This window comes from Pestalotiopsis fici (genome assembly GCF_000516985.1).
Source record: "Pestalotiopsis fici W106-1 unplaced genomic scaffold PFICI_Scf_10, whole genome shotgun sequence".
Classification (NCBI taxonomy): domain Eukaryota; kingdom Fungi; phylum Ascomycota; class Sordariomycetes; order Amphisphaeriales; family Sporocadaceae; genus Pestalotiopsis; species Pestalotiopsis fici.
The window spans coordinates 1,619,156-1,755,706 of NW_006917100.1; the positions used below are offsets into that span (position 1 = coordinate 1,619,156).

The following is a 136,551-nucleotide window of genomic DNA, read 5'->3' on the forward strand; positions in this document are numbered from 1 at the left end:
TATATAAAAATAATTCCGATATTATTTTTATTATCGGAAAAACGGCTAATTAATCCTATTTGCGTTTAAAAGGCTATTTTAATAATTTATTATTAATATTTAGGTTATTACGGAGCAAAACGCTTTTTAATATATTAGGAATAATTAAAATAAAATCTGTATTAATTTTTATAATAGTTTTAAAAATGCTTTCGTATCCGATTACCATAATTTAAGCAATTTAAGTATTAAAAGCATTTATTTGCCTATATTTTATATCGGAAATTTATATAATATATACCGCTATTATTAAAATTTTATATTTATAACGCGCTATTTAAATAAGCTTATATTTTTCGTTATTTTTACCGCTAATCCGAATTAACTAAAAATAAAGCGTAAATTATTTTTAAAATAAACCGTTAACGATCGGCCGGATATTAGCGTTTACGTTTTCGATTTAAAGCGTAAAAAATTATTATAGGATATTATTAAGCTAAATTATTTCGGTAAATACGTTAGGTATATATAAATTATCGAATATTAAAAGCGTAATTTATTTTATATATATTTATTAATTTTTTTAAAGCTTATAAATCGCGATCGGCTATTAAACCCCGTAAATATTAATAAAATAATTTAAGCAAAAATTCCCGGTTTTAATATTAATTTTAATAGCGCTTTTCGCAAAATCGTTTTTAAATTTATAATTTACGGTTTTTATTTTATTAAAAAATATAAAAACCTAAATACCGTCGTTTGTGCTTTTTTAATATAATAAATAATAAATATTTTAAAAAAATTTTAAAAGCTTATTTTTCGGAAATTATAATTTACGAAAATAGCTATTTTATATATTAGCGACGCTTTATAAAAATATTCCGGGCTTAAATAATAATATAAAAGGCCTAAAAAGCGTCGATAATCGCTAAATAATATTTTATAACTTATATTTAAACCGAAAATATTAAGCGTATATTAATATTAAAATATATATTATTATAAAAACCGTAAAATATATATATAAATATATATATAAAAAATTTAATTAGGTTATAATAAAATTTAGCGAAAATTTATAAGCAAAAAATAAAATTACGGATTATATTTTTAATAGGTATATTAAGCCGTATAAAGCTTATTAGCGTTTATTAAAATTTTTTATATATAATTTATTTCCGGCCGTTAAATCGCTTAATATTTATTTATTTAGCTAAAATAAGCTAATGTTTAAACCTAAATCGGGTAAAATTATAATTTAAAAAAAGGTTAATAATAGCCGAATAAAGCTAATAGCCTAAATAGATTTTAATTAAAGCTTTATAAAATTTTATAATATATTTTATTTAAATTTCCCTTTAATATATAAATAAAATAATTCGGATTTATTTTAGGTTAAACGGAAAAATAAAAGCTATAACGCGATCGGGAAAATATAATAAATTAATTTTTAAGCCGGCGAAAAATTTTAATTACGCTTATTATTTATTATTATTTTTAACGCGAAAAATTTTAATAATTTAATATTTTTCGACGGTAAACGGTATAATACGTTTAAAAAAACCTATAAAACGAAAAAATTAATTAAAAATAACTAATATTAAAAATATTTTTTCGAAAAATTAAAGGATTTTTCGAATAAAAAGCAAATAAAAAATATTTTTTATTATATTTTATTAATTTAAAAAATCGATAACCTTTTATATATTTAGGAAAAATTTTATAAATATTTATATAATAATTCTTTTAAATAAATCGATTATTTAAACGGTTAGCCGGCTATTATTAAAAGCTTTTATTTAAATTATAATTTTTATTTTATATATCGCTAATTCTTTTTAAGCGTATCGTAAAAATTTATTAAATTGCTTTTAGCGGTATTCGATTAAAGATTTATAATCGGTAATTATTTTTTATTAACGGAATTCGATTACGATCGGGCTTATAAAAAAATAAATTTTGCCTTAAATTTAGCTTAATTTAATAATAAATAATAAAAAGTATTTAATTATATTATAAAAGCTATTTCGATAAATCCGTCCGGCGTATATTTTTATTTATAAAAACCGGCCAAAATAGGAAAAACCTTTTTATATTAAACGCTTTATTATTATTACCATTTTTTTAATAATATAATTCTTTATATAACGTCGTTTAATATCGCCGCGCTATTATTATTAAAAAGCAAAATTATTTATTCGAAATTTAAAATTTTTATTCGATTTTATTCGGATTTTATTTATTTTATTTTATAAAAAATAAATAAAACCTAGCTTTTTTAAAAAATAACTTTTATTATTTAAAATAAAATAATTATATAAAATAAATATTATTTTAATATTATTAATAAAATTTTACGCGATATATAAAACGTAAATTATTTTTTAAAAAATATATTAACTTTATTAAATAGCGATTTTGCCTAAATTTTATTTATAATATATAAAAATAGCCGCGCTTAAATAATTAAAGCCTATTTATAAAAATTAAATATTTAAACCCGGATATAAAAGCTATTTTTAATAAAAAATATACGTTTATTATAAACGAAACCTAAAAATATAGCGTACGCTTTATAATTAAATTTTTTTTTATTATTTATATATAAACGGTTTTATCCGTTTATTAAATTTTATTAAGGTTTTTCGGCGCTAAAATAATTTATTTAATTACGTTTATTTACGCCCGATATTAGTTAGCGTTATAATATAGCTAAATATTTTCGTTTATAAAACGATTTTTTACGCTTATAATGCTTAGGTAAATAATATAAACGAGCTTTTTTTAAATTATATACCCGGAGTTATTAAAAATTTAATTTAAAAAATAAATTTTTACCTAATAGCCTTTTTAATATCGAATTATTTTTTACGAAATATTTTAATTCGTTAAAGCCTTTTAAGATACCTCCGGCTAAATTACGGTTTAAAATAAAAGCTTTTATTATATTATTACGTAATTTTTCCCTAAATATAAAAATATATAATAATACCCGTTTTATTATTATTAAGTTTTATTAATATATTATCGAAGCTAAAATATTTAGCGGTAGGTTTTATAAATAAATAAAGCCGATTTTACGTTTATAACTAAATTAAAATAAAAATAATTAGCCGTTTCCGTAATTTTATAGGCAGTTTTTAATATAGCTTAGCTTTTTTATAATTATTAATAAATTTTAAAAATAATTTTTTAATATAATAAATATTAATTTATAAACGTAAATTTTTATATACGGCTAATTTTATATAATAATATCCCGATTAATAAATATTAAAAAATTAAAAATTTTATTAAACGAGGAAATTACCGTTATAAATAATATTATTTATTTAAAAATATTAACGTTTATAAAAAAAAATATAGCTAAATATTTAGGTTATATAAATTAATTTTAGCGTATTTAGAAAGTTTCGGAATTTATTATTTATAATATATTTTAATTTATATATTTAATAAAAATAATTAGTTTTTAAAAAGGCAAAATCGGTTATAAAAATAAATTTTCGGGTTAAAAAGGTTAAATTTATAATTTTTATAAAATTATTTAAAATATATACGCCGGTTTTATAGGTATTATTACCGTTAAAAAATATTTATTTCCGCCCGATTAAGGTCGGAAACCCTTAAAAAATATTATATAATATTAAACGCTAAAAAATATAAATATTAAAAGGTTTATAATTTAGTTTATTTTAAAAAAATATATAAACGGCTGCGAAAATAATTAAAAAATACCGATTATCGTCGAATAAAGCCGGAAATATATAATAAAAAAATATAAAAATGCGCAAAAAATTATATAATATAATTTATTTTAAAAATAAATTATCGACGCCGGAAACGACTAAAAAAGGCTAAATATAATCGAAAAAAGTTATAAATTTTTATTAGTTTTTTAATAATTTTAATTAATATATAATTATAAAATATTATTTAAGTTAAAATTACCGGTTATATAAAATTAAAAAATGCCGAAAAGCGCTTAAAGGTTTTTTTTTTAAAAGCCTTTTTCGAATTACGCTTAATAAAATTTTTTAGGTAAATTAGCGGTCGGAAATCGTCGAAAAACTATTTTTATATATTTATTAAAGCGGTAAAAATATTATTTTTTTAATTATTATAATAATAATTATTATAAGCTTTATTTCCGATTTTTTTTATAACCGTATAAAATTAAAAAAAGCCGTTATGCTTTATATAACGCTTATAAGCCTTTAATTTAGCTAAAAAAACGCCGAAAATAATTATTAAACCGGCTTCGATATTAATAATATTAACGCTATTATTTTTTTATAATTAATATTATTCGTTATTTTTTAGGGTCGAAAACGGTTAAAAACGGTTAAAAACTTATTTTAAATTAAAATTTAGCTAAATATTAATATTAATATAATTATTATCGAAATAAATTTAAAATATATTTTAAAGCGAGATTTTATTTTAACGCTATTGCAAATTACCGTTAATATATTTCCGGTAATTTTCGATATTTTTCGGGATCGGCAAATTTATTATATACTTAAAATTTGCCGATTATTTTAATAAATTTAAATATATTATTAAAAATTTTAAAAAAGGCGAATACGGTTAAATTATTTTATTCGGAAATTTTCGGGCTTTTATAATTATTATAAAAAATAAAAATAAAAATTTTTTTTATTTCGATATTAATCGTAATTTTTCCGATTTTTTCGGCGTTATAAAGAAACGGAAATTATTTACCGTTTCGTAAATCTTTAGTAAGCATAATAATAACGTTTATATCGATAGCTTTAAATTTACGCTTAATTAGGGTCGAAAAAGCTTTTTTAATTACGAAAAAAGTCGGAAAAGGCTTTTATATTTTTTTTAACGTTTTAAAATCGTAAATATAAATTTCCGCGGTTTTAGCACGGAATTCGGTAGCTTATTTTTTAATTTTTTCGCTTTTATAATTTTATTTATAATTTTCGGCTAAAACCTATATTATTCGGGTTTTTTCGTTTAAAGCCGAGGTTTTATTACGAAATTATTTAAATTTTTTTTCGATTTAAATTTTAATTTTTTTAAAAATTATAATTAATCGGCGTAAAAAGGCGTCGAAAATATCCGAAAAGCGTTAATCGTCGTCGAATATAACTAAAATAATCCGGGAATACGGCTAAAAGAAAATAATAATATACAGAAATTATATAAAATATCGTTAATATTAATTTTATATTTTTCGGTACTAAAAATAATTAAAAAAAACGTAATAAAAATTTAAAAAATTTAAAGCCGTTAATATAAATTAATTATATTTAGTTTATTATTATATATAGCTTTATTCGACGCTATTTTATCGTAAAAAATATAAAAAAATTATAATCGATATAAAATTAATTTTAAAAGCCGAATATAGCGTTAATATAAATCGGTAATATTTATAAAATAAAAAAGCTATAATCGTTATAAATATAATAGCATTATATAATACGGCTATTAGCGTTAAAATTACGCCTAAAAGCGTATATACGCTTAAATAGCCGTATTTAATCGCAAAAATCCTAAAAAAATCGCATTTAGCGTAAAAACGATTTAAAAATACGATTATTACGATAAATTAGCTATAAAAAATATACGCGGATATAAAATAAAAATTTATAATAATTAATAATTTATTAAAAAAATAATAATTTAAAAAACTTAAAATTACGTAATTAAAAAACGCGGGAAAATATAAAAATAGCCGTAATAAATCCGATTTACGCGTAATTATATAACTAAAATTAGGCCCGATTAAAAATTAAATATTTTAATTAAAGTTAATTATAATAATTACGATAATTTTGGTAATTACGTAAATTTTTCGGCTATATATAGATTTTTAATAATAAAAGCGATTTTATATATTTACGACTTTTTACGATGCTTTTAAGCTTAATTATCTTAATATTATTTATAATTTTAGCGTCGCCGCGGTTTTCCTATAATTTACGGTATTTTTAAAATTCTAAATCTTGCTATTACTTACGGTATTACTATTATTTACGGTATTTTTTAACACTTAGATCTTATTATCGGTCGCGGTTTTGCTATTATTAATATTTTTTTTGCGTAAGCAAAAAAAATCTGGCTAATAGGGTCAGCTAGTCAAAACTAGACGATGTATCTTAGCCCGCCCAAGCAGCACCGCTTTAGCCCGACCTATAAAGTGGCGCTGCATGTTCATCTCCCATTGGATACTCACAGAACCAGACATGTCGAGCCCCGCATGCTTCTGTGTCTGAGACATCAACAGGACCAGGGTCCCGCACAAGAAAAGGCTCTCGCGGGCAAAGAAGCTCGGCTGACGGGCTACGTCTTTGTATCTAACACTATTCCTGACGCTAGAGAGTAAGGCTTTCGTGATGCACAACAGATTTTCCATATCTTCCCTGCGGCAAGAGACACGAAGATAAAAAGGCTGCAAAGACGCATTTGTATGCACTTGCTCAAACTCCATCAAACAACATTCGCAGGAGTCACTCCATACTGCTGCACCACCACAAGACAAGGAATCATTCTACATGTGCAGGCAGTGAGTTATATAGCCTTGCATTTTGGTTTGAACTTGTATTTTCATTGCTAATAATTCTCTTCAAATGTGTTGCCGTTCAGCCACACAAATAAGGCTGACTAACACAACTGCAAGAAAGAAATATTACCGGAATGCAATACGTTCCTACAGATCACAATGCCTATTACGGACGTTCATGCTGGAGCTGCGTTAGATTTACCTGCGCTTGTAAATTCGCTAGTATCACTTTCAATAGCAGAGTCAACAAATCCAATCAAACACACAGTTCATTCTACGTAACGTTGTACGTGGCTGGATTAATGACGACGGGCACATGCGAAGTGCCTGAAATGCGCAGATCTGAGACACCATCACTAAGAAAAGGGATCCATGTGTCTTCGACATGTCATACACAAAGCAATGTACTTCATTTGAAAAATACTTTCCCAACTCCTCTTTTTCATCCGTGTTCCGCCATCTCAACGATATTAAGACGAAATTTTCTATCTTTTGCTGACGCGCTCTCATCCTACGTCTCAAGATACAATGCAAGCCGAATCTCGTGTTGATCTCTCAAGCACTTCGGGTTCACTAGGGGTCGCTAAGAATGTTGTCAGCTGGATGACCAGTCAACCTTTCATACTCGAGGAAATCCCAGGTATCAAATAACCAAGTACTTGGGAGCTCATTTGTCCTTCCCGCAGCCTCACTATCATACTCATTGCCCATGATCATCTTCTCCAGATTTGCCTCTATGCTGTCAACCTCGGCATGTGTCTCATCTGTAAATACATCCGTGGGTGGACACCAATGCCATGCCCACTCAACATGAACAAAGAATTGCCCTTTGCAATGCAGACCTATCAGAGGGCCTAAAAGATGACCATGGACACGAAAGACCGATGACTGATCCCCTCCCGCCAAAAGTAATTGGCGATGAATCCAATCGGAATCCTCTTGAAGTACTGAGCTGGCCATGGTCATATTTGCAACGACCTTCAATTGGCCAACATCGGTGTGTGCTTCCAGCTGCCGGATGGCGGAGCACAAGTCAAGGTAGTAGGGGTCATGAGTTGTTGCACCACATTCAGGGTCAATGGCTGGAAACACGATCTCGAGATGGCGGAGGCTGCGGAGAGTATCCGGCCACATGTGTCTTGTAATGAATTTAGATACATCGAGGCGCTCCGTTCTGTCATTCTCGCTCAGACTCGATCGAAGTCCCTTTGATGGGACAATGACGATGCGGTTACATGAGTAAAGTACTTGCACAGCCTTGCGGTACAGCGCATGGCTGACTGTAAAGATGGACTGTGGCGAGACCCAGCAATAGCAACGAGATGAATATCCACTTCGACGCTGAAGGCAGATGCTTGGCGGCGTGTAATGTTTCGATACCATGCACGACACACCATTACAACGACTATGGAGATATGGGTCGGGGCTATCACCGCCGCATCGGGATGCTGCAGTGGCGATGCGAAACCCTTGTTGTGCGCTCCAGTAGACCTCTTTGTGGGGCGCGACGAGACCCGTGTACTCTAGGATACGTCGTCGGACCTCGACAGGAAGGTCAAATAGAGGGAAGGGACGTTCTCTCAGGCCAGGACTGAGGCCACGAGCACGTGCAGCTGTCTCGCATGCAATGGCGCTAATTGCTTTATCTTGTCTTTGTTGGCCGAGTTGAAGTTCACATACTCTTAGCACGCCTGGATTCTCATTGAGTGGCTGAAGGACGGCCGTGGTTGTATGGCCAACTCCTGTTTCACAGATGAGACTCAGAGCCAAGGTCTGAGGCGTCGCATTGGTTAAAATATGTCTTGCGGTCGCTTGCCAGAGACTGAGGCGTGCTGAGTTCAGTGACATCACCATGCTGAGCGGGCGATGTTCCAGAGCGTCGTACCGTGCACAGCTACCCTCAGATGCTTCGAAATGGAGTTGGACGAATACATGAGTGAGTACCGAACACTGCTGAGGGCTAAGACGACGAAGAAACTCCAGCCCAGACTCTACATGCTCGTGACCGACAACTAAGGTGTTGTGCGCGCAAATGAGGGTCTTGACCTCTTCATAAACGGTCTTGCAGGTTTGTAGGACGTTGTAGGTAAAGCGAAGTGACGCCAAAGGTGGCCGTCTAGTCAAGGCGTTTCCACCTTTTGGCTCTAGTTTTATCGTCTCGCCAGATACGAGACCTGCTGCCATATAGATCTTGTGCCGGGCCTCCTCCGGTAGATCAAGCAGACTGTACATGATGCTGCCAATCGTTCTGACTTGCCTGGATGGCGGATGCTGTCGGTGTGTGCGTTATGATGTGGAGGAACTTGGTTTACGGGACTATTGCTGACAACGTGGTGACTTTGATTTTAAATACAAGGATGCATGCACATGCGTCTGTTGGTCCCCAGTAGACAGACTTTTGGGGGTGGTGACGTCAAGAGGATATATCACCCAGCCTGAGACGTTGCGTTATGGTCGCTCCCTTGATTATCTTTGCTCAGAATGAGCAACACCGTGTGTGGGCTTGACATCTGCCTGGAGCAAACGCCCTCCTCGCGACTTCGCTGGACACGACCAATCTAAGGCCAACAGGGCACTGATACGTGTTACCACTTTAATGCATGTCTTTTTTTTTTTTCTTTTTTTTTTGGAAACCATATTTCCTTTTGTCTATAATTTTGCTCCATACGCTTTAATGGTTACATGTTAAAGAATATGAGTTGAAAGTTGAGCACAATTTCAATCGAAAACAGACAATGATATGTCCCTATTGCACCACTAAGCCACTTCATGTCAAGCCTCCAAAGCCACACCAAATGGGCAGCCCCAGCGCCTCCACGTCAGCATAAGAGCCTGAGGCTGAATCTCTTTATTTAAGGCCGGTCGGTAAGCTTATTCTCCTCTTATCGGGCTTATTTATATTAACTGCCCAACCCCATTTAGGAGCTTCTTGCTTCATTTTTATGGTCAGGTCTGTGACCTTTGCAATTTGCTTTTACTACATTAAAGTGTCATTCAACTTGACTGACCGCCCGTTGAATCATGCTGGCAAACAAGCAATATCCCCTTGCCGTTGTCGTGGCTCACTGGACATCACTCTGCGTCGGCAGATATATCGGCGTCCGGGGGCCGGCAAAGTTTCAACATTTCCTGCCAGTTTTGAGCGAGTCTACACTCTCGGATATTAATAATAATGTGTGTGCCGCCACTCGAGCCGATTACATGAGTGCCTACAACGATCCGGCGGTAGATCCAGACCGCCTATGTCTTGCCCAGCAGGATTGCATTCTAGTCAACATGAGCGAATCGGAAAAGTCCTACATGTCCAGCTCCAGCCTAGTTCTCGGATTAAGCCCCATACTTCTCTCTTCTATCGGCCCCACCATCAGCGAGATTGGACTCCTCTCGCTCAGACGTCCTATCTTGTCCTTATTGCTTACATTCGGAACTGTAGGCGTCTACCCCTCGCGCATCCTCTCATACGTGGACGACTCTGCACTCGACATTATTGGTGAACCCACCACACTGGCTGTGTTTCTAAACGAGACACGCGTACATGATACCGTACGCAAGAGAGCAGCTGCTATCTCCGTGGCGCAGTATGTCGTGGTAGCTTTGGCCGTGTTCAATGTCTTTTATACGTCGTGGCAGCTCGGCGTGGCCACTGTGCTCAACTTTGTCTGCCAGAGCTCCTTCATGCCCCTAGTCTGGACCACACTGCCAGCCTTCATTCACCTGCCCGCAGCCCTAGCTTTGCGTGCCAACAAGAAGAAACCAGCCACGGTATCGACGTCCGAATCCACAAGAGCTATGAATTGTTCAAAGTCCCTGATTCGGCCATCTCTCACCTCCGAAGTAACCCTGCATGCGATGCGAGAGGAGCCAATCGACTTGGCCGCCCTCAGACCAACGCCTATGTTGATCTTCTGGCGCTGGGTGGCGACTGTACTGTCCTTTGTTCATGTACTTGTTGGCATTGTCATCTTCTCCTCATTGCTGTTCACCATGACTACGGATGCGGCCATCATCTTGCTACGATACGCTGCATCAGCCTTGGCTTGTAGGCTGATAATAATCTTTGAGCTCGGCGGTATCCGATGGTCCCGAGCACAGGCGCAGAAAAATGAACGAATGAATGCTACAGCTCGCTAGGCGGTAGGCTCAAGTTTTATAAGTTTGTTTTATAACAATAAATGCACTGCCGCTGGATGGAGTCTTGCCGAGAGTCGATCGTGTAGCCCCCGAAAATGCCACACCATGAGAAAAAAACATCTTGAATCATCTTTTCGATGTCATGTACCTCGAAATCCATAATGTCCCACCAACGGGAAGATCGGCATGATATCTATAGAATATGACTGTGTAGGTAACTTCTTATTTGTTGGATTAATGGAGTTTCTCTCGTTGTTGGTGAAGACTACATTGAATAATGAAATGATTGGGAGCGTTTTTGGAGTGAGACGAGCTGAAAATGACTAAGGAACGCTAGTGTAAGGTTAAAGTCGGGATTTCAATAGTACTCATCATTGTGGGGGCGGGGTTTGGGGCAGAACTTATTTGACAGGTGGCCCTTGTGACCAAGCAATGACAGCGATGAACATATATTACGAAGCTCTGAGCGTCTATGATCGTCTCCGAAATCTTTTACCCACCAGCAGATCATTAAACTTGAATCCTTTCCACTATACATAATCGTAGTCCTCATAATGTGGGGCATGAAGCCTACCGAGACTGCCACACATGGCCGCATCGTCAAGGTGGGAATCATAGGGTAGTCGGTGAATGATCAACAATTCGGCATTGAATTGCATGCTAAATCATCCTAGATGCGGTCTGGTTACGCAAGTGGTCCACGTGCCCTGTATGAACTCTTTATCCCACCTCTTCCAGGTCACATACCTCTACGATGTCTCCGAGGATGCCATGAGACACAGTCTGGAAAAGCTCGCTGGCAACGCGAAACCCAAGATTACCAGGAGCGTTGAAAAGCTTTGCAACGCGCCGGACGTAGATTTGGTCCTGATAGCAAGCCATCACGCTTTCCACGCATCCCAAGCATTACTTGCGCTCCAGGCCAACAAGCATGTCTTCATTGAGAAGCCCATCGCCTTGACTTTGCAGGACACGGACCGTATCATTGCCGGGGACAAGGCTGCGGGCGGCGGTAAAGTCATGATTGGATACATGAGGAGATATGCCGCCGCTTTTGTCGATGCGGTAAAAGAGGTCGGGAGCATTGAACAAATACGCTATGCGCGCGTTCGAGACATCATCGGTCCCAATTCAGTCTTTGTGGGACAGTCTGGCACATTTCCAAGAACATTCAATGATTATCAAGAGAAAGATTCTGAAGCGTTGCGTAAAAAAATCACCGAAGACATAGAACAAGCTCTTCGAACCGAGTTGGAAGTCACTGTTACGAAGGAGACGGATATGATGTGGCACACGCTTTCTATGCTTGGCTCACACGACTTGAGCGCCATGCGGGAGATTTTGGGCATGCCGAAAGGTGTCATTGGATTCTCTCCCTGTGCCACTACTGGCTCGCCGTTCTGGAGGTAGGCTATTATGTCCAAATCCAAATAACCCAGGCTAACTAGGTATGAAAGTGCGATATTCCAGTATCCCAACTTTGCCGTAGCATATGAGTCTGGAGTCGACCAGGTGGCACGATTCGACGCATCAATCGAGGTCTTTGGTGACACCAAGACAGTCAAAGTGTGTATAGATACACCGTTCGTCCGAGGCCTGCCAACAACAATGGTCATCAAGGAGACTTTAACAGACGGATCGTATCGGGAGTCGACCATTCGACGGACATATGAAGACCCGTTCTTGCTCGAGCTACAAGAGATGCACAGATGGGTTACAGAAGGAAAGATACCGAAGACAACCCCAACTGATGCCCGAAAAGATCTCGAGATTTTGGGAATGCTCATGAAGGCTATTGCGCCACAAAAGGCATGAGGCTATGGCTGAGTTGCATTGGTGCGTCTGTTGGCAGTATATCCGGCCATTCAATCTAGTCTTGTTGAGCTCCCTAGACTGGCTTGTGAAAGAGCATGTAGTTGCGTCACATCAGGTTATAAAGACTAAGCCCCTTCTATGCAGGGATCGAAGCTACCGGCAAATCTAAAAGGTAGGCCAGACAAATACTAAGTTATAGAAAACACGGCGAAAATGTCTCAAAGAGAACCCGGTGTCATCCATCAATTCCAAGCAGATCCCATTATCGAAGATAGGCTTACTGATAATACTTTACTTAAATCTCGTGTGTTAATCGGATGCTCTCTTGGGAGTTTGTCGAATGATCCACCATTCAGCGAAAATCAGGTTTGGAATCCAGCTCGTGAAACCCGTGAGCGTCAATGCCGGCTCTGTTTCCATACCAAGAGAAATAAACAGTGGTAGCTGCCAGCGCAACATGACAGCGGCATAGGTGAGAGAAAAGTTTCGGGCCATCCAATTCCGGTGTTGAGCGACTTGACCAGACCATATTGTGCTCATTCCCATGGCTGCGGTCGCCAACCAAATCAACCCTAGAAACGCGAATGCGTACTGACCCAGAGGACGACATAGAGAAGTGAAGGACACGTAGAATGCATTGATCCCACCCATCAAAATTCCCAGTGCATATAAACGACCTATCCACCGATGGACTTTGGGATATTTCCGTCGGATGCTAGCAAGGAATTGAAAGGGGCCCAGCAGCATGGCAGTCAGCCCACCCACAATGTGGCTAATCCCGAAGAGTGAGGAGCGAATGCGGTCAATGATTGCAGAGTCGCCCACTCGGTACACGTCGATGAGGAAATTGGCAGCATAAGCGGCGATTAGGAACGCAGGCACGCTCAACAGCCACCATTGGTCGGGCCTAGAAGTCTTTTGTGGTCGACTAAGTTGGGTAACACTGTTGTTGGTATGACTTTTCCCGGATAAAGGAGTGGCAGTCCGCCGTTGGACCAAGTTGTGGGCGGTGGTGGGTAATGAAATGGCAGAAGACATGATTGAAAAGTTGAAGACAGCAGTGATCGTTGATCTGCAGGTAAATGAAAGTTTGGATAGTCTGCTTGGGTTTCGAATTTAAAGTATGTTAACTGAGTGGAGTCGCGGGGACTTGGTAACGGCCGATCTCTTCACCGGGGCGGAGATATCGGCCGGCCGCTTACGTATACTAGTCGCTGCAATCTTGGCAAACCTAATAACATGACGGCACTTGGAAAATCTGAAAACGGCGACCTGAAAACGGATGAACTTTATTCATAAATGTGTTTTGCTGCAGTAACCCGATAATAATCAGGAGTTGACGCTGCACTGCCCCGCTTCATAACTGTCCATGGCAATTCCTTGTCCATTACCACTTGAAATACGATGTCTGCGCATTGAGATGATCTGACAAGAGTCCTTCAAGATGCTCTTACACAAGTTTGAAGCTGCATTGGGCTCTGATTATTTGGTCTAATTGCATGAGATTGAGAGCAATCCGAGCGCAGATTCGTGCGAAAATGTGTAATGGGTATGGTACAATAGTTGTTGTGTTACTTGAGTTATTCACATCCAACAGTGGTTGGATGGTCAAAGATATATACAAGTGTGGAGGAGCGCTCCACTTATCCCTACACTCTGATAGTAGGGGGTACCCATAGCAAGCACGGAGGCCAAGGAATTCTTATTTCCTGATTCGGTTCCCTTGAAGGGAGGTATGTGGAGGGTGGCAGCACCCACTTCACAACTAGCGACCGAAGATTCTGGTCTGCCTGTTATGGAGGACGATTTGGAATAACAAACTGTTCTGGTTCTCCGACATCCTTATCGCAGTGGCTTCGGCGACCCCCAAGGTGTCAAGTCCAATCTGCTATTTCCCGGAGGTTCTGGATTACATGCACGCTAGGTCGTTCCGGATGATCGAATGGCCGAAATTCAGACTATATTGTTCTTGGCAACTCATGGCGTGTTAAACCCCTGCATACCCCATGCATCCAAAAGGATGAGAGACATAAACATGTGTTGCACTTGTCAGGATACCAGGTATATGTAGGTACATAAACGTGCAGCCAACAACAGGACATACATTCCGGTGGGGGTGGCGGCCGGGTCGTCCCGGGGCTGCAAGCGACACTGGCCACTCAATTTTATCGGGTTGGTCGGCGGTAAGGCTACATAGAGGTAACATGCAGCCACCAACACGGAATGCATTCCGGTGGGCACGGGCACGGCCTATTTTGATTGCACGGTGACTGCCAAGGTCTCAGCCCTGGGGAGCTAGCAACGTTATTCGCATTCACAATACATCTGCTACTAGCTAGATATCCTGAAGATCAAGAGCCTGTCTCGTTATATTATCATAGAATTGGCCACCCTTTCCCTCTGCGAGGTAACAATTCCAGAGGGGCTACTAGAATTTAACTCTGGTCTTTCGTTAGATGCGATCCCGTACCCAGATGATCTCACATGCTCCGCCTAAAAGGCTCTTCGATATACAGCCTTGGTGTTGCAATAGGATTTCAAGCCATCTACACCCCATTCCACGCCAAGCCCACTCTGCTTGTGCCCTGCAAAGGGGGTGCTTGCTACAATCTCTGCATGAGTGTTGATCCACACGCTCCCAGCCTCAAGCTGATTGGCAACGCGTACAGCCTGCTCATCATCGCGCGTCCATACGGAAGCGCCTAGGCCAGAATCAGTGCCATTGACCCTCTGTACGACGTCGCTTTCATCCGACCATTTCAGCAGCGGTAGCACAGGGCCTTTGGGATGAATCAGTCAAAAGGTTTCGGGGCAGTCAGCAATTCAATTCGGCAGGAAGGGGAGGACTTACCGAACTGTTCCTCCTGCACAATCGCCGAGCTCTCTGGTGGGTTATCGATAATAGTCGGAGGGAGGTAGTAGCCCTTCTGGCCTGGGACTGACTCGGCACCTCCTGCCGCGACGGCAAATTTGGCATCGTTAATATCCGCGATTATCTTTTGGACACGCTTGAAATGGAGCTCATTCGCAACTGGTCCGATAAAGGCGGTCTCGCCAACCCCAAACGGCAAAGCTTGCACATGCTTGACCAAGGCGTCCAGAAATTGGTCGTAAATGGACTCATGGACGTAAACTCGCTTGATCGACATGCAAATTTGGCCCGAGTTGCAGAACGCAAATAATGCGATTTTGGTCGCGGCAACGACTGGATCGACATCGGCGCATACAATTGCAGCATCATTGCCGCCTAATTCAAGTGTAACGCGCTTAAGCGTGTCGCTACATGACTTCATGACCGCCTTTCCAGTGGGAACAGATCCTATCGCGTTGTTTCCACGGATTAGAAAATATTCTTAATCAAGCAACAACGATAAGGAAATCTTACCTGTAAAGCTAACCATGTTCACAAGCGGGTGTGTTGTCAGGAGAGGGCCGAGATCATCACCTCCGCTTAGTGCCTGGAGGACTCCTGGTGGGAAGAATTGCATGCCTAGTTCGGCCAGCTTGAGGCCAGAGTATGGGGTGAAAGGCGACGGCTTGAGTATAAAGGCATTTCCAGTCAGCAATGCCGGGCCGAGCTTTGCGCCGGCCAGGTGCACCGGATAGTTCCAAGGGACAATACCGACTGCGACACCGAGCGGCACATAGCTCTTCACGATCTTGCGGTCTGGTGCATCCTCAATAGTCTCCTCAGGAAGTGACAGTTCGCAAAACCCCTTGAGAAAGCCTATATCTGTTGCTAGCTCGTGCCTTGCCCACAGGATCTAAGAAGACAAGGTAGGCAAAAAGGTCAGATATGATGCGTAATTCTTCAAATCTAAACATCAGATTCCTTACCGGCTTGCCGTGCTCCCATACCAACATCTGAGCAAAGTCCTCGAGTTGTGCCTCAAGGGCAGCCGCAAAGTTGGCAAGAGCGTTCTTTCGCTCATCCCAGGGCACCGCAGCCCATTCTTTGGCTGCCTCATGGGCGATCTTTACGGCCTTGTCAACCTCATCTGATGTGCTGAGGGGGGCTTCGGGGTTAGCTTCCAAAGTCGAGGGGTTGATGGTGTGTCTTGTTTTGACGGTTGGCTCGAGCTTTCCATCTATGACATTGTAGAAGGTTTTGAAGTCCATTTTGGCATTGCCTGAGGTCTCGGAAGCCATTATTTGAGCCGTGTTGTTGACTGGGGTGTGGGAAGCGATAAAGCCTGGTAGATAGTGATGCACCGCCAATGAGACGATCTGATCTGATCTGGAAGTATATGTTATTCAGCAAGTAGCGAGTGCAATAACGGACGATGCTGGTGCGAGAAGTGGGATACCCCAAATATGATACCAACTATTTGTAACCATCCGAGATCTTGGTGAGAGGAGACCAGGGTACGAAGGGAGTTGGCTTAGTAATTCTTCTGGATATGCTGTGCAGCACCAAATTCCTGTCTCGGTAACCGTTATGTAGTGCCTGCATTCTTTCTAACATAGCCCTAACATATCCTCTACTCGTATAGTACGGACTGCCTCATGCATGAAACGTTATGCGGGTGGAGGGCTGCAATTGTCGTTCATCTACAGGTGGCGTACATGATGGCGCATGCAGCCGACAATGTCGGCACCCAACATAATTGCCTGCGCCATCGTATGCGCTGTTTTTGCAACGATATTCGTTGGGTTCTGCCTGTGGTCACGAAGAATTCATCATGGCCGCCCAAAGCTAGAAATCAGCGACTGGCTTAGTATCACTCCCTGGGTTCGTGGTCCCTGCCAAATTGATCCTGAACGAGTCGATGCTAACAATAGATAGTTTCTATCCATGCCCTACAGTGTCGTCGTGGGTCTGGGTACGCGGTATGGCGGAGGTCGACATATCATTATCATCACTAATGCGCGGGTGCCTCAAATTGTCAGCATTTCTTCAAATTCATCACCCCACTATCTACCTTTTCGGGGCCAAATCTCCCCATCGTGGGGATTAATTTGCTGACCGCCGCCATAACGGGCCCGCCATAACGCGATAGCTCAGTATCGTCGACGAGGATCTGTACGCCGTCATCCTGGCGCTACAGAAGTTCAGCATATTGAGTCTATACAGAACAATCTTCGGAAGCAACCCCTGGTTCTACCGGCTTACGTGTGTGACAGGGGTGGTGGCTGCACTGGCTCTGCAGGTGATTGTATGCCGATTTCGTAAACCTAGGATCTTACAATCACTGGCACGTGCATCAATTATAGGGCTGAGTTTCTTGCGGCGTACGTCATCAACATCGTCACACACCAATTCCTCTTGTTCTGCGGCTCAACGCGTCAAAGTCGGGGAGGCGCGGGCTTCTGGTGGTGTTTATTGCCGGCGGAGGGTAAAGTATATGATAACTGTTATATGGTCTACGCGAGGAACGTTCTAAACCACTCGGATGCTTGCGCAGCAGCCAAGTCTGCTGACTCATTTTCTACCTCTTTACTGCGGTCTGCACGTACAGCAAATCCATGGCCGCAATTGCTGTACATCTTGATTTCCAAGCGAGAGGGTTGCTCATCCACTGGGTAGAACTTTCGCAATCCTGCCTCGAGCTCAGCGGCACTCTCTTTGGGCAGTATTATATCCTCATCACCAACGGCGATGGAGACGGGCACAGAAAAACGAGACAGGAACTGAATCATGGCCGCCGGTTTCAGCCCAGATGGATGAGCCACAAATTGCGCATGGACTAGAGGCTCTTGATGTTGATTTGCATCGTTCTCCGTAGCCACGCTCTCTGCACTCAGTTGCATGGTGTGCATTGCGCCCCAACAAAACCCGGCGACGCCCAATTTCTTGCCCGACTCTAGACCAGCTCGCACCGCACGCGTGTAGGCAAGTATATGAGGATATACATTCCTAGTCCGCCGCGCGAACGGAATGAAGATGCTCAACATGCGCACCACAGTTGAGATTCGCACGAGCTGGCCCCAGACATTCCACCATGCAACGGGTTTCCGCACTGAATTCATGAGGTCCAAAGAGTACAAGGGAACCCCGCCTCCGGGGATAATATCGGGGACGAGAACGCAAAAGCCCGTCGATGCGGCATAGACATCTGCCAACAATTGGCTGTTTGCGAGATTGAAGCCAAAGGCATCCGTGATCAAAACGATGGTTGTTCCCCCCTGGTGCGGCGACGCGCCACGAGCGACATAGGTGCGAACACCGTGGACTGTCGTTAATGTCCCAGTAGGTTGTGCTCGCCATGCCGAGCCGGCAAAGCAATCAGGGCAAGACATATCTTGCGCAGGTCTTGATCAAAGTCAATAGGAGATTTATCATCAATGATGAGAAAGGAGAATATCAAAGCAAGACACGCGAATGGTCACGAGAGTTTGGCGGGACTTTCGAGAAGAGGGGCTGAGCTATATACCTTGGCCAAGAACAACCAATCAAAGCACAGACCGAGGCGATTCAGTGCGAAAGCGAAATGCATACGCCAAGGACCAGCGGTGGGTACGAAGTAGCATGTAAATCCAGGTACCAGAGTTCTATGATGAGCTAATTTTGGAATCCTTGGCGACTGGTCTTGGGGATTGAAAAGCTGATTGTTGTGTTACAAAGACTTGTTATTGCACTCGTGAAAAGGCATGATAGGTACGGGTAGTAGTTGTTGTATTAGTTGAGTTGTTCATATCCAATTGAGGTTGGATGATTATTCATATGAATCGTTTCAGAACCCATTCAAGTTTTGACCCCTCGCCATTATCTCCATTCCCAGCCTGAGCAAAGCCAAGTTCCGCTTCGGATTGAGGCTCCTTGCCCTCCCCTCTGACGATTTCGCCGCGTTTGACGTTTTATTCCAGTGCGCGAGGGCCTGCTCGATGATCGTGTTGTTGCCGACGACATCGCCGAGGACGCTGACGATGGATGCGTTGCCGCCGCCAGAGACGCCGTTGATGAAGGCGCTGGCAAACTCGATGACGGAGATGTAGAGGTGCAGGCGCTTGGCATTGAGGATGCGCTCGACGTAGGGAATGTGCAGGCCATCGATGACGGTCTGATTCCCGACGGCGTCGATCTGGATCTGCCCATTGTTGAGCGACTCGGCCTCGGCGTCGAGGAACCGGCCGAGGTTCTGCACGATCTCGGATAGGAAGAGCTCTCCGTAGAAGGGCAGAGAATTGTTCCCGGGCTCCATGACCAGGTCATAGATAGTGATTAGCCCGATGTTGAGGTCGCCAGCGACGAGGTTGAATGACACATCGCCCAGGTGTAGTGCCAGGACGCCCCAATTGGGGATGTTCAGCATTCCGTGCATATTCGTGCCGTTGTCTAGGGCCGGAAAATTCAAGTACATGTCCTAAGTCACAAGTTACTAATAAATCAAGAAGGTAATCTCTGCATAGGAGGTTCTCCAATCATGCCATCTGCGAACTACATGTGTAGATATGATTACAGCTATGCGTAGATGTCAGGTGTCAATACTTACTGTGATGCTGAGTCCTGCTAGGTAATTAAGCGATGAGAACTCGACTGTCTTGTCTATATGCGCTCCATAATGTAGTGAACTTAGGTGGATTGTGGTGTCGCCGCGAACGGAAAGGTCAACACGTGGATCGTCGAATACGTGATTGAACCAATACTCTAGCTCTGTCTCGTTTGTGACAGTAGCAGTTTGATTGCTGATGAATATGCTGGTGTCTCGACCGATATGTGTAGATGGTATAGTTATGTTGAGAAATGGTGTGAAGTCGCTGCCTTCTTGCGTTTCGCTGTTGTAGAGGAAGAGTGTTGTTTCGTCGATAACCGCTGGTATTGGGGTATCTAACGATGTCTCGAGTGATACCATCAATGTTGCAGGTGTCATTGCCACAAAAGTGCCCGAGTATACCGGCAGAGTCTGATCACTGACAATACGTCGAACTATTGCTGGCAGAATAACAAGGAAACTGTGCGAGAGAGCATATCAGCATCAAGCGTGACAAACTTCGTGCTGGCAATTACTTACAGCAGTGGCAACAAGATGATGAGCAGGATGATGGCCGCAGCCAAATACCACCATTTGAATCGTCCGCAATGGCGTCTCAACTTTTGTTTCTTCGTAAGAACTACGGGCGCTTTCTCGTACACATGGTCAATCGAGGAGGCATTGTCTGAGGGTCTCGCAGCCGCTGTTGTTCCAGCACCGCCAACTGAGGTATTCACGGCATTGTTGTAAGATGGGGCGTTGGGCACGACGTGCGGAGTATTGCCCTGAAGACCTGATGCCATATTTCATGAGAAACATAGACTCGAACAACAAGCAATGGCGGTACCAGAGAAGGTGCGTACCGCTTGAGAGAATGATGGTGCTGTTGCAGGCTCAACTAATAGCGTGACGGCGCCTGCGCCTCGGTGCCACGCTTGGTATATACCAGCCAGCGCACAAACAGGCGATTACAGGTCTTGTTGATCTGCCGTCTTGATCAAGTCACACGATGGCAAGCCAAAGTAGGTTTAGGTTCGGTACTAACTTGGTCATGGATTTTGGGTCCAGGATTCTCAAAGATCAGCATACCCGTCCTACCCCACGATACTATAGTGAGTTTTCCCCGCACGGGAACGGGTGATCACTCCACCACTACATCGCCTAGAATGCCCGCCTAGGTTAGAATGCTTCCCTAGTAGGGTAGCCTTTAGCCCCAACACACCCGCTAAAAACTTGCTGTCCAGTGCATGCACACTTCGCAAGCTCTGTTATTGGATGAAATCTTGATTGCATGTGTATACTATTCTTTTTGCAGCACCCTGAAGGGCATCTTTCAATGGTGGCGCCAAGGGCAAAACCGAGGAACTTTCAGCCCAAGTCTGGCGCATTAGTATGATTTCCTTGTTGAAACTGACGCTGACTGGATGGAGGGCGCATGACCATCGCCCCCGTTGCAGGTGCTTCTCTACGCGCCGACAGCGTACCGAGCCAATCGGCCGGTAAGCATTTCCAACCTTGACATGTGCTACCGTTCACCTTCAGTGTGTAACCTCCTCGCAATATCCATATCGTGACATCAGATATTCCTATAACCTCAATCATTGTGTCGCAGTTACGGCGCCCACTTCATCTTTCTGGCGTGGAGGATGAGCAAAAGGGTAATAGCTAGTGTTGAATGTTAGCCTGCGCCCTACAAGAAGATGTGGATATCTCGTTCAGACAAGGTCTCATTGCTCAACAACATCTACATGACTGTTTGTGAAAAAAGTCAAATATACCGTACAATCGATTAGAAATTCATGCATAATCATGAGAAGGCATAAGTGTAAGAATATATACCAAATACGGCAAAAAGTCCATCATTTTTCTCATCCAAGACCAATCTAAAATTCATGCATGACTGCCTACTTCGTATACTTGGCTGCCATAAAGTCCACATTGCCCTCCTTATCCACAATCCCCACGCGCTGGTGGTAAGTCCTCGCCCTGATATAGGGGTCCAGCTTCCAGTAGTTTTGACGAATCTGATCTGCCACATCCTTACGGTTTGACTGCTTCTCGCTCATGCTGGGGTCATCTGTGCTAATAGAAGCCCACTGCGCTGTCTCTTTCTCAAACGCCTGGATGAGCTCGTCGCGTTCCTTCTGGATCTCGTCTCTCTTCTCGATATCCTTCAGTCTCTCATCTTCACTTGCTTCAGGTTCCACGTATTCGTAATCCCAAGCGTCTCCGCCGCCGTAGTCAGTCTGGAGATTCTCCTCGGGGATGAATTTGAGCAGATCCCCGGTCCTGCGGGTGAAATTGATTTTCGATGCAACTACGGGATCAAGGAGACCTTTGATGATATTCCATAGACCTGTGCCAAGTCTTCAGCTCAATAACCAAATGTAAGCATATTTCAGTCATACATACCCCAAAACACGAATGGTGCATTGTGTACAAGCACCACACCCAGCGTCTCTGGGTATCTAGCCTCGAATACGGAGAGCAGAAATTTGACGACATGAAAATCCATATTCTTGAGCCCGAACCCAGTCAAGTCAAAAAGCAAACAGCACTTATCGTACGGCGGCTTAATAAGAAGCCTGATGCTTTCAATGTTATGCAACACGTAGTCTTCCATAGCTTGAGCGGATTGAGCATTGGGATCGTGCAGCCGGACGCGGATGACGTAGACGGGGCGGTGCTCGTAATCAGTACCGCGGACGTAGCTCTTGCCGGAGCGATACTGGCTGACGAAGCCGGCCTCGTCGGGCGTGGGGTCGGCGCGCAACGCCGCGCTCTCGCCCGTCAGAATCACCGTCTCGTCGAGCCGGCGCTCGTCCCGCCACGCCACGGCCGACAGCAGCATCGCCAGCGCCCTTTCCACGTCCCACTTGCGCGCCCGCAGGAACCGCAGCACCAGTGCGTCTGGGTCTTCGGACAGGATAAAGTTCCACAGGCTCCGTCGGAAGGCCGTCGGCTCAATGGTCTTGGTGTCTTGTGCAAATGCATTGCTGAGCCTGAACGATGGCGCCGATGATGCCGCGTCGCTAACGTCGCACAAGCGGAGCAAATGGGCCCATGTCTCCTGGAGCTTTTGTTTTTCGGTCTTGTCCAGACTGCTGAGGCTGTCGAAGCTGTTAGGTGTACTGGTCATCTTGGGCGTGAACCTTAACAGGTTTATGGCTTGGTTCCAAGTACGAGTGTATTATCCGAGTATCATAGAAATTCGACTGGCAGTAGTGCAAATGATTGGTATAGCCCGAGAATTTAATACCAACCCGAGATCCTGGGATGTATTATTCCAATTCCCGTAAAGAGTTTATCCTATTGGCACGCCGAGCTACCATGTGACTCTGTTCGATAGATAGGTATACTTGGCGAGAAGTCGTGTATAACATGGAGCATCGGGCCAGAAACGGATGGTACGTACCATTCACGCAGAAGTACCGATACGACACCGTCATGACCATTATCACTAGTATGTCTGCTCGATGGTGATCGAAATGAAGCTAATTCCCCGCATCCAAGCCATGCACAGGGGCCTGGGGTAGGGCATGTGCTCAGATGCATTAGCGTGTCACTCCGGGAGAGGTGAGATTTTATATCTGCATATCGCTGTGGACGTGTATTTGTCATTCGTCATCAGGTTTAATAAAGTGCAGCCTTTGTAGGAGAGTTGGTTGGCGAATACGGCCTTTAGGCTTTAGCAGCTCGTGAAACTCCATGATGCGGCTAGACGGGATGTGACATCTTCGGTGAAGGCCTCTGGAGACGTCATGCTGCGTGCAATCATCACCAATCGTTTGTGGTGAGTGGCCATCGAACTATTCCCGAGAGAAATATTGTTAAATTATGAGTTGATATTGATAATATTGGTTAGTGCCGCAGTTGGATTAGTTTTATGAAGCCATTGAAGATGAAGCACAGAGAAATAGAATTTATATCTACCTATAATTACATCTGTATTGAGATGAGAATTATTTCTGGAATATATAGCAAAACTGATATAATTATTCAAATACCAAATCCGTGCTCAAATCACCCCATTTAGCCCCAGCCAGATTCATGAAGTAATTTGACTTTGGACTCCACTGTCCCGTGCCACCCTTGGGGAACACCTTGCCGGCCGTCTTGACATAGGTCGAGGACAGGTTCATCATGGGTTTCTCCTGCATGTTCGCAGCGTCGGGGACCTTGGGGGTGGCGACCTTTGCGCCGCGGCGGTCCATCTGGCGGATCAGACGCAAGAAGAGCTGGGCGCTGACGTCGGCACCAAGGGTCCAGGAGGCGGTCTCGTAGCCGGTCATGAAGAGCATATTGGGCACGTCTTGAAGCATGGCGGCCTTCCAGGCGAACTTGTCGGCAACCTCAAAGGTCTCGCCGTCGAGAGAGAACCGAATGCCACCGCCAAAGCGCAGCCGCAGGCCCGTCGCCGTCACGATCACATCAGGGTGGAGCGACGCGCCGCTGTCCAGCTCGATGCTCCGCTCCGTCACTGCCGTGATCCGCGCCGTCACCACATCCGCCTTGCCCGACCGCAGCGCCGCGAAAAAGTCCCCGTTCATGCACGCGCAGAACCTCTGCTCCCACGGGTTGTACCGCGGCTTGAAGTGCGGGTCCCATTTGATATCCGGCGGTAGCTGCTGGACGGTCACGTGTTTGATGAACCTTTTGGCCAGGCCGGGACAGGATTGACAGAACCAGGTCGTTAGGTAGCTGCGGAAAAGCCAAATGATCCGGTTGAGCCACTGAGCCATGGCCGATGGTAGGACGGCAAAGATTAATTTTGTTAGAAAGTTGCTAGATGGTAATGAGAAGACATAGGCAGGACTTCTCTGCAGCATCGTAGCCCTTTTGGCCTTGTCCGTTATGGATGGGAGAATAGTGACAGCTGTAGCGCCGCTGCCGATAATAACGACGTCCTGGCCCGTATAGTCATAGTCCTCAGGCCAGAACTGGGGATGGATGACTTTGCCTTGAAACTTCTCAATGCCGGGGATGGCCGTCTGCAAGGGCGTCTCGTAGTCGTAATAACCTGTACCTAGCATCAAGAAGCGGGAATGTATGCTGACTGGGCGTTCACTGCCTGGCGAGCTGACGTTCAAACTCCATTTCTGGTGTTTTGAAGACCAGTCTGCTGCCTCGACTTTGTGACGATACCGTATGCGCCTATCAATACCAAAGGTCTTGGCAGATTTGAGAAGATACTCCTTTATCTGATGTCCTGTCGCCAGTGTATCTGTGTGTTCCCAAGGACTCCAGGGAAAGCCAAATGTGAATATGTCTGAGTCAGAGCGGATGCCAGGGTACTTGAAAAGATCCCAGGTACCTCCAATCGAGTCTCGAGCCTCAAGTATTGCATACTTCAGGCCAGGCGGTCCTTCAGATTGTATGCGGTAGGCTGCATTGATGCCAGAGATACCAGCACCTATGATGACCACATCGAAGTCCGTATCAGACGAAGGCGACTGCAACGCCATTGTGGTGCGTGAAGAGATATGTGAATGATCTGTGCTGGAATTTGTTCAATAGATTTGTGGTAGAGGAATTCATGGACCGAAAAGAAATCGATGACATTGGCTACAGGTTTTCTCATACCAAACCATCTGATACATACCAAAGCATATAAGCATATGAGGTTTTCGATGATCGAAGATTGTGCCGAGCACTACCCTATGCAGACCCGAAAACCGAGTTTTCCAAGCACCGACAACGCATCATCGAGACCCCGAGGTTCACAGCCTCGGCAGTGCTAGAGAAAAAATGAGATGTCGTCAATCACAATGCGCGAACCAACGATAGTGGTGTTTGCATCGCGTTGTGGCAACGATTTTTGTTCCAAGCCGACATAGACTAGACTGATGCTGTAGCGTACTCTGTACAGTTGGGTTGGTGTCTCCCCCGCATGTGTCAAAATCAATTCCCTGGTACAAAGGAGCCCACTGCAAGGTACCTGATAGTGCCAAAGGCGAATCTCCAACACTATTAAGGCCCTGCCCGCAAGCAGGGTAAGAACAGGGAAAAGCGCTTGTCGTTCATGTCGAATGAGTGCAGGACGCTAGTGAATGTTCCCACACCCACCTGAGAGCGGGTGTGGGGGCGATCGCCGTGCTGCATAAGAAAAAAAGACTGTTTTTTTCCTTCTTCAGAGTATCATGTACATCCGTGGACAATCGATACATTGGCTACCTAAAGCTTCATGTAAGGAGTCTGGGGATCTACATATTCAAGCTAAAAATCCATTAAGCATGTTTCAAGTCCTGGGATTAGTCGGAAGTCGGTCATCGCACTCGCATCGTGGTCATATGACTGTACCTAGTATAACATGTGAAGACTCTCCGCCCGGGCAGCGACGACTCCATGCGCCACCAACGGAGACGGGTGTCAGAACGTCAGGACAGAAAATGACATCAGAATCAATGGACACAAAACCGAGGACAAAGATGGTCGTAGTTCACATAGGCAATAATTTACTGCAGTTGAGAACACCCGTTGTATCAGGTCCTCCTAGTACCAATAATTGTGTAGAGCAAATTGAAATTACACCTTGATTGATTAATGTAGACACAAATCTATGCTTCTGATATTGGTCAATTCGTGACATCCTCCTTGAACCGTGCTACCGGAGTCTGCGGCAGCGTGAGCTTCGACAAAAAGTTGTTTGCGTGTTTCACAGCTTCTTGAGCTTGCCGAGCGAACCCAATACGTGATCCCAGCAATAGGATATCGTGAGGACATCCCTTGGATACATGATAAGAAAGAGACCAGCCGTGGGTCCGGAAACACCTAGAGAACTCGCTTATATCATGCAAAAGAACTTCTCGCTCTCCGGCGTGCACAAACACAGGAATCGAAGGATCCAGAGTGAACGGATGCTTCAGTGGAGAAAGGTATGGGCCAGTAGTATCAATCAAACCAGACCCTGACACCGCAATGGCACCCCAACGGCCAAATTCGGCGTTTATATAGTCTGATAGATGGTTGGGCGATAAGAGAATATCCTGGGTCAAGGCCGAGTCAACAGCCACCCACGGCGACCACAAAGTAAGAGCCCGAGGGGAGGGGATATTGAGCTCCTTCCCGTAGTCACTGATGTATCTCATCAGACCAAGGACCATATTGCCTCCGGCAGAGTCGCCCGACAGGATAATCTGATCAGCCGGAATGGATAGATCTCTGATAAGATGGAGATAGGAAGTAAGGGCATCCTGGATCGGTGCCGGAAACTCTCCGCCTTTGCTGCTCGACAACCTGTACTGTGGCGTGAAGACAAAGTCACATTTGAGGTTCCGTAAAAGGCACTGGGCCAGCAGGCCAGTGTCGTGATCGCGGCCATCGCCAATCACAAAGCCTCCGCCATGAAAGTGCAGCACAAAAGTGGTGCCGGCGCCTAATTTTTCAGTGTTTGGTCTGGCTGGTGTCCATGTTCCGCCGATGGTGGCCGGGCGTATGAAGGGATCATCCAGCGGCGCCCTGTACAGTTTTGATGGGGATGGATGGATGATCTCAAATCTGTCCCGCTCGCGACCAGGCTCCAGCCTCAAGCGGTCACCCCAGCGAGTCCGTGACCAGTATAAGAGCACCAGCCTGACTGTGCGCATGCGGACTGCCTGATTAAGAGACCACTCCTTGTCCGGTCTTAGTGAAGGTACCAGACAAAGGGTGATGTCGAAGAGGTAGAGCAGAAGCAGCCACGGAGTGGCCATAGCCAAAGAAACATATGACTTGATATAAGCCATTTGCACGATTGCCCAATGTGATTATTGGAAGGATGTGAAGACAGCAAAATAGTGGTCGATATCTCTGTGCGTGGGAGCCATTGTGGGATCTAGGTAGGGATACAATATTTATATAAAGCCGGAGAATATAGGGCTGGGCACCAGTAGCGGGGCAATGGGTGAACCGATTGGTTGATTGCATGGAATGGCATCAACTGCCGAGTACGATATACCTGCCTAGGTAGACAGCGATTCTCAGCCGGCATGTGCCTACGGAATGCTGCTCACTTAAAAGCAGATCAAATCTTAAATTCAATAACAATAATCTCTACAGATGGGTCATTACGGGTAGTAATGCGTGGCAGCGGATTGATCTTTGGTTTTTGACGAATGGTGTTTAAGATTGTTACTATAGTCATTTACTAAGAGAATGTTACGATCACATTATAGCGACTCTTTGCCAAAGCGAGGATTGCGTGAGAAAACAAATGTAGACTAATCATTTTGCTTTACTTACAGTTTACTGATTGTTGGCTAAACGACAAAAAGTCCTTTCACATATCAAAAGTTTACCACGTCCCTATAGTGACTGCCTTCCTAGTATGTCACGAAGCAGCTCCTGTAACCAACTCGGCCAGCCTCTAATACCGGCGATGGGTGAAGCAGATTTGGGGATAATCAGCTGACCGCCTCTCCTGCTCTTGATTTGCGCCACTACAGGATCTGCAATCTGTTTGGGCATCATCATGCGTACTCCCGAGCTCTCCAGATGCCCGGCAAAGTCATCCACCAGAGGAGTGCGGACAAAGTTTGGATGAACGACCGTAGTCAGGACGTTGGGTGATTTGTAGTAGTGTTTGAGCTCACAGGCGAGCGATTCGTGAAACGCCAGAGCGCCCGCCTTGGACGCCGAGTAGTCGGCGCCAGTGGGTAGGGCCACAAAAGACGCGATGCTGGCGACAGTAACGACGTGGCCCTTGTTCATCTGGATCATGTTGGGCAGGAACTGCTGCGTCGTCAGCCATAGCGACAGGCAGTTGACGTCAAACACCTTGCGCAACAGCGACTCGGGCATCTTGAGGATGGGCATCGGGCGAGCGATGCCGGCATTGTTGACTAGGATCGTCGGGTGGCCGAGTTCGCGGCGGATGGCCTCACCTGCCGCGGCCACAGACTGAGACGAGGTCACGTCGCACTGGTAGAACTTGATGCGCGCATCCGACTCCATGGACTTGGGCAGAGATTGAATGTCGAGAACGGCAACGCGCACTCCCAGAGATGTGAGGTTTTCGACAATGTCCTTGCCAATACCGCTGGCGCCTCCTGTGACTACGGCGATTTCTTGAGGCCAGTCCCAACCTCGGCTTTTTGTAAGCCTCCACGAGTTCGTAGCCATAGTGCTGAGCCATTGGTTTACTTGACGAATGATGCTGAGTGCAAAAAGAGCACGGATGGCTGTGATGGCAGATCGCTCTATCAACTGCAATGATGCATCGTTGGCAATAGGGAGGCACGAGATGATTGCAGAGATGGCCTTATGGGTGACCTGAGGAGCGAACGTTGCTGTAAATAGCAGGGGTCCAGATATAAGTGGTGATAAAAGGACGTGACGAGCAGATGTCGCGATGTCAAGGACTGGAGAGTACAGAATTGAGGCCATAGCTGGGTAGTATGATATGTATTGCGTTTTTAGTAGATGATTCAGCAGAAAGCACAGGGCTTGAGTGAAGCCTTTTCGTAAGGTCAATGCCGGCACATCTATTAAAATGTATTTCGAAAAGTTGAGGTGATCGTATACTTAGTAATAGTTAATCCTTATGGCGATATCACGAACACCAATTTTCAATCTCCAGAACCTGTTTACACCATCAGATCGGAAGGCTTGGAGTATGCTCCCGTTGGTGATGCAACAGCCAGTGGGGAGCAAACCTCGGCTTGCGTGTCAAAGGAGTAGTTGACATCTGACCTTTAACGTTGCTCGCAAGCTAAACTTCAGCGGGTTAGAGCCTCCCCACGCCTTGGGGAATGCAGCTGGCAGTACATAGCAGCTCTGCCAGGGGTACTTTTCTGGCTAAGCTTAGGGGCGCCGGGACCCGCCCTCGCGGCTTCCCCAGAATTTCGAGCTTTCCACCGAATCCCCAATGTTTTGCTCTCACATTTTGCTTGATTCCAACATTATTCCGAGGATTGTTCCCTGCCAACCTGAAAAATACCTCCTCTTATCACCAATGATCCATTCCGGGTTGTCGTTTTCATAATCGTATCTTTCTCTCGCAAGGAACGATTGTAACCATGCGCATCATCTCCACTCTACTTGGCTAACCCTAGTACTATACTTTTCGGCAATGGTCTTCCCAGGACGGTATAGCACTGGGTGTCAGCGCTGCCGCCAGCGCAAGATCAAGGTCGGTCTTTGATTCTTCGGAGCATGCATTGCAAGAGCGATGTGGATATCCATTCTCGTCATGATAAGCTGAACACACAGAAAGTTTGCGCGAGTGGGCTGGACAGCTAACGGGTGCAGTGCGACGAGACTAGGCCATCGTGCAGACGCTGTTATCTCTATGGCAAGCCGTGTCCCGGCTACAGCGATCAGTTCCATTTTCGCATACATGCTGCCAGCTCCAAGGTTACAACACCGCCAAAGGAGGAACTTCCCGATACACAACAGCCCCGTCGACGGTCTACTTCGCAGCAAAAAGATGCCACTGGTGTAGTTGTCAAAAACAGCGGGACGCAAGTGTCGCTTGCGCCGTCGCTCGCCATCTCATACGATGAGGTTTCACTTTGCTACTTCATTCGTCGTTTTGTCACGCCATGCGAGGCAAAAGACAATTTCCCCGGCCACCTGAGTTTCCTTCCTAGTCTCTACAGGCACCACGACCATGGCATCTTGGAGCTTGCAACGCTCGCAGTCGCCCAGATGGCGGCCTTTAATCAATTCGGCGGCAACACCTTTCGCCTACAATCTTATCAGAACTATGGGCGCACCGTCGCGGTGTTGCGCAACTGCATCCAAAACGAGATTGACATCACTGACGATAGAGTCCTCGCTTCAGTAATACTGCTGTGCTTGTTCAAGGTATGTGGCCTCAGTGTTTCGGGGACCTTTCATCTCCAAACTGCTAACATCGTTGCAGGATATCAGCGGAGAGGACTGGGGCGACCCTTGCGAGCATGCTTCGGGTCTGTACTATCTCCTGGAGAGAAGAGGCATCGAGCAGCTTTGCACCAACAGAGGCTTCGAACTATTCATGTTGGCTCTAATAAAACTAGTGGGCTCTACAGATTCTGGCTGCTATTTCGCGGACTAACAATCTTTCAGCAAGTATACTCGTTCCTTAGAGGAGATGACAGGTATGGCGATCCCGGAAGTCTAGTCGCGTCGCTCAGTGTGTTCGATCCGATGATGCGCGCCATGTCACTGATGACCAGAAGCGTCTCTCTTCGGCGCAGTCTGATGATGTGTGAGGAGGTCACAAGTGCGCCTGAAGGACAAGACGAGGCGGGTTGCCTGTCAAGCGATCATCTCGACAATACCGCGCACGAATCTTCAATTCTTCTAGAGTGCTTCAAAGCACTCGACGAGTTTGATAGCTGGGATGCCGAGGCCGGGGCATACTGGAAACAGATATTTGAAAGCCGCGGTGCGCCACCCGGACTGGGTGAGGTCGCGACCAAGGGGGGCTTCTATGACCCTGAAACAGCGTGCACCATCATATTAGTCCGATCCGCGCGGCTTGTCCTGTTGCTGAGCATTCTGGAATATTGGCAGCGTGCCATTGGCCTGAATGTCACTGAAGAAGGTGCTTGTAGCAAGTCTGTCGTATCGGCTGAGCTTGTATCATTTCTGGAGCAAAATACTCGCTCCACGATTGATGACATGGTCTCATTGGTGCCTTTCGCATTAGGGGATGTGGACTCTGATGGAAAAGCCGTCTCGTTGCCGCACGAAGGGGCTCCCGCGCTTATCATCTTGCAACCGATGAGGCTAGTCACATATTGTCCATACGCAACGGATCAACAAAGGGCATATGGCCGCCACATACTAGATCGCTTGAATCTAGGTATCGGGGTACGGTCTGCTGTGTCGTGGGAGCAGACTAGATTCAACACTGTAAGACATCCTGAGGGACCCCTGGAGACTGGTGCTAGTACTCCTTTGGTGTCATCTTGTGATATAATGACATAGCTTTGATACAACAATGACTGTTATATGATTGTTAAGCCTGGATACAAATCAAATGTGCACACTCGCAATTTGTTGGAACTTGCAACGCTCTCATACTTGCTTTTCTTGCCTAGTAGACTTAGTCGTACACTCTGACCGGGTCAATTACTGTCCTGGCCGTCTGCAAGGACTTGTCATCGGATTCTTGCACCGTCTTAGTCATTCTGGCGAAGTCGTTCATTAGTGCCACGTGATAGAGTATGATGTTTGTGATGCCACACCCAACATTCATGTAGACCGCAAGCCGGGAGCTATTTCAGTTTGGTTTGCGAGACTACTTAGTGGATACTATGTACATATAGTCAACGTTGCTCGGAAACGTGGGGAAAGTAGTCTAATTCTAGATGAAGGAAACTCCATACGGCTCTGATCAGCTGGGCGCCACTCACCTACTCTTAGAGCCCTATTCAGGTTGAATAAGTTCAAGATGATCGGATCCTCATTGATTATCAATCTAAAGTAGTTCGGCTCCGTTGCTTCTTGTACATAGACATGAGTTGAGGATATGAATGCAGATCTCGCAAACTAAGCCTATTTCGATAACAGGCGCTTTTGTTTCGGCCAGGGGTCTGCAAGAGCGAGCCGCATTAGTCTTGCCCAACACCAAAGACGCCCCCACACGAGAGTGACGCAACATCTTCCCCACGTCTTGGATGTACCGAATACTCGTCAACTCCAAAAGATACATCGAAAGCTGACAACATGCTAGCACATGGCATATCTTCTCAAAGCGATCCCCGGAACTTTCATTGCAATCTGTACAAGGTTCCCCAGATCAGCTCCAGGCATGACTGCTGAATGGAACCTTTTTGTACCAGAAGTGGCTTAGTTTGCGATCTGACAGCGAGTAGCAGCTGGGCTCAGATGCGCCAAAAACGTCGGGAGCATAGTGCATGGCCCAAGCGAGATCTGTTCTAGGGACGTTGCCGAGAACGATCAGCAACTGCAACAGAACAGCCGGATGTCAAGGTGTCCGTTGAAGTGTCAATATCCGCTCTTCTCCAGCCATGTTCGGGTTGAGAGCACTTCCAATGACCGACAGAGACTGTAAAGACACGAGCACATGTTAGTATAGCGAGTCCGCTCTCTCGGCCAACGTCAGAAGGATTAGTATACACCTAATGGTCGACCAAAAATAGGCTGCAGCAATTACCAATTCCTCGGGAGTAGTGCACGACCACAACGTCAAGCATATTATTTCAGGATCATTGTCAACCACAAAAGTTCCAGTTGTCTCTTTATTAACATTGTCTCCTCAGCCTTGGGGTTTCCTCATCTTAAAACACGAGATATACCATATTCTTCATCATGGCGGCCTTCGCGCGGCTATTCACTCTGCCAAACCTTACTCTAGCAGCAACCTTCGAGTCGCTCGTCCTTATCAAGTTCCTTGGAAATCGCATCACTGAGATTTTCCCACAATTTGACGCAGACAACCACTTAGGGATCGTCGGTGTTGTTTTTGCAGCCAACTATGTATTTGGATTGTTCTTTTGGGGATTGGTATATCCCAGACTACTGAGTCCTTTGAGACATATTCCCGGCCCACGAGTGAGTGAGATACCTCGGCGCGAGATTTATGCCAGGATTCATAAGCTGATAAAATCTGTTCGCAGTCCGTGATCAGTGCAGCCCATCGCTCTCTACTAGTGGTTGATAGGCCGCCTGGGGATTTATTCCTCGACATTGTTAAGAAGTATCCCGGCGAGGAACTGCTGAGCCTGACCACCTTGGACAGCCAGATCCTTGTGGCTAAACCACGGCTTCCGGCGGATGTCCTCGTGCACAAAGCCTACGACTTCGTTAAACCGCCCAACATCAGCGGGTTCTTGCGCTATATTCTCGGCGATGGGCTCATCGTGGTCGAGGGCGACCAGCACAAGTTCCTGCGCAAGAGCACAATGCCCGCCTTTAGCTTCCGCCACATCAAGGACCTGTACCCAGTCATGTGGGAGAAGGCCGTGCTCATGACCAGTCTCATCCAGGAGGAGGTTGCCAACGGCGTCTCGGAGAAGGGCGAGGATTCTCAAATCATTGAAGTCTCGCCCTGGGCCAGCAAAGCGACTCTCGACATCATTGGTGTGGCCGGCCTGGGGCGCGAGTTCAATATGCTGAGGCGGTCCGCAGACCCTCTGCTCGATGTATACGAGGAGCTGCTCGAACCTGCGCCCGAGAAGCTTCTTTTCTCTGTGACCTCATTTGTCTTTGGCATTCGTTTCGTAAAACTATTGCCTTGGAAGATGAACAACTTGTTCAATTATCTCTCGCAACGCCTCAACGAGATTTGTATGCCAATGATGAAGCAAAAGAAGACAATGATTGAGAAGTCAAAAGATGGCAATTTCGATGTCTTGTCTCTTTTGATCAAGTCGGGTAACTTTACTGATAGTGAGCTCAAAGACCAGCTCTTGACCTTTCTAGCGGCTGGGTATGTAAAATGGAACCTGCAAACTCAACTCAGAGAACTATGAGCTGACTTCACCTGTCGCAGACACGAAACCACTTCTTCCGCCTTTACTTGGGCTTGCTATCTCCTGGCCAAGCACCAGGATCTGCAGCAAAAGCTACGCGACGAAGTCTGCGAGGCTTTCAAGGGCCAGGAAGTCAACGACCAATCAACAGACCTGGGCTCCCTCCTCGAGCCGCTGCCCTACCTCAATGGCGTTATGAACGAGACGCTGCGCCTTTACCCCACGGTACCCATCACCATGCGCCAGGCCGTCCGCGATTCCAATGTCGGCGGGCAGCCCATCCCCAAGGGCGTCACGCTCATTCTTTCCATGTGGCAGATGAACAGGTCGCCCGAGGTCTGGGGCGACAAAGCCGGCCAATTCTGCCCGGAGCGCTGGATCACGGCCGGCAAGCCAAACACCAACGGCGGCGCCCAGAGCAACTACGAGTTCCTGACCTTTCTGCACGGGCCCCGGAGCTGCATCGGTCAGGGCTTTGCCAAGGCCGAGATGCGCTGTCTGCTGGCGTCCATGATTCGGACCTTTTCCTGGGAGTTGGCGATGGATGAGGCTAAAATTCTTCCGAGAGGTGTCATTACTATCAAGCCGGCGCATGGGCTATATATCAAGTTGAAGCCGCTTAGTGAGTAGAAGTATATGCTCTGGGGTTTCGCTTGTGTCAGCGTTTCATACCACGATAAAAAGTGGGTTTTATGGGGTTCAAACTTGTTATATGGCCTTGATACCCGGAGAAACGGCATTATTAATTAAGAAAAAAAATTAATTTATGTATTTTCTTTAATAATGGTTGCTTCATTACTTTGCTACTGACACGCCACCGCCGATGCCTGCTGCCAATATTTCGGAATCAAGGTCCTGGAAGCCGAGAATGGAGACATTGCCTTCCAATTCTTGAGCCATACTACCCAAACCAATCCAGGCCACTCTTTTTCTCCACCATGATGTTTTCCATTGTCGAAGCTGTACCAAGGTAGCTTAGTAAGATCTGAAGACAGTCTATAAAGACTGGGTCGTTCTCATTTCTAAGCTGCGTAGCTAACTGAGGAATCATTAGCGGGTGTTCTGACTGATATTGATGTAGATTCCCCTTACAGGCTCCGTGACATTATTGTCAAGCACGTTTGTTTTCAAAGTATTGACAGTTGGTTTCTCGTCCTGTTTTTTGCTGACATCCTCCTGATCGGCGACATCCTAATAAACCCCCTCACGTTAGCCATTTGAAGAATATGCCGGGCTACATGATATTGCTTCATGAAAACTGACTTCTCCAATTTGCCCGCCAGCGATGGATGTGCTCTTTAATGCGTTGTGAAAATAAAACGTATGCCGTTCTGAGTAAGGTTTTTCGAGAAGAGCTTTGAACTGAGTATCAATCTCTCCCCTCATCTTGGAAACCGGGCCTTGGTCGTCTGATTCTTCTGCTGATTTGCTTGTGGTAGGTGACAGGTGACTCTCCAAGGATGGAGTGTCAAAGGTCAGCAGATCGCAGTGAATGTCGCGCAATTCTTCCCTCGTGTCAGCCATGATACATGCGTATTGCGCAAGAAGACCCCCGAGGCCGCGGGCAACGAGGATAACGGTGATGCCACTATTGCTGTCCTCTACAATGTTGGCGATCACATCAGTGAGGAGCGCCGCCTGCGTTCCAAAATCGCTCGCGTCTCCAAGCGAGGCGTTGTAATTATATGACCAGAGCCGAGATTGTGGACAATGGTGCCTTGACAGCCACAGCGGCCAAAACGTCCCAGACTCTGAAAATGTCCACGCTGTAGCCGTTTCCTCGTTGAAGTCATGAATAAATATGAAACTGGTGTTTTGTTAATTCTGAGGATAACTACTTGCGATTGCACGAACTTGACTCTCTTTGGTCCACTGCCGGGTGTTATAAGTTGAATACCATGGCCGGCTGTAGAGTTCTCTGAAGCCATTGTTGCGGGGATTCTCGTGTGAGGTACGTAGCATTGGAGGAGGAGCCGAAGCGGGCGGTGAGTAGGAGATAGTACTAAACACAACAAAAGTTTCCGTCTTACTGGTGGCTGAGTGTGGGGGTTTATAAAGACACTCTTGAATATTAGGCACCAATGTCGGCGCTAGCCCGTATTTGTGGCGATTGGCATGGCCGGGGGGTAGCATCGTGCAAAGCCTCCATTGATACCACAGCATGGTTGCGCCAGTGGTAATGGGGATATGGTGAGATGGTGAGATCCCAGGAATCAAAGTGTCCAAAGCCAGCATCCGAATCAACCTCACAGGGACTTGTGCAATCCGGGCGCAGTAATTGCCGGCAAGAGTTTAAATGATTTTCAATTAATATCGAAAGCTTTGAAAACTAAGTCCTAGTTGCGAGAATTGTACAACGACGGGAATGAGATGCGGATTTTTGTGACTTGAGCCCAACATGGCTCTCGGAGCGATGAAATTGCTACGAGACTCGCCGCCATAACTTTCACCTTGTTTGATGGACTTTTGAAGATCTTGGTGCGATATGCTATGAACATTTGGGAATGATGCGTTACATAACATGTCGAACTGCGACCGAGATGACATGTAACACATGGCGTTTTCCAACAAAGTCTGATTTCTGACTTGTTTTATACTCTGCAAATCAACCTCTGTTACAGCCATTCCACTGACACTGTTGAGTTGATCTTGACTGAAGTCCAGGCGGAAACTCAGAGCAAATGGCAAAGTGGTCTCGCTTTGTTCATTTGATGGCTCGAACATCAAAACCGCATATTCAGTTTTGGTATTCTTTCCCAACCCTGGGGGCATGGAAGACTTGCTCATGGAGAACAGGCTGTGTTCCTCGGCCCAGAAGCAAGCCGTGGTGGCGGCTACGTTGCTAATGCGGTGCGTTGGCCCAGTGTCAGGAAACATGATTAGGAATTTGACGTCGTCATGTTGTTGCAATGTGTCCGTAAGGCCTTTGAATGTTTCTTTGAAGTCTATGTCAGGTCGAATGGGGAACCTAGGGTCGTGGAACTTCCAGTTGAAGTCGTGTATAAGAAGGGCTTCGCGCTCTTGAATGGAGTGCTGTTGTCGGGGCAATATGATACCACCACGGGAACTTCGGATCCTGGCGTACTGGTTGTGGCCGTCGGGTCCTTGTAAAGTTAGAGGTAGCCATGTCTGTTGATTGTCTGATGGGCCGCAATTGAGACCAGCAAAGAACAGGTCTTTTTTGTAGGTACGGAGGATGGGTAGATTAATCGAAAGACCAGCATTCGTTGGGAAGTAAGGCATACCGCTCGGCCTCGCAGCCTTGGAACTCAGTGTCGTCGAACGAAAAACGGAAGGACTGGGGGCAAGTAACGGCATTATTTCTGTATTATTCTGTTTGAGAACAGTTATTGGGGGCTCCCACGCAAATATGCTTTCGTCGGCAGAGGTCTGAATAATCTCTTGTTGAAGTCTTCTGAAAGCCTTGGTACCTTCGCCGTATAGCAAGGGCATATTAATGTCGCATAAACCTAACAAGGAATATGCAACGTCCTCCTCACGGGTGGCTTCTCTGCCTGCAGCCCATGAAAGTCTGTGAGAGATGCTGTATTGACTGATAGGAGTCTTGCCTTTGATACAGTCCTCGTCAATGCCAGTGACGACAGATAGAATGGGGCTGAGCGCTTGTTTCCCGGCAATAGGCGTCCAGTCGCGAGCATAAAGGGTAAGGCTTTTCGGTGCAAGCAGTTCTTGGAGCGTCCAGGACCGGGTGAACCATCGACTGTTCTCCAAGGATTGAACGTCGAATGTGTGTGCTTGGCGTGCGTCTGCGTAGTTCAGATAGCCAGACGATCTGGTTGAAGCAGGATCAGTATCATCTTCTCCCAGTTCAGTAGCCGCTCGTTCTTCGGAGATTTCCATATTAAAGTATTTGAGAAGAAATTCGAAGTTTTCCTGTCCTTGCTCAACCTTAAGATGCTGTTCAACTGCTGCCAAACGCTCCACAAAGGCAGCCGAGAATGGTTCCACGTCAACCAAATAGGCGAATGCGTCTGAAGCTTGCTGATACCAAGCGAACATTGAATTTATGGCCTCAGATAGTTCAGAAGAGCTTGCCTTGTCGATACAATTGGTATCGCACCAAAGATATTCGTAGCCTCGATAGGAAGCTATTTCGCAAGCTCTCATGATCTTTTGGTACCCTGCCTTCTGCTGGACGACGGCGTTGGGTTGCCGCCATTCTTGAAGGTTGACCTCGGATGGCCCCCATGTATGCGAAAGTATAGAATACGGAGGGATTTCCAAGCCCTGGAATTCTTTCAACTCGAGAGTGTTCACGTCGATAAGACGAATCTGCCGACAAGTGCTAGCTGAGAGGTAGCGTTTGCTAGGGGCAACTAGTGCGGCTGTCATACGCCAGAGACGTGCCTCGTATCTTCGAACGACGAACATGGCTATTGACGCGTGGTTACGAAGGATCTCAGCTGGAATTCTGATCGTTGGGATTGTTGACTGTTGCGGGGAATAGATACGGAAATGGATGTTCAGCTCCGAGTCACGTGACCATGTTGGCTTGGCTGGTTGCCCAGTCCCCTACATGGGATGAAGTCCTGGCTGAGAAGCTCGGTATTGTCATATCATTTGAACCTGCATCAATCATTTTCCAATGGATTTCATGCTTTCAATTCATTATTACGCGATGGGAGGAAACATGGGACTTGCCATATGATGACACGATATAAGCTGCCATAGAATAAAAGCTCTCCAGAACTCAGATTATAGAAAGAGCGTAGTTATTAGTCTTGATGGTATTTGGCAACATTCGATGTTGTAACCAATCTGGAAAGCAACAATGGATTACCATGTGCCCAGTTTAATACAACTCCAACTGACGTGAAAGGAAAATTGTAAACGAAGAAGCTTTTGAAGATATTCAGTTGATTCTAGGGAACTACAAAAGAGGGGTGATAACAAGCTATCTACTATGCCCGAGTCGGTGATATACAGTGGGTACTATCTACTTCGATACAACATCGATACAATGTCTTACGGCAACCCGTAAAGTCTTCGAAAAGCATGGTTGTCTAGGATTCGTGAGCCATGAGGCAGCGTATGTATGCCTGGGCCCCCTAATGCCAACTGTCCATCGTATTTCCCCATGGCCATCTGCGTCAAAAAAGTCCCCAAAGGCTGGGTGGGGCTATGCGATGAACGCATCACCGTTCGCATAAGCGGTAGAAAAAGAAATCCCATCACCTTGTATGACAGTCCTGGATCTGGTAGATACGGCTTAATGGCGTCGTGATCGGAAGCATCCACTCCAATAGGACGGACAGATTCGACATGAAGTCGATCGCTACATAGCTTTGCCAATTCAACCTCAGCCTCGCCCTTGATTCGACCAAAGAACGGGGTGAAGAAATTGGGATTCTGCGTTGCTCCACCCCCAGACACATATATGAAGCGGAAAGGGCCGTCGTTTCGGGGAAGTTTATCGAATGCCATGGCGGCAGCTACGGGCCATTCTTTGGTGATGTTTACATATTCACTGCCATTGATGACAAAAAGTCAGCGCTATATTCAATTATGTACGCATGTGCAAATTATCTGGATACTCAACTCTTTCGTCACTTGGAGAGCGCTTATCCCTAGAGCCCATACTACACCACTGGCACCTCGCAATTGTTCCAGAACTGCAGTATCATAGGTAGAAAAATCGTGATGCAACATGACTTGCACTCTTGGATCATGGTCTGCAGCGGGGACTGGCCGGCGGCTGAGGATGGAAATTTTGGTGATCTCTTTGGACGCCAGCATGGCATCCAAGACTCCAGAGCCGACAAGGCCTGTTGCTCCTGTAAGAATAAGATGCATCGTGAAGGTGGTCAAAGATTGAATGGAGGACTTGATTATTGCAAAGTCTTTGAAAATTGAAGTACCAGTGCTCACCAGGTTTGGGGCGCCGAGCTCCCTTTTGTTCACCGTCTAAGTTGGTCTTTTGAATTCGCGTCCAAATCTCAAAATAAGATCTGGTAGGCATTATACCCCTGGGTACATAGGTACAGAATCATGGCCCCGTTTGCTTATCCCCCTGCAAGTGCGCTAATGCAAAGCGGTTCCGCCCCACTGATCCACCCATGATTTGAATTGCTTACCCCCCTGTCTGTTACTATTTTCCCAGCACTAGGCCAAATTCGGCTCTGTGGTACCGGGCGGTAATTGGCATCAGTCCGATGCAATCGAGTATGTAGATCGAGGGTTTATACATATTAGAACTTGAAAATGCCTCTAGATTATGTTCACCATCTACTATCACTCGCATTGGATTATGTTCAATTTGTGTTCATCGAGACTCGAAATGCCCTGCTCAACCGCCGCTCTCGACATACCCGACCTAAGTGGCCAGGTCATTATTGTCACTGGAGGCACCGCCGGACTTGGCCTCGAATCAATTCGTCAATTGTCCACGCATCATGCAGCACACATCTACCTAGCTGCACGGTCTCAAGACAAAGCAGATACCGTCATTCGAGAGCTGCGCAATTCCATCCCCAAGGCCTGCCCCATCACATTTCTTCCACTGGACCTGTCATCCTTTGCGAGCATCAAAGCGGCCGCCGCAACCTTTCTCCAATCAGAAAGTCGACTTGACATCCTCATGAACAATGCTGGAATCATGATGACACCAGAGGGCTTGACCGAGGACGGCTACGAACTCCAGTTCGGTACCAATGTCATGGGCCCAGCTCTATTCACCCTACTTCTCCTCCCTCTACTGCAGCAAACCGCCAAGTTGAACCCACAAACCCGCGTCGTCAACCTCTCCTCAGCATCCGAAAAGGCAGCTCCAAGCGACCTGTATCCGCTTGAGGAACTCAAAACGCCAATGTCTAGTCGCCACACAACGGCGAGATATACTCTGTCCAAGATAGCTTGTATTCACTACACCACGGTCCTTGCTACTCTATACAAGGAATTCAAGTTCATTAGCGTCCATCCGGGCATGGTGGCCACAAGTCTTCACCACAATTCTACGGGCATCTTCCTCAAGCCTTTTCTCAATGCAGCCATATTCTTTGCTACGCCCGTAGAAAAGGGAGCTCGTTCCCAGTTGTGGGCTGCAGTCTCGCCAGACGCACATTCCGGAGAATATTACGGCCCTGTGGGCGCTGTAGAGCCAGGATCCAAGAATGCTAGAAGACCGGAATTGAGAGATCAGTTGTGGCATTGGATGAAGCAGGAATTGAGCCGTCATGTGGTGATGTGATTGGTCCTAGCGGCATTAGTTCTCGATGAGCAGTGTCTGGTGCTGGGCCATCATGGTTACTAACAGCCAAGACAAAATTAAGAATTTGGCTCATTACACAAATTGGCTGTTCGCGACAGAACGAGCTCTACTATATGTCAAATGTATATATATCACAAGCAGAATGTCCCATCCTAGCAAGTTCTCTTGTGAGAGCGGTCAAGTACCACATGGGTTAGACTAAATCGAGTCAGTGCACCGCCGACCATAATCCCGACGGTGGGGCTGCTTGACTTGCCAGTGCGAGGCTTAAAATACCCTGGAATTCCACTAACCTGGTAGCAAATGTAATCCGTTCAAGTCTCGATTCCCCACGACGACAAATGCTGGCAGAACCACCCACATTTCAACATCCAATGGCATCAAACATTACCAGTGCAACATCAAATTTGACACAATCCGATTCTATTCCATCAGAGGTGTGGGATACGAGCGACGATCTAGCGACAATCGTAGATTCTGCGGAGAGAAGAAGAGTGCAGAATCGTCTCCACCAGAGGCTGTACCGTACGTTGGGTTCTTATATAAACAGGAGTCCTCCGTGATACTGACCAAGTACAGGTAGAAGAAGGCACCTCAGGCGGATTGAGTCGGTGCAAGCTGCCAGAGCAAACAACGTGCCAGCATCGGCATTCCCTCGCCATGATGAGAACCACTTGAGCAGCCTCGAGTCGGATTACGTCCTATCTCAGCTTTTCAATCTGCCCTTGGTCCACGCTATTCGGGAGCCGCGGCTACGCCAGGCCACCATGACGGCACTGCAAGCGGCGTTGGCAAGATGGTCTCTCAACGCGCCGCACTTGAACGACCTCCCGACAATTGCGCGCCTCAATGTGTTTGATGCCCTGGTTCGCAACTCCATGGTATTACAAATCCCGGCCGAGTTTCTCGAGTCGGATGATGGCGTCTCACTCTTCAACGTGCACCAACCATACTCATCGGGTCCGTCGCCCATTTACCCCAACGACCTAGCGCCAACGTCTTTGCAAATGACCGTCCCACATCACCCATGGGTAGATCTTCTTCCCATCCCAGCACTGAGAGACAATATTCTTCGCTGCGTCGAGACTGGGGACTACGACGAAGATTTCCTATGCAATGGTATATGTTGCGACATGCTCACGACTGACTGGACTGGGACAGGACAGCTCATCATCTGGGGAGAGCCGTGGAACGCAAACAATTGGGAATTCAGTGAAGAGTTCTTTAGAAATTGGGCTTTCCTACTGAATGGATGTATGGAGACGCTAGAAACCACAAATTATTGGCGACAGAAGCGTGGCGAAATGAGGCTAGATTTTATTCTGAATCCATAACAAATTTTATTCCAATACAAAGTGAGCTTTTGGCAGGCACAATATAATTGCTAATTAGTGGCTAATATCATCAAATTCTAGGTAGATATGCCATACCTGTTAACTTCAAATTCTTCTTATTAAGTTTTAAATTGCTTAGGAACACTGTTACCTAGGTAGTACTGGGGAAAAAACCAAAACTGTCTTTGTCAGTGCCAAAAAAGTGGCAGCGGCCCTTTTTGTTTACCCATGCTAGCGCAGCCCTATTCATACTTGACTGAAAGATGAAGTAGAAATTGTCCCAGGAGCGTCGGCTCTACTATAGTCGTCATGATACGATAATCTATCAGCAGATTGTGGAGCTGAAACCCTCTCATCGATGCGCGTTGTAGTGTCCCTTGGTAAACCGTCTTCCCGAGGTGCTACTTCTCCATCTGGTGTCTGTCTTCCAGTGCGCCCGTCGATTATTGTCTGCTCGTCACTCTGGGCATCTTCCTCGCCATTCAATGCCGGATCTCCTGACAATGTGTTGTCGCCGCTTCCAGCCTGATACTCAGTCTTGGAGCTTGGTTTTGCAATGACGGGATGGTCCGTAGAAACGTCCAACTCGCCCAAGAACTCGTCCTTTTCCGTAATAGGGACGAATTCGGTACCCCTTGACCATGTGCCATGTCCCAATGGCTCATGCACGAGACGATGGAGCTGTAGTTGCTGGTTCGTTGTCCACTCTAGTTGGCGATATCTCTGGTATCCATACTTCTTGTAGAAAAGGCTCAAGATAGGCTCAATGATTACCGAGATAAGGATAATCAGCCCCCCAGTGACATAGGTGAAGCATAAACCAAATGCACTGAAGGAAGTGTAACTTGAACTCCGGATTTTCTGCAGTCATTAGTCAGAGAACCATCGTAATATGGGTAGGTCGGATCTCACCTGGCTGTTGCAAAATTCTTCTTGTATACTACCGTCGGGCAAGAACCGAAAATCGTCCAGCGCTGCGTCGCTAGGACCGATCGCGGTCGAGGTATATGTCGCTTATAGGAGAGACAGTATGGTATCGAACCAGTGCGCCACATCGCTTTGCCATTGATTCGAAGGCAACCCGTATTGGGTGCCGCCGTATAGCTGGGACTGTGATATGAGACTGCTTGCCCCCATCTTCGTGATGATATTGTTGAGTGTCACAGGTTCGAAAGTCCACATCATAAAGATCCAAGTAAGACGAGCTGCTGCTCGATTTTCTGGTGGTATAGTACCGGTTTCCCAGTAGTGCAACCATTCTTGGCTCGTGAAATTAAAAAATGGCGCAGCGCCAGCCATTGCATCGTAGAAGCTTGCCAACGGCCCACAACCAGAATTATTGGGCAGTGCCAAATTGCAGATTTGATATTGTTCAACGCAGCCAAGCGGAGATGCTGCTTCATCTGGCATATATGACTGTGCTTGTCCATAAGCGCCTTTAGTGGCTTTGGAGACACCAGGAACAGATGCGCGATACCATATGTCTTCGGTGGGCTGATTATAAACGATACCATCTCCAGAAAGAAAAGCCAGTGTGACGTCGCCATCTGGACGCTGCAAACCGGGTAGTGGAATCCACCCATGGTGGTTGTTATTGAAGGAAGGTTGGCCGTTGATAGTAGCTGAGGATTGACACCTGAAAGTTATGTCAGCTGGAGTACGGCGATAGTGCTCGAAAAGTGGGTTTTGCATACCGAAGTCTATGGTTGAAGCCGGACCAGGAATTAGGATCTCTCGATCGCGAATATTGCGATTCTAGATCATTTGTCTCCAAAGTGTAGTTAACCATTGTCTGGTTTTCAAGGGACCCCATTCTAAGCTGTCCATAGTTGTACTGAACAAAATTGCCATTGGAGGTATTTCTCTGGGTCGCATATCCGTCCGTTACTATCGGTGCACAAGAAAGCACAGATCTGTAGGAAGACCTTTCTCCCTCTGGCGCGTTCAGTCCTAAAACGTCATTAGTGTTGATAGGTCCCGTATCCAGCATTATGTTTGAATCATTTGACCGGCAAAGGCCGTTTTCGAATGGACACGAGGTATTTGTCATTGTAAGTTTCGGGATTTTGTCTCTGACGAAACGCGAGCATCCAAGAACTCCGGAACTGTTAGACGAGTAACATTGTTGAGCATAATTCGCAGCGCTGTTCAACTGTTCCGAGATGAACATGAGGCTTGGCCCAATCAATGAAGCATTGGTTGGAGCACCAATGAAGCCGCAGTTGGAGCTATCAATTAAGACAACATCTTCAACCGCAGAAGAAATTACAGATGAAAAGCCACCGGCGACGGTAAATGCCGCTGCGATCGTGGCAGCGAGACAGGAGAGAAAGAGCAGGTGAAGCAGTCGACGGGGACCCAAGTGACGCCACGCCCAGGAAAGACGCACAAGCGAGATCAATCCGCTCTCGGCGCTGGAGGAGTTGCGTAGAATGACCTGACGCTGGCCGTGAAGAGCGTTTCTAGGATCTTGAGAAGAACAGCATCTGTGGATAGCTAGGCAGAGAATCCTCCAGAAACAGGTAGCCACAAAAGCGACGAAAGATGCGGTAAATGCGATAAGAAGATTGCCGTTCGAACGAGACATGGTGAGTGTTCGACCGAGGACAGGTCCATTCGACCAATCTGTCCAGAGGCCAGTGTGGACATGCTGGTCAATGCTATCACGGATGATATTTGCCGACATTATTTTCACTAAAAAGTCTAATTGAAAGAAAGGTGGTTGGTATCGGAGTTGGCAAGACCATTTTGTCAATTATGAAATATCGGCGACCCAATCTATTTATTCGCGTCTCTCGTTGCAAAACATTGCTTTTCGCCATCTTCGTCTGCAGCTACAGCATCCCGCGTTGCCAATGTTTCAACAGAATCCCTATAAATACATGCGCTGTGGCACATTGTCTGCTCAATATAGATAATGCAGCATAACGCGGGGGCTGACAATACAAGGCGAGAACTTGATTGGATTGTTATTTCTAGTGCATTGCAGGAGAAGGGCCCGGCATTCAGCTCATAAATCTGATTGTATTCACCTTCTAATCCGCTGACGCTACTGTACAGCACATTGGGGGCCCCAATTTGATTTGCGGTTCGAGCTATAGGGCACAGAAAGGCCCAAACCTCACAGACCAATCGGCACGGCTCTGGCTAACACAGCTTATGGTCATTGGAGCCGCCCCTCTGAGTATTCAACTCCACCGAACCTTGAGCAGCAAGCGATAAAAAGTTTGGGCTTACGTTTATAGTGGCAGCTGAATGAAGCTAGCGAATACAATAAGACTACAGCCTGATGGAGAGTACATGTATCATTCTTGCAAGTGTGGATGTCTCAGGCATGAGGAAAATCTTTTATTCGGTATGTTCGTGGCACAGATGCCTACTCTCCGGCGGGGGCTGCCATTCCATATTCCACTGTATTGGTTTCTTGCCTATCCCACCCGTCTGCAGCTGCAGACGAAACAGGGATTCTCAGGATCGCTACGCAGATTTGGACACAAGACCAAGTGTTTAATTTTAAGCTTAGTTCGATGAACCCCTCCCCTCTACCAAGCACGTCTCTTTACCGTAGCATAGAATGAGCTATGCTGTTATGGCTCCTGCCTGCCGTGTTATTGTGAATTTTCATACGTATATCCCGATCAGAGAAACAACGTTTTGCGCCTAGTAATCATATCTTCTGCGTTAATATTCAAATTCATTTTCTGCTACTCATTCAGGGATGCTTGAGCTTAATAATGAGCAGGCGCATATGCAATTGCTATGCTCTATACACCAAGAAATAGTTATGAGCATATAGCTGACAACTCACGGTGGAACTTGACTTCCATATGGCGCAACATTACCCGCTGCAAAACCATCCAACACCAAATTTCCTGGGGTCTCGCTTGATGCATAAAATTTCCGGCTCCTTCACCACAATCATAACTTATGACACCACGAACTAACAATGCTCGCGGGCAGAAGAGCCTGTTGCACTGCCATTACTTGCTGCTGATCCTAAAAGCAATAAAAGATGTCCAAGGGGGACACGTCTCCTAAAAGGCGCATTGCTATGCAATCGCCAACCATGTGATTGTTTGCACCTTAACATACCACTAAGACTTGGGTACTTCCAGTCGCGCAAGTCGTCACAGTTGGAACCAGATTATTGGACTATAGGCGTATCGTACAGTTGAGACTGTCCCAGCTATAGATTGCTATGTGGTCTTCGCTTGCCAAGCTGGCCAGTGAAAGCCTGAACGCGAACCCGAAACCGAGGTGGCATCTGCGCCACGCATCGCTGTGGAATAAGCCTTGTTTTACTGTCGATCTTGAGCATAAAAACCGTCAATTACAAGGGGAACCTTTCCCAGGGCGGAGTGCGGGGAGAATAACTAGAAGCTTGCGGGCTTGGCAGGGGGCCATAGTGTCTGGTACCTACTAGTTCTGGTCGCCGAATGCCCACTACACACAACAATGCGCCATACAAGCTACTGAGCACCAAATATACTTACCTAAATGGTACCTATGTTCGCTATAATCATCTGCTCAACCAAGATGGATTTGACTGAAATACAAGCTAATTCACCACTGTGAATTTATTCATTTGGCATATTAGAGGCACGAAACATTTGTCGTGTCAATGAAGAAGTAGAATTGATTTTTGCTGGAGGAATCTAGCAATGGGTCAGTTCACAGCACTGCCCATTTTGCTATGAAATGGATTGCACTCTTCAAACTTTGAATGCGGACCAAACCACCAAGCCGAAAGCGAAGGGCGATATTAGGATGATCCCGACCCCTGGACTTGTAGCCTTGAGATAAACAAACTTTCCGACGATCCCGTATAGAGAGTTGACAGATGATCGTAGCTTTCTATTCATATATAAAGGCCATTGATTCTGTCCAAAGTTCTAGGTAACTCGAAATGCGGAACAACATTGCCGCGCAGCAACACAAGATTAATCATGATCAACCTTTCAGTCTTTTACGGGTCACTGTTAGCGCTTGGAGTGCTCGCGGGTGGCGCCGCTGGGCAGGTGCCGGGGTGCCGTAAACTGTCAACGGATACCGACTGGCCAACTTTGCAGCAGTGGCAGGCAGCGATACCCGGTGTCCAGGCAGAAAACAATTCAGACAGCCTTGGACCACTTCCAGACTATCGCATCCGCGCAACCAGCTATTCTGATGTACAGGCAGCGGTGAAATTCGCTGCAGAAAATAACGTTCGAGTTTCCGTCATCACAACCGGACATGACCAGCTTGGCCGTAACATTGCCGGATCTGGACTTCTCATTGACCTATCACTGTTGCAAGGTGCTCGGGCGTCGCCATCTTTCGAGGCGACGGTAGAAGGTGTCAAAAGCCTCTGCGGTAATGAGTCGGTGCAGGCAATTACTGCAACTCCTGGCGTGCAAGCGGCCGTCACATTCAACCCGGCTGTCAATGGCCTCAACCTCAATACGGTTCTCGATGCGTCAGGTCTGTTTCTGGTCGGCGGTACCCATGGTTAGTGGAACTCCAATACCTATTGTTTGTTGGATTGCAAATACTGATAAGTGAAAATAGCTGGAGTGGCTGCTGCTGGCGGCTGGGGTCAAAATGGTGGCTATGGTCCCATGACAGCACAATACGGCCTTGGAGCCGACCAATGGCTCGAGGCCAAGATCGTCACTCCCGACGGTGAGCTCAAGGTCGCCAACGAGGTTTCCAACCCAGAGCTCTTTTGGGCGATCAGAGGTGGAGGTGGAAGTACGTTTGGTGTCATCGTCGAGGCCACTTGGAAAGTTCATCCCAAGGTTCCCATCCTCAGCTTTCACTGGTACATGAACTCGACCCTGTCTGCCGACGTGATCGACCAAGAAACCGGAGTCACACAAACGAGCGAGGCGATTGCTTATTTGCTTTCACAACTTCCAGAGGTTCACGACAGAGGCAATATTTCTGCTTATTTCTTCGTGCAAGGTGATAACATCCGGTGCCATGCGATCCATGCTGGTCCACGAGCCAATGCTACCGAAGCCAACTCCATCTGGGGTCCCATTCTTACAAAAATGCAGTCATTCCCAGGAATGACACCATTTCAAAGCAAACACTTTCTGTACGACGGATACAAAAACTTCTTCAACACTACCTATGGACCCGCAGAGAATGTCGGTGCGCCTACGAGCCATGGAATTGTTCCCTACGATAGTCATCTTTTGAGCGCAGCTCACTTGACAAGCCCCAACCTGACCTACGCACTTCGGGGAACAGCAGGAAGCATGGGTATCTTGATGACTACTCCTGGCACCACTCGCGGTGATGGAAGCGAAACCGCAGCCAACCCCGGATGGAGGAATGCCACACTCTTTCTGGTAGGGTGGAAGACAAATACCACTAATGTTGATGGGCTCAGAGAATTTGCCCCAGGCATGGGAACGTACATCAATGAGGTTTGAAGCGCGTAAATACCCGAGTTTTATCTCAAATTTACTAACGAAGACACAGGCCAGTACAGATGAGCCCAACTGGAGCAGCCACTTTTGGGGCTCGAATTACCCAAGGCTGTCGGCACTCAAATCAGAGCTTGATCCCAACATGGTGTTCTGGATCAGCCCAGGTATCAATGCTGATCACATGCAGGTTGTTGACGGCAGACCTTGCATGGTCCAACCATCTCCATTGGAGCCATCATTGTATGCACCGCACACCGAAAGACACGTCGACGCGGATCTTGCCAACGATCGGGAATTTGTTTTCGGATCCCAAGAGTTGAACGGCGTCCAGTTTCCAGCTCCGGGAGAGTTGATTGGTCTTCAATCATGATGATCTTACTTCAGAGGACTACTCGTGAAAGTGTATGGTGATGCAAGGGCTATAGGCGTCAAGAGTGAATGTGTCAAGTTCTAGGCTATAAACAGACTAGTTCATCAATGAACCTTCTTGGACATATAAAATGAACCACCACAGCCGTGATCCATTTGGGAGCCGAATAAGCTATCGGGGCGACATGACGATATCTCTACAAATCTACACATCAACGCAACGGTCCATGGAGACTTCATTCTCTAGTTGTGATTATATTACCCGCCAAGAAGCAGTGTCACGTCGTGAGTATCTTTGTGGGGCAGTATATCTAAGTTGGGCTGCTTCAAAAGAGTGGTACAGTGAGCTGTCTCAAGTTCGCTGCTAGCTCTAGGCTCATGAAAAGCCCTTGTTGTGTTTCTGTTATTCTCTGCTTCTGGGCCCAGACGGAGGTGAGCAATGTCTTCAGATGGGCCAAATGTCCCATATCAAAGTACTTGATCATTCTCTCCAAGCACCAGTCTACATCATCGGTCATTGCTTCGAGTCCTGGTATGCCGCATTCGCACCCAGCGACAGCTATAGGCCATGCCATTGCGTTGGCCATAGGTACCTGATCAGACTCCCAACACAAAAGCAGCCAACGAACCCCGATAACGATGTCTTCTACCAGTCCACGGGCACCTTCCGCCAATTGAGTAGGCAACAGTACTAATAGATTTGAGCGAAATCCCTTGCGGCGCATGTGAAATAGCATGGTGGCCTTGTGCATCGTTTTCCAGCCCGTGTACAGTGCCTGTCGCTCCATAGGGGTCATGTTGGGAGGTACAGGAGGCATGCGCCACGCTTCTAGAGTTAGTTGAAGCTTCCATGCCAGATCGCGTTCTTGCTCAGACTCTGCTTCCGACGACACAATGTATCTCTGGTCGGCGGGCTTTGAAGAGTCGACACTGCTGCGGTCGGCAGACATGCTTGCCTCGAAGATCAGAGACACCAGTGAAACAGGATAGCCAGTCAGAACCTCGAACGGCAAGAATGAAGAGTCTGGATGACTGCCGTCTGTAGAAACTTGCCCATTTGTGTTTTGCAAATCCCACTTCGTCCATGCATGTAAAGAAGATCTCGTCTTGCCTACGGAGAAGGCTGGAATATCGAGATGAGCCGCGCACATGAGCAGAAAGTTACCAGAGCGTGACGCCTTCATGCCAGTTAGGTCAATGCAGTCAATCAAGCTGACGACACGCGAGGTGTGGTGATGCCAGTCTTCGCTAGGGCCCGCGAAAGAAAGTATCGTCAACAAGAGGACGGTGGAGATTGGGGCTTGGATACGGAGAGGGTCCGCTAGGTCGGCGTCATCGAGAGAAGAGACATAGTGCTGTACCTCGTTCAAGGCCGTATCGTAAGGATTTGGTGCGCCAGCAGCAGCTTGGACGTGGTCAACATCGCGCCGTGACGCCAGAGACAGAAGCGTGTCTAGCATAACAGGATTCCCGGAGCATAGCGGAAGTAGTTCGTCTATCAGAGGTAGACCACTGCTGCTCATGGCCACGAGGGCGCTGCGGCAGATGCGCACAACTATCAACCCTTGTTACTACAGATCGAAAAGTGTGGGGACATTGGGGTCAATTCAGGCCTACAGTGTCGAAAATTTTGATATTGCTTGGGGGATAACAAGGGCTGCCCTTGTCCCGCTTCCATATTGGCAAATTCCGGGCAGAGGCCAGACTTGCATGCAAAAAAGTGTGTAGTCGTAGGGATAATAGTGTTTCCTCTACCGTAATGCTGCCATCTACCAGGTTGAATGGGAAAATGTCCAGACTCACGATGGGCAGGGCGCGACTACCAGGTAGTGTTATTTGTTATGGAGGAATACAGTGTAGCCGGGGCGCTGGTCTTGGTCTCAAGGGGCCCCAGCGCATTCACCATTTAGCGCCCCCGCTCTCCATTGATATAGGCCCTGTATTGCCAGAAATCCTCCGCCGGCGTCTTTTGCTTCTCTGCCCCATCTCTAAACATTGCCTTTCCCCCCTGCAACCTACAATGGCGCGTTCATGTGATACGTGCGCCAGATTGGTGAGTTAACCTCAAGCCTTACCTACTAGTCTTCATCTCTCCACCCGGTTAAACTCATACGATGACCAGAAATACAAATGCAGCCAGGCCAACGGCAGTGGTGCGTGTGGCCGCTGCACTCGGCTCGGCTTGGGCTGTACCTGGAATCGGCCTACGCCTAGGCGGGGAAGACCGCCCAAGCCACAGGATGACGGCACAAACCAAGCGCCGGCAGAGGCTCAGGTGTCGCAAAACAGGACTGCAAGTCATTTACCCAAACTCGACGCCCTTGTGCCGTCGAAAACATCTGACGTGAAATATGTAGATGCGTTCTGCAGCCCTGATAGAGGCTTCTCTCGATTCAAATAGTCCCACTCTTGTTCAACGTGTCTTGTCGCGCTCGCGCGAACTACCCGTGGATGAGTCCCATGCGACACGCTTGATGGAACAGTTGCTTGTAAGCATCAACCATATCGGGCTGCTGAGCTTCTTCCACGATCGATTAGATCAATTGGATAGTCTTCATGACGACATACTCTGTCCGTCGCTAGTGCTGGCTCTGTTGGCCTTTGCCGTGCGGCTTGACAGTGATGGCCGAGACCAAAGTTTACTTGCTGCCGAGGAGAGCTGCATATATGCTCTCTCGGATATCCCGATCCTCACTTGGAAGGATGGTCCTCTTCGCATTGGCGATGCGTATTCACTGGCCATCTTGAGTTCGCTAAGTTACCTTAGTTCGACTGCTTCGGGTATCGCTGAGCGATGGTCCGGGCTGTCCATCGTGATCTTGGATGAGGTGAAAGCAAATGCCAACGCTCATGGAACGCAAGACCAACGCAAAAGTATAGAATAGTAAGTGCATATCGACTCAGCGATGGTCGCAGTTGGTAACCTTCATAGCGTGTCCGTTTTGGTTCAATTGAACAACCTGTGAGTAGTCCAAACACTTCCGCCGGCCTTGGGCATAGTTCTGAGTGGGACAGCATTCGTGGGCTCCTGTATTACAGTCAGCCCGTCACATTGCCTACATTCGAGGCCGATGCGGCGGCATCAACACCGGAAGCCAGTGTGAGCATGCCTGTGCCAAATCTTCCAGGCTCTAGAACCGGATTCCGTGGGCTCTTCTTGCCCTTACTGCCGTGAGTTCTTCCTCTCTCAATACATATTTTCTACTAAGGATATTCAGTATTCTTCGAAACGCCCTTTTACAATCCCCACAGTCACGTGTGAGTCAGAAATCCAGAGATTCAAATCTACGTGCCCTTGAAATGTACTACATCAATTTTCCAGAGAGTCTGATGACCATCTCATCGGTAAATCTGGTATATCAACTTGAAGCAATGATTTGGTTGCATGGAATACATCAATTGCTTTGTGAGTTACAGCATATTTGTACTTGGGTTCGTCTTGCGAGGATCGTTTTACTTGTTAACCTTGTTTCTATGCAGATGGCGCACAGGATCCCATCGACATATTATACAATCAAGCATGGCATAATGCGTCCGACTATGTTGGAGCTATAGAACATGCAATCCTCATGGGTGAAGTGGGTAGTGTCCGTAGTACGATCTCGAGTACATAGATAACTCACCAGTCACTAGATCCTCAAACAGCTCGAGCGAGTCGGTACTGGCTTGATCGGCAGTATATCGCCTGCCACTATCGCATTTATTTCCATCTCGGCTGCCATACTATGCTCCCTCGCAATACAATCCGGGTCATCAACGTCTCACCCCTCCCTACATGGTAGCTTACAGTCATACGCTTCTATAATTGGGATGTTCACAAATTCAGATTGGACCCATGGACATCATTTCTTTGATGGAATCCGGGAGTTAACAGGTGCCGTCCTGAATGGACTTGAGACTCCCGGCCTGACCCTGGTGGTTGAAAAGCTGAAATACTACCGGTGGGTGAACGGTGGCACTGGCCTTCGGAGGCTCGGCGACGAATCGAGTCAAATACTTTACACAAAATCGACGAACTTGCAAAATCAGCTTTCGGCTGATCCAGCAATCATCCACAAATGTCTCGAGTTATTCGACCAACAGCGTCTTACGCCTGCAGGAACTTTTGAGCTTAGCCTTAGACTACAGTGGTAAGCAGACGTGTAAGAGGAATTGAATACCAATTGGACGGCGAGATCAAAGAATCCTTTCACCGGGGGCCGTCGGCCAAATTGATTATTCATTATTAAAGAGAATCACATGTTCCAAAGAAGCAGAAAGCCCAGTTGTAGAGATCATGGTGTAATTTCCAGTATCCATTGAGCCACAATTTCGCCTACCCTATCGACCAGATCTCCATAATGAGGACCTGGCATGAATAACATTGTATGAGCACTGATCTCATCAGTCGTCGCCATGGTCACACGTTTCCATAGCCTATCAATCTGCCCGTCCTCCTCTCGTGCTAGTTTACAAAACAGCAGTTCTTTCCGAGGAGTCTCTGGCATGGGAGAACAACTATTTTCAGGCATCCCGTCGTTCTGTTCGGTAACTCCATAGTGTGGAATGTGGGAGATGTCGGTGCTGCCCGTCTGCCTGGAAGCTTTGGAATGAATTGAAAAGTTGTCCGCGGCGGAAGTACTAGGCGCCCGCCCTTTGTGACAGACTGTGTAGAACTGAATGAAACGGCACCTCTCAGAGTCTGTTGATGGCTGCAGTGATTCATTTATAACACCACTAGGCCCTGCATCCTCTAGCTTTCGCAGCTGCTTGTACCGGAGCCTTAGCCTTTGGGAATCTAGCAGACAGCTTCCGAATTCGAAATGTGCTTTTAGGTGGCGAAAACCTGCATGTAATAGTCCCTCTGCTCGGTGCTTCTTGACAAAGTGCTCAATATTCTTCCACCATCCGCGGTCCATTATCCGCAGGTCGTTGGAAAAGTGAGGATTGTAGTTGGGATCCAGTGTGCTGCTGCCTTTCAAGTAAAAATTGCGCAGTGATGAGGTGGACCTCTGCTGTGTCAAGGATGCTGTAGGGCTACCTTCTGGGGACTGGGGCTTGAATATCTGGCTTGTTGACTGATGAAGTCTTATGACATCTGACATGTCGCCTGGTCTGGGTTTTGGCCGGAATGGGCTCAAGATGCCCGTTAGTATGACACTATTTTGCACACCATAAAACGGAACATCCATGTTGACCGTTCCGAGAATTCGGTGCTTGCGGCAGTATCCGCCGTCGGGAGACGGCTTCTTCTGTTACCAAGAGTTAGACTTGATATAACTTGGCTTAGTTTGGGGCACAGGGACGTACCATGAGCACCACGTCTGCTGCCAAGAGTCCCCCCATCGAATGACCGACAAGGACAACGTCGGTGGAGGGGGACTCATGGAGAGCTAGCCACTCACTAAAGTTGTCCCTGGCAAGATGGAACGCCTTGTAAGTCTTGTATCTGGGGTAGATCTTGGAGTGGATCGCATGTGTGGACGCCAGCTTTTGTCTGAGATATCTGTGCACATGAACAGGAAAGGAGTGGAACGAATCGTCATTCCCGATGAAGCCGTGTATGTAGATGATAAGGAGCCTTCGCCGTGGGCCTTGCCTCGTGTCAATTATAGAGGGTGTCAACGACTGGGTGGACGAGAGTCTCGGATCCATTGCCAGCATATTCGAGACGTCGGCATCTAGTCCCTGGTGTCCAAGTTTTTGGGGGACGTCAAGGGAACTACCAGTGTATGGCTCCTTCGGAGTATCCATATTCGCGATCTTCGCTGGTTTGAGAGATGACATATTTCGTCTCACATACACGGGTAAAAGACAGAGGGAAAAGAGTAAGAGAAAATATATGGTTACAGTCAAGCGAGCAGCTGGTGATCAGTACGAAACTGCGAGACTAGTTACTTACACTCCTGGAGGCTACTCCACGTGGTCGTTACCGGCCCACTGAGCCAAAAGTACAAATTTATCTCTTTGAACACCAGCTATAACCCACACTATAAACATTTCCTTGACAGGATTCGTCCTCAAGGGATGTGGGGTGTAGTCTGAGTCCCCACTGACGCAGCAAGTAACGCGAATAACCCGAGCAATACGACCAGGGTCAAAATGCGGTTAGCTCGAGTGTCAGGAGCAACGCGAATAACGCGAGTGACGCAAGAATAGGTACATAGCTTGTTGTACTGCGGCGACCCCGTTGGGCGCAGCGGCAGGTTACCCTAAGCTCACAGCACAGCAGGGGGCTAGCCACTACCAAATGGTCTTTCTATGCGCGTAGCTTGTGGCAGTGCTAGTGAGCCGGCTTGTACAATAAACAAAACCGCAAAATGTCATAATCTAGGTAGACTTAAGGCAATTCGAAATGGTGCATACCTACATATTCAACTAAATGGGCTCCGGTTGCGAAACGCCACAAATTTGAAACGGGGTTATTGACTTCTCATTTGGATGCCGGTGGGATGTCCTGTATGCTTGGCTACGTAAGGTAGGAAGGGGATGGAACCCTTTGCTCTACAAAGAGCAGTTCTTTGGCACATCATTTAACATGGTCTTGCGAACCTTTCTCAAGAATATCATACCTGTTTTTTCTATTCAGTCGATGCTTCTCACCTCTTCATAGCTTGTTTCATTGTTCTCTAGCTCCTTTCAACACCCCATTCTCCGAGTCCTTGCGTCAGGTCGGCAGTCCAGTCTTTCGTGGTTTATCGGTATCAGCCGAACATGGCTGCGGTTGTCATTGCTATCATGTACTTTGGGATATCTACGCTTTTCCAACTCAAAGTTGATTCCATTCATAATTGGATGTCTCTGTGAATGCGTAGACAAGTCGTACCTATACGAAACAGTAACGATTGCTGCCCCATTGGCTTCCCATTGCCTGGCCAAATTTCACCTCTCGTCTGGCGCTTGAAATATTAACTAACGTGGTGTAGTTGAAATTGTTGGATATGTCCGCCAAGCCCGCAATGTCATCCAATAAGTACCCCGACTTTACAGAAAACCCGCACATCATTCAGTCCATTCTACTCAAAAGGCCTAATCTCATTTACTCTCAAAGCCAGTTACCTAGATTAACTGCCAGCAAGTCAGCACACCACTGGGCTAAATGGAATGGAGATTAAAACGGGGTTGTTCTCACCATGGATCGCTTTCACCTGTGTATACGCGGATAACGCATACTCGCCCGATTCTGTACCAATGCCACTTTGTTTATGGCCACCGAAAGGGATACCGAAATGTGAATCCTGAGAGCTGTTGACCTAAAGTACGTGTAAGCATTGCCATTAGGCCTATTGTAGGGATGAGCCACTTACCCAGACAGTACCAGCTTCGATCCCGTCGGCAATAGTATGCGCCCGCACGAGGTCTCTGGTGAAAATCGAAGCCCCCAGGCCAAACTCGGATCCGTTGACTTTGGCCACTGCGTCGTCTGCATCTGTAAATGCCTGGATAACGACAAAGGGCCCACATACCTCTTCTTGTACAATATTCATGTTACTATGAACATTCGAGAAGATGGTTAGTTCCATGAAAAACCCCTTCTCGGACATTGCGCTGCCGCCTTGGACCAGCTTTGCTCCCTCAGCTTTGCCTGCCTCGACGTAGGCTAATATTCTTTCCAGTTGGGCTTTAGAAACCTGTGGGCCATGCGTCACGTTCTCATCAAATTGACTTCCAATGGTAGTATAGGCTTTGGTGTATTCCTTGAAGCGGCTTAAAAAGGTATCGTGTATAGATTCCTGGACATAGATTCTTGATGTCGCGGTACAAGTTTGGCCCATATTGCCTATCTCTAATTCAGTACCGAATGTAACTGGGGAACTTTGGAGCGTTGGTTACCCATAATGCCTGCATGGGACCATTTGATCGCCTGATCAATATCAGCGTCATCAAAGACAAGTAGCGGGCTTTTGCCACCGGTCTCGAGGGTGATGTTCTTGAGCGAACCAGCAGCTGCTCTCATGATAGTACGTCCAGTAATTGTACTGCCAGTGCATGCAATCTTGTCAATGTTGGGATGGTTGGCAAGCGCCTCGCCTGCGACCCTACTAAGTCCATTGATAATGTTCACCACTCCAGGTGGAAATCCTGCCTCTTTTATAAGAGCGGCCAGATACAGTGCCGATAATGGTGTCTGTTCTGAAGCCTTCAACACGGTTGTGTTACCGCAGGCAAGGGCAGAGCCAAGTTTCCATGCGGCCATCTTCAATCAGACATGAATTATTAAAGGGGGGTTCTTTTCTCATTGGGCACAAATTACCGACCATGACAGGGAAATTCCACGGAATTTTCTGGCCGCACACGCCTAAGACTTCAATCAGTGTTGCTGTGAACAATCAATAATTGGCATTGCTTTAGCTATAGGCTCATGCTTGGTATAGGCGAGCTTGTCCTTGTTGGTTTCGATTGTTCGACCAAATATCTTGTCAGCCCAGCCAGCGTAATAGCGAAACACACTGACCACCTCCGGGCCGTCCTCGGTTATGGCGGCCTGGTAAGTCTTGCCATTGTCCCAAGCATCAATTGTGGCAAGGATGTGGCTGTCTCTTTGGCACAACTCACTCAGCTTCCAAAGCAAGGCACCACGATCCGCGCCAGAGATGCGGCGCCAGCTATTGGCTTTCAATGCCCGTCGAGCGGCTTGCACGGCCGCATCCACGTCCTCGGGCCCAGCTGCTGCTACACCGACAATGGCAGACTCATCATACGGGTTGGTCGGCTCAATTGTTGCGCCTGATTTAGCTGGCACAAATTCATTATTAATGAATAATCCTAAGATGAGCTATAGTTTAGTTAGATATGCGTGAAATGAAAAGGGCCAGGTCTTATGGTAGTACCAGTTGGTTGCAAATATGTTGCATTATTTGGCGCTGTAAGTTGAGCAAATTAAGTCATTGCAAGATGGCTTAGAAAGGATACGCAACGTCTAACATATGCTGTGAAAATGAACTTCAAGTTGCTGTTGAAAACTTGATTTAAAAGACCTGAAGACGGCTATTGCTCAGTTGAGAGATGTGTTAATGTAAGAGCTAATCTACTTATTTGTCCAGGTCTAGAAAAAAAATAAACCCTGCTGGCCGAAGCTATTCTGATTATCGGTCAGTCTTAATCAAACGAACTGCTAGTTACCTACCTACATAACTTGCTGTTAATGATTTTTCTGTTCAAGGATCGGTGCCTCAATTCCTTCCGTTTTAGGTTGAGCGCACCCGTAGCGGGTTTACGAGATTCCACTAGCATGACATAGCTCTGATCCATGAACTCTCCATGCTTGTGATGTCCATCTTTATTACAACATTTTATAGAATCCACTGTCATCGCCGGCAAACTTTTATTCACAAAAAACGTACGGTGCGGAAAGTGGGTGAAACGGAAGGCGAATGATGGGAGGGCGACATTGGAATCATGGTGCACGGTTAGTAAAGCATGGCCCAGACTAAGACGCCGAAGAGTCATAACAAGAAAATTGAAACATTTCACAATGGTTGAATTCCAGAGTCGTGCCCAAAAACTTGCCAAATTGGGTCAAGGTCGATAGCTGTCGTCCTATCTCTTTGCTCAAAGCATCAGAAAAGGGGTGGGGGCGGGGGCGGGGCGGGGCCCGCTATGAGTAAAAGTCGAGACGGCGGTTGTTAACACGAGTAGCATCGCAGTTGGAATAGGTGCAGCTCGCTGCCGATTGAGCAGAGCTCACTTCACCTCACGATCATCCTTATAAAGATATATCTCACTGGGCAAGGCATCAGATCAATGTCCTATCTATTGAATGCTTCAGCTCTCAAAAGTGCACCCGTCGTCGAGTTTAACTATCTAGATCTTCCATTGACTTATTCCCAAGTTTCTACGTCCTCCAGTCCTTGAATTCATCCTGCAAAATGAGCCTGATTCAAGAGCAGAAGAAGTTGCGAATCGCCGTTGTGGGCGTTGGCATGGCAGGTGTTGCTGCAGGCTTGGATCTCCGAGAGTAAGTAAAAAGGAACCCCTGTCATGCAACGGGATCTCAATGGAAGGGCTAACTCGAAGCAGCCTACCAAACGTTGATGTACAGCTGTACGAGCGTTCCACCGAACACAGGCTTGCTGGCGCGTATGTATTCCACCGTCCACAAGACTCAGAACTCATCCTGAATTACTTATAGCTGGCTCGGTGTCACGCCCTCGGCATTGCGACGGCTCGTTGAATGGGTCGATGAGGAAGCCGTGGACCGGGTAATGACCCGGAGATACAATCCCTTCACGGCCTTGCATTGGAGTACTGGAGAGGTTCTCCATAAGCCTCAGCAAGTCGATGGAGCAAAGCTCTCAAAGGCTGAGAGGCTTGACCAGATGGGAGTGTCCAATGCCATACGTTCCGAACTGCACCAGTTGACTGTGGCCCTTCTCCCGCAAGACATGATTCACGCAGGAAAAAAGAGTTTGGGCCTGGAACAAACAAACGGCGCTGTGCGAATCAAGTTCGAGGATGGTACGGATGCTGTCGCTGATCTCGTCATCGCAGCAGATGGAATCAACTCTGTATGTTCACTCGTGAATTCGATCCCGGTAAAAACGAATGTTGACAAGAGACCAGGGCATTCGGAAAGCTTTCGACCCGGATTATACCATCAAGTATCTGTAAGGCTCATGACTTCTTCACCATGTCAACAACTAATTATCGCAGCGGGCATCTTGTTTATACTTGTTTTTGGGATTATGAGAAGCTCAAGCAGGAAATTCCAGACCTACCCGAAGATGACGTTGTCATGTACTGTGGTAACTGTCTCGTTTTTATGGGTTACGTGGTATGTGGAACATCCATGTCGTCTTGAACAACCATTAATTCTATCGTCACAGGGGTATAAGCAGTATGCGCTGGAACTGATAGTTCCCGAAGAAATGCCCGAGACTCAGACTGTGCGTTGGAACACAATTGCTGATGAAGCACGGAGTAGGTCACCCAGACATATGCTGATGCGTATATACTAAAGCTGTCGCAGTGAATCATCTTTTGGAGTACTTCAAAGATTGGAATCCTATCATCAACCAGTTTCTCCGAGTTTCAATGAAGCATGACATCGACATGGTTATATTGCGTACGGAATTCCCTCCCTCATTCCAATCCGTACAGCTCTGAATTGACGATACTTTAGCACGCAGCCGGGGCCAATGGTCGCCATCCATGATTGCTAATCAACAGATAGCGTTTATCGGAGATGCAGCTCATCGTAAGTTATCATGACATTTTCCTCGCACTTGCAAAATGCTAAAACAGAGAAAACACACCAACAGCGACGGCAGGAGCATTCAGTTCTGGTACTTCATTTGCATGGGAAGATTCAAAGACTCTGTCATTGGCTCTCGGTCATGCTTACCAAAAGAGCAAACAGTGGAACACTGAGACGGTTGGCACCGCTTGTGAGTTTTGGTTTTAAACAGTCGTGCATCGAGTTTCCTAACGCAAATAGTGAAACTTTACGACGATATTCTCTCCACTCACTACAAGAAAGTTTATCAGCAAGTCGAGAAGTTTGAGGCAGCCTGGAACAATGATTTGGAGGATATGGCACTCAATTTCAGTGCAGAAAACATCCACTGGATCACAAACCACGACGCGGACGAGGCATTTGCGAAGTGGGTGAAAGAGCATTCGACCGAATGAAAAAGAATCGGGCTCGTTGATCCACGATAACAGCGCTGTAAGGTTTTGGCGGTCCCAACCAAGCAGGCTATCATCAACATAGAAGCAACATTTCTGGCGAGAACTCTTGGGGAAATGTCGCTCGGAGGGCCTGATCGTTGGTAGAATTCCGCATGATCTACATAGATATAGCTTTACTGAATGCATTCCAAAACACCCATCTGTACTCTAATTCTATCTTTTCTTTGACCCTTCCCTGAAGTCTTCTTAACAATAAAATATTCATGTATTACTTCTCATCTCAACCTTAGGATTTTCGTATAGCTAACGCTGCGTCGATATAGACTATGTCTGCAGCAGCTTCGCGGTCAAGCTTTCTACGGCATCGGTCTGGGGAAAGTCATTGGGCCAAAGCACAATAGTTATGTTCGGCTCAACTATGCGATACCACACGTTTGCTGGAGGTTTGATTCGATCCCACAATTTTTGGACCGTGGTCTTGGTTGCTCTGGAAGAAAGCAGCTACATGCATTTGGTCGAGACCAATAGCACAGAACTTTATTTGCCCCCAATACAAACTGTCACCTTTACTAGTCCGCAGCTGGTGGTGCTTTTCAGATTCGAGTAAGTGCAAGCTTCCGACACAATACTTCCACACATGCGCGCGGGGGGCTGGAGCGAAGGGTCGTTGATTACCTCTTCAGGGAAGACGCACGACTCTCTTTACTAGCACATCAGTAATCAAACAGGCACCACGCGACCCTGCTCGACAGGGCCTCCCAACTTTCGCTATCACTATACTGGTCTCCAAGGATAAGTCTCGCCAACCAATCACACTCCCCAGTCTTATCTTCATGCGGCCCTGCATGATTTCTGGTCGTTTACCATGACGCTGATTGTGACTTGGCGTGGCTGTAGAAGTAGGCAGGACCTGTCGGACAGCCACCGGGACCACTCTCCGCGACGGTTCCTGTAAATCCCTGATTGATTTACAAAAGGACTGCAAATTCCATTTGAATTCTCCAATAGTACATTGATCTCAAGGTCGCAAGATTTTTTCGCGACTAGCATTTGATTGATTCATTTCATTTGGCGCTTGATCAGTTTCCGATTTCAGTGCTCGCCATCAAATCCTCAGCACCTCGTCAAGATTCAAGACTAGCAGGAATCTTCTGTCATATCTTGACAATGGCGCCCTCTATTTATCGTTCAAGGCAAGAAGACTCATGAAACCGAACTGGATCAAGAGAGCATTGCGCTCGGAACAAGTCAGGTTGATACTACCATGGACTGCGGCCTACCAGTCGTCAATAATAAAGCGAGCGAGGAGTTTCCTGGGAACCCTCACGTCAGTAGACCCCAAATCCGCTTATTAGTTACCAATACTTTTATCATGCTTACATATGTTTCTCAATCCCCTTCCACTAATGGTTTTTTTTTATTATCTAGGCACTTGACAGTAACGGTCATCTTTATCTCCTTCCAAGGCCAAGCCGGTCTCCCGACGACCCTCTCAACTGGTCTCAAAAGCGAAAGTGGATAATTCTTGCCATCATCTGCTGGTATTATGCTCTTGCTGTTAGTGCAACACAGTTTCTGAGTAAGTCCTACTGCATGCTTTGTACTTGTTTCTTGTTCTTCTTTGTTCGCCCGTATGCTAAATGTAAAATATTTCAGGTTTCATATTACCTCAACTCGTTGAGAGTTACCCCAACGAATCATTTTCCAACATTAACCTACTCTTTACCATAACTTCTCCTCTTGTAGCTCCAGCAGACATTATCTGGTTCCTGTGCGCCTTCAAATGGGGCATGAGGCCCACTGCTGTATTTGCAGTGTTTCTCTTCTTCGTCTCAAACCTGATTGGAGTTATCAACCCTTACCTCTTTGATCAATTTCTTGCAGCCAGGATCATTGCTGGGTTTGGTGTAGCCCCGAGTGATGTCTGTTAGTAACCTTTGTATTGGGAAACGTTGACAGTGGGCTGACTCGATCACAGTGAACTTCATCATGGTGGAAAGCTTCACCTTTATGTAAGCGCTTACGTACTTACTTATACATGCTTCTCGTCTAACATTACTAGCCATGAGCGAGGTTTATACATGGCTATCCTTGCAAGTGGTGGAGGTGTAAGTTGAAATTACGCATTCTTGTTATGGTGCTAAACATTTTCCTGCAGGCACTTAATTCACTGATGTGTATCGCCACAACCTGGAGTAAGGGGATGCACCTATTTCCGCGTGATGATACCACGCTAACATGATTGCATTTAGTCACGATTAATACATCTCTTCGAGGGTATGACTCACATGTATCTACATTGTGAGACAGGTATTGACTTTGGCAAAGCGTCTTCATCTTTTACTCGATATGTTCTTTTGTATCGTTCGCCGCTTTATTATTGTTATTCCCTGAAACAAAGTCAGTTGTTTACAAATCTTAATTCATCCCAAGGCTAATGAAAACTCAGTTTCCGGCGCAATGAATCCGATCTGATAGAACCAATCACGAAAGAAGAATTCCATACATGGCACAAAGCTCTAAGACAGGGCGAGAGCTCAAGGCTTCTCATTAATCCTTTTGCAGGCCACAAAAACATTCCTCAGCACGGTTTTATGGATATTGTCAAATGGCTTTGGCTTGCGGCGCTGAATCCAGCAATGTGGTGGTGAGTCACTGCTATTACACACAGAGTTAAAGAATGTATTAACCTAAAACGGAGACTTTTCCTCAGGTTTGGTGCATTCCAAGTTGTCCTATTTGGAGGGTTCAGCGCGGTTGCGACTTATTTTGCCACAGTAAGTCACAAAAGACATTGATAATAAGTTGATGCGAAAGGGTCAATGAATTAATTCGTGTTCTAGCTATTGGAGTCAGCTCCTTGGAGCTGGGCTCCAGAAAATGTTTCTTTTATAAATTTTGTGGTGATTCCGATGGTAATATACTCTTCAACGTGCCGACGTCACTACTAGCTAATAAACTGTGCAGGCCGTGATAGGTATTCTTATCGGCATATTATCTGACTGGTCGGTGGTGAAATTGGCGAAAATCAGACGCGGATCACCGTGAGCAACTCAGTCATTCCGAGCCGAATTTTCATTTGCTTACAAAAGTTTAGCAAAATAGAGGATCGCTTATTAATGACACCGTTTCCAGCTCTATTCGGTAGGTTGATGAGAGTATGACTTATTTTATTAAATAGCTAATAGTGGCGTGTTTAGGAATTGCCGGGCTTGTTGGCTTCGGGGCTATGGCGCAATCATTCTACGCGGGCAATGCACCACACTGGTTTGCCTGCGTTTTCATTTGTTAGTAACTGTCTCAAATTATACAATTGTTTTCAAAAGCGATGATACTAACCTAGAATTCAGACTTCCTCATGATTACAGCGTTTTGTAGCGGGTTGCAACTTTCTTGTACGCTCAAAGCTGTCTATCTCCGTGGTAAAATTGCTAACAAGTCCAGCCATGTACTTTGCGGGATCAGTGAGCTCTGAGCACGGCCTAGCTATGCTAACCATGCTATGTGCCATTCGAGATCTAGGATCTTTTGGTTTAAGCTGTAAGTGAAATGAAATCACCTTGTGCCGTTAACCAATTCAAGCTGACCATGCGAACTCGGTTAAGATGGTATTGTCGCATTTGTGGATAGTGTCGGGTTTCTGAATAGCTTTGGTATATATGGAGCTGTCTTGGGCGTGTTATCTCTTGGAGCCATCCCGGTCTATGTTTATGGCGAGAGAATCCGACTTTTTCTCAGCACCCGTAAATATGCCCCTCGCGACGAAACAGAAATCTGATAAATGGGCTGGCAACCGAGATTGTGTGTCTATTGCCCCTTCCAGTCGTCGAGGGTTGAGGCCGGGAAATAAATCAGAGCCAAATGTATCGGACAAATGCAAAAATACGTCAATAATGACGCAGTTTGCCTACAGCAAAATGATATTGTTAACATGAGTCTGCTATTCCCAAGTCACCATGACTTATGCAAGAGATGCCCCGAGGTAGCTCCATTATGAGTCCGCACTCTGCCGGTCAAAGAAGTCTATATTCTACCTCACTTCTTTCTCATGGATTGGTCAGTTTTTGGTTGTGATTAAGTTCCCAACCGCAATGAAACTGCTTTGTTTCCGGTGATGAACATCATGGAAGCAAGGCTCGTGCCACTGGGAAAGCCAATATAGCAGCTTCAGACCTAACACACGCTGAAGTGAAATAGTATCTGTACCATCGATTTGTAAAAGGAAGTCATCAATATTTTGTATTTAGAGCATCGAATAAGGATGGAACTACTGTGTTCACCTTGACAATAGCTGAGTGCATTGAAGATGGACGCTTTGTACCACCAGGAGGTCGACTGTAGTACCCCAAATATAGTAACACTGTTGACGAGAAACTGTACATCTGCCCGCCAGGGCCATGTTTGAAACCTTTCCCCCCCAAATGCGAAATGGCATCGACTTTGATAGATTGTATGTACCTGCATGCATACGGCGGCACAAGCAGGAAAGGATTTTCAATCAGGCTCGCCCACCTCGGGCCAAGTCTGGGGTAGACTTTCCGATACGATACCGTAAAGCCTTAACATCTTATTGGAGGCTCTGGGCCTTGGACAGCTTTCATTTAGCATAATTGGCGATAAGCATTCATCGCAAGTGGTGACAATGTCCTTACTTTATTACCCACTCAACCACTAGTTAGGATGGGTATGATTCTTATCGCACTTCCCATGGAATCCTTGCAGTGGATGATATGCAGCGCAGGCAGGCCACACCGGACGAGAGGAGGGTACAGTACGCAGGTGAACTAGCGACTTCAAAGAGAGTTTGAATCTTTGAGTGAAATTTGGCACGCGCACATGATCTGGATCGAATATGGAGTTCCCTGCAAGAAGCTCTCGACCTTTCTGTATGGGGCAAGTTTTGTGGCCCGCTGACCATCACCTCATCAAGGATGTGCTGCGTCCCTGCATGACAACCTAGCGGAGAGGGGGTAACAATTCAAGATCAAAGCCAAGCTAACTTCAAGTGTATAATAGATTGCCACAAGGGGGCGGGCGTGGAAACTTGCCTTATTTGGAGTCAAATGATTTGATGACTGAGAGAAAAGGTAACCAAGCACTTTTATGCTGAACACTCTATTTTAAAAAAAGACTTATTTTGCTTTCAACTATATAGTGCTCACAAATACCAAGCGTTTGATTTTCTCTACGCACCAAACATTCATTTACCACATACCCACTTTGCTATACATCCACATCTCGTCATGACGTCAGTCGAAGACTTACGTGCTCAGAACCACGAAACCGTGGAAAAATATCTTCACCACCTTTGCGACTCTCCGCTCATGGCTTTGAATCTTCTTCATGATGACGCCTGCAAGGAGCTCACATTTGCGACCTTTCCGATGTCATTCAAACCGGACAATGTGCACCCTATCAGTTACCATGGCAAAGAGATTCTTAGAGAGAACTTTGAGTTCAATAACAAGTGCTTCAAGGGGGATTTAAAGAATAGGAAGGTGTATTCCACACAAGACCCGAACAAATTCTTCCTTGAAGCCGAATTGGATGGCACGTATATACTTGATGACAAGGTCTGGCCTTATATACAGCCTTATTACATCATGGTGATTGAGTTGAGAGATGGTTTAATTATGCGTCTTCGAGAAGTGTTTAACCCACTTCAACTCCTCAAGACAGCTGGTACAAGCAACCCGGACGCCCTCCTCGAGCGTCATCGACCCATTTCGCAGTAAGATTTCAGATATAGTCATCAAGGGAAGCAATGGGACCATTCAGTGGATGCTAGCAGCAGGCAGAAGGGTGTTAAGAGCGAAAGCACAAGTATATTATTTATGGAAGGATGATTAAAGAATTTATTGGTAATGATTGACTTTTTACCAATACGATGACATGGACGTTGTACTAGCGTTTTGAAAGATTTCTTATCCTCGTTTATGTAGTGTGGTGGTTCATGAGGCACATTTTCTGTTTTTGCGGTAAATCCAGAGTGCGATGCGCCACCGCCGCTCAGAGGCTATCCGGAACTCACCAAACGTCCAACGTCAATGTGACATAGTATCTTCCGGTACTCGCTACGGTGCAGTACGGCTTTGGCAGATCCTTAGCACTTGCTGGGGAGACCGGACAAGAAACCTCCACACCAGCCGGTACTGGCTAGCACAAGACAGACAGAGAATGCCATTAATCGCTGGATCCAAGTATGGGGCGTTGTACCTGTCCAGACTTTATCATGCCGGCCGCGCTGTACTAACCTTAGGTATTAACATCACCCTGTTTCTAATGGATCCATGCCAGATATAGACCAAGCCAGGGTCTTGCAAATGCAATCCATAGACCACTCACGATGGGCATCGGCTTGCCTGGAACCTCTTGGAATTGGCGAACCCTTCCCAACTAGGTAGTTGCAGCCGGCACCTCTTGAAGAATCTTGAAGCACCGGCCGCTGTCGCCCCCAACGGAGTCCATGGTCTACTGTCTAGGGCGATCAATTGCTGTCTGTCCTGGATAAGAGCTACTGTACAGGCACACATATCGGTTTTTGCCCCCGAGTAATACCCCAGCTCTCTCTCTTTCAGGCAAAGAATAGGTCCCCTTTCATACTCCATCTGCTTCCGCCAAGTGCTCCATACCCAAAAATTGCTTATACATTTATATGGCTGGTGCTTCTTTTTGTGGTATTTAGGTGGTGTTCTTCCTCGAGGACTATTTCCTGCCCATACTTTGCAATTATTATTAAGTTCACAGACCTCAGTTGCTAACATTCTCTGATCGATTGACTTGCACCCCAGCTGTCCATAATGGTCCCTGCTCTCAAGTATATACCCAATGCCCAGGAGGCAAGAATTCCTTACTACAAGGACTTTCCAAATATTTTCCTTGGTGCGCTTTATTCGAGGTAATTTGAAGCACCCTTCTTTACTCATAAAGTCTGGCTCGTTACATCCTGAACATATGCTTACAACTTACAGTACCCAAGATGACCCGGAGAAACCTATTACTAGTGGTTTCTACCGCATCGAAAAGGGCGCAACCATGACCGCCACGTATACATACTACGAGTTTAAGCTCGTTGTTGCTGGCGATATTATTGTCTCGGATTCAACGGGACAAAAAGTGAAGGCTGTTAAGGGTGACATCATCTATTTCCCCAAAGGCGCAACGAGTGAGTCCACAATATACTGGGCTCCATCCTGGCCGAGTTGTCAAATACCGGCGGCGATACTAACGTGGATATCTCTAGTTACTTTTGAAACTGAGAACGGCGGCGAAGCCTTTTTTGTAAGTAGCTTCAGTGTTCATTGTTTCCTATTTTTTCAAAAAGAGAAGAGAAGAAAAAAAGAAGAAAAAAGAAATCAAGGTTGCGTCTTTTACTTAGTTCACAATATTGATTGATATACTTAGGTTGCTCAACGTGCCTCGCCGTAGAACTTGAAACAGAATTCGACGAGCTGGGACGAGGATATATATGGACAGTAAATGGTAGAATCTACAGTTGTTTCATCAGTTCGTACATGATGGTGGAATAAGAAAGCATTTACAGGCCTCATCTCTTTCGGCTGTTGACGTGTCAAGACATCGTTTGCCGTCCTTTGGATTCCTCCACGTTCACATGGACAGCTGCGGATTGATGTTGCGCGTCCAAGGCATATTGACCTACTTCTCCATTAACCCCTGATTATTAGCAGGTTGTGTCTTGCATCGGTCTGCATTCTCGTTGTTCTTGCTCAGTCCTCCTTTCCTGGTCTTGTTCAGCCGGCCGTGTCCATTAGATGTTCATCGGGGTGAGATGTTGCTTTGCCATTAGCTTTTGCCACTATAGTAGCCACTGGCGACCACGATTCGGGGCTTCGGAATAATGACTAGGTCGCTGGCACTAGTGTAGAATAAAGCTCGCGATGGCTGTACTAGCTTTCCGGAGAGCTGATCAGTGTCTTCCGGTGGGGGCGGGGCAACACGTAGCGTGACCGATGATGCCTAGAAAACTTCCTTTCCTGGCATTCGTTGCAGTTTGAAATACCTGTACAGAGGTAGACTCACTTTACAATCCCCCCCTAACCCCCCGCCCCCCTTTCGCAATGCCATTATCCCCAGAAGAGCGCGAGGCAGGGGAGGCTGGCACTGTGCCAAGGCGTCAACGGATAGTCAAAGGATCGTGTTGGCCCTGCAAGAAACGTCGACTTAAATGCGACCTTGGCAAGACTGCATGCCAGAAATGCCTTGCGTCAGGCACTAGTTGCAGCTACGACAAAGTTGTGTTGCGATGGAGCGGGCGGCCAAGTAGGAACATACCACGCGTATACGATCAGTCATTGCTTAGCGTCGGACTGCCTGCTGCCAACGAGAAACGTGCCCTGGATTATTTTGAAACCCGACTATGGCCTCTGCTGTTCACGATTGACCTGCCCCCTTCTCCGCTCATGTCGGTCGTCCTGCAATCGACTCCTGTGCGCCATGCAGCTTGTGCATTTGCCGAAGGACATAGAGCGTCATATGCGAGAGGACTGTCACAAGACAGCCTCATGAACAGACGCTTGCACTGTATTACCTCTATTCGGGAACAACTTGCCGACTACTCCGGGAGTCGTGAAGCCCTGTCACCTCTCTTGCTTGCTGTTCTCCTCCTTTACTTCCTGGACGGCTTTGTCGAGTGCAGGCAGCAACAACTTTCCGTGCACTCCCACTACAACGGTGTACTGGCCATAATAGAGGCGCTCGGAGGCCAGCAAGCTGTTTGCTCATCGACATATCCAGAGGCTTCGTTGTTACTTTCCGAATTTGTGGCCGCGGATCTTACTGAAGCTGTACTGCAAGGCCGTCTGCCGTACTTTGACGCTGCCATTTGGAAGCAGATCGAGTCAGGCCAGGTCTGGTGGGCGGTGCAGGATGTCGGCAGCCAGTCGTTGGCCTCTGTTTTTGGAACCATGGCTTCGATAAGTCAATATTCGCACCATAAAGAACTTGAACTCGAAGTATGGCGTTCGACAGTAAGCTCGTTTGAGAGCGCTTTGCAACCTGCTTACTCTACTCTTGGATTCCACGGACTAACAGATCTGCACCATGTCCAACAACCTAGGCAGGCACGGTCCCGTCTTTTCTCTCAAGCACTTGTTCGGGCATATCAACATGCCGCCCTGATTTACCTTTATCGAGTGATTTGCAGCCTTCCGACAGGCCATTTCCTGGTCCAGCAACACGTCCAAGGTTGTCTCGACTCCGTACAAGGCGTTGCCAGTGAATCAAGGTTGCATAATTGCACAAGCTTCCCATTATACGTCGCCGGGGCTCATTCTTTAGAAGAGCGCCACAGGAACTGTGTGCTACACAACCTACAGTCTATTCATGCAGACCTCGCATTTCAATCAGTACTCTGCATTCGATCAGCTCTAGAAGGCCTTTGGAAAGAGCCTGGAGGACAGTCGGGGGACTGGTCTCATACTTTCAAAGATTTCACTTCTGCCATTTTAGTAATATAATTGAATTCCAGACACTGATGAGGAATCTCGTGATGTTCTCAGTACTCTATAAAATCTAATGTAATTGCTTCAGTGATAGAATAACATTTAGAAAGGAGTCTCCAACGATTCTTCAACAATCTTCTAATGAAACACCTTTCCAATTTCTTACTATTCATTCGAAATCTCCAGAACAACCAGAGGACTATATGTCCTGGCCTATGTTAACCCCCTTCAAAGTTCCCTGGATTTATCGAAGCAAAGGTCTCGAATACGTACAATTCCAACACACCCAAGAATCTGGCAACAATGCCCACGGGCGAGTGGCATGATTCGATCAAGCGTTTTGTTCTGTCATTGATAATTGTTATTATCATTATGAAACATTAATCATAGCTCCAAGGGCTTTTATACCAACGTTTTCTTCTTTTTCATTATAACAAGGCATCACTCCTTGTAGACCTTTCTCTGTTCCTTGGCCTCCCAATCAGCAACACATGGAGCAAATATCAATTTTCCATGAAATCCAAACCAAACTGTGCCACAAGCCACCACGATCCAAAGCAAAGTTACCACAACACTAAAAATGGTTCCGAGTACCTTGAAGAAAAGCGACGGCAGCTCTTTGGCCAATGTTGTGGTGGCAACAGTATACACGCCCAATGGGAAAGTGAAGCCCCACCACCCGAGGTTAAAGGGAAACCTCATTCGCGAAATGGACGACAGTGCAAAGAAGAGCCAGACGAGACCAAAGCCCCACATGACAAACGCCATTAAAATGCCGGCAACATAGAAGATTTGACCCGCCATGGGAGCTGCTGGGACATAATTGTTGCGCCCAAAAAGGGCCATGGCATCTTTTCCTAGCTGTATAATGCAAAATGCTCCTTGACCAAGCGGTCCCAGCGGTAGAAAGACTGACACAAGCACCTCCCGCGGGGGTAAATGGTGAAAGGTAAGACGTTGAAAATATATCACCATGGTGAACATGGCCAACGGCACTCCACAGCCCCATAGAATGTAACATATTGTGACGGTCCAAATTGCGTGCTGGTCGTTTGGGAGAACACTGGCAATGATGGCCCCCGAAGCAGCTGCGACAATGGTCGCTACAATGGGCAGCAGCCATGCGGCAGTCATTTTGGAGAGCGCCGCCTACATCTCATGTTAGCTTTGTTGCAACTTTCTTTGGGGTAGTCGGATGAAAGTATACTTCATGCTTGTACATGATGACAAAAGGTAGATGCAAATTTGTCCCGACTGCACACGCCACATCGAACCACCACAAAGCCCATGCCAAGTATGCAGCCCAATCACCCCATATGGGTACACAAACAAATACAATCATGTTGATTATAGTGGCGAGTCCCATGGGAAATGTTCCTGCATATTTTGTAAGTCATTTTTTATAATTGAATGGCGGTATCAAGTGAACTTACCGAGAAATAAGGACTGTACGGGATGTCTCATCATGGCAGACCACATGCCCGGAAAGAGCGTATAGCGTAGTATGGAAACGATGAGGAACAGTATAAATAAAGCAATATTGAGACAAAACAACACCACGGATATCCAACAAAGCCAAGGTCCATTGGAAGGAAGGTTGTGCAACAAAATCGAAGTGATGCCGGTCCCCATGTTGACACTAAACCAAGACGGAGTAAAGTGTATAATCAGTTTGCGCCATCCCCGGGTATGGCGTAGTTTTGTCGGGCATGCCTCTTGGTGGCAGCCCCCGGTCGCATCCCCGTTGGTGTCGTGATCATTGGGAGTATTATGGCAAGTGCTTGCAGCTTCAGAGTCCTCCATGGTATTAGTGTTTCTAAATTGAAAAGTGAGTTGAAGAGAAAACAAGACGAAAAGTGGTGACTCAGAGAATGGAAAAAATATCTAAAGTTCAATTGCGAGAAATTTACGGTTTACATAGCAAAACTCACAGTCATCCATCTCTGCGGGAAGCGGCCATTTCAAGTAAAGGTCATGCGGCGAGATCGAATCTTTTAATTGATTGCTAGTACCGAATTAGACAGGATTCAGATTTATTTGCCTTCCGAGCCGTTTGACTATCCGGGCCCGATATGCGCACAGAGGCTCAGGAGGTTGCCGAGGCCCGTATAAGAGGTTGTCTGACGGTACGGAACCGCGCATCCACTAGCGTTGGTACCTGAGCCACTGCTGGCTAGGTACCGCTGCTGGGGTCTGGTGGTTTACAAGCCTTGTGTACTAGGTATATAGGGCAAAAATGATTCAGAGCAACGTGCCATGGCGCAACAGATGAAGTCGCGCTGTCTGGGTAACTACTAATCAATCATGCATCATGGTCGACTTTGGCATATCATGTCGCAGTATCCCGTAGAGACTCATTGAGACCAGGAATAACGATTAAGCTTGGGTACTCCGTACAGAGGATATACCCACTAGGTTAGGTGTGTACAAAGAGATGAACGGACCATGAGCCGCATTCACCCGAAACGTCAGCTCCATATGACTGACACTCTGGGTGCCACAACACCATAGAGTCATTATCGAGAGCATTTGTTCGTACATTGGCGAGGGATTGCATCAAGCCACCTAGCATGCGTCGTTTGAATGATGATGAAATTGCCAACAAAATTGTAAAAAGATGCCTGGAAATGTGATAGGCGGTGCCGAGAGGCAGTACATCTTTATTTGTGTGACCTATGTGTATGGATATATAGATGGAGAGGCTGACATGGAGAAACAGGAGATTAACCATAGAGACATTTTCGGTTGGTCTGTCTTATTAGATTCTACCAACAGTAATCCTGCCCTATTATAGCGCCTGCTCCGTTCACGCCTCCTTGTTCAAGTCACCCTTATCTTGAGGAGCTTCGGCTGGCACGGGCTTCTGACTACCCTTGGTCTCGATGTGCGAGTAGACCTCAACCTCGATCTTTTCTGCGCCGACGTCATGTTCACCAACCTCGACGGCATCGACTTCTCCAAATATCTTATCCATCCTTTCGAGTGAAATGCCTTTGGTTTCTGGCAGAATGAATATCACAGAAATCTATGCCAGCCAGTTAGTGTATCATGATCAAAAATGCAGCTGAGATTATTCTTACCAGGAGTAATGTGTTGAGCCCAAAGAGGAGCCAGTAGCTCCGCCCGCCGACCTCGGCATTGAATGTTGGCCACGGCTGCGTCAAGGCCAACAGACAGGCGGTCTGCCCCAGCAATGAGAATCCGAATGCCTTGTCGCGAACCTCTTGCGGGAAGATCTCTGAGGCAATAGCTGGTGGGATTGGGCCGTTGGACCAGCAGTACGTGAGTCCAACGATGAACAACATGGCTATTTCCACTACCGCGGCCGCTCTGTTGGAGTTATCGGGGAACGATGTACACAGCGAGGCCAGAATCAGTAGTGCCGTAGCCTGGATGGCGAAGCCTGCGATTAGAAGGGCTCTTCGGCCAAAGCGATCGACCGTAAAGGTATTGACTAGAACAATAACGAGCTGCAGAGCAGCCTGGATACCGTTGATGGCGAGAGCCTGATGACCTTCATTCCATCCCAAGGATTGGTAGATCTAGACACCAATCAATCGATTACTCCCAGCAAGAGAAAGTTGGAGAAGGACTTACAAGCGTTGCATACATGGTGAGTGCTGCTATTCCTCCAGCCTGCTGCAGCGCAGTTGCGTACAGACCGTAAAGAAGACGCTTCCGCATGCCTGCTGATTTGAAGAGGCCAGTATAGCCGGTATCGTAGTGCTTGCGTGCCTCCTTTGCAGCCAGCAACTCATGAAACTCGGCTCGAACATGATCAGATTCAGGGGTGCCCATTCTCAATTTGCAAATGACTTGCAAAACTTGATCTGGGTTTTCCGGATATTTCTCCAACAACCATCGAGGAGACTCGGGATACCAAAAGCTGAGAATTATGAACGCCACGCCAATGGGAATCTGAATTACGTTGGACACACGCCACGCAATGTTGAAAGGCGAAGTATAAAAGCTCATGCCATATCTAATGGCTTGTTAGTACTTGGTACAGCCGGAAACGCTTCAAATGATACACCTACCCAGCCCAAAATGCGATAAAAGTGCCTAGTTGGTACCCAAACTGTGTAACGGTACCGACAAAGCTTCCCCTCAGTAAGCGAGGGGAGCACTCGGCGACGTAGAGAGATGTTGCAATGTAAACACATCCGAACCCAAGTCCAGTCAGGAGACGGCCCAATATGAGCACACCCCATGTATTAGGGACACTCTGAACGATGACGCCAATGATCATGACACTGATGGAGATGCGAAGTGCCCATAGTCGTCCGACCAGATTAGCAAGCGTTCCGCCGACAAAGAGCTGCGCGAGGCCTGTGGTTGCCCATGGCGCAGCTGCAATGGTCCCGGTGCGTGATGCATCGACATTGTAGTACTGTATGAATTGCTTATCTGCCAAGATGACCGTCATGATGCCTAGGTACTTGGGTCAGTCTGTCAGATGCCGAAAGTTGTGTAGGGGTTGTTAATGCCCGTACCTGCATCGTACCCGTTGAAACATGTGGAGAAGACCATGCCGTATAGCAATAGCGCTGCATAGCGGTCCTTTTCCGGCAAGAAATTCTGGAAGAACCCCATTTTTTTCTTGGGTGCCACGACACGAAATTGTTGGGTAGTAGATAATTTTGGATGTGTCTGTTTACGATGCTACACTCCCGTCGTTGCTGGATTTATGATACTCAAATAAAGACATTGTAAGTTATAGCCATCACTGGGCGAGGGTCGTATTTCCGGTGGGAGCTGACTTCCCATTGGCTCAGCGTGCTGGCGGAGAAACTCGATGGTTCAATGCGCCCAGCCATTGGGAGAAACCGATGGGAGGGCCAATAGAGACGAGCCCATGAATATACTGAGTGCCGCCCCGGGATCGGGGCACATTTGCGGCTCCACCATACCCCAAGAGCCGTGTTTGTGGAGATTTGCGGGGGAAGGCGATGGACTCTGGGGTAAACATAGAGGCATGGCCCGTTCCTGCATTCGTGGAAAGGCTCATGATCACAATGCCGAGTGCCATCAATGGCAAAAATGTAACCCCTTTGGGCCTCGGGACTTGGTCCAAGAACGGCCAGTCAAGGTCCGCGTCAAGTATAAAGATAAATAGCACCAGTCGATCACAGTGAAAGTAAACATTGGGTGACAAGAACGAGTGTCATCTAGTTCGTGATTACTTCATATCTAAATGCTGAGTCAGTGGTCTTTGAGAAACATGGTATCTGCTCTCAAGTTCCTTCTCCTGGCGGCCAGCTGTACTGCTAGCAGCAACATTGCCGCCCGCGATAGTATCACCGCCACGGTAGACCTGTCAAGTTCAAATGGATCACCCAAGCACCTGGCTTCCGGTTTCATCTATGGGATTCCGGACAACTACCCCAACCAAATCCCAGACTCATGGTTTGTCCCAATACTCGACATCTATCGGTCCACAAGCACACTAACGAGGCCTCTTTCAGGTACCAAGCAATAGACTTCAACTACGCCCGCACCGGTGGAGCACAGCTTGGCTCTCCAGCTCGAGGATGGATCTACGGAACAACGGATTACCAAGGCAGACTCCAGTCATCCTACCTAAATTACGAGGCAAGAAATCATGAACATACGACTCAGCATAGGTATTGACAGATTTCAGGTGGCTAGAAAGTTTGGTGCTTCCGTCATCTTGCTGGTACATGACATTTGGGGAACCGACGGTATGTGCTAATTGGCGTTTTCATATGCATACTTTCTTCGTGACGATCCTAATGTGTTATCAGGCGTGACGAGCTCCACGAAATGGCCCGGCGACAATGGCGATTGGACCGACTATGACAAGTATATCTCTACACTCCTGAATGATCTGGTCTCCAAGAACATGCTTGACGGGCTTGTTATCGATATCTGGAATGAACCCGACCTTACTGTCTTTTGGAACCGCCCTCTCCAGCAATGGGTGAATCTCTACATCAGAACCCACAAGGCAATCCGGTATGTTATGGAAGACGTTGTCTTGCGGGACGTTATTGACTAACCAACCACCACAGGGCCGACTCCCGCTTCAATAACGTCAAGATTAGCGGCCCCAGCTTGGCAAATCAGCCGCTGTCCAGCAACTCCTGGTGGACAACGTGGCTGTCGCAGGTTGCTGGCAACAACACCGTACCAGATCAGTACTCGTACCATCTGGAGGGCGACTACACGAATCAGGTCGACGATCCACAGTATACCAATGCTTCCCTCGCTGCGCTGCTGAGCACCTACGGCTTGCCAGGTCGTGAGGTCAACATTAACGAATATGCCACATATACTGAGATGAAGCCCTCTGGATATGCCTGGTGGATTGCTCGCCTTGAAAGATACAACTTTTGGGGTCTTCTTGGAAACTGGCAATCTGGAACAACATGTGAGTAATTGTGACAATCTGCCGTGTTTGGTAGAGAACATCTCTCGTCTACCAACCCTCTTGAAAAAGGGTGCTAACCCGGTCAAACTTTCAGTGCACGATCTGTTTGCCAATTTGATCACAAAGTCGAGCAATCCATATACATACAGTGCCACTGATTACGTTGCTGCACCCGGCTTCTGGGTCTACAAGTACTATGCCCAAAACATGACGGGCGTACGTCTTACCACAACCGGCAGTACCGATAGGATATTGGATGTGTACGCGACCAAGGACTCGAGCACGGTTCGGTTGCTCGTGGGTTCTCGCATCACCACGGGCACTTGGGCTGTGCAGGTCAACAAGCTGAGCTCCCTTGGCTACGGGACATCAGGCACCGTCACCATCAGCACTTGGGGCTTTGATGGGTCAGATCCTCTGGCAGCACAAGCTGCACCGAGCTTCCGCAACACTGTTGACCACACCTTTTCCGACGACACGTTGACCTTTCCCATCTATCAGGACAACAACTACAATGCCTGGGCCTTTGAATTTGCAGTGCTGAATTAAGAATTGGTGGAGATGCACAGGGTTCACTTTTGTCTAGTGTAGTTAATTGCGACAAGTGTATTAAATTCAATTCTGGTACCCAATATCTAACTTATGGAAACCATTGATGCAAAACGAAGGAATGCGCACTGGTTAAGCCAAAAAGTGTACAAAATACATAAGAATTATGTGTATTGAACAGCTATCCTTTAGAGGTCCGGTAATATCAGATCTCGTGGTTTGGGGCATTGTTATTGAGACCCAAAGACAACCTACATAGATATGGTTCGGGTGAGTGCATGGCTGCATGCAGCAATCGAGGGCATCAATTTGCAGTGCTAGGGATTATGTTCATCAAATGCCTGCAAAAGCCGACCCCAATTACTGTACTTTCTGCAAACCCCATCCGGCCATGTCACATCACTTGACAGGCCATGAAGGACACTGGCGCCTACACAATGCCGGGTATGCTAGGCCGGCGTACGGGGGATTTCCGGTGGGGTGCATCACCTAGCCCCGGAGTGCACCAAATTCCGGTGGGAGGCAGTACCTCACTCGCAGGCATTCGTGGAAGAACTCTACGCAGATGCAGCAGATAACAATTGTGATGAATGACGTAATCGTAGGTCCTGTATCATTCCGGCTGGCAAGACTCCGGCATTGAACATTGTGGGCTAGAGCTTCAAACTGGTCACTTGATTGTATATAGTTTATTACGAGTTGGTGCAAAAGATCCAGTACAACGCGTGACTCTTTGTTAGCGAGAGTTGAGAGTTGAGTAGTACTCTTAGAATCACCTCATCATGTCTTACCCTCAGACCAACTTTGATAAGACGACATTCCACGGTCCGTCGATCTTGAAAAGCCGGCAAGCTGTCGTCGGTCTGGTCACGGCAAAGGCGCAGCTGAAGCAACTCAGAGAGACTGGTAGATACGACTGTTTCAAGCTGCAATGGCATCCCATCTACGACGACCAGTCTCAATGGCCTGCATCAAAGAGTCTTTTTTGGGATAGCGACGTCGGCAAGTGGATTGAAGGCGTCTGCTACCTGCTCGCTACAGAGTATGATGCCGAACTAGATGCAGCAGTGAGAGAGCTGGTCGACATGATCCGAAGTGCGCAGCAAGACGACGGTTACCTCAACGTCTACTTCACTGTCGTTGAGCCGGATAAGCGCTGGTCAAACATAAGAGATCAACATGAGTTGTAAGTCATTGTTGCGGTCCTTTTCAACCCACATTTCTGAGCTACTTCCTGACTCGGAGACAGGTACAATGCTGGCCATCTCATTGAGGCTGCATTGGCTCATAGACGCTACTACAAGAATGACCTCCTCATAGAGCCAATCGAGAAATACGTTCGCCTGATACGTTCCGTCTTTGGACCAGGGGAGCACCAAAAACACGCATACCCCGGACATCCAGAGATTGAGCTCGCCCTGCTCCGCCTCTATAGTGCTACTGGAAACCAGGATGCGTATGACTTGGCACAGTACTTTATTGAAGAGAGAGGAAATCCAACGGGGCAAGATGGAATGCTCTACTACGACTGGGAAGAGAAACAGCGTGGTGATAACAAGTATAAGCGTCCCGACGCGTATCCAGTGACTAGAAGCCACTGGTACAATCAGGCGCATGCACCCATTCTGAAACAAGAGTCGGTAGAGGGCCATTCCGTGCGAGCCATGTACCTCTTGACGGCGGTTGCCGACTTGGTCTATCACGATGTTGGAGGCAAGTCATATGCCCAAAGCACACAATACTTGGCAGCACTGGACAGGCTCTGGAACAACATGGTGGACAAGAAAATGTATGTTACCGGGGGAATTGGTGCCATGCATCAATGGGAGGGCTTTGGGATTGACTACTTCTTGCCACAAAGCACTGATGAAGGTGGGTGCTACTCTGAGACCTGCGCTTCGATTGGTGTCATGATGCTGGCGGAGCGTCTCCTACACCTTGATCTCCACTCCCGGTACAGCGACATTATGGAGTTGCAACTCTACAATGCCGTCATGACGGCCATGAACTTGGAGGGAACAGCCTTTACCTACGTCAACCAGCTTGGTAGCTCGGAGAAAGACAAGAGTGCCCGCGAGACATGGTTCGAATGTTCGTGCTGCCCACCCAACTTGATGAGGCTGTATGGGAGTCTTGGTGGCTACCTCTGGGATCATGGTGCCTCAAGCGAAGGCGCATTCATCAACGTGCACCTCTATACCACGGCTCAAGTCAAGTTTGATGTTGGAGGACAGAAGGTCCAGTTGGCGCAGAAATCGAATTGGCCATGGGAGGGCAAGATTGAGTTTGAGCTAGACTCGAATGCCAAGGTCGACATCCGGCTCAGGCTCCCGGCTTGGTCCGAAGGGGCTTACATAGTACGTGTCCGACCTTATCACCGCCGTGTTGGTGATTTTTTATTCCGCTGACAGTGAACCTTGAACAGCTCGAACCTCCGCTCAGCGATGCCAAAGTCGACAACGGGTACTTGCTTCTGCCATCGTCATACACTTCTCACAGCAAGCAGTTCTCACTGGATATTCAAGGATTCGAACCCCGGCACATCTCGCCACACCCGTACACGAATCAGAATACATTAACGCTGGCTCGAGGTCCAATTATATATTGCGTGGAAGATGCTGACAATGAATGGGAGTCTGATCACTTTAGGAATACTGTCATCTCTGCCGACTCGCCGGTTGCGGAGTTTGAGCGCGAGATTGCAGGAGAGAGATACATTGAGCTGCGCTCATCCGGCTGGACCCGAGACTTGGACTCTTGGAAGGGGAAGCAATCAGGGTCTGAACCAGGAGCCAAGAATAGTTCTGGAGTTCTAGGCGACGAAAAGGAGCTTGTATTTGTTCCGTATTATCTACGAGCGAACCGTGGCGGGAAAGGGCACATGCGGGTTGGGCTGCTCAAGCAGTAGAACCGCTGGAGGAAACATGTAGCTCATGTAGGAACCCATGATCATTAGAATGGATATACATCACCGCGTGGCTAGGCTCTGTGAAAAGGTCGTAAAAGATACATCTGAATTACCTAGTGCAATTTGCCATCAGCAAAATTTCGAGGAATCATTGCAATCAATCATGCCAAGCGACGAGTTATGACGGTCAATTGCGCAGCTCTGGATTGGCACGGATGTTGGGGATAGTGGCACCGCTATCCCCGCACCCCAGCACCCGACAGTATCCCCAACTTCCCCCAAATATACCCCCTGTATGTGAACGGGGATATGTACATTGGTGGACTAAAGATCGCTCGGAACCAAGTTACCGGGTTCCCCTCGCTTGACACTGGAAGTTGCCTCCCGCATCCGTCGAAACGCACCGCGAGCCGCTCGCAACCTGTTCAAAAATCTCGGATTGTGTAGCGTGCCTGTACCACTCACGACACAATGTAAAGAATCGTCCAAGTATAATTCCAGTTCTATCTAGGAGTGAGGGCATGACAGCCATGCGTTGCCCGCCATGTCACCACCAAGCCATGACCCTTTGGACCGGGATCAGCTAGGGGAACAGGGTCAAAACTATTCAGCGAAACACCAGTGCCCTCGATGCCCGTGCACTTTCAAGCGCATCGAGCATCTCAACAGGCACGTGAAAAGTCATACATCTCAGAAAGCATTCATATGTGACGTATGCTTCAAGGAGTTTGCCAGAAGGTCAGTTGGTCGCCCCTACACCGTCCTGTCGACATGTGCTGAGAGATGTCAAAGTGACATCCTTCACCGGCATAGCTTCACCCACAGAACGCCCATCGGAGACACTGGGAAGCCCAAACGACGAAGAGCTTGTACAGAATGCGCAAAAGCACGAGAGAGGTGCAGCAAAGACGAGCCTTGCAGAAGATGTTTGACTAGGGGACTATCTTGTGCATACCCACCAGAGCCTCGAGGACGGCAACCTAGACGTTCACCTCGAGATGACGTCTTGAATGTAGAGGCTCAACCGAGCCCGCAGGCGCACAACTATCAACAGGTTTCAAAGCCTGGGCTGCAGCCATTATTACCGACGTCTCAAGCGCTGACAGCCACCACCCCTCGCTCTACCCAGTCCGCGATTGAGATGATGGGTGCAGATGCCTTGCGCCGCCAGCAGCAACACGACCATTTGCAGATTGGAGGAGCGAACAGCACGGGAACAGGTCCAGGTATTTCAAATCAATACCTCGGTGCCATGTACGATCCCGCCACCCAGATGGATGTGGATACACTGTTCCCGCTTGTACAAGACCAAGGAGGGTTCAGCCAGAGCATGGACTACCCCATGAACTGGCTACCGGCGAATGACACCATCGATATCGACTACAGCTCCATACTCGATTTCGGCATTGGACCATATGCAGATACAAGTCCTCTTGCCTTGGGACCGACTCAGGACATCTCTCTTTTGCCACCTGACACCAACGTCGGTCAGAACAATCAGCTCAGTGTTGCGGGGAATTCGATTGCTCCGGGTAGTCGACGACTGAACGATCCCACCGTGATACTCCCCCCAGTTGTATCTATTTCATCCCCGACTCATACCACATCCTCTCATTCCCAAAGTTCCGGATCCGAGTCGAGACTTTCGACGCAAGGAGGGCTATACGCTACTAGCAACGATGGCGCCAGAGTCCCATGCACAATCCGATCAAGACAACACCGGCACATTTTTTCAGGTGCAACGCCAGTTCATCCTTCTCTCGACAGCGAGATTGAAGCTGACGACTTCAGCCTAAGATTCCCTGCTCTTGATGGAATTGTGTCTCAAGATATCGAGGAGGCGATTGAAGGCATATCGGCGTCGACGTACGACACTATCCTTGCTAACTTTCAAAGAATGTGTCTTACCCCAGGAAGCTTTTTTCCGCCTTTCGTCAATGAAAGCTTCCCAAGTCTTGACCAGATGAACATCCTAATTCAGCTGTACTTTGAATATTTCGATCCCATCTTCCCCATCGTGCATAAGGAACAAGTTGAACTGAACAACTTTTGGCCTTTGGCTCTGTCCATGTGTGTTATTGGATGCCGATTCACCGACACTCAAGAGTTTACCCGATGCATTGTACCGTTCCAGGAGTTTCTTCGTAGAGTTCTAACATTCGAGGTTGAGATGAATCCAACAGAAGCGATGATTATACCGTTAACCCAAGCGCTGATCCTCAGTCAAATTGGCTTACTCTATTCCGGGCAACGCAAGTCATTCCTTCAGGCCCGAGCCAGGCGCAGTGTTCTTACGGAACTTATCAACACGACTGGGGCGTCCACAGTTTACGAAGGAACAACGCTCGATGACTCAGACGAGGTCAGAAACTTGCAAACGCAACAAGAATGGGAACTATGGATCACTGCTGAGACGAAGCGGCGAATTGGATACTCCGCCTGGGTAAGAAACCCTCTCTTTGTCCTCGCAAGTGGCTGTATTTTGTAGCTGAGAGTCATAGCTGCTCGATTGCATGTCACGATATCATTTTGGAGAGAGATTTATCGGGTCGACGGATGCGACACAGCACGAGCTCCCAAGCGAAGATCTTTGGAACTGCAAAACAGCTTGGCAATGGTCTCGATCATTTCGAAAAACTGAAAGTAAGTTCTAATGGCGATAGACCTCGAGCCTGAAAGAGCTGACTCAAACCACAGAAAATCCTTCACTGGCATCGGCAGTGACCATGCTGTTCCTTGAGAAGAAGTTCAAAAAGGACATTGGACAGTTCTCAAGCTTGCTGCTGCTGCATGGCGTTTACGAGGAGATAAGGAGGGTTCAGTACTACCTTGACAGGCCCCTTTCATCCTGGGTGCCTTCGCTGTGGCTCAACCCGGGATCCCCACCTGCAGAGAGCGATCATGAGTCCGCCCAGCTATCTGACACAAAAAACAATCTTGCAGTCTGGCGCAACGCGGCTCTTGACTGTGTTGATGTTCTTCACTGGGCAGCCAACGCCACCGTTGCAAGTGCCGCAGGCGTGGAACATTCCACCGTCTTGCATCTTCACCTGTCAAGGGTGGTCTTGCTAGTGCCTTATACAAGTATACAGACTTTGGCAAAGTCAATATCGACTTTGACAGCGGACCGCTCCACTACCTGGTCCAAAACAATGAGGGAAGACGCTCTACGGGCGGAACAAGAGGTGGTCCGTTGGGCTCAGCAAGATGAGGTATGTTTCCCCTTATCTCGAGCGGATTTGCGGCGCTCAAGGCTGATTGATTGCCATGCAGCACAAAGCGAGACTCGCAGTCCTCCACTGTGGGTGCCTTTACTGGCATATCCGACGGTATAGTCGTCGTGCGTTCTATGAGCCAGTGTCCGTATTTCTTGCTACCTTGACACTTTGGGCTTACAGTATGTACGCTTCGCGAGCATCACCAGTAGGCGCTGAAGTGCAGAATGACCTCGAAGGTATTCGAAGTGGAAGCATCACCCGACATGCTTCTCCAGAGCCGCCTTCCGATCAGAGACTTAGTGGTCGCGAGGCCAGAGGTCAGCGATCGAGTGCTACGAATCAGCTAGAGTTCGAGGATGATGCGGAACCGACTTTCATCAGGCTAGACCGTCCGAACGACGACGAGATGGTGCAGCAATTTGTCAAATCAGGTCGACCATCAGTGATGCGGGCATATATCACAGGGGTAGGAAACATATGCTCCCCGCAAGGGCCAGCCAGGATTTTAAGAGAGGGACGGAAGATACTAAGTTCGGTATCGTCGGCCTGGAGCAGGACGCAGGATTATATTTCAACTCTAGAGTCGGTCGAAGCGGTGACAACCAATAGCCACAATTGGGATTCACGTGAGAGACTATCTGCGATGACAGGCAAACGATCAGGCTGGTGGTCGTTGGCAACATAGATTGCATCTCTGGCCCGTGTCACGTGGGTACGTGGAACCTGCAAAAATGGCCCTTCAATATATATTATTATGTTAATATGTCTATTTGGGAATAATCTTTTCATCCTTCAGCATTTCAAAAATGCCCTCCAGATTATCCCAGCTATCGTAGTAACCAGTCCATCCTAACTTTCGTGCCTTGCTCATGCTCAACACAACATTGTAGTCACGGCCCCAGGCAAAGTCGGCAAATGCCCAAGAGGCCTTTTCTAGCGCCGAAGCATCGAGACCTTCACGTTCGCTCAACTTCTTCCAGGCCGCTTGCACATCTTTTTGTTCTGCCCACCTGACCAGATTAATCCGCTGGCGAACGTAGCTCTGCGGGGCACGATTCTTCAAGCCGATGGCATCAGCTTGGACTGACAGCGGCGGATGAGGAACCAGCGCCCTCTCGGCCGCCAGCGGCGCGGGGCGCAGGAACTGGTCCGCGGGGACGGCAAGGCCAAAGTAGTTTGCCACGCGCGGCCACAGGTTCATCCACGACTCGACGTCGCCATTGGCAACGTTGAACGCCTCATTGGCCGCCCTGGGCTCGAGGGCGGCCCAGCGACAAAAGCGCGCGTGCAGGCCGGCGTCGGTAAAGACGGTGACATTGTTGCTGTAAAAGCCCTCGGAGCCGGGAAACACGAGCTCCGAGCCCATTTCCTTGGACACGGCCGCGTAGAGGGCAATGGCGCTGGCAAAGTTCATGAAATTGCCCTTGGCGAAACCGAGCACCTCGTTGGAGTAGGTTACGTTCCACTCGATGGCGTGGGTTTTGGCAAAGTCGTGGAGAATGTGCTGTTGGCGGTAGTAAAAGTTGGGAGGGAAGGGTGGCTCTGGCATCCTGTGATGATTTAGTAAGTAATCTTCGGGAAAGCGCTGATCTCAAAAGACAGAGACAGAACTAGGGCTCACCAGGGATCTCCTTCAACCATGGGAACCTTGGTCCGGCCGAGAGCGACACCATATTGCTTGGCTCCGCAAACAAGGACAAAACGCTTCACGCCGGAAGCATTGCCATTGATCTCGAGAGCCTTGCAGAACGCGGCCAGCATGTCGCCTGTGCCGATATTAGCACTCCAAGTGTTCTTATCAGTCGAGCTGCGCGTGGCTCACCGTTGACGCGGGTGTTCTCCTCGTCGGAATCCATTTGCAAATATGCAGCAAAAAAGACATAGTCGGCCTTGAGATCCTTCAAGTCCTGCGCCATGTCCTCGGCGGCTGCGTTGAGATCAAGATGGACATGTTCAACCCGAGGACCGAAATCCTCCTTCTTTGACCGCGACAGGCTGTAGATCTTTGACCATTCATCTGGGTGGCTGCAGAGCTCCTTGACGATTTCTCGTCCGAGAATACCTAGGGTCATGCAAATTAGCCGCCTCCTGTCATCTCAAACAGAAGCGAGAATATTCAGCTTGATATCCTTACCTGTGGCACCTGTCACGATTGCGGTTGGCATCTTGATTGTGCTGTAATTTTCGTGTGTTGGAGATATTTTGCTATAGAGGTACTAGAAATTTGTCACTGAATTGTGAGAGTTATTCTATATTTATATACAATTCGAGAATCATCGTCGAAAGGGCTGTGTGAAGTAAGCTTGCTCTAGGCCAAACTTTCCTCCTTGTTTACTCCAATCCTGCCACCAAGGGATTTGCTGGTGATGACATATGTCCATGCACTTACCGGGAGACAGCCAAATTTGCATTAGTTCTGCTTCTCTCGAAAGCTTAACTCAGCAACTCAGTCTTCTTGGCATTGGTACGTCATGCAGGAGCTCCTTGATAAAACAGACCTTCTGAGTAATGATCCTGATAGCACTTGAAACTGAGTCGCTGCTTTGCTAGACTTGTAATATGGAGATTTTCATTCCGCTTCCTTTTAGCTTGTAATTCAAAACCACTCTCAGTATACCGGGTTTACTTTGTCACATATTTAGTCATCAAGTCTTACCGTGTAATAGCAATTCAGCAATCAATAGACTGGTGGGTCGAAACTGAATCGGGTGTAGGCGGCGCCAAGTTCTGCGACTATTCCAAAATTTGCTCGACTCATGAAACCAAAGACCGAAGAGTATAGCAAAGCCCGAGTATCAGTCCCCACGTTGCCATTTTGCTCCAAAATGACGGAGCGCCTAACCGCTACCAATTCTGTACTGTTTTGAATCTAACAATCTAATCTGCAATAAGCAAGGCTTTCATGAGATCTCAAGGTTGATCAAGCAGATCCCGACTTTGTGAGCACAGTTTCCAAGAACAAGCCATGATTTTCACTTTTATGTAGTCAACGACGTCAGACATGCGATTAATAAACAAGATATCTACCACTGGGATACGGTGAAGCCGATTGGGGACTAAACAGCATTGTCGGCGATAGGACTTTTCTGTTGGTATGGTAGATGTTGTAGTATTAGCCCCTGAATACCCGCACGAAGTGCTCTGGTCCATGTTAGTTGAATACAACATAAATAGAGCCTCTTCATTATCAGGATTACGACAAGCCGACGCTTCACATCACACAACAAATATAGAAAAATTACGCATATCCTGCATTCAACCAAACACGATGGCAAACAGCAATTTGAGGTTCACGATGTTAATCAAGCGCAAACCTGAGATTAGCGAGGAGGAGTTCCACAAGTACTGGACAGAAGAGCATCCAGCCATCGTCAATGAATGGCTCGCAAAGCATGGTGTTGTGAAATACGTTCAAGTAAGTTGATTTACGGTGAAATATTTCTAAAAGCATGGCGAATCGAAAGTTACCAACATAGTAATTTCTAGTACCACCTCCCATCGTCATTCCGTGCGCAGAGCGAACAAGTCTGGACCGAGCTCGGCTCTGATCACGTTAGCGACTTCGATGGCCATGTAGTTCTCACTGTTCCCAACCTCGACGCACTGAAGAACGCCCTGGCCGACCCCTACTACAAGTCCCATGTCCAACCAGACGAGGCCAAGTTCATCGACGCTAAGGGGTGCTACCGTACATTTGGTTATGAGCAAATATACATCAAGGATAACAAGGTCATCTCTGACGGGGTTTCAACATCGAAGTTATAGTCCCATACATGCCTAGTATTCTGTGGCGGGGGTTGCCAGATAATCAGTATAGCTGTAATCCCAGTCTTGGCTCTGTTCTAGTTCCTCCTGCACCACTTGGGTAGGATTACTCGATGCTCAATGTTTGAGCATCTCAAGATGCATGCTACCGTACAGCATATGCCAACTAGATATATAGTACAAAAGCATGATATATATGTTTTCCAAACCAATAAAAAGTTGTTTAAAATTTCAGCCAGTCCCACGGATATAAGCTAAATCCTTCCACTGCATTCTATATTGACAAGCAGTTCTATTTTATTTTATTTTATTTTATTTTCCTTTTTATTTCAGCTGTTAGCCTTTTCTGCATTGAGCGCCCCAATGACCTTCATCACGCTGATCATATCCTCTTCGCCAAGCCCCGACTCTATTGCCTGTTTGTACAATGTGCCACAAAGCTGTATTAGTGGCGAATTCACGCCTGATCCGGCTGCTGCTGTTTGAATAAGCTGAGTGCTGTTGTAGCAGTCCTTGATGGCTGCCTGCGCAGACCAATCCTGATTGAGCATCTTTTGAATCTTGAGCCCCGAATAGGCAGACGCCATGGGACCGGCCTGTATGACCTGGGCAAAGGCATCGAGATTGAGTCCTTGCGCTTGAGCCAGGTTCATGGCCTCGGCAAGGCCCGCGGTCATGGTGATGAGAAAGAGGTTGACCGCGTACTTGGTCTTGAGCCCCATGCCGACGGGGCCGCAGTAGATGGCGGCGCTCGTGATGGGCTCGACAACCGACTGTATCCTCTGCGCTACCGCCTCGTCGCCAGCCATCATGCCCACCAGTGTGCCTTGTTCCGCGGGCACTCTGCTGCCGCTGACGGGCATTTCGACAAAGTCGCCACCCGCCTGGGAGACCTCGGCCGCGAGGCGTTGGCTAAAGTCTGCCGAAACCGAACTGGTATTGATCAATGTTTTGCCGGCGAGGGCCTTGTAAAATGGCTTGTCCATAATGGTGTCGAATGCGCGCTCGTTGAACAGCATGGTGAAGATCACGTCGGACTGCTCCAACACTTCGATCGGTGATTCTGCAATGTTGGCACCTGCTTGCCGGAGGACTGCGTATTTTGCTGGGCTTCGGTTCCATACTGAGAGAGGGAAGCGACGGGAAAGATTGAGGGCCATGGGCGTTCCCATCACCCCCAAACCCAAGAAGCCGACTCGCATCGTGCTGAAAAATCTGCGTGTTTTAAGTTTGCCGCGGTTGCGAGGACAGGATGAATATTTCTTGGGGCCCAAGACAAGAACTCGAACTTACAGAACCAAAAAGTGTGACAATTTTGATTTTCGGCGAATTCGACGACTTTGCTCATTCCCCTAGTGCAGAGTAGAATGCCGATTGAAGGCGGAAGCTAAAAAGTTGGGTGACCAAACTGACTATTCGAAACTCCACCATTCTGACTCGAAGGGCGAAGGGCGTAGGGCGTAGGGCGTGCATTTGTGCAATCCGTGAACTAACACGAAGAGACGGAGTGCAAAGTCTTCTTCACTGGGAAAACAGGCCGATAAATCCAAGTTTTACTTGAAGATTAATATTACTCTGACAGTATGACGCGATGAAGTCAAAAGGTCGCCGTTGAAATTGATCTTGATCTCTGCTTTAAGGGTCAAAACGGTGCCAGCAATTTTCCGATGCCACACTCATCTGCCGTGAGGATTATCATGGGCCTTCAGACTTGACTTTCTTGCCGACGGCATGCTGGTCATGAAATTGCCCACGAGGTCCGGCCATAGCAAGAATCCCAAGAGTAATCAACGGGAGGTTTCCAGATTTTCAAGCCATTGACATTTTTCCAATGTCAAATAACTGACCAACAAGAACAAGAGAGGATTGATTGGAGCCGAATCTGATATTGAGTAGAGGATCATTCTAATAATAACAATGTTGCTAGCAAAACGCCTTCATCACGAGTCGATATAGCAGGATTATTCATCAAGTACCCGTCTTATACCGTCAGAGAACAAATACCTCGAGTACAAAATGTGGAAAGCTGTAATTCGACCACCCCATATCTCATCGCCCGTCTGAGGGTTGCAGCTGACATGGGAGAAAGTGATTTTGACAAACTCTTCTGGTTCTTCAGTCGTGTTCTGTACTTCCTCCCGAGTAACTTCAAAACGATGAGATGAGGCTATTGCCAAGGCGTCTCCACGGAATACCCATTCAATGAATGGATATGGTGGCGGCAAATACTCGGATGACTGATGGAAGATGTCTTGTCGTTGTTTAGAACTCAATGAGCTGGAGTCCAACACCAGAAAATTACCAAAGAATAACGAGCCGACTGGTGGTGTCGATGTGGGGGATAGTGACGATAGATCCTGGTTCCAATATGAGGGATGCACAGCGAAAGCAGTGGCCGGAGGCTTCAGAGGGCCATTGAGGGCTTCCAAAACCGCTACACGTAGAGTCAATATCCGCAGTATATGATTTGGTGGTGTTCCTGTAGTGCTTCTTGATCTTACCTGGAATACTGTGTAGAGATAAATGGAAACCACATATAAACCACCGCTCCAAAGTAAAGGCAGGCCCACCGAAAAAGCCTCGATTGAATCTGGCTAGGATCTCGTCGTCGCTCATGTCCCGTTTCAAGCTGCGCACTGGTATCCTCGCACTATAGCTTTCCTGTAGTGCACCACTCAGCTCGACTTTTGGGAGTATACGAGCAAAAGATTCTCGATGTCCAGGACTTGCGCTGTGAGATGATACTCGTCAATTATTATTCTCGTTCTGAATCACGTCATGTAGATGGTCGCAAAGGTATGAAATAGATGTTTACTGCTGCTTTGATGACTCACTGGCATTCATATGTGGCCGGATGAAATGTAGGCGCTGACTGATATGCCACTAGTAATGATGCACCAAATGCTGCAACGGCTGCCGCTGCCCATCGTGAGACTACTATTGACATGACTGAGTTGATGGACGCGCTGTGAATTACATGTGTCTAGGGAAAGTGCAATTGGATGAACAGTCAATTGCGAAGCGAAACATTTATATTCTGTGCTGACCATCTTGCTCTAGTGCCTCAGCTGCTGCGATCCGCTGAATTCCGAAGGCGCCGTAAAGGCCCGGGTCATCGTGCTTACGCCCATATCTGCTCGCGGCGCAATTACGGAGCAAATATGTCAATCGATTGCCTTGACTTATTCTTATGGTTCTGGTCTTCCCTTCTTTCATACTTTTTTTTGAGACCTTTTCCACGTCCTGGTCTTTATATGCTGTGCTGTGTCATATATGTGCAGTGTGCACTCTTTGCATTACCAGGCCGAGTCGGGCTGAAAAGTATAATGGCTGTATTTTTTTTTAACTTATTTATGGCCACTAATTGTATTCTAGATACAAAACCAAGTAATTTTATTATGCTCATATGACAAGACTATAAGTTCTGTTACTGATTTGGCAATCACACGCGACGCTATTTCTACATCAGGCCTTATGCTCTGCGGGGCGTCACATACGAAGTGCTTAGGTAGCTTACATGTAGTTTGAATAGGCGTAGGTACAGTACAGGTATCGGTCCTACACAATAGAATGCATGTCTGGTGGGAGGCCTAGAGGATCAGTTGCATCCTACATCTCATTGAGTCGAAGTTGGTTCGATGAGAATTCTGCCTATCCTCCTAGTTAAACCAGATTGGGGGCCACTTGAATGTTGGCGAAAACCTATGAGCAGATCGTCACGGGCTTCATCTAGAAGTAGACTTGCTTGAAAGTATAAGGAAGATATAAGGCAAGCTTCAAAATGTAGGGTGAAGCCAAATGAAAGATTTGAACCATTAGACAAGTTCACGTGCACGCTGCGCCATCGCGAAAGCAGAGGATTGAAAGTGATTTCTACTCCCGCAATATTAAGGCAATTGGCTGTGTAATGACTGTACATGCCATCATTCGTTTAGGTAATATTATATCGTGGAGGTTTCTAGCGTTCTGTAATATGTAGTACGCCTGCAAAGCTTCCATGGAGGCCAGATAGCCAGAATCGCGTACTACCATAGTACCTCCAGGCTACTGTGTACGTATTGCCGTTGTGGGTCAATCGGCCTTCAAAGGCCTGGCACGCAGTCATTGAAGTGTCCCTGATGATAAATCCGAGATGGACATGCGGGGTTGAGGCGAATCACATTCGACGGACGATCTGACCTTAAAGATGATAAAAAGGGCGTGGACTTGGATATACCAATGAATGCCAATGCAGTTTGTGTTTTGGTGGTGGAGGTGCACAAGAGTGTATCGTCTAGTCGTACCTATATAGAAGGCTTCTAGATTCTTGGGCTACCTTGTTACGTGCCAGACAAGCTTGACAAGCTTCTAAATTTGGCTTGATACAAAACATATTAAACTATGGCACTACGGGGAAATACCAGCTGCCACGCAGCTAGTAAAAACCTTGCATAATAAAAATACTATAAAACCTTTTAAAAATAGCCTTTTATATAAATTATTAAATTATATTAATATATATATATTAACCCCCTATTTATTTTATAGCTATTTAATTATTTAATAATTATAAGCCTGGTTTGCATTAGTGTTTTAATAAAATTTCAAATTAATACTAAAAGGGAAAATATTATAATTTTTTAATTATAAAAAAAAAGCAGATTAGGAGCTTATAGCGATTTACCGGTAATTAAATAGCGACCTTTTTTAAGGCAAACGTTATATTTTTTTTTCGAAATTAATATTACGAATAAAAGGCCTAATTGCGTCGATTCGTAACGCTATTAGCCTAAGAGTTATTAGATCCCGATAATTAAAAATAACTAATTCCTTAATTTGCGATTCTTTAGGGACTAAACGGCGGAAACCTAAATTAAACTTAAATATTAATTTTTAACGCTATTTTTACTATATATAATAATAAAAGAATAGCTATTAAAAAAGCTCGCGCGTATATCCGATAAATTATAATATTATATTTTTATATTATATTAATAAAAAAAAAGCTATTACGTAGCTAGATATTAGTATTATAGGCGGCGTTTCGATTTATTAAAAATAAAAATAAACAAATCGTTAAAAACGTATATAAAAAATTTATAAAAGAAAGGGTTTTTAAAAAATAGCCTATTTACGGATTTTAAACCTAAAGGATAAAGTTTATTTAATATATTTTAAATTTTAAAAAGGTATTTTCGACCGAATTAGCAAATTAAAAAGCTAGGTTCGGCTTAAAATAAGCTACGCTTATTCCGTAAACGATATAAAAGGCCTATATAAAACAAATTATATTAAAATCGACGTAATCCTATTATAAAGCTATAAACGACTTATAAAAAAAATACGAAAAATAAAGCTATATAATACGAAGCAAAGCAAAACCTATAAAATAAAAAAATATTTAATTAATCGTTACGGCCGATTATTATTTAGCGAATTTAGCAATTTTTAATTAACAAAATTCGGATTAAAAAAATCGAAGCGATTTATTATTAACTAAAAAGCCGAAAACGGAAAAAAAATTAAAATCGAGATTTAAGCCTAAATTAAAACCTAAGAAAAATAAACGTAAAAAACCTCCCCGGAATAACTTTTAATACGTTATTTATAAGGTAATTAAATATTATTAACGTAGTTATTTTTTTATTTAAAATAACCGCAAGGTTTTTAATCTAAAAAAATAGGAAATCTTTAACCGGAATATAAAAAAAAAAAATTTCGGGCTAATATAATAAAGGTTTAGGTTTTATGCGAAAAAACGGCAAAAAATCCGTTCGAATAGGATTACGTAAAAAAGTAATCCAATAATATATTTAAAATAAAGGAGGAATTTAAAAGGTGTAATTAGGTAAAATTAGGGACGTAATATAGTTTTATAAATATAATTAATATATTTAATTATTTTTTAAAAAATTCGTTTATCGCTAATATAAAAATTATTTTTTATATATATAATAATTTTAATAAATTTATTAATTTTAAAACCGCGGTAAATTCGTAATATATTTTTATAAAAAACACTAAGGTTTTAATTAATAAATAAGGTATAATTAATATTAAGGTAAATATACTAATATAGCATTAAAAAACGAAAAACGGCTTTATATATAAATAAGCGAAAAAAGGTAATATATAATTAATTAATATAGCTTACGTACTAGGTTTTTATTTTAATTTAATATCGCTACCGAAATTTCGAAAAAAACGAAATTTTTACTATAATAACCGAAATAATAAATTTATTTAATTTTACGACGAATTAAAGCCGATAGCTTAAATATAAATAATTTATAGCTTTAACGTTTTAAAATATAAACCGTTAAATACCCGCGTAATATTAAATTAAAAAAATAAAGCGTTTATTATTATTAACGGAATCCCGTATAATCCGGAAAAAGGGATTAAGAGCCGTTTTTCGGGAAATCCGAAACCTTTATTAAGCGGTATTATAAGGATTTAGCACGAAAAAATAAAATACCTTTTTTAAAAGGCTTTAGCTAATTTTACCTCGGCGTCGCTAAGATTCCGCCTAAAAAAAACCGGTAATATATAAATATAATACGTATAAAATAGCAAAAATCTCGAAAATAATTTTTTAATAAGCGGTACCTAATAAGCAGCTAATACTTTTTTCGAAATTATATATCGATTAAAAAAATTTATTTAAAAGCTAAAAAAATCGTAAAAAATTTTTTTTAGTTAAACGGGTAATATTTATTATTAATAAAATTATTAGCTACGTAATAGCGTCGGTAGCGGTAATTTAAAGCAAAAACGAAAATTTTTTATTATTTATAAATATAATTAATTAAATTATTATTTATAAAAAAGGAAAAGTTAAATTTATTCGCTTAAATAGCAAAATAAACCGCTTAAAAACGGTTAATTAGTGCCGCTAGCGAAATATTAGGTTCGAACCGTTTACCCCGGGGAATCCGAGTTAAAATTATAAGGCAAAACGGGTAAATAATATAATTATGCGTAAAATACGCGCGATATAATTTTCCGGAAATTTATTATTTTAGCTATAAAAGCATATCGTAGCTATTACGACGTATTTATATAATCGGACGCTAAAATTATACGATACCGAAAAAAGGCCGCGAAAAATAACTTTAATTAAAATATTACGGTAATATATTTAAGAAAATAAAATTTCCGGATTAAAATTATTTTAAATTGCTTATTTTCGGAGATATAAATATAAATATTTCGTTATAAAAAAACTATTAATATATTAAATAAGCAAAATAAATTATCGTTTAAAGCGTATATTAAGTATTTAATAAGATACGATATTTTAAATATATATTTTATTTAGATATTAGCGAAAAAAAAAGTATTCCGGGTTAAAAACGTAATTTTCGATAAATTATAAATTTACCGGAAGGATCCGCTAAATCCCGGGAAAATTTTAAAAGCCGAGCTTAACGAATTTTTAAAATTTATAAAAGTATAAAACCAAAAGGCAATTAATATAAAAAAAATCGAGGAATAAGCGGATTTAAAGGCGGTATAGCGTTTAACTATTAGCGATTTTACCAAAAAAATATAATTAAAAAACCGAAAAAATTAATAATAATATTTTTAAAATTAATTAATAATATTAAATACTTTTAGCTACGCTATTAGGGCCCGGTAATTTAGATTTAATTAATTTTAATATATTTTCGAATCCGACTAAAAATAAAAGGGTAAAAAAACTCGAAGCTATCTTTTTAGCAATATTATTAAATATATCTTTATTTAAGCCGGAAAATAGCAGTATTAATTTAGCGATTTTAAATAAAATATAATAATAATATACGAATAGGTTTTTCGACTTTAGGAAAAGAAAAATCGCAATAGCTTAATAAAAGGCTTTTTTTAAAAAAGCTAAAAATAAATTAAGCCTGCGAATTACGGATATCCTAAAATTACCGAAAACCTATAAAAATTTAAAGCAATACCTATTTAGGGATATTTTTCGGTAAATTATAAACGATTATATACGTTAATATACGAAAGAGTTTAAATCGTAATTAAAATATCCAAAGCGAATAACTATAAAGCATTAGGTAATTTATAGCATATAGGTATTTATTTATAAAAACGATAATAAAATCCTTATTAAGCTAAAAGCCAGGCTCGTAATATATAGGAATTAATAATATACTAGCGATTTACCGACGCGTATTATAATTTTCGCAATTATATTATTACGGATATTACTAATAATAACGGCTTAATTTAATTTAAAAACGTACTAAATAAACGTAATAAATGCGTTTATATAGGCGGATATCGATAAAAAAATATATATAAAGTTTTCCTTTAGGTTCGAATAATTTAGGAAGGTATTGCGTTTAAAAAAGGCTTTATATAATTTTCGGAAATCTTTATTTATATAATAATAAACGTTTATTAAAATATTAATAAATTTCGGTTTTATAAAAATTTTATAAAAATTATATATTATAATAAAAGGGGATATTATTGTTTTTTTTACGTAAATAATATAATTTTTTATTATTAACGGGCGTATTAATAAGAATTTAGCAGTATTAAAGCCGCTTTTTATTTAAAATTTAAGTTAAAAAAAAAGAATTAAAATAATTTTTAGGTATAAATATTTCCCGCGACCGAATAGCAAAAAAGCTATAATTTTTATAAAAGTTATATATCGAAAAAGTTATAGCGAGTTTTAAATTCGATAAAGAATTAAAACGAACGAATATCCCGATATTTAGGGAATTATTCTTATTCGAAAATAAAGCCGATACGGAATCCTAATTATTATATTAATTTAAAATTAGGTCGATTTTATACGCAATTATTTTAATTCGGCCGGATATAATATTCGCAATAGCCAGGCTTTTTAAATTTAACTCGAATTTATCGCTATAATATTACCAAGCTGCGGATTAAATAATTAGCTACCTATATTCGATAAAACAGCTAGGTATTTAATATAAATTTTTAAAAAACGAAATAAAGGCATTTATTTACGTAAGCGATACTTTATTTATAAATAATATTTTAAATAAGAAAAGCAGCTAAGGCTATATAATAATTTTATTTATTAAAGCCGAATTTCTAGTTTTATTATAAACGGCAAAAAAAAGTATTTATTTTTTAAGCTAATAAAATCTTTAGGTTTAAAATTTAATAAATAATTTATTATTATTTATAATAATAAATAAATTATTTGATTTTTCGTCGAAAAAGCTGCGAAATTATAAATAAAATTTAAATATATAAATATTTATATTTATTAGCTAAAGCAAAAGGTTTAACGAGGCTATATAGGAATTTATTAGATAAAAATTAGTTAAATAATAATTAATAGGTTTACGAAGGCTTTGCCTAAGCAGAAATTCGAATAATTTAGGGGCCTAATTAATTTTATAAATATTATAATTTTAATTATTAACGGCGGATAGGAAATACCTTAATTAGTATTTATTAGTAACCTTATAAAGAAAATAATTTATATTAAAAGGTCGGAAAAGCCGTAAAAATTTAAGTTTTTTACGATAGCGGTATTTAAAAAGGATTAGCGACCTTATTAGGATTATTTATATTAATAAGTTTAAATTAGCTATTTATAATTATTACGCTAATATTTAAAAACGGGCAAAATATTAATATAAATTATTATAAAAATTGCAAAGGTTTAGCGAAATTTTAAATTTTAAGGTTATAAAGATATATTAAAGGTATTATAAGAGGTTTATAAGTGGTTTATTAATAAGCATTTTTTAAAAATTTTCGGGAATATTTTATATTTTTTAAAAGTTAGACCTTTTATAATATATATTAATAATATAATAATAAGGATTAAATAAATATATATTTATAAACCGCGAAGGCCCGGTAACGCAGCGGCGACTTATTAGCGAAGCATTTTTTATTTAACGTTTAAGACCGAAGGTAAAGGTTTAAGTTTTTTTAGGAAAATTATTATTTTTATTATTTTTTTTATTAGAATTTATAGCTAAAATATTTTAGTTTTAGCAAAAAGTTAATAAATAGTTCGAAATAAAATCGAAGCTATATCGAAAGGAATTATTTATTATTTTTTAATATAAAATATAGAATTTTTGGAATTCGTTAAGGAAGCCGGCAAAATTACTAAAAATAAAGCGGCGAAATTTATTCGAAGCTTTTATAGTTTTACGGAAAAAGCGAATTTCCGAAGCAAAACGATTAATATAATTAGCTTAAATTTTGCGAATTATTAATAAAATAATAGCGGCCGCTTAACGATTTAATTTATTAAGCTTAGCGATTTTATAAATAGAAAAATTTTTGCGATTTTTTTCCTATTATATAACGCGTTTTAGCTAATTTTAGGTATTACGGAATATATTTTTAAATTGTAAATAATTAGCAGGTAGCTCGTAAATACGGGAAATTTTAAAATTTATAAATATTTCGCTAAGAAAATATTTATATATATTTATAAAACGGGTTTTAGCAGTTTTTACGGTACGGGCGGGCTATAGGAAATTAATAGCTAATTCGAAATAAAATCGCAGCTATTATAAATTTAAATATAAGCTTTTTTAAAAATTTAGCAATTTTCGCATTTATCGGAGTTTTCGGCTAGGATTCGGGTTAGTTAATAATTCGCGGGTATACCGCCGATATATCGAAAATAATTCGAAAATATTTATTTTTAAAATTATAATAACGAGGCTAAATTTCGGGAGGCTTTTAATTTTTTATATAATAAAAATAGCGGTAATAAAAAATCTTTTAAATTATAGCGAATTAGCTTTAAATTACTAATAACCTATTTAAAAAAAAAATTTATAAAAAGGATTTTTACCGCTATTAAAAAAAGCCGGTATTATAGCGGTAACGGGAAAACGCGTTAAAAATTAGGCTATAAATACCTATTAGCTATTTATTTGCAAAATATTTGCTATATAAAAATTTACCGGAAATATAACTAAAAAAAAAATACCGGAATATTTAAACAAAAATCTAAAAAAAGATATATATTAGCAATATTATAAAATCGCGCTTATTTCGCGGGGATTTAAAAAAATAAAAAATAAATATAATAAGGAACTAATAGCGAAGCCGAAATTAATAAAATTAACGGTATCGACGATAAAGGCATCGTAGGAGTAATACTATAGTGGTAAATAATAATAAAAGGGTAGATTTACGATTCGGGAAAATTAATAAAAAAAAAAAAAAAAAAGGAACGGGAAATCCGGGATTTAAGGGGTTATTTATATTTGCAATTATTAGCTATTAGATAATTATTCTATTTTCTGGCTAATTATTCCATTTTACAGCCCGGGTGCAGGCCTAAAACGGAAATAATAGCAGGCGCGGCGTTTGCATTTTAAATTATTTTACGGAGCTTAGGGGAATTACGGCCTATTTGCTACCTAATTAAAAAAAAATTAAAAGCATTTAAAAAAACGGTTTTAGTGCCGAAAAAGCTTTCTATTTCCCCGGAATATATTATAATAAAATAATCCAGCATAATTAGATTTATGCTAAAAGGGTATATTAAACTATAGCACTATAGGGAAATACTAGCTGCCACGCAGCTAATAAAAACCTTGCATAATAGGAATACTATAAAACCTTTTAAAAATAGCCCTTTATATAAATTATTAAATTACATTAATATATATGCATCGACCCCCTATTTACTCTGCAGCTACCTAACTATTCAACAAAACACTACCAGAAGGTTTACGTTAGCATAGGGGGCTCGGCGAAAGTTGATCCGATCTTTTATGGGTCGCCAAGCTCTAGGCTTGCTAGGAGGGTTCCCCTTTTTCTCTTCCCCCAAGCTGCTGATTAGGAGCATTGAACACTGGCTGGACCAATTGACCAGCAAGCTGGGGGAGCCTATGGGGTAAAAGTCTCACGCACTGCGAACGAACCAACGTTACCTATCCGCCGCCCTGGTCGCTCAGGCCAAATCTTGTCCTCCCAAGTCTGGACCGGACTCCTGTCTCGTAATTTTTTTTTCCTTCTTACCATCTACATTTTTCGAGCTCTGCTGGCTGCTCACCAGCATTTCTCTTCCCACCGCATTGCCTTGTTGCTGGCTTAAAGCGACGACTGTTGACGACTGTCATCGTCAGCGTCATCTTCCTACTTGGCCATCGCATCCGCTGACCGGTTGCAATTGGCCAGGCCATCGTTGAGACAGACGCCAAGCTTCGGACGCGTGTCTGCCGCCATCGACAGCCCCCAACTGCAACACCCTCTCCCGATCGCAGTGACGACCATAAAGGAAGTCATCACTGCAACCGCATTCCCATCTCGAGCGTCCTGCCCCTTATCGAGGGTCTGCGGGGACCTTGACATTCGCTACTCGATCCTTGCGCCCATTCCAACCAGAATCATCGGGTTGGAGGGAACTGCAGTGTAAAACACATCCGACAACCTCCTTCATCCATACAAACATCTCCACGCTGGATTAATTACAGTCGTTATCATTGGAGAACCATGGCCATGGATCTCTTCCGGCGTGCGTATAAGCGCGTGCCAACAGTTGCACCGCAACTGCCTACCAATGACGAGAAAGGCAAGCCCAAAACCAAGGGCCTAGCATCTCGACTCGCCTTCTTCAAGAGGCCGCTCAGATTAAAGGGCAATTCGAGCATATCTGTTCCCTTGGGAGTGGTTGTGCTCTTTCCATGCATTGTCCTCATCCTTATCCTGGTGTTGTTTGTTCGACACCCAAGCTCACCAGCCAGGATTTTGATGCCTGCTGGTGCTCCTCCAGCCATTAGGTACGCATTGAACTCCATCAGAATTTATCAAATGTCATGCTTGATTGTTTGCTAACGCCATCCGCCTGACAGAAAAATCAGCGAAAAGCATGACAAGGTATTTGTCACTGGCTGTCTCGAACCCGATACGAGCCAACCTCGTGCCAACGCTGCCTTCGTCGTCCTCGCCCGAAACAAGGAATTGGACGGTGTCATCCAGTCGGTCAAGTCTATTGAGCGACACTTCAACCGCTGGTACCACTACCCATATGTCTTCCTCAACGACGGCGAGTTCAACCAGACCTTCAAGGATGTCATCAAGAACTACACTTCGGGTGAGGTTGAATTTGGCCGTGTTGGTCCTGAGATGTGGGGATACCCTGAGTGGATAGACCCCAAGATCGCCAAGGAGGGTATCGCCAAGCAGGGAGATGCTGCTGTCATGTACGGTGGTCTCGAGTCCTACCACGCCATGTGCCGCTTCTACTCTGGATTCTTCTACAAGCACCCTCTCCTCGCCAAATACGAGTGGTACTGGCGCTTGGAGCCAGAGATCAAGTACTTCTGCGACATCACTTATGATCCCTTCCTCAAGATGATTGAGCACAACAAGACATATGGCTTCACCATTGCCGTCAAGGAGCTCAAGGAAACCGTTCCAAACATCTTCCGCTACGCCTCTGCTTACAAGCGTCTCAACAACATCACCTCCCAGGGACTTTGGGAGATGTTTGTGGAGCCGCTGGAGAAGCCCAAGGTTTCCAAGCCCGAAGATGACCCCAACTACAAGCCGCCGTTGCCCGAAGAGATCTTGCGCAGCGACCCCGGCGCCAACACTCTACCTGACATTGATCCCGAGACCATGGAAGGAGAGAAGTACAACATGTGTCACTTCTGGTCGAATTTCGAAATTGCGAAACTCAGTTGGTTCCGCAGCAAGGAATACGAGGACTTCTTCCAGATGATGGATCGAAGTGGCGGTTTCTGGATGGAGCGAGTAAGTTAACCATTATTCATCTCGTCACTCGTAACAGTATACTAATTCCTTCACTAGTGGGGTGATGCTCCAATTCACTCTCTGGCTGCTGGTGCTCTGCTCGGAGTCAAGGATATTCACTACTTCCGAGACTTTGGTTACCGGCACACCACCATCCAGCACTGCCCTGCCAATGCCCCATCCCGCCAGCTTCCCCGCGAGCCTTTCCTCGAAAAGACCACGCTTGATCCCAAGAAGCGCCAAGAGGAGGACGAATACTTTGAGCAGTGGGATCCCGAGAAGGAGAACGGTGTTGGCTGCCGCTGCCGCTGTGACACCGACATTGTTGATGTTGAGGGCAAGGAGGGATCCTGCTTGGCCGAGTGGGTCGATGTTGCTGGCGGATGGGCGAGCCCATAAGCATACCAACAACCTACTTTGCAAAGTTTGAAATTCACGAGGAACGACTAGCACTCATCATGATATGTTTTCAGCCTCTCCAAATGTAGGGCTAGGTCACCGGGTTAGGACAAAGATCCGATACAAGCCCATGATTGGATCTTTGACATTCGGGGATGTTTGTCGTTCCCCATTGGCGTCGTGTGTTGATATTTCCTGGTTCGGGGTTCGGGGTCATTATAGAAAATCCTCTTGATTTGTCAAACCTCTGATCTAATGTCCAATAGATGGGCTCATCACATAGGGGTACGATGTATTGTAAAGCATTGGGTAGTGACAATCAGTCGGGGGTGACAGGATTGCCAGAGGCTTACTGAGTATTGACGAGTTTAGGACATACATACAGCTGTGTTACAACAGTATATAATTCCATCACTGCCCATGTCGTTTGATGTTTCATATTGTTCAAGTCCTCTAGCCATGTTGGCAGCCGAGTGCGCTTTGTGAAAGATGCATTGCAGGGTTGAGATATTGCTTAGAGGTACCGATTGGCAAGGCATACATCCTCATTAGAGCAAATCATGTAGGTACGCAACGAATCTTGAGCTAGACACACAGAAGCACTTGATATAGTACCCCAGCTTGCCATCATATATCTGCCCCAGTACTTATTTACACTCTTGATTTGTTTCAAGCTTTTGGAACCATCACTTCGGCACAGCGACGTCATCCTCCCATTGATCGGTAACGGCGCCGTGGCTCGCATCACCTACAAGACGAGCATACTTGGCCAGCACACCTCTTCTCACGCGGGGCACGGGCGGCTTCCAGGCCCGTCTCCGCTCGGCCAGCTCATCATCCGTGACGTTGGTAATATCGATGCGGTTCTTGACCGCATCAATGGTGATGGTGTCGCCGTCCCGGACGAGCGCAATGGGGCCGCCGCGCGCCGCTTCGGGCGTGACGTGTCCGACGATGAAGCCGTGGCTGGCGCCGCTGTACCGGCCGTCGGTGACGAGGGCGATATTGTTGAGGCCGGCACCCATGATGGCCGCCGAGGCCTTGAGCTGCTCGGGCATGCCGGGGCCGCCCCGGGGTCCCTCGTAGCGCACAATGAGGACGAGGTTCTCGCCTCGGGGGATCTCGCCGCGCGTCAGGGCATTGTTCAGCTCGCTCTCGGCGTCAAAGACGCGGGCCGTGCCGGTGAAGCTGAGGCCCTCCTTGCCCGTGATCTTGGCCACGGCGCCCTCGGGGGCAAAGTTGCCGCGCAGGATGCGGATATGGCCCGATTCCTTGATCGGGTCGGATAGGGGCCGGATCAGCTTCTGGTCGGGCGGCAGGCTGGGCCAGTCGGCCACGTTCTCGGCAAGGGTGCGACCCGTGACGGTGGGAATGTCACCGTTGATCAAGCCGGCATGGATAAGCATCTTGAGGACCGACGGCGTGCCGCCAATCTTGTACAGGTCCTCCATGTAGTACTTGCCGCTCGGGGCCAGGTCGGCCAGGAAAGGCGTCTTGTCGCTGACGCGCTGCACATCGTCGAGCGTAAGCGGCACCTCGGCCGTGTTGGCAATGGCGAGAAAGTGCAGCACGCCATTGGTCGAGCCGCCCAGGATCATGGTCACCACGAGGGCGTTTTCAAACGACGCCTTGGTGATGAGGTCGCGTGGTCGGATATCCTTGGCCATGGTCGTCTTGATGACCTCGGCGGCGCGCTCGCACTCGCGCGCCTTTTCGGGCGAGAGGGCCGGGTACGACGACGAGCCCGGCAGCGTCAGGCCCATGGCCTCAATGGCTGTCGCCATGGTGTTGGCCGTGTACATGCCACCGCAGGCACCAGCTCCCGGACAGGCGTGGTGTTCAATATCCGACATGACATCGCTCGGCGTGCGGCCCTCACTGCCCGGGTTTGTCTTTGCGTTGAGCCGGTTATAGGCATACGCACCCGACGCCTCGTAGCAAGTGCTGATGTTGATTTCCTTCTCGAGCAGATTCGAGTGGCCCTTGCGAATAGTTCCACCGTCTAACCAATCGCAGTTTGTTAGTTTCTCCATCTTGCTCTGAGCATTAAAAAAGTTTTTACCATGGCGCTCGAGCTACAGATAAGAGGTAGAAATTTTATTTCCCGAGACAACAATATGGGACTGGGAAATAAACTCTTGAAGGGAGACTCTTCTAGAAAGCCATGCAAAACCAGAAGCACCACAGAATCTTAGCACTTACAGATCATGATAAAGGGGCGGTTGTGCCGGGCAGCAGCCATGACGACGCCCGGCATGTTCTTGTCACAACCAGGGATGGAGATATTGGCGTCATGGTGTTGTGCACAAGTGACCGTCTCAATGCTGTCGGCAATGAGGTCGCGAGATTGAAGCGAATACCGCATTCCTGAAAGGAGGTAGTAAAGTTAGCAAGCATCTGTAAACGAGATCCCGCGCCTTTCTTTTCGTAAATGAGAAGCTTTTCCACCGTGCCAAGACATGAGTATAATTGGGTATTATACATGCTTACCTTCACCACCCATGGTGATGGCATCTGAAACTCCAACAGCATTGTATTGCCACGCGAGCATATTCTGCTTTTCAAGGGACTTTTTTACAATCTTGCCAAAGTCGAGCACTTGTAAACAAGTAATTAGCCTTGTAACGGAAGCGGCTGTCTATACAGAAACAGGACTCACAGTGGGTATTGCACGGGTTGCCTTCCCACCAGATTGTCGCTACGCCGACCTGAGGCGCATTCTTCATCATTTGCTCGTTTGGCACCCCTGCACCGTAGAGCATGGCCTACATAACCGAGTCACATTAGCAAGCCTATAATTTGGCACAATCTTTTTCCAACTCTTGTGAAGAGATGGGAAAGATTAACATGGATATTGATCATTAGGAGGAAGAAAGAATCCTACCTGAGCTCCCGGAAAGTCATGTTCTCGGGTAATGGTATGAGACCATCTGTTGAGTGCACCACCCGGCGGAAGACATTTGAATTGAATGTACTGAGGATCTGCCTTGGGATCAATCGACCCAGATCCAACGTCTTTGCTGGCGTCGCTCATGATTGTATCGACTATACACAAGAGGATGAATGATATGATTGGTATGATTGGTGTATATATGGCCGCAATAATAAATTGTTGTAACTCCTCCCTACTCTCCGCAAAAATGTGAAGTATGGGGAGAATGCGGGGGAATTGATGGTGTATCCGGCGGGGGTGAGCTTAAAGGTACGTAGTAGCTGCCAATTGGCATGAATAGTTGAATCGTCTGTTTGATTGTTCTCTGTTTTGGGGGGGCTTTTTTGAGAAAAAGAGGAGAAAATTCAAATGTATTGGAAACTATGATATTTGGTCGAATAGACGGAGAAGAAGAAAAAAGGAAGAAAAACAATCCCTTTTTGTGTCCTTGAGGATATCTCCAGAATAATCGGCAACGTTTTCCTTGTGGTCCAATCCGCCCAAACCTAATTGTGCTGACCCGCGTTCCTCTTTTCTTTTTTTTTTCCTTCCCCAGCTGGTGCATTAGAGGAGAAAAATCGTGGGGTAAAGAAGGGGGAACAAACTTAACCTCATTGTTGCTGGCTTGTGGATCCAAGTGTGGTGATTCCCCGTCTTGCATCAATCAAATCAATCAGTTGGTGTGGGCATTTCACGGCGAGCATCACCCGCTTCCTGTGAGGCGCGCAGGTGGAAGAGTGGAGTCCTTTTCGTGAGACGTCATGCAACCAGCTCGGAAATCTTTAACTGTTGAGTGGTTAGCTGGTGCGTACCACTGAGGTGCAGCTGAGAATTGGGTCCTTTCCCGGCCTTTGTCCGGAGATGATGACATATATTCATGTGTGATGCCCGTAGTACGACGTTTTGCATATGATAAGTCTTTATCGCTCGGCATTCCACGATACTATCATTTATTAAGAAGAGTAGACTACCTAGGCTATTCCACCGTATTAGCAAAACAGACATGACAATGGTACCAGATCTTATCAGCAGCCACTCGAGATGTATTCATATTTGCCAACGTGGTTTCTACTTTTCAATGTGAATATTTTGTTCTGCTCTACCATTTCGAGCTAATCCACTATACAGCACACTCCGCAGACCCTCAAAGTATAGACTCAAGCTCTCGTCATCAATCGTGATGATGGGCGATAGAACCGTCTCGTCTCGTCTTGCCACGTGTGGTTCCATTGCACTATCCAATTCCTGCGGACCAAGTCCTTCAAGAGAGCTCACTCACTACTCCATGCATCATGGGCGCCGTTAACACTCATGATGGATAAGCACCCTGCCATGGTTCCTCATGTGCTGATATATCCTTTCCCGCGCCTCCCTTCCAACCCAACTCCGAGCATGAACAAAATGGCTGGTGCTTAGAAACAACAACGCAAAGAAAGACACAACTGGGAAACAATCCAAAATCCCAAAAACCAAGAAGAATGAGAAGCGAAGCCAAAACCTTTTATTTCATGCAGCATCAAGCAAGATGTTGATCTACATGAACGTCACCCTGCAAAGAATATCCTCTATGCAATGGCCATTACACCACTATTCCTGCCCTCCTCGAGTAATCTGACCATCTCGCGCTCCTTTGGACTGCGTGGGTTGGCATCAATGCCGAGGATGGCGCTGATGCGAGTCTTGTCCTGCTTTTCATAGATCAGATCGCGGTCGTTGGGGCTGGCCATGGGCGTGATAGGGGTCTGGCTACCAGCGGTGAGGATGTTCGCCTTCCAAGCCTGTTCCAAGACAATAGGGCTCGCCCCAGTGCCATAGTCGTTGGCAATGGTGTGCCAAAACGACGACCGGTGGGCCGAGTAGATCGACTGCAAGCGCGGCAGGTCGACATGGGCCGTGGGCGGCGGGAGGGTGCAGTCAAGACGCAACGGTGCGGTTCCCTGGGTGATTGGAGACGGCTGCGGGAATGCAGAAGGTCCGAGGCACCGGGCTGCATCAGCAATGGTAGGCGTGGGGTAACCAAGACTTGGTGACATAGCCGTGGTTGTAAAGTTCATTGCTGCCGGCTTAGGCAGAATCGCAGGCAACCGAGGTGAGGTGTTTGTGTTGGCCATGATGCTCGGGAGGTGGACGGGTCCCGGGGAACCAGGGCCATAGCCGCCCGCACTCTGGGGAGGAGTACTGTCTCGAGAAGAGCACTCATTGATTGGAGACGGTACAATGGCTGGCAGGATAGGAGAGTGGCCCGACGAAGAGGCAGAGGACACTGAAGTGGTCCGCTTACGACGGTTGCTTCCATGACTCAATTGATGGTAGTGCAAGCGACAAGCGAGCTCAGTCTTCTTCAAGTGAGCTGCAATGTGCTTGTAAGGCATTTTCTGAAGACGAGTCTGGAGAAGATATACTTCCTATTCCTAGTTAGTCATGGTCCTCGTCATGATAGGCGGCGTAGTATAGGGCTCACCTCATCCTCGCTCCAGGCTCTGCCGCCACCAGTGGAGACTAGCTTTCGATTCTTTGAGATGCCATAGTCATGGCGATCAAGAGCATCACTGGTGGGTGTGTATGGGGTGTTGAGATGAGACGTCAACTGCATTGGAGGAGACATATTGCTTGGCAGGATCTCAAGTCGGTATATGAACTGAGGTGTTCTTTCTTTTTTTTTTGTGGGGGTGGACGGTGCGGCCGAAGAATCGAAGTTTGAAAAAGGTTTGTTGGAAAAATGAAGCAGGACTCGCCGCTGAAGAATTGAATGTGAATCGAAGTGAATAAAATCGTGTAGTTGCTGTGTAAAAGGCACCAAATAATATTGTAATTCCTTATAGTCCACGACGGGTATCTTTCCTATAGGCCCTAGGCAAGAATATGCTTTGATTTGTCGTCGTACAACAGAAGATACGAGAATACAAGAAGATATGGAAACCGAATCGAATGTATCGTCGTTCTTTGCGAGACCAGATAGCACCGAGGATGAATGTAACTGTTACTTGTTGTTGTTGTCGTTGTCTCGTTGTAAAAAGAGTGTAAGCAGCCAAGCCAGTTGGGCAATGAAAAGAGCGTGGTCGCTAGCTGCGAAAGAAGAAAAGAAGAAAATAGGAGGCGCGCAACAACGTCGTGATTGATACAAAGGTATAACCTGTGGTGCAGAAGAAGGAGCAGGATAAAAGAGAATCACGAGGGGGATGCGGCGGGTAATAATGCACCTTCGTGCTTCATCATGTTCGGACAGAAGCAGCATAAGATAGCAGCCAGGTACGAGACGTACCAGGCCGGGGCCCGGGGTCCAGGGTGGGCTGGGTGGGTGTGAGAGGGCAAGGCCATGCACACACCGCAAGATGGATGTGGCCTCTTGTTACAAGCCATACTCGCAACCCTTGGAGGGGAGAAAGATGAGGTGACTGTGACAAGATGAGAACAGTTGGGGCTTGGCATGATCCGCTTGGCAGCCACCCACAGTGGAACTCAAAACAGTATACCTAGCCAGATCGAGTGTCTTGGGAGAACGTGCGCTCGCCAGGAATTCGGCTATACCGTACCTTGCCCAATCCGGGGCCCTTGTCCCCTCCAGTTTGCTGAGGCTCTTTCGAATGCGGCCAGGGCCGAGGACGGCATCCAGATCGATCCGAAATGAGCAAGAGCAGTCGCTTCGATTGTATAATGCTTCGGCGCCTGTGTGTACTCACTTTGCATGCAGGCGAGCCTAGTCACACCACCATCATCATCATTGGGGACTGAGAAAGTGTACGTATGGAGAAGCTATACAGCGGGAAGAGAGAAAAGCACTATAGGTGCAACCTATGACGCGCTACCTTGACATCAGAGTCAGTTTCGTCGACCCTTCGCAAACGCGGCGAAGCGCTTCATGAGCGTAAGCTTGATCACGGGTCTATACGTGGCATCAGAAACGCCTAGCCCCTCCCATGTTTGTTATTCTTGTCCTCGACGTCGTCGTCGTCTGTTCTTTTTGCACACAGGCCAAAACAAGGTTCCACGGGTAACATTTGGTTTCGTTCGGCGACCTGGCTCAAGGAGCGGTCACTGTACATTCCATTGGTTATTCCGGAGACTTGATAACCCAGGCAAAGCATTTGCATCCACTGCGGATACTCGTATCGACTGCAGGTGGATTTTCGCGACAACAGGGTGCAGGGTCAGGATGTCGGCTCACTTGTTGTCTCCGACTGACAGGCGCTGAATCGAACAGACAAGCCGACGAGGAGCTTATTGACGACAGTCGAATCGGGCAAACAGAAGGTGACCGTCGGAACACATGCCAATGGACATAGGTAGGCAGAAAGAAAGTCCGCAGCAGTAACATGGGTCACTGCAGTCGGTCTCGCATCATAAGGCAGGTAGTGAGTGTACAGTGAAGTCGCTGGAAAGAGGGTCCGTGTTCGACGTTTTACAATGGGGGATTCTTGTTAGGACGTTGCTTCCAACGTGTTACAGAGCCGCGCTTAAACGATTGGCAGGGTTCATTATTGGTACATCAAACAAGGTTGACCCCACTGACCCCAGTTGTCCGGCTCAGCGGTACAGCGGCTCTGCGAAGAAGGTTGGAAGGCCCTGAAGCAGTCCATACCGAGACCCTTGTTCCCTGTATTTTGCTGCCGTAGTGGACTTTTAGTTACAATTATACCTGTAGCTTAATCGCATTCGTCCACCAATTCCCAGCTCAAGTTGGATGCTGTAGTTTGTCATCAGCATTTAATTATCGGCCTTTTTGGAAGCCTAATATCAGTGATATAGTTGGCGAAACTATACCTTGACATTATTTTGCAAAAGCAGCCCTTTTTTATCTGTTTGCAGAATCATCGAGACATCATATCCCGCCTCCGCGAAATCCCACGTCGTTATCGCCCGTGGGCTTCTTAGTAGGCCCAGTTTGCCAAGCTGATTATAGAGGGGAAGATGTTCACCCTGGCAGTTTGATGTGTCTACGGTCGAAACAAGCTCAACATGCTTGTTTCAACGTTTGAGCCTCATAGCCCGCAGCAATGGCCTCTCAACGGCCCCCTCAACTCTGGATCTCGTTTACATTTTCATGTTCTTGGATAGACAGATGATCTCTGCTGGTTTCGCTCATGTACCCCAGTTTCCAAGACCGCCAAATGAACCCGCTCTAAAACACCGAGGATGGTCGCCACTTGTAAACCATGCAAGGTGGTCTCTGGAAGTTGCCATGCTCATTTTCCCTTCAATCAGTGTCACTACAACCTGGGCCGGCGCGAGCTCATACATTCTTGAGTGTGGAGGTAGAACTAATCAACAGCGATAACCAAGATAGGTTATCGCAACAGTTTTCTGTATTCATGCAGCGATGCCAATCACAAACTCCATTGAATAGTGGCCCCCTGTCGCGCCTGACAAGCACGAAACTCGCTTGTGCCGGGGTTCGACTTCAGCTCGGTATCACGCCTTACCCTAATTGAGACTGCGTATACACACGAGCCGATGTCTTTTTGGTGGCTTTGATGACTAAATACAGGGTTCAACGCTGAATAAAATTGTGAAGATCTTTTTGCGCGGCGCATGCCATGGCTAGTATGGAAATGATAGCTCGGACGCCAGCATCGTTGGGTTTTCCTTGTCTCTGTGACATAAGAATAGCCTCACCTTATCGGCCACGCCGTAGTTCATATGAAGAGCACGTTTTCGTTTTTGTTTACTAAAAGCCTTGTAAGCAACTGACGGCGAAGAACATTCGACATCATGAAACCACAAACTACACCAGCGGTGGTCTCTAACAGCTTACGACACTATATTTACAATCAAGTGAGCAAAAACAGGTGACGCGGCGACCACGTTGACCAATGTTCGTAAAGTTATGGGTATGGCAAATTCTAATCATAGATATTGCTCAGAATGCCCGAGTCCGTTCGTTTTGCTAGTTGCCATATCAATATAGTGCTAGTCCTTGTGTTTATGCCTCAAGTGTTATCTGATAATCTCAACCTACACCGTTACCAAGTGCTTGCGTGGCACTGCCTAGGCGCGTTTGAATGACCGACATGTTCACTCATTGCATTGATTGTTTCTCCCCACAAGATCCATTTGGATGAATCGACTGTGGTTATGCATTGTGAGAACATCGGCTCCAGATCCCCTTTGGCCGTTCCGTCGCTCCTGTAAACTGGGGCATGGCCTGACTCTTGCAGCCCATCTAGTGTATAACCAGGTTGACCTGCGGGTGACAGCAGATCATTGCTATTGATCACCGGATATTCCATGGGCCGGGACATCCTGACAACGAACCTCTGGGCATTCGATGCAATTCTGGCCGCTGAAAGCTGGATGACACCCATTTCTCCAAATGAAGTTGGAGCAGCATGAATCCTATTAGATCTAAAAGTCAAGAGAAAAAACTGGCCAGTTATATGTGCCAATTGCTAGAATGACTTGGAATCGATTTGCACCCAGCATATACCGTTCATCCTATCTTCAGGGCACAATTTTTGAAGATCCTTTGGTCCTTTAATCAATAAAAACAGTAATGGATCGACCACTCGATACCTCGACAATAATGACATATTCGGATAGTAAATGCTCTGGTGCCAACATGCCTCTATGCAGCATGTCAAAGTTTGTCACCAGCTAGAGAAAGTAACAATTTGCTTGAGATTAGCCTTGCTTCCATCATATACACGGCTAGTTTCGAGTCCCTTGGTGATTACCTAATTCTTCCAATATCTTCTGCCATATTTGAATATGTCATATATAACATTGATGCACTGATGTCGATAACTATATATCTTGGGCTTGCACAAAGGCCTCCTTGCGTGTGAAGATTTTGTTCCTTCATCTCGTTCTCACTCTCACGTGTATTTGCTTATTAACACAGTTTACCCAAAAATGTTTCGGTAGAGCATCAGCTGATCAGTTGGTCTCGGGACATTGGCGAAAAGGACCTTGAAAAGATGTTGTGCAGTATCAACATACGGCGGCTCGGTAACTACAGGAAACACGGGGTCAAGGATTGTGGTGGACGGGGGGGAAAAAACCACCCCGCCATACAAAACAGAATATATTCCCATAGTGGTGACCCCACACAACCCTCCTCCTAGATAATCCCTGTCCAGCCGCAGAGCCGCCATTCTCAAACCCCCTTCCGACAGTCTCAGACTTGCAGGGTTTCACTGGCAATGCAAAAAACATTGGCTTTATCCCCTACAGGGTCCTTCTAGGCCTGCCGAGCTGGCTTGGGCATAAACCAAGTTTACTCCGATTCGAGACGATGAGATTCGTTGATGCTGGGCATGCAGAATTTCGACCAATGTGTACCTTGTAAGAAACGCCTTATATTGTCTTTAGAGTGGTGGGCTCTTCCAAGCCGGGCGCTAGCACTCCCCAAAGCGGGCAGTCATCAGACGACAGCAACTCCACCTCTCCTCGTCTTTTTGGAGTTGAAGGTGCTTGCTCATCGCATTGCTGTCGGCTCTGAAAACCAATAATACTATATATCCATGCATATCCTTTTCCTGCCGGTACGTATTCGTATCTTTGCTGGGAAGAATCGCATGCTAAACATCAATCTAAGGTTGACCAAGTTTCGATGGTGCAGAATGAACCCAATGGTTCAAGTGCATAAAAAGAAGACCGGCCGGCTATCCTAACATTGCGAATATCTCTCTGCTGACTAGGTATATACCTATTTGTTGTTCCATCACCATTTTATGGCTCGAAATTCTGAGATGCCCCTTGTTGCGTCTTTCACATGCAAAGTGAACCGTATCATCCAGGCATCGGCTTGTAAACATCCTTGGTCTGTGGTAGCGCCGAAGGTGCAGGCAATAAACAAGTATACAGAGAGAGAGAAATTGGAAGCACAACTGTTGCGATTGTTGCAAACAGCCAGGGGAGATAATAAAGGACTGCATTCCAAGTGACAACTCAAAAGGGCGTACGCGCTTGATGTTTTTATCACTACTGCAGGGGAAAGCGGGCTCGGCTTGATTCCGAACTAAGTTGTTTCAACGGCTGCGGTGCGTCATCATTCGACATGGGGATTTACACTATGACCCGGGCCCTCGAGTGCTCTGTATTCAGTAATCGCGTCGGTTCTGTGTTCCGAAGTCATTCGACTGCTGTTAAAGCTGCTTTTGATGATACTCATTGGTTCTGCATCTATTGAATTCTTGGGTCATCTATTTCTGCCTGCCATACTAATGTTGTTTCTTTATTGAGCGTATGAGTAGGAGTATGTAGTATATACTGCAACATGGAAAACGGGATACAGGTGCAGCTGAAGTGCCAGGAAATACGAAAAATGAAGTTATCTTCAGCTGTAGAAAACGCGTGGACTAGACATTTCCCTGCAGTAGCTTGCCATGACGACTACGAGAGCCAAGATTTCATGTGTTGCAACAGCACAGCTCAGGAATTGATTGATTGAAGCGGTCGTTCTCTAATGTTTTTGCCCCTACCTCCATGAGAGAAGAATCTCACCTGTATTCGCAAAGATCATGTATATGGCAGACGTTATGCAATTCAAGGTCCGGCTTATACTTTCTTGTTGCCACGAACTTGGGACCATTCAGCTTCATTGTCAACGAAGGGAGCGTGCTAAATGTATAAATCAAGGATTATCGTTGCATCCAGTGATCTTCTGGTCGTCCTATCTTTGTGAAAAGGAACTGTTGCCCAACTACACATAGCGATCATACGGCTTACATCGATCCAGCATCAAAAAAATATCCGTATTCTTTACTATCAAGTAATAAGTATACAAGCAAGATACATGTTGGAGAATTGCCAGAATAACATACTTCTAAGCATGTTGTAATAAACCTTTGACTAAACAGCAATTTATCATGAAATCTATAAGATCAACCAAGAAGAAATATCATCAAGATACTGTAAGTAATATTCGCCAGGTGTTGTCGATTAAATCACCCACTACGATGGAGTCGAAAGTTGTGAGTGTATGATCAATCATTCCTCGTTGCCATCCCATCCCACAACGTAGACATTGCCCAATGCAAAGGTGAGGTCGACGGCGCACGGAATCTGTTCAAGTGAGTATTGGTGTAGTATTCGGTACTGCGCGGAATCAAGTCATGGCCGTGACTTATGTGAACATTGGCCAGTCAAGAGTACTTTGGGAACATCATGGCTCGACCATCTCAACGACGTCTGGGTGGCCTTCTTGACGCGTTGCAATACTTGCACATGGTGCTTGCATATATTTATATAGAGATATGTGTATACCAACGTCATGGTGTTTGTTAGTACATACAATACGTTTATGCTGTGTGCGTGGCAGCCCAGGCACAAGAGTAGATGGAAACTCATTACGACTGCATGCAAACACAGGTTGTTTCTGCACGCCATAGCTGCCCTGATTCAGTATTTGCATGCTAGCAGCCTAACCTGGCTCGTGTGGTCGCATCTTGCACGACCACCAAAGTCCGTGGGACGGGCAGTACAGTTTGCTGTACCTCGTACTGCGTACTGCAGTGATAAGTAGCGAGTACTTGACAGGGGCAACGGCTTCTTGGCGACAAGACCCATGCGGGCCTGGCAGCTTATGAACTATTCCATACCTAGTGATCTCCCATTTTAAGAATATGTATATTCATATTCAATGTCAATGAAATAGACTCAAGGACAACCAGTTCATTAGAATATGCGCTCTGCCAGCTTGGCGGCTCTCGATCATCTTTCACAACCAACATAGGCGGCCTTGGCGGTCCGGCCACTGCCGAGGGTACTTGAGTCGAGCCTTCCAAGACAAGGAGGACGACTGCCCCAGTTTTCTTTTTTCAACTCCGACAAATTTCGAATTTTTATGATAGACTTTCTTGGCGAGCTTGTCGACACAAGATTATGTCGCTTGTGGAAACCAGTCTGACAATGATGACTCAGATTGCAAATGCCGAGTTCGTTACGTCAAGAAATTATTTAACCTAGATTATAGGAATAGTTGGATAAAAGTGAAGTCGGTATGTAGACATCTGCCACTTAATTACGGGATACTTGGCGTCCTTAATTTGTGGGACACTGCTTTGCAGGTATCGAGGGCATATGTATGTAACGCAGAGGATTTAGGTACCTACATTGTACGCTTCTATTCGATGCTGGGCCCAAATCTCAAGCTACTGGGAACCTGCTTTTACCTAACACGGTACATTAGTCCACCTCCCAGCTGCCAGAGCAGCGCCTTTGACGCGCTGCGTCAGACTTCGAGTACCTACCTAGCGACTACATCTACCTTGCGCACGAGAGCTCCAGTGGTATGTCCCATTGACGAGCTGGCAGTTCAGTTCATAAGCGGACCTTTGAAAGAAGCAAGAAAATCGGGATCATGGAACGATACTTGAAGTGCTCAAATGTCCACTGTAAATACTGATGAATGCACGTGTAATTGATGGTTCGTAATCAATTCTTAATAAACCTGTCAGTCTCTCCCAGGTTGGTCTGGTGAGTGTTCTTGAATGTCGCACCCGTATCGAATGGACCAAAAGTCTCCTTTCATAGGGTACAAATCCCCTGCGCTGATCCTTTCGTACATCCCATGCTGGCGCTGAAGGCAGTCCATTTTGGGACACGGCGCCGACTGCTGGCTTTGATCTTGAATCGCGTTTATTTGTGGCTTGTGGCACCTGCGCAGCTTCCGAAGACACTTGCCATCCATGCTGCGGCCTGGTGCCAGTCCGTCAAATGCTAAAAACTCAAGTTTTGGGGGGGAACAAGCTGAGGCCACGAGTTGCCCGTTGAATTGCCAATGTTAGCGCAAAACGACACCTTGGAACCAATCAGGTGACACGCAGGCTGAGGCAGGGACTGAGGTCGCTCCTACCTTCCCTAGCTCTTCCTGTTAGCTTGGGGCGGAGAGGGCCGGGCGCACAGGCAGAGACCGGGGAGAAAAAGGACAGGTACCTCTTCGGGCCTCGACATTTTCTCTCTCCTCCCACACCAAAACCTGACCACCTCCACTCCCGATGAGGGTCTCCCTGAATTGAACCGAGCCAGTGCCAAAACCCTCGACCACGAAATACTTTCATCGCAAGGTACACTCCAGGGCCATCGACAGCATCCCAAATGCTAGCTCAATCGACTCATCCATCAAACAGCTATTGATATCCACCAGATTTCAATCGCGGGTTGGTACCTGTGCTGCGAAATAATCAAAGTCGCGCGACGCCTTTTATTCGCCCCAAATCCCTCGAGTACAGATAACGAGTACTTTTTTTTCACCTACTGGAAAATAAGGTCAGCTTGACACACGGAAGCCTACCTACTCAAAGCTTCCCCAATCACCAAGGTAGGTCTTTGCTTTGTTGGAAGCTTTCTTTTTTTTGCAGCCCATCGCCGCGCCACTAGGTTCCACTTGGACTTCCTGGTTTTTTTTTTTCCTTGCTCCCGCAGCTCCCAGCGTCGCACGGGGGCTGTTGGTAGCAGTTGTCGCCCACGCACCAACTTTTTTATGTCTCCCCCCAAACTGACTTTTTGGCAGATACATCAATTCCTGCCCACCTTTTCCCTTGAATACCTCGACATACATTAGGCAAGGTAGTCTCAAAAACTTCTGCAGTACACACATCGATACATCCTCCTGCACGGCAGAAGATCATTGTCGCCCTGGACTGCTTCTTTTTAATAAACACATTTTAAAACATTCTGCCATCCCACCAAATATTGACAGGCAGGTACAGGTATGTGAGATTTTGACAACATCCACCCCCATTCATTCATTCATCCACACTGGACACCCACATCAACACGCACCGCATTGCATCACAGAGTAGGCCTGGTTCCGCGACATTCTTCTACATACTACCTCACCCTTCCATCATGGATCTTGATGTCGTTGCGCGTTACTTCACGTAGCACACTGATCCATCGCCCGCCAACAATCTGTGCAATCCGTCATTCTCTTGTGTTTCTTTTCTTGTCTTGTGCCATCGTTCGCGAGGATCAGCCCAGAGCGCGGATTTCTCTTCTATTGAGCCGCCCGTTAGTATCCGCGCGGGCGATTCTCTAGAAGCACAAGCTACCCGTTGGCTACCAACTCATTTTGGTCCGGGGTCCATCCACGGGTGGTCTTGCGAAACACAGTTTTGACCCCCTCCCCTCTCCACCCGACAAGGAATACATCAGCACCAATTCCCTCACCGTGTACCTTCGTTGCGTTCATTCCCTGCGAACCCGAGGGATACATGCTCGAGTTATTATCGACCTTTCTGGCACTCATCTCACCCTAGACCCCGTCTAGTACTCTCTACATCTGCTTCCTTTCACCTCGACTCGGGTCTCGCACACGCTTCGGCCCCAGTCTGTCCAGTCAATCGGAGAAGCGCAGTTGCAGTTTTCTAACAAGTTTTTCCCTTCAGCCTCGTCGCATCAGAGCGCGTCAAAATCTCGACAGCTATTGTGTGTCAAGCCTTCGCACCTCGGTCGCGCACGCGTCCAAATCATCGAGCTTCAAGCATCGCTGCTGTTCCCACGCTTTATTGTGTTCCGGATTGATTTCAAAGGACTGTCCCATTCGCCAAAGATATAATCGTGAGTGGCCATTATTTCTTCATCAGTCATTGAGACTCACCCTAGGCTCTGATGAGCAAAAACGCCTCCCTCCCTCCCTTTCCTCCCATTTTTTTTTTTTTTGCACAGTGGCTATTCCCGCACAAAATTTTACCTTCGAGCCGCATGGCAAACCAAATGGTTTGCCGACACGTGTGCGCCTAATTGTATATCAAATTTGTCCTCATAAGCCTACTGGGAGACAGATTGCCAGAAATCACTCCCTGAGATTCGCGATGGCAGCAATTTAGCTGTGGCACATTGCATCTCTTCAACCGTGCTCTGTCTGGGGCCCGGGGTTGTCGGCGCTGCGACTCCTCGCTCAGCGCCTTGTGTCGCGTTTCTCCCAAACACCCCAACCAGGGTCCCAAATGTCGCCCCCATTTGCCAGCCATCTCATATCCTCGCCACTCCATTTATTTTAACAGACAAACACGAGACAAGTCTCTCTGCCTTTTTGCACTGCATATGGGATCCCAGATATTTTCTCTTGATCAAAGTCTACTTCGTCGTTCTTTTTTCGGTTCACTGGTGCTAAATCACTGGGAGATCAATTCCCTTGTGTTCCTATTCATCGCTGGATGATTTTATCAAGTCACGTACTGACACTAGTCCAGACAATGCAGCAGTGGCAGGTCGGCCCAGTGCCGGAGTACATGTACCAGGCCAATACCAATGCCCCCCAACATGCAAATGACTTGCAGTAAGTACCAATCTCTCTTATGTTTGTCACTTCTCGCCCACCCATTTCGTCCTCTACCCGATCTCCCCATCTCCACTTGGATCGGTGCCACGATTGTTTCCGAGCACATTCCCCAGACTACGTACTCAGAAGCAACTCGGTACATGCACCATACGGTTGCAGTAGTCCTGTACCTACTTTGGTCTTCACATCGCGCCGCCAAGAATCACTATTACTTTGGATGCATATCTCCGTTGAGGTCTCTCGATTGCGGATGACATTTGCATGGTACAAAGCTGCCTTGATGTGACCAAGTTCTCCATCCGCCTGGCAACATCAGATAGAAAGATGTCTCTGCTTCTGATATCCTGCCTGCTACCGAGCGCATGTTTGCTATCAGTAGCATCTATGCAGCCATGGCACACCCGATGCTCAAGGCGGAGGTCATACCCTGCGACGATTGTTGTGGTCAATGTTGCATACAATGTCGCCGTAGCATGTCTCCAGAAAGCGACTGACAACGATACTTCACAGTGCCGCTCACCCATATCAGCAGAACGATATGCAGCGTCGTCCTGACTTCACCAGCTATGCCCAACCCAACCCTGCTGCGCAGCATCCATCACACGGGTCTCACCAACAGCACCCTCAGCAGCATCAGCAGCACCAGCAGCACCAGCAGCATCAGCATCCTCAGCAGCAACACACGCAGCATGCTCCTATCCATCATGCTTCCCACTCTCAGCATAGTCAACATGCGCAGCACCACCCATCCCAGCCTCAGCAACACACGCCAGTGCAGGCGCCTATGACCATCCCCCAATCTAGCGCTGCTCCTGCACAGCAGCAGCCCACGCCCACGCCGGCGCCTGCTCAGGCGCCTCGCGGAGGTCGCAAGAGAACCCATCAACAGTCACAGCAACAACATCAGCAAGCCCAACAGCAGCACCAGCAAGTTTCGCAGCAGCACCAGCCGCAGCCGCACCAACCCCATCAGCAGCCTACGCCGCAGCAGCACCATCAACACTTGCATCAGCAGCAGGCTCATCCAGTCCAAGTCCAGCAGGGACACCAGCAATCGACACCGCAGCAGCCCCAGCACACTCACGTTCCTGCACCTGCCCCAGCATCTCAGGCGCAGCAGACGCCAGTTCCTGCAGCAGCACCCGCCCCAAGTGCTCCGGTAGCCACTACTCCCGTACCACCTCCCGTACCGGCTGCTGCTCCGCCTGCACAGCAGGCATCTGCCGTTCCTGCTGCCCCTACACCGGCACAGGAGGCAAATGCCACCCCTGCTCCGCCACCTGCGAAGAAGAGCAGAACGAACACGCCATGGACCCCTGCAGAAGAACTGCGGCTCAAGCAGATGCGTGATGCTGGCAACAGTTGGGCAGAAATCGCGAAGACGTTCCCATCAAGAACCGAAGGAAGTGTGAAGAAGCATTGGTACAAGGTCAGCACTTGGCTTCTTTTGATTGTGATTGCTTAGAAAATTGCCCAGACTGACACCTTCACAGGATATGCACTACGCCGAATTTGCTGAAGATGAGGTACGTGTTACTAGACATTGTCTACTGCTCAAAACGGACGCTAATGTAATGACAGAGTCAAGCTCTTCTCACTGCTATCAAGGACTATGAGAATAACAAGTGGAAGACCATCGGGCAGAAGGTCGGCAAACCTGCTAAGGCTTGCGAGCAGTACGCTAAGGAACACTTCCCCGATCTCTTCAACAGCACAAAGAGAGGTTAGGAGAGTGATTGCAGTATGGAGAAAAAATCGGTGAAGAAGTAATGGCCTTGGGGATTGATTTCCTTTCCAATGGTACCAGCTATGCTTCGCATGGTTGCATATCTCACTCGAGCACCTTGCTGAAATTTCTTTTCTATGGCGCTTCCACTTGCCTATGCGCCATGCATTCATACCCCTAATTGCGTTCATTTCTAGCTGTATGTAGGAATATCTTGTGCCAGTCTGTCCGCCGGAAATGGGAAGGTTATGTTTTCGGCGTTGCTACTGCCCTCGAACTAGGCAGTGATAGACGGCCTTTGGTCACCCCATGTCGGGATGCAATTGAAACACTTGTTCAATGTAAAAGAATGGCCATGAATTTCTCCCCAAAAAGAGTATCGTGACGATGTATACTTCAGAGACAGTTCAAGTCTTCACTAAAGGGCTCGTCAAACCTACCAAGAGTATCCGTTTACTTGATTCATGCATATATAGTAGAGTCCAAGAGAGCTTCGCCAACACGGTTTGGATTATTTTGCCCGCTATCAGAGGTAAAGCAAATAGGGCTCACTACACTTCCGCCGACATGAAATGCAAATACTAAAGCAATACTGGGACAAGTCAGAATAATATCTCTTCGAACAGAATCTCAACTCGGTTTGACCCTCCCGATATTCTTACCCTCATTGTCAACGCGCATTAGGTCGGGTCGACCCCAAACAGCAAACGAATGCCACGTTAGTGCTGGCAAGAGGAAGACAGAGCTGATAAACAGTCCGGAATGGCTGAACCCGCTCTTTGCTGCAGGCTTCATCGTGTTCCATAAAAGGATAGCGATCAGGGCGACCTCGCCCGCGGCAAGAGTCTTGAAGACAATATCCCGCCGCTCAAAGACAGCCCGACTTTGGCCGGGCGACTCACGAACGACGAGTAGTATGGGTAGCGTCAAGGCCAGAACAAGGCCGCCGTACACTTGAAAGAGGACAGCGGCGCTGCTCGGTACAGGCTCATCCGGCAAGGCTAAAGCAAATGATAGGCACCAGGCTGGTCGCAGGACGAAGAGCAAAGCCCCCGAGATATTGAAGAAGGCTTCGGTCAAGAGACCGATTTGGAAAACGCGCGTCATTTCGTGTTTTGAGCTTTGAATGAAGAGGGTTCTTAAATGTGATTACGTCGTTTACTCTGGCGGTTTTGAGGACGAAACTTGGAATGCTGGTGATGTTTTCATGAGTTCTGGGGCCAACAGCAATGTTATAGGCAGTAAGTCTGTTTTTGTGCCGGAATACTTGTTTCTTTCATCCGAGACTGGTGATCAAGTCGGCTGAGCTGCTAACGTGGATGGCAAGTTTGTCTTTCAACATGTCAGCATTGAGGTCACTATGCATGTATAGGGTTTTACGTCACGCGCGATGTCACTGGCGGCGCATTTCTTTTGTGCTACGGAAACCGTTTGAACCAAGACTGCATACAGAGTACATACATGCCCATCTTCATTGGGCCTAGACTAGGACTTGACACTAGAAGTTTTCGGATTCTTGTAATTTGATTGCATCCGACGAGATACGCATGCTTTGACCCAAGTTTGCGGCTTCGGTTTGGTTCGTTGTTGTGACATCCGGGTAGTAGAGATTACCTTCATCAGGTGACAAGAACGTTGCAAGCACCATCATATCGTGCATGGCATGAATATCAGGCTGTAAGCAGTCCAGTGCATAAAGCAACATCTTTTGATATGTGTTCAGCTTATGAATTCGGGGCATAATATCACCATGCCCCACTAATCCATATATGTTTTCCAAGACTCGTAACTCAATCATTAGTTGCCCAAATATCATGCGTTGTTTCCGTGCCCAGCTCAACACTGCAGTCGAAGAAGCGCCTACATGGTGCAAGAAGACTGAATAAACTGTTGTACACATGCTAGATTTCCAGCTGTGTTATAAGAAGCACAACCGCTTCGGCGCACCATTTACTGCTGCCATACTTTCAGAAGATGAACCATTTTTGGTCGCATGATGCCAGTGACGATGCAGTACCTTGGAAGAGGTACGTACTTGGACAACTCGCATGTGAGAACTGTGCGCAGGTACCTGTAACCTATATGCGTGGGGACAAGGATGGGAGTGCTTTGTACCTATGCTAAAGTTGTCAGCTACCTTAATGTAATGAGGGAACATTGTACCGTTGAAACCTCCCAATGTGGGTTGGTATCTACTGTGTAGATGTCACAGAACTTGCACTAAGAGAAGGGAGCAGGGGAAATGTCACCGCCTGCCCAAACGAGATGTAGCGGATCCGCATCCACTACATGCAACGGACCGCGGGGTTCGATGGGGCAGAAAAATAATTTTGAGAAAGTGCCCCTCGACCCTGGTCCGTTGATACAGGCCCGCCAATTGCGATCTTGAATGCGACAAAATTGTTTTCTTTCGCAACAATAATTTTTCCTGCCACAGCATCACCACCATGTCGAAACGAACCGCGGAAATCGACGACGGCGATGTCCCCATGAAGGGCGGCGATCGTCCCGAACCCATGGATGTCGACCAAGATAAGGACATGGGCGAGTTCGAGGATGAGTTCGAGGACGAATTCGAAAGCGAGGATGAAATCCTCGAAGCTGGCGTTGATGGCAGACCAGACGCCGAAAGGGAAGCTGAAGAGCGCGCAGGTTAGTCCCGCAAAAGATTGATATCTTTGTTGTTTTACTGGCCATGTATTAACATTGCGATGGCAGCTGGTGCGATGGACGTGGACAATGGCACATTTATTGTCGGTCGTAACACACTGGAAGCAGGCCAGCACCTTGCCCCCGACATGGGAACATACGAGATGCTGCATAGTCTGAGCACTCCGTGGCCATGTCTCTCCTTCGACATTATCCGCGACGGCCTTGGCGACAAGCGTGAAAAGGTCTACCCTGTCACCATGTACAGCGTTGCTGGCACTCAGGCCGAGACTGGCAAGGAGAAGGAGAACCAACTCATGGTCATGAAGTTTAGCGGCCTGAGCCGGACGCAGAACGTGGACGACGACGAAGACTCAGATTCCGACGATGACGCCGAGGACGCAGACCCAATTTTGGAATCCAAGACGATACCTTTGGCATCCACAACCAACCGCATTCGCACGCACCAGATTCCATCACAAGATGGATCAGCCCCCAAGACATTCACAGCTACCATGACAGAGTCGGCGGGAGTCTTGATCCACGACATCACACCCCACCTCGAGTCTTTCGACAACCCTGGCACAGTCATCACCCCACAGCAGAACAAGCCCCTTTCCACTATCCGCGCTCACAAGACAGAAGGCTATGCTGTCGATTGGTCTCCATTGGTGCCTGGAGGTAAACTGCTGACGGGAGACAATGACGGCCTCATCTACGTCACGACCCGTACCGACGGTGGCGGCTGGGTCACAGATACCCGCGCTTTCCAGGGCCACACCAGCAGTGTGGAAGAGATCCAATGGAGTCCCCAAGAGGCGTCTGTGTTCGCATCAGCTTCCAGTGATGGTACTGTCAGAGTTTGGGATGTACGAAGCAAGAGTAGGAAACCTGCCATCTCCATCACTGCTAGCAGGACCGATGTAAACGTCATGTCGTGGTCGCATCTGACTACTCACCTCCTGGCCACTGGAGATGACGACGGTGTTTGGGGCGTTTGGGATCTGCGCTCATGGAAGCAAGGCAACGACAAGCCTTCGCCTATTGCCAGTTTCAACTACCACAAGGAGCAGATTACCAGCGTGGAGTGGCACCCGACTGACGACAGTATGGTGGCAGTGGCTGCTGGAGACAACAAGGTTACTTTATGGGATCTGTCGGTCGAGCTGGATGATGAAGAGAGCAAAGATACTGCTGGAGTTCAGGATATGCCGCCTCAGCTTCTGTTCGAGCACATTGTGGAGCATGCCAAGGAAGTCCACTGGCACCCCCAGATTCCTGGTACTCTGGTTACTACGGGATCCGAGTTCAGCGTTTTCAGACCTATTCCCGTCGTGTATGGTGTTCAGGTCAAATAGAGGCAGGTGTCAGATATTAGGCTTGAATATACGCTGTAATGATCTACAAGCATCTCTTGATCAAACAATTGCTGCACACACTGTCGACTTTTGATTTGCTATCGATGGCATTCCTCTAAAAGGAATCACTCTGCCGATTCCATTTTCTGAACTCTTTAAGTTGGCAGTCTCATCTATGTTGCTTTCTCAGTATATCTTGCTAATCACAATTCACTGAATGATTTAGTGAGCACAACATTGATCGAACACTGTCATATTTCCAATGATTATAGGTGTACTGCTTAATTACTACAGTCTTAAACAACTAAAATTACAACACTAATCGATTTTGCTGTGTCGAGAGGCCCAAGCGAGACTCATGGAGGTTGCCAAGTATACTCAATCGACCAAAGTTGTCTGGGAATAACCACTTCGTCCCAAATTGATCGCTGGCTACACAGCGGCTCGGCTGTTCAGCGAGAACTCTAGTTGGGGGGAGGGCCAGGTCGGCCGCCCTGAGGAGGAGCGTTTCCACCCTGCGGTGGAGGTGGCGCGTTATTATTGTTGTTGTTTGGCGGTGGTGGCTGAGGACGCTGGGGTGCACGAGCGACGAGGTCAATGACCTCGACGGGTTCTCGCTTGTTGGGCGGTGGACGGCGCCCTCCCTGCGGCTGGTTTCCTCCTTGGGGTGGGGGCAGTTGGTTGTTGTTTCCGCCGTTGGGCGCGGGCGGCGGCTGAGGTGGCGGGGGACCTTGGGGTCCGCGAGCGGCAATCTCGATATAGTCTTCCTCCCTCTTCTGGGGAGGAGGGGGCGGAGGCGGAGGGGCTGCTCCGTTGTTTGGCGGCGGCGGTGCCTGTTGTTGGGCGGGCGGCGCCCGGTTGCCTCCTCGACCCGGGCGCTGGGCCAAGGGAGAGGCGTAGGCTGAGCCGATCATGAGAGCGGCGAAGATTATGGAGAACTTCATGTTGGGTATATGAACGACTAGCGCTGTATGGGTATTGAAATTATTAACTTGAATTAGATAAGTGGAGGCAGGCCAGCCGCTGAAATCGAAAAGAGTAGGACGAAAAGAAAAGGTCGTTCTTTACAGACTTCCTGAGCTGCGATGAGGCGGTTGTTGGACAAGAAGAACTTTCTATTTTCCAGGTGACCTGGAGTCTTCATATACTCATTCTACGAGCCACCATACAAACTACTTGCTCTGTCACATCATCTGATATCTCCCCTGGATCTACATGATAGAACAGATGTTTTTGCTGTACTCGTCATCATACGGTGGTCACTAGATCCATTATAGAAGCTGCAAACATGGCAGAACACTATTTTCGGATGACTGAAACCTCATTGAAGAAGATCTTGAGCGACTTATGAATGAGGGGTCTTCTCAAAAATACATCATGACCCGCAATCAGTATTGTTATTCAGGCTTGGCATGAACGGGGAGTTCCCAAGAAAGAGAAGCTTATGTTTTAGCATCGTGAGATCCACCAAAGTTCTGGTCTCCTGTCAAAAGGTGCACGGGTGGTTTGACAGGCTCCTCTTTCAAATAAGAACATGCTTAAACAAAAGCCAAGCCTGTCAAAAACCATAAACCCGATTGCACAAAGCGGACCATGAAGCTGGAATGGTCGATGCCAAACCGGAATTCCCGTATACCGGGATGCGATGCCGCCGCTTCGGGGCTGCAGGTCGTGCACCAACCCCAGTCGACGGCTTACGCGGCCTGGCCAACATGATCTCCCTTTTGGGTTTCATACAACCAAGAATGAATACCTGGAACTCTTATTGTTGCGCTTCCAAAATAAAACCTTCTCAACTGCCGGAAAGGAGTTATTCTTCCTTGGTGTTCTTTTCACGCCCTAGTTCCGCTTTGGCCTGGGTAATATTGAACCCAAACGTCGGTCCGTTGCTCTTAGTCCGCCCGACTGATGCGCCTAGTGAACTCCACGACTATATTCCCATGATGAGATCAGCCTCATGTAAATGGATATATTTGTCTATAATTGAAAATACCTGCAGCCATTGCACGGAATTGTACTTGTTTGGACAAGCTCTTTTTGCGACTTCATCTCCCCGTTTGGGCCCGATCTAATGACAAATTATTCTCTGATGTCCGTAATTATACTGACTGACTGGCATACAAGCCAAAGTATTCTGCTCACCAGCGTCCCTCAAGTCAACGCCATAGACATTCGTATTCTGGCCATACGTCTCAATGTAATCATGTACGTATTTCGCGCAAACCGACCCACCGAGTGGACAATCATGTTTCACTTTCAATACCCAATGTCAGCTGAGCAAAGAAGCATGTCTTGATATTTGCATACAAGTTGAAGCTGCTGGAGAAAAGGACATGGATAGACTGCACAACTTCAGTGAGTGTTTGTTCCCGTGACAGCGGACTAGGCGAGCGGATGATATGTTGGTAATGACCATTCTGATGCCAAGGGCCGGGTGACATATAGTGCATGCCAGAAATGAGGGAAATGAATAGTCCAAACAGTCTTTTTAAATAGCACAATTCGCAGTCCCATTTTCCAATTCTCCGAAGCTTAACATGGGTACGGTACAAACCACAAGGATGTGATACATCAACCGTCAGCACTGCATCATTTGGATTCGCCTGTTAGTGTTAATTGAATTTTGACTTGAAGACTGAGCATTGCAAAAAAAGGCGGTGATGTTCATGGTGTTATTATTCATGCAGTCAAGAAGGCACGAGATCTATTAATGAAAGCGCCGGAACGGGGACCAAGGGGACAGCGCGATTGAACTAGGCTCAAACAACGCTAGCGGCTTTGTGGACCGATCCGCGAGTTTAATTGGTAGATCCTGGGGGCCACTAAGACGGTTCCAGACAGGCGCCTCTGTCGACCTGCACAACACGAGCTCCCAGCTTTTGTGTGGAGACCCGAGTGCACAGGCCACAGTGGACAAACAAATGGATCCATGGCCCGGACACGCCCAATGACAGTTGACAACTTGGACCGCCCCTAGCCAAGCGTCACCCTTTCCCATGGCAACGGGTCCTGATCTTGATCTTCAGCCCAGAGCGAGAGAGCAGGAATCCTGCCCACAACTTGACGCCTAGGGCGCATCGCAGCAGACTCATTACCAAACTCCACCGAGTCGTCATCTGCTTGCGCGAGCATCAGTCCCGTCGACGGCATTGTTCTCGATGCTCTCTCCAGTCATTCGCTGCTGAAACACAGAGAGAAGGAGACATTGTCAACTCACTGAATCCATACTTATCTAACCATAACTATCACGACATTCGTTCATTGCAAACATCAACACGCCCGCCGCTCCACAGACACGTCGAACCGAGAAACCGGCCCTTCACGTAGCGAAATACTCTGTACCGAACAACAACGTCGCGCGAGCCTGCTGGCCGCAACGCCGAAATCATGGGAGGCTTTGGGGATTTCACCACCATTTGCGAGACGGCCCCTTTACCGCTCTGCGCAAATGTCGGGCCCATCACGTCCATTTCTAGCGGCGTGGGCATCGAGCCCGACTGCTATGCGCGAAACATTGAGGTTGCCAACACCATCATTTTCCAGGGCGCCTCCAGTTTCATGCACATCATTGCCCTCATCATGACCGTTGTCATGATTCTTCACATCCGCGGCAAGTTCACAGCCGTCGGCCGCAAGGAGATTCTCGCCTTCTTCTACTTCTATATGCTTCTCAGCTTCTTCTCGCTCTGTGTCGATGCCGGTGTCGTGCCGCCGGGATCGGGTCCCTACCCTTACTTTGTCGCCGTGCAGTCGGGTCTCATCTCGTCGCTCATCACATGTCTTCTGATCAATGGATTCGTGGGTTTCCAGCTATACGAGGACGGCACGCCACTGTCTGTATGGCTGCTCCGACTGACCTCTTTTGTCGCATTCATTATATCCTTCCTCGTTTCCCTAGCTACATTCAAGTCATGGGCTGGCCTTGGCCCAACCAACACGGTCGGCCTGTTTACTGTCCTGTATCTCTTGAACGCCATCCAACTAGTCATCTACTTTGCGATGCAAGTTGTCCTCGTTGTGCGTACACTCCAAGATCGATGGCCTCTGGGCGACATTGCCTTTGCCGTCATCTTCTTTGTCATTGGCCAGGTTGTCTTGTATGCCCTGAGCTCGACTATCTGCGAAGCCACGAGCCACTATGTTGACGGACTGTTTATTGCGACAACCTGCAATCTTTTGGCTGTCATGATGGTTTACAAGGTCAGTTTCCTTTGCATATCGATCCGCTGTTTCATGTGCTAACATTAGATACTTAGTATTGGGATTCGATTACGAAAGAAGATCTTGAGTTTTCTGTTGGCACGAGGCTCAACAACTGGGAAGTCAAGGAGCTATTGCCCGAGGATGAGCGACGCACTACCATCTATGCTGATGAGCCTAGCCCTTATGGCCAATCCAGTGCTTATGACCGTGGATACTCGCCAAACAGCAACAACCGAATGTCTAGATATTAAGACGGTGGTGAGGTTTCCCCTCTACCTTGGAATAAACAAGGCAAAAATTACGGTATGACATAACATCAGTGAGATGGGGATATTGCATTGGCATGGGGTTCAAGGCGTTTACTCCTATCATCTTGTGCTTGAATAAGTATTGGAAATAGCTTTATTATAATCATAGAACAGTCCTCTTCCACTTAGCTCGGAGCCAGATTTCCAGAAAGTGCGATGCAAAGATGTCTAAAATTCACAATGAGGTCAAACACCATCTTTAGTAGGATGTCTAAGATCTATACGACGAGTTTTATGATTACGATTCATGGGAATCAAGACTGGCCGTACCAGTGTTCCGACTGCCGGACATAAAGATCGCAGGTTCGGCCCCGACCCCACCTCGACCCCAGATTGACGATCGCAACCTACTCCACCTACAAAAGATCCCAGTATGAAAATCATTGGACAAACTCTTGAGTACCAATTTCCAAGAGCTCTCCGCTCCCAATTACACAGAGAGAACACGTCAATTCTCTCGTCTTTGCTGACCACAAAGCGCACCGTCAGCGGCATAGAACGAAACGACCATGCCTGACAAGATCACCTCCAAGAATCTTTCCTACGACCAATCCCTACCGCCGTTCCTCGCGCGGCTCCGCGGGCAGCAGACTTTGGACGCGCAGTCCCCCGATCCCAACTTGGCCGCGCGTCGGAGAGCTGCCAAAGTGCGCAGTGCCAGCGAAGAAGCCGAAGATGCTCCCGTGGTGGTGGACGAGGACGGCAACGTTGTGGAGCTGAAAGCCGGGCAGCTAGACGAGGAGGACGGTGAGGACGGGGAGAACATCAAGGAAGCCGCTGAGAACAAGACAGCCAAGAATGGCGATCTCCCTGCTCCCGAAAAGGAGAAGACGGCCGGTATAGGCGCGGCCAAGAAGCGCAAGGTCGGCAAGGTCATTGGCGGAGACGACAACGACGAGGAAGAAGACGGGGCCGGCGGCGGCGTTGATGCCGCCATTGCCAAAGCCGTCAAGGCCACCAGGAAGCTTGCCGACGAACCTACCAAGGAATCTGACAAGACGATTGAGGCCAATAAAGCGACCGGCAAGAGCGACAAGAAGAAGAAGGCCAAGAAGATCAAGCTGAGTTTTGGTGATGACGACGGCTGAAGCTCTGGTCCATGGCATCTTTCACATCCAAACGCATATCACTGGCGTTGCGCTACGAATACCACGTGTCTAAAAGAACTCCACCGCAATCATGTTGCAGTGGCGATTTCTTTTTCTTCTCGACCAGAACTTAGCACTGCAGAGGGATATTCGACGGCATTCTGCACTACCTGCATAGGTAGACAAAGGCATTCTTGGGACTTACAAGACGATGGTCGTAAACCAAGCCTGCTTGGACTAAGGCCGATCTTCCGATGCCCTGTCCGGTGAGTTGGGCGTTCTCATGGCACACATACAACTAGATTCTCATCAGACCACAGCCATATATCCGTGTAGTACCAATAAACAGCTCCAGGCGGGACTCGGCGCCAGACCAATTATGATCAGGACAACAGTCCCTTACACTCGATTTATTTATTGTTGGCAAATCCCTGAACATTACTCCCAATAGCCTTCATATCAGGGTCTTCGTCACCGCCGGTCCAATCGACATGATTTGTCCCATCAGGCGGTGCAACACCCTTCCTCACCAGGTCTATCACCCTAGGCGCGGTTACCGTTGACGCTTCCTTCCCCTTCTCCCACTGCTCATACGCGTCCCACCACCATTGATGCGTCACGCCGTCACGCCCCTTGTACCCTGCTGTGCCGTCCATGGCATTCCGTTTCGCCCATGGCTTGTCGACAATATAGTGCAAGCAAATCACTTCGTCGTCTCGCCAGATGTTCTCGTGCCAGTATCTCATCGTCTTCAAAGCATTGTACTGCCATCCAAGCGCCCGCCATTTGCCTCGAAAGTAGTGCGCCAGGAAATCCTGATCTGGAAACTTGAAGGAAGATAACAACGGCGTTGTGTGAAACTCGGCTAGCATATCAGTCCATAGTTCCGGCGTGGGGCGAAACAGGAACATTCCGCCGTTGAGGAGAGTATGCGTCCTAGGCCCTTTCGCTGTGGGTTGTGTAGGTTGAGTGAGCGCCAGGGGATGACTGACGGGCGTATAAGCACAGTTCTCGCGACGCCAATCTTCTGGAGCCCAGGGATCGCCATCTCTGTTGCATACACAGGAGTGATTTGCTCCGATCCAGCCGTCTGGAAGTTCCACTGTCTTGTCAAACACCGAGTCCGCATTGCGGAAAACTGCCATATCGGCGTCTAAGTAGCAGACGACGTCATACTCGGCGAGTTCGAAAACACGCAGTTTCGTCCAAGTATCGGCAAAGCGTTCCGCTATGAGAGTGACCTTGGTGTTCTTGGGCGGGAGGAGAACATCACACGGCCGTAGTATAATATTGCTCTCATCAGCCTCGAGTCTCAAGGCTTCCAGGGCCAGGTCGGAAAGGGTGTGTGTATACAGCACAACTAGAGGATATTGGCTACCATGGTTCCTCAACGTGTGCGCCAAAACCACCACGCCGGCGAGATAGCTGGCACGTGTAATCAATGTTGCATAGGCAAACTTCTTGGCCGCCACACCCTTTGTCATGGCTTCTGTTCGACCAAGGACCCTGCGTGCGTATCACAGTATGGATCTTCCTGGTTTGCCTGCATCAGTTTGTAACAAGTTGATGTTTAGTGACATTACGGCTTTGAAAAAAGTGGTGTATAGCATCACTTCTCAATTACAAGTCGACTACGTCATGCACATGAATCCACAGCCGGCATTTCGTTGCTTCGCCTGCGGCACTTTTGTTGCCGGGTCACGCCATGATTTCATGACTTCTCAACGAAGATGCTGACCGCACGATGTGACCAAAGTTCCGCCATTTCATGTTAGGTTAGTAGGCGTGTTACATGTAGATGGTGTTTGTTCCCATTTAGAGTTTCTCAATGACAAGCATTTCCGTCCAATCCCCTCAGTTTCTCACCGTTTACTGCGTGTCAAGCACCCAGTAACAAAACACGTGCCACTGGACCAGAGTCTATATCATCTATCGGGTCTAAGCCCAGGAGAGGACTTTGACACCCTTACAATCTAGCCTCTGCAGCGGATCCAGGAACGCACGAAAAGTCAATTCACGGCTACAGAATTATGAAGGCCACGGCATTTTCTTCTTGTTTTCCCTCCCGATCACATGTCACCCCACTAGGTAGGTAGTATCTAGCAACATTTGCCGACAATGTGCAACATCGTGACGTTTGCGAGAACATTATTTGCATGTAATATACCTCATTTATTGGTGATACTTTTCATGTAGAGATATGTGACTGGATGCATCTCTTGGCATCAGAGAATTTTGCTCATGTTTTTCTGCTTTTCGTTTTTGGTATCACAAGGTTCGTCATGGCACTCCAATCCTGCGTTATGCAAAACCCAAAAAATGATCAAAACTCCATTCCCACGGTGAGAGAAAGTTAGAGGAGCATGTAAATCACCTGATTTTGACGCTTTTATGCTTGAACCTTGACTCCGTTTGTGTACGGCTTCTTGGCATGACCATTGCCGTTGGACAGCAGAGCCGCCTTGGCCTTTTCCAGCAGCGAAATATCGCCATTGCTATTCCCATTGGCGTGTCCGTATCCGTTTCCGTTGGTGGCGCTGCCATTGACAACCTTGCTGCCCGGCGGGATGTCGGCCTCTTCTGCGGCGTCGTCGACGCTCTCGCCGTTCTCCGTGTAGCCCGTGTCGCTGCTGTCGACATAGGCTTCGATACCGGCACCCTGGCGGGGGTAGGTCTGGCAAATCTCCTTGTGCTTGCGCAGGGCGTCGCGCAGCTCGTGCTCGGACACGTCGTTGATGAATTTGCAGCTGCCCAGGGGGTTGGGCACGGCCAGACGCAACAGGCCGTCCCGGGTCTTGAGGATGGCGGCCGTGCCTTTATCCAAGACCTCGTCGTCAAACTGGGGGTGGTCAATGCTGAGTCCGGCACGCGAGAACAGGGTCAGCAGCCTGCGGTGCTCATCGGCGGAAAGGAGACCGCGCTTCATGGCTAGGGTGGCCGAGTAGGCCATGTCGATGGAGATGGCATGACCGTGTCGGAGAGGTGTCTCGGGCACCAACTCATGCAAGGGCGACCAGCTGTGACTCGAGTCAGAACCAAAAGAGGAAAGAATTTAGAGTTTTGCTCAAGATGCACTCACGTGTGGCCATAGGCAATGACTCTGTCAAGTCCGATCTCGTGCAGGTTGGGCGACTCCAAGCGGAGCATCTCGTAGATGCCCTCGCGGTTAATCTGAGTAATAATTGTTAGTCGTGATATGGTTACCAGTAGGACTTTGGTGAGGACTTGCGATATCGGCCGCCTTGCGGACCTCATCAGGAGCACCGTCTGCTCTGCCGAACCGGCACTCAATCAACTGCTCGCAGTACTTGTCCAGCAAGTCAAAGACCTCGAGGTGAGAACAGGATGAAATCTTGATAAGCTCGGCGAACCCATTTCGCACTTGGGCAATCGGTAGTGTGCGCAAAAAGGTAAAATCCAGAAAGGTGTGCATGGGCGCATGGTATGCACCCAGACGGTTCTTGTATCGGCCATAGTTGACGGCCACCTTGATGCTTACGCTGGCGTCAATGAGACCAATGACGGTTGTGGGAATGCGAATAAAGTTGGTGTTGCGTCTGTACGCGGCGCAAGCGAAACTGGAGCTTGTGTTAGGGAGTGTAGCTCGCATAATGAGTAATGACTGTTTGGAAAACCACTCACCCAGCAACGTCTGTGACCAGACCTCCTCCAACGACGAGAACGGGCTCCTAATCTCTAGTGTCAGAAGACATTGTAATGTGAAGTGGAATGGAGAAGCAGTGTTTCCGTACCTTTCGAATGATACCAAAGTCTGTCATGGAATCACAAATCTCGAGGAATGTGTCAATGGTCTTTGCCTTTTCGCCAATCGAGGTCTTGTGGATTTTCAAATCGAGGCCATAGTGTCGAAAGTACTTTTCCATCTTGTGTCCATAGACGTTGTACACATTCTTATCCGTGACGGCCAGCACCCGGCCCCAACGCTTGTAGCAATCTGCCAGATTGGGGTTGGCGACATCGAATACTCCGTCAATAAAGGTGAAGTCATACTCGATCTTTTCGTAGCCTTCGACATGAAAGCCGTTCTTCGTCTCCGAAACGCTTGCTTTGAGGTCAGACATCTTGGTGACTGGAGATCACTAAAGTACCTATAATTTTGAATGAGATGGGAGTAGTAGATTGAGATGAACACGATGAAAACAGGAATACCCTTCTCATCGGGAGTTTTTGAGGAAATATGGGAAACTTTAAGGCCACTACTTTTCTCCATGGCCAGCAAAGGAATTCTGCCCATTTCCCATGTCTAGGACGTTTTTCTTGGATCCGAATCCACGCGTCATCACTATTGGGGGAACCCGCCGTAAATCCCAAGTCCCATTGTCACCGTATCTTTCGAAAACGGATGTACTTAGTTGAGAGCATCATGAGGAAAGCTTGACCCAAGGCAGTTTTACCCTTCGTGAGACGCGACGATCCGCGGACGATCAACAGTGCTACGAATCATATAGTAGCGCGCCCGCCTAGTGTGGTCCCTGATCGGCAATAGCTGTCTATGCAGGGAGTCTTTCTACCTGGGTCATCCTTAATTCAGCTTGCCGAGATGGTGGACTCAAGAAGGGGCTAGTAGTCGTCTAGAAGAATTAGTCCCAGTATAGAGTTGGCATTTGATCTGGAACACCATCCACGTTTCTGCACGTAACATATAGTAGAGTACTCTCGATGCGAGGCAGCTGATTGGCGGAAATGTGCTCCGGGTCACAGAGACGTACCTCTGCGTCTTCGTGTCGTCACGATAAGTCAATGACTCCAAGACACGGAGTAGTGACACATCACATTGCTTCGAGCCGCATGCACCAACAACCGAATACAAGCGCAGACCAAGGCCCTTTAGTATTCTGACAGGCAGAATGCAAAGTCCGTCGTTGCCTAGAGCACCTTGTCCGAAGAGAAAAATCAACAGAAACGCGTGAAGCTCGAGAGCAATTTCTCAAAGATCGCGTCTCACACACTAGAAACTTGTCGATTTACCACCTTGAGTAGCCATGGCAGGGGCAGTACACAAGGACTTTAAAGGCACAGCCTATCAACCACAAGAAGAGGTCTATGTATGTCTCCGTGATATTCTTTTCTTGATTCTCCTTTGATTGTATGTTTTTCTCAAGTCTGATTCTTTTGCAGTTTAACGATGGACGAGAAATAGCTCTCTTACACTTCATCTACAGCCACCCAAACTTGGAACAACTGCGCGGCAATCCGCAGAAAGTCCTCGATGCCATTGACGAATATGGCAAAACCAAAAAGTACCTCATGAATATCGGCGAGTACAAGTCCAAGACCGTCGTGGACTTGATTGCCGAAGTCAAACCCCAGGTCATGGTCGAGATTGGTGCTTATGTCGGGTACTCTGCCATTGCGTTCGCGGCCGCCATGAAAAGAGCCGGCGGCAAGCGGTACTACAGTCTAGAGCACAATCCCGAGTTCGGGGCCGTGACCTCGTCGCTGGTTGATCTCGCCGGCCTCGGCGATATCGTGACCGTGGTCATCGGCTCCAGCTCGGATGGGCTGCGGCGTTTACATCGAGACGGCGTGGTAGAGCACATTGATCTGCTCTTCCTGGACCACCAGAAACCGTTTTACACGCCGGATCTCAAACTGTGTGAAGAACTTGGTCTTGTGGGATACGGATCGGTTTATGCGGCGGACAATGGTATTACATGCCTGGACGCCTTGTCCTATGTCCAGTCTTTTATACTAACCTCTCCACAGTGGTCAAACCGGGCAATCCTCCGTACCTCGAGTATGTTAGAAGCACCGTCGATCAGAAACGCCAGCGGTTTGCATCTGCCAGCAACGATGGGCCCAAGGGTAACCCCGATCTCGTATACAAGAGCGAATTTGTGGAAGGATGGGAGCCGAGTGGCGTGCCGGTAAGATGCGACACTCCTGACAAGAATCAATTGATGCTGACGTTGATAGGATGCTCTTGAAATCACAAGATGTGTAAAGGTTTAGTCAAGTGGAGTTTTGAGCGCACGATTCACAATGGGTGTATCGTAAAGTTGTGAGAACCTTTGAGACGATTAAACGGCAGTAATTCCTAGATACTCCTTGAAAGATACAACTGCTCCCCATTATCGTATGATTTATGCCTAGATCAAAATGCTTACTGAGTGCGGCCGCATGGCTTGGATGAAAACAAAGATTGAACTGGTTTAGATTTAATTGCGCGATAATCGAATAAGTTGTAGTAGGCGAGACGCATCTAGCCCACTCATATTGATCTGATGCGTACAAGCGATGTCCGTTGAAGTCGGCTCATACTAGCTAGGCCTATGCACTTTGAATGCCTCGCCCGCAATCCGTCGCTCAGGAATGTAGATCGTGCTATTGTGCAAGCATTAGTTTACTTTTTCCATGGCTCGACAGCATGGTATTGATTGATGTGTTGTTCTTTTCTTGTGGGGTTGATGATTCATGAGTGGCAGGTTAAGACATTTGACTACTACTAGGACGATAGTTTTTGGAGGTGCTCATCATCTCAATGATATCCATGCATGTACAAACATAAATTCCTTCAAGCATCATTCAAACCAAGAGTTTATTCATTTATCAAACTTTGCACTAATCTCGCGTGCTTGATTTGCCGCGCTACGCGAAAACTCAATTGCTGTCAAACCACCTCCATGATCTAGCTCCGTTATATCCACCAAAATACCAGCGCAGTGCTTTGCATCAGCACACACGAAGCCGTTGTAGAGACAGCTCACTTTCTACGTGCGGCGCACTTGTGTTGTCTAAAAGACTGTAGCTAATCATGATTCGAATGGGTTTATACAGCGCCACTCGTTCTCTTGCGCTGGTCGCCGTCAGTGTGATACTGGCTCCTTGGTCGATTGCATTGGCGTTGCTGGTCATTTTCTTCCGACCATGGGCATCGATGCTGGGATCATCAAGATATCCAAAGCCGAAATGCCTCAGTCCAGTCAGGAGCCGAACAGTTCTCGTCACTGGGGTTGGCATGGCCAAAGGCTTGACAATTGCGCGCGCCTTTTATCTCCAGGGTCATCGGGTTGTGGGTGCTGATTTCGAGAACCAAGCCATTCCTTGCTCCGGGCGGTACTCAAAGGGCCTCTCGAAATTCAGATCAATGAAATCACCGTCTTCTTCCGTACAGTCCTCGCGAAGCTACGTTCAGCAGATGCTGCGGATAGTCAGGGAAGAAGATGTCGATCTCTGGGTATCTTGCTCCGGCGTCGCTAGTGCCCTCGAGGATGCCAAGGCCAAGGAGCTCATTGAGCGGGAAACAAGATGCAAGTGTATCCAATTCGGGGTCCAAGAAACGGAAACATTGCATGAAAAGGACTTGTTCATGCGCGAGGCACATAGACTCGGTCTGCCCGTTCCAGAAACACACAACTTGACATGCCCAGACGATGCTCTAAACATATTATTGAAATTCCATGGCA

The 136,551-nt window shown here is 46.6% G+C and overlaps 48 protein-coding genes across 48 annotated transcripts in view; 22 read left to right on the plus strand and 26 right to left on the minus strand.

Annotated features, from left to right (window-relative positions):
- Positions 1-7,090: 7,090 nt before the first annotated feature.
- Positions 7,091-8,749, minus strand: PFICI_12714 (uncharacterized protein; the record flags this gene model as incomplete). The annotated part of the gene is made up of 1 exon (XM_007841295.1): positions 7,091-8,749. One exon carries the CDS (start codon positions 8,747-8,749, stop codon positions 7,091-7,093), a length of 1,659 nt encoding a protein of 552 aa, XP_007839486.1.
- Positions 8,750-9,538: 789 nt separating this feature from the next.
- PFICI_12715 (uncharacterized protein) lies at positions 9,539-10,648 on the plus strand (the record flags this gene model as incomplete). The annotated part of the gene is made up of 1 exon (XM_007841296.1): positions 9,539-10,648. One exon carries the CDS (start codon positions 9,539-9,541, stop codon positions 10,646-10,648), a length of 1,110 nt encoding a protein of 369 aa, XP_007839487.1.
- Positions 10,649-11,202: 554 nt separating this feature from the next.
- Positions 11,203-12,463, plus strand: PFICI_12716 (uncharacterized protein; the record flags this gene model as incomplete). Its single annotated transcript, XM_007841297.1, has 3 exons — positions 11,203-11,267; positions 11,323-12,054; positions 12,106-12,463. The coding sequence occupies 3 exons, from the start codon at positions 11,203-11,205 to the stop codon at positions 12,461-12,463; spliced, it is 1,155 nt and encodes a 384-aa protein (XP_007839488.1).
- A 309-nt stretch (positions 12,464-12,772) lies between these two features.
- Positions 12,773-13,501, minus strand: PFICI_12717 (uncharacterized protein; the record flags this gene model as incomplete). Its single annotated transcript, XM_007841298.1, has 1 exon — positions 12,773-13,501. One exon carries the CDS (start codon positions 13,499-13,501, stop codon positions 12,773-12,775), a length of 729 nt encoding a protein of 242 aa, XP_007839489.1.
- Positions 13,502-14,956: 1,455 nt separating this feature from the next.
- Positions 14,957-16,612, minus strand: PFICI_12718 (uncharacterized protein; the record flags this gene model as incomplete). The annotated part of the gene is made up of 4 exons (XM_007841299.1): positions 14,957-15,243; positions 15,315-15,782; positions 15,849-16,227; positions 16,301-16,612. 4 exons carry the CDS (start codon positions 16,610-16,612, stop codon positions 14,957-14,959), a joined length of 1,446 nt encoding a protein of 481 aa, XP_007839490.1.
- Positions 16,613-17,827: 1,215 nt separating this feature from the next.
- PFICI_12719 (uncharacterized protein) lies at positions 17,828-18,703 on the minus strand (the record flags this gene model as incomplete). The annotated part of the gene is made up of 1 exon (XM_007841300.1): positions 17,828-18,703. One exon carries the CDS (start codon positions 18,701-18,703, stop codon positions 17,828-17,830), a length of 876 nt encoding a protein of 291 aa, XP_007839491.1.
- Positions 18,704-19,137: 434 nt separating this feature from the next.
- Positions 19,138-20,678, minus strand: PFICI_12720 (uncharacterized protein; the record flags this gene model as incomplete). Its single annotated transcript, XM_007841301.1, has 3 exons — positions 19,138-19,767; positions 19,897-20,356; positions 20,416-20,678. 3 exons carry the CDS (start codon positions 20,676-20,678, stop codon positions 19,138-19,140), a joined length of 1,353 nt encoding a protein of 450 aa, XP_007839492.1.
- Positions 20,679-21,779: 1,101 nt separating this feature from the next.
- PFICI_12721 (uncharacterized protein) lies at positions 21,780-23,014 on the minus strand (the record flags this gene model as incomplete). The annotated part of the gene is made up of 2 exons (XM_007841302.1): positions 21,780-22,231; positions 22,288-23,014. 2 exons carry the CDS (start codon positions 23,012-23,014, stop codon positions 21,780-21,782), a joined length of 1,179 nt encoding a protein of 392 aa, XP_007839493.1.
- An 856-nt stretch (positions 23,015-23,870) lies between these two features.
- PFICI_12722 (uncharacterized protein) lies at positions 23,871-25,340 on the minus strand (the record flags this gene model as incomplete). The annotated part of the gene is made up of 1 exon (XM_007841303.1): positions 23,871-25,340. One exon carries the CDS (start codon positions 25,338-25,340, stop codon positions 23,871-23,873), a length of 1,470 nt encoding a protein of 489 aa, XP_007839494.1.
- Positions 25,341-26,450: 1,110 nt separating this feature from the next.
- Positions 26,451-27,566, minus strand: PFICI_12723 (uncharacterized protein; the record flags this gene model as incomplete). The annotated part of the gene is made up of 1 exon (XM_007841304.1): positions 26,451-27,566. The coding sequence occupies one exon, from the start codon at positions 27,564-27,566 to the stop codon at positions 26,451-26,453; it is 1,116 nt and encodes a 371-aa protein (XP_007839495.1).
- Positions 27,567-28,158: 592 nt separating this feature from the next.
- Positions 28,159-29,238, minus strand: PFICI_12724 (uncharacterized protein; the record flags this gene model as incomplete). Its single annotated transcript, XM_007841305.1, has 1 exon — positions 28,159-29,238. One exon carries the CDS (start codon positions 29,236-29,238, stop codon positions 28,159-28,161), a length of 1,080 nt encoding a protein of 359 aa, XP_007839496.1.
- A 685-nt stretch (positions 29,239-29,923) lies between these two features.
- Positions 29,924-31,770, plus strand: PFICI_12725 (uncharacterized protein; the record flags this gene model as incomplete). Its single annotated transcript, XM_007841306.1, has 4 exons — positions 29,924-29,983; positions 30,103-30,660; positions 30,719-30,853; positions 30,904-31,770. 4 exons carry the CDS (start codon positions 29,924-29,926, stop codon positions 31,768-31,770), a joined length of 1,620 nt encoding a protein of 539 aa, XP_007839497.1.
- A 1,347-nt stretch (positions 31,771-33,117) lies between these two features.
- PFICI_12726 (uncharacterized protein) lies at positions 33,118-34,910 on the plus strand (the record flags this gene model as incomplete). Its single annotated transcript, XM_007841307.1, has 3 exons — positions 33,118-33,360; positions 33,426-34,237; positions 34,301-34,910. 3 exons carry the CDS (start codon positions 33,118-33,120, stop codon positions 34,908-34,910), a joined length of 1,665 nt encoding a protein of 554 aa, XP_007839498.1.
- A 271-nt stretch (positions 34,911-35,181) lies between these two features.
- On the minus strand, positions 35,182-36,208 carry PFICI_12727 (uncharacterized protein; the record flags this gene model as incomplete). The annotated part of the gene is made up of 4 exons (XM_007841308.1): positions 35,182-35,319; positions 35,373-35,471; positions 35,544-36,087; positions 36,135-36,208. 4 exons carry the CDS (start codon positions 36,206-36,208, stop codon positions 35,182-35,184), a joined length of 855 nt encoding a protein of 284 aa, XP_007839499.1.
- A 379-nt stretch (positions 36,209-36,587) lies between these two features.
- PFICI_12728 (uncharacterized protein) lies at positions 36,588-38,672 on the minus strand (the record flags this gene model as incomplete). The annotated part of the gene is made up of 1 exon (XM_007841309.1): positions 36,588-38,672. The coding sequence occupies one exon, from the start codon at positions 38,670-38,672 to the stop codon at positions 36,588-36,590; it is 2,085 nt and encodes a 694-aa protein (XP_007839500.1).
- Positions 38,673-40,578: 1,906 nt separating this feature from the next.
- Positions 40,579-41,487, plus strand: PFICI_12729 (uncharacterized protein; the record flags this gene model as incomplete). The annotated part of the gene is made up of 1 exon (XM_007841310.1): positions 40,579-41,487. The coding sequence occupies one exon, from the start codon at positions 40,579-40,581 to the stop codon at positions 41,485-41,487; it is 909 nt and encodes a 302-aa protein (XP_007839501.1).
- A 395-nt stretch (positions 41,488-41,882) lies between these two features.
- PFICI_12730 (uncharacterized protein) lies at positions 41,883-42,842 on the plus strand (the record flags this gene model as incomplete). Its single annotated transcript, XM_007841311.1, has 2 exons — positions 41,883-42,033; positions 42,088-42,842. 2 exons carry the CDS (start codon positions 41,883-41,885, stop codon positions 42,840-42,842), a joined length of 906 nt encoding a protein of 301 aa, XP_007839502.1.
- A 246-nt stretch (positions 42,843-43,088) lies between these two features.
- Positions 43,089-45,528, minus strand: PFICI_12731 (uncharacterized protein; the record flags this gene model as incomplete). The annotated part of the gene is made up of 4 exons (XM_007841312.1): positions 43,089-43,703; positions 43,755-43,824; positions 43,885-44,478; positions 44,537-45,528. The coding sequence occupies 4 exons, from the start codon at positions 45,526-45,528 to the stop codon at positions 43,089-43,091; spliced, it is 2,271 nt and encodes a 756-aa protein (XP_007839503.1).
- Positions 45,529-47,788: 2,260 nt separating this feature from the next.
- PFICI_12732 (uncharacterized protein) lies at positions 47,789-49,628 on the plus strand (the record flags this gene model as incomplete). Its single annotated transcript, XM_007841313.1, has 3 exons — positions 47,789-48,329; positions 48,390-49,255; positions 49,311-49,628. The coding sequence occupies 3 exons, from the start codon at positions 47,789-47,791 to the stop codon at positions 49,626-49,628; spliced, it is 1,725 nt and encodes a 574-aa protein (XP_007839504.1).
- Positions 49,629-49,953: 325 nt separating this feature from the next.
- On the minus strand, positions 49,954-51,150 carry PFICI_12733 (uncharacterized protein; the record flags this gene model as incomplete). Its single annotated transcript, XM_007841314.1, has 1 exon — positions 49,954-51,150. The coding sequence occupies one exon, from the start codon at positions 51,148-51,150 to the stop codon at positions 49,954-49,956; it is 1,197 nt and encodes a 398-aa protein (XP_007839505.1).
- Positions 51,151-53,901: 2,751 nt separating this feature from the next.
- On the minus strand, positions 53,902-55,360 carry PFICI_12734 (uncharacterized protein; the record flags this gene model as incomplete). The annotated part of the gene is made up of 2 exons (XM_007841315.1): positions 53,902-54,858; positions 54,917-55,360. 2 exons carry the CDS (start codon positions 55,358-55,360, stop codon positions 53,902-53,904), a joined length of 1,401 nt encoding a protein of 466 aa, XP_007839506.1.
- Positions 55,361-56,651: 1,291 nt separating this feature from the next.
- Positions 56,652-57,803, minus strand: PFICI_12735 (uncharacterized protein; the record flags this gene model as incomplete). Its single annotated transcript, XM_007841316.1, has 4 exons — positions 56,652-56,674; positions 56,739-56,859; positions 56,914-57,386; positions 57,440-57,803. The coding sequence occupies 4 exons, from the start codon at positions 57,801-57,803 to the stop codon at positions 56,652-56,654; spliced, it is 981 nt and encodes a 326-aa protein (XP_007839507.1).
- A 114-nt stretch (positions 57,804-57,917) lies between these two features.
- On the minus strand, positions 57,918-58,461 carry PFICI_12736 (uncharacterized protein; the record flags this gene model as incomplete). Its single annotated transcript, XM_007841317.1, has 2 exons — positions 57,918-58,382; positions 58,438-58,461. 2 exons carry the CDS (start codon positions 58,459-58,461, stop codon positions 57,918-57,920), a joined length of 489 nt encoding a protein of 162 aa, XP_007839508.1.
- A 1,014-nt stretch (positions 58,462-59,475) lies between these two features.
- PFICI_12737 (uncharacterized protein) lies at positions 59,476-61,237 on the plus strand (the record flags this gene model as incomplete). The annotated part of the gene is made up of 10 exons (XM_007841318.1): positions 59,476-59,564; positions 59,627-59,686; positions 59,739-60,114; positions 60,170-60,213; positions 60,260-60,380; positions 60,433-60,526; positions 60,576-60,671; positions 60,729-60,803; positions 60,868-60,993; positions 61,044-61,237. 10 exons carry the CDS (start codon positions 59,476-59,478, stop codon positions 61,235-61,237), a joined length of 1,275 nt encoding a protein of 424 aa, XP_007839509.1.
- A 5,243-nt stretch (positions 61,238-66,480) lies between these two features.
- Positions 66,481-66,972, plus strand: PFICI_12738 (uncharacterized protein; the record flags this gene model as incomplete). Its single annotated transcript, XM_007841319.1, has 1 exon — positions 66,481-66,972. One exon carries the CDS (start codon positions 66,481-66,483, stop codon positions 66,970-66,972), a length of 492 nt encoding a protein of 163 aa, XP_007839510.1.
- Positions 66,973-68,037: 1,065 nt separating this feature from the next.
- PFICI_12739 (uncharacterized protein) lies at positions 68,038-68,665 on the plus strand (the record flags this gene model as incomplete). The annotated part of the gene is made up of 4 exons (XM_007841320.1): positions 68,038-68,135; positions 68,209-68,402; positions 68,481-68,518; positions 68,642-68,665. The coding sequence occupies 4 exons, from the start codon at positions 68,038-68,040 to the stop codon at positions 68,663-68,665; spliced, it is 354 nt and encodes a 117-aa protein (XP_007839511.1).
- Positions 68,666-69,657: 992 nt separating this feature from the next.
- On the plus strand, positions 69,658-70,375 carry PFICI_12740 (uncharacterized protein; the record flags this gene model as incomplete). Its single annotated transcript, XM_007841321.1, has 2 exons — positions 69,658-70,224; positions 70,289-70,375. 2 exons carry the CDS (start codon positions 69,658-69,660, stop codon positions 70,373-70,375), a joined length of 654 nt encoding a protein of 217 aa, XP_007839512.1.
- Positions 70,376-71,139: 764 nt separating this feature from the next.
- Positions 71,140-71,832, minus strand: PFICI_12741 (uncharacterized protein; the record flags this gene model as incomplete). The annotated part of the gene is made up of 1 exon (XM_007841322.1): positions 71,140-71,832. One exon carries the CDS (start codon positions 71,830-71,832, stop codon positions 71,140-71,142), a length of 693 nt encoding a protein of 230 aa, XP_007839513.1.
- A 1,672-nt stretch (positions 71,833-73,504) lies between these two features.
- PFICI_12742 (uncharacterized protein) lies at positions 73,505-75,291 on the minus strand (the record flags this gene model as incomplete). The annotated part of the gene is made up of 5 exons (XM_007841323.1): positions 73,505-73,723; positions 73,779-74,240; positions 74,296-74,680; positions 74,736-75,129; positions 75,192-75,291. 5 exons carry the CDS (start codon positions 75,289-75,291, stop codon positions 73,505-73,507), a joined length of 1,560 nt encoding a protein of 519 aa, XP_007839514.1.
- Positions 75,292-75,919: 628 nt separating this feature from the next.
- PFICI_12743 (uncharacterized protein) lies at positions 75,920-77,638 on the plus strand (the record flags this gene model as incomplete). Its single annotated transcript, XM_007841324.1, has 6 exons — positions 75,920-76,104; positions 76,164-76,268; positions 76,348-76,400; positions 76,464-76,674; positions 76,731-77,089; positions 77,184-77,638. The coding sequence occupies 6 exons, from the start codon at positions 75,920-75,922 to the stop codon at positions 77,636-77,638; spliced, it is 1,368 nt and encodes a 455-aa protein (XP_007839515.1).
- A 782-nt stretch (positions 77,639-78,420) lies between these two features.
- PFICI_12744 (uncharacterized protein) lies at positions 78,421-80,546 on the plus strand (the record flags this gene model as incomplete). The annotated part of the gene is made up of 3 exons (XM_007841325.1): positions 78,421-78,824; positions 78,888-79,995; positions 80,064-80,546. The coding sequence occupies 3 exons, from the start codon at positions 78,421-78,423 to the stop codon at positions 80,544-80,546; spliced, it is 1,995 nt and encodes a 664-aa protein (XP_007839516.1).
- A 544-nt stretch (positions 80,547-81,090) lies between these two features.
- Positions 81,091-84,449, plus strand: PFICI_12745 (uncharacterized protein; the record flags this gene model as incomplete). Its single annotated transcript, XM_007841326.1, has 5 exons — positions 81,091-81,284; positions 81,339-82,989; positions 83,048-83,189; positions 83,244-83,758; positions 83,820-84,449. 5 exons carry the CDS (start codon positions 81,091-81,093, stop codon positions 84,447-84,449), a joined length of 3,132 nt encoding a protein of 1,043 aa, XP_007839517.1.
- An 81-nt stretch (positions 84,450-84,530) lies between these two features.
- On the minus strand, positions 84,531-85,929 carry PFICI_12746 (uncharacterized protein; the record flags this gene model as incomplete). Its single annotated transcript, XM_007841327.1, has 4 exons — positions 84,531-85,314; positions 85,386-85,530; positions 85,587-85,826; positions 85,899-85,929. The coding sequence occupies 4 exons, from the start codon at positions 85,927-85,929 to the stop codon at positions 84,531-84,533; spliced, it is 1,200 nt and encodes a 399-aa protein (XP_007839518.1).
- A 1,130-nt stretch (positions 85,930-87,059) lies between these two features.
- On the plus strand, positions 87,060-87,529 carry PFICI_12747 (uncharacterized protein; the record flags this gene model as incomplete). Its single annotated transcript, XM_007841328.1, has 2 exons — positions 87,060-87,179; positions 87,251-87,529. 2 exons carry the CDS (start codon positions 87,060-87,062, stop codon positions 87,527-87,529), a joined length of 399 nt encoding a protein of 132 aa, XP_007839519.1.
- A 329-nt stretch (positions 87,530-87,858) lies between these two features.
- On the minus strand, positions 87,859-88,731 carry PFICI_12748 (uncharacterized protein; the record flags this gene model as incomplete). The annotated part of the gene is made up of 1 exon (XM_007841329.1): positions 87,859-88,731. The coding sequence occupies one exon, from the start codon at positions 88,729-88,731 to the stop codon at positions 87,859-87,861; it is 873 nt and encodes a 290-aa protein (XP_007839520.1).
- Positions 88,732-99,973: 11,242 nt separating this feature from the next.
- On the plus strand, positions 99,974-101,635 carry PFICI_12749 (uncharacterized protein; the record flags this gene model as incomplete). Its single annotated transcript, XM_007841330.1, has 3 exons — positions 99,974-100,260; positions 100,333-101,236; positions 101,294-101,635. The coding sequence occupies 3 exons, from the start codon at positions 99,974-99,976 to the stop codon at positions 101,633-101,635; spliced, it is 1,533 nt and encodes a 510-aa protein (XP_007839521.1).
- A 686-nt stretch (positions 101,636-102,321) lies between these two features.
- On the minus strand, positions 102,322-104,669 carry PFICI_12750 (dihydroxy-acid dehydratase; the record flags this gene model as incomplete). Its single annotated transcript, XM_007841331.1, has 5 exons — positions 102,322-103,637; positions 103,838-104,002; positions 104,126-104,233; positions 104,295-104,400; positions 104,520-104,669. 5 exons carry the CDS (start codon positions 104,667-104,669, stop codon positions 102,322-102,324), a joined length of 1,845 nt encoding a protein of 614 aa, XP_007839522.1.
- A 1,463-nt stretch (positions 104,670-106,132) lies between these two features.
- Positions 106,133-107,172, minus strand: PFICI_12751 (uncharacterized protein; the record flags this gene model as incomplete). Its single annotated transcript, XM_007841332.1, has 2 exons — positions 106,133-106,972; positions 107,029-107,172. 2 exons carry the CDS (start codon positions 107,170-107,172, stop codon positions 106,133-106,135), a joined length of 984 nt encoding a protein of 327 aa, XP_007839523.1.
- Positions 107,173-117,706: 10,534 nt separating this feature from the next.
- Positions 117,707-119,520, plus strand: PFICI_12752 (uncharacterized protein; the record flags this gene model as incomplete). The annotated part of the gene is made up of 4 exons (XM_007841333.1): positions 117,707-117,789; positions 118,303-119,221; positions 119,286-119,318; positions 119,374-119,520. The coding sequence occupies 4 exons, from the start codon at positions 117,707-117,709 to the stop codon at positions 119,518-119,520; spliced, it is 1,182 nt and encodes a 393-aa protein (XP_007839524.1).
- Positions 119,521-120,148: 628 nt separating this feature from the next.
- On the minus strand, positions 120,149-120,625 carry PFICI_12753 (uncharacterized protein; the record flags this gene model as incomplete). The annotated part of the gene is made up of 1 exon (XM_007841334.1): positions 120,149-120,625. One exon carries the CDS (start codon positions 120,623-120,625, stop codon positions 120,149-120,151), a length of 477 nt encoding a protein of 158 aa, XP_007839525.1.
- A 1,340-nt stretch (positions 120,626-121,965) lies between these two features.
- Positions 121,966-123,525, plus strand: PFICI_12754 (uncharacterized protein; the record flags this gene model as incomplete). The annotated part of the gene is made up of 2 exons (XM_007841335.1): positions 121,966-122,170; positions 122,237-123,525. 2 exons carry the CDS (start codon positions 121,966-121,968, stop codon positions 123,523-123,525), a joined length of 1,494 nt encoding a protein of 497 aa, XP_007839526.1.
- A 464-nt stretch (positions 123,526-123,989) lies between these two features.
- Positions 123,990-124,469, minus strand: PFICI_12755 (uncharacterized protein; the record flags this gene model as incomplete). Its single annotated transcript, XM_007841336.1, has 1 exon — positions 123,990-124,469. One exon carries the CDS (start codon positions 124,467-124,469, stop codon positions 123,990-123,992), a length of 480 nt encoding a protein of 159 aa, XP_007839527.1.
- Positions 124,470-126,912: 2,443 nt separating this feature from the next.
- PFICI_12756 (Chitin synthase export chaperone) lies at positions 126,913-127,979 on the plus strand (the record flags this gene model as incomplete). The annotated part of the gene is made up of 2 exons (XM_007841337.1): positions 126,913-127,725; positions 127,782-127,979. 2 exons carry the CDS (start codon positions 126,913-126,915, stop codon positions 127,977-127,979), a joined length of 1,011 nt encoding a protein of 336 aa, XP_007839528.1.
- A 566-nt stretch (positions 127,980-128,545) lies between these two features.
- Positions 128,546-129,124, plus strand: PFICI_12757 (uncharacterized protein; the record flags this gene model as incomplete). Its single annotated transcript, XM_007841338.1, has 1 exon — positions 128,546-129,124. The coding sequence occupies one exon, from the start codon at positions 128,546-128,548 to the stop codon at positions 129,122-129,124; it is 579 nt and encodes a 192-aa protein (XP_007839529.1).
- A 410-nt stretch (positions 129,125-129,534) lies between these two features.
- PFICI_12758 (uncharacterized protein) lies at positions 129,535-130,608 on the minus strand (the record flags this gene model as incomplete). The annotated part of the gene is made up of 1 exon (XM_007841339.1): positions 129,535-130,608. One exon carries the CDS (start codon positions 130,606-130,608, stop codon positions 129,535-129,537), a length of 1,074 nt encoding a protein of 357 aa, XP_007839530.1.
- Positions 130,609-131,513: 905 nt separating this feature from the next.
- On the minus strand, positions 131,514-133,206 carry PFICI_12759 (uncharacterized protein; the record flags this gene model as incomplete). Its single annotated transcript, XM_007841340.1, has 5 exons — positions 131,514-132,141; positions 132,204-132,295; positions 132,375-132,702; positions 132,767-132,813; positions 132,877-133,206. 5 exons carry the CDS (start codon positions 133,204-133,206, stop codon positions 131,514-131,516), a joined length of 1,425 nt encoding a protein of 474 aa, XP_007839531.1.
- A 921-nt stretch (positions 133,207-134,127) lies between these two features.
- On the plus strand, positions 134,128-135,097 carry PFICI_12760 (uncharacterized protein; the record flags this gene model as incomplete). Its single annotated transcript, XM_007841341.1, has 4 exons — positions 134,128-134,190; positions 134,264-134,792; positions 134,852-135,012; positions 135,062-135,097. The coding sequence occupies 4 exons, from the start codon at positions 134,128-134,130 to the stop codon at positions 135,095-135,097; spliced, it is 789 nt and encodes a 262-aa protein (XP_007839532.1).
- Positions 135,098-135,899: 802 nt separating this feature from the next.
- Positions 135,900-136,551, plus strand: part of PFICI_12761 (uncharacterized protein) — a gene marked incomplete at both ends in the record, with an annotated part of 1,563 nt that continues 911 nt past the window's right edge. Inside the window, one exon of the mRNA XM_007841342.1 lies at positions 135,900-136,551. This exon is cut by the window's right edge and continues 911 nt beyond it. Coding sequence (XP_007839533.1) covers positions 135,900-136,551 — 652 coding nt within the window.